Here is a 131,049-nt window from a genome sequence, read left to right as displayed (position 1 = left end):
ACATCATTGATGAAGATATTGAACAGTACGGGTCCCAAAACAGACCCTTGCGGAACTCCTCTTGTTATCCCTTTCCAGCAGGATTTAGCACCGTTAACAACAACTCTCTGACTACAGTTATCCAGCCAATTATGCACCCACCTTATCGTGGCCCAATCTAAGTTATATTTGCCTAGTTTATCAATAAGAATATCATGCGAGACCGTATCAAATGCCTTACTAAAGTCTAGGTATATGACATCCACCGCTTCTCCCTTATCCACAAGGCTCGTTATCCTATCAAAGAAAGCTATCAGATTAGTTTGGCATGACTTGTTCTTCACAAACCCATGCTGGCTATTCCCTATCACTTTATTACCTTCCAAGTGTTTGCATATGATTTCCTTAATTACCTGCTCCATTATCTTCCCTGGGACAGACGTTAAACTGACCGGTCTGTAGTTTCCTGGGTTGTTCTTATTCCCCTTTTTATAGATGGGCACAATATTTGCCCTTTTCCAGTCTTCTGGTATCTCCCCTGTCTGCCATGATTTTTCAAAGATCATAGCTAAAGGCTCAGATACCTTCTCTATCAGCTCCTTGAGTATCCTGAGATGCATTTCATCAGGACCTGGTGACTTGCTGACATCTAACTTTCCTAAGTGATTTTTAACTTGTTCTTTGTGTATCCTATCTTCCAAACTTACCCTCTCTCTGCTTGTATTCACTACGTTAGGCACACCTCCAGACTTCTCGGTGAAGGCCGATTTATTTCTTTTGTTTCAGGATAAGAATTATGGACCAGTTTTGAGAAACTTCAGATCTGCTGATTATGGCCATGCTATGAATTATTTTCATAATTTGCTGAGTTCTTGTGTAAGACTGTGAGCTAGAAGACCAAAGTTGCAACACTTCTGTTCAAAAAGCTTTCATCGCAACATTGGACATATTTTTAATTGTCAAAGGGAAACGCTGACAAGTTCACGTGAAGAAATACCCCCTTGTATAAACGTAAAAAACACACACGAAGACTTCCTGGGCATAGCATTAGTCATTTTTTCCATTAGCAGAGACGTAATTTACACTGAATGGTGTAATCAGTATATAATGTACTCTTGATAACAGATAATTCCCTTTGTTGGACCCACGGTTTAGGGGACTGATTCCTTATCAGTGAAATCAGGGGTAGTATTGCCACTGAAGTCAATGGGATAAGATTAGAATATAGGTGATACCCCTATACTGTATGGTGGCTTGGAATTTTCTTGCTAGCAGTGTCAAATGGGATGATATGTACCCACTAGTTATTTCTTTGCTCCCTACCCTGAAAACCAATATGGGGACAAAGCATTCAGAAAGCCATTCAGACAGTGATTCTATCAATTTGGCATATTTAAGGAAGGCTTACGTTCTGAGAAGGAGGAAATGTGAATTAATCTTTTTCAGTATCTCATCTTCACAGGATGAGAGAACCCAGACTTCTGCCTAGTGTGTAAGAGGTCAAAATAACAGATGGCCTACTTGTAAAGAGATGAGAGAAAGACTGAATTGTTTGAGCTCAGTGACTTACAGACGTTAGGGCCAGAGGGGACCACCATGATCATCTAGTCTGCCCTTCTGCACATCACACTCTTGTAATAGACTCTTAACCTTTGGTTGAGTTACTGAAGAACTCAAATTATGACTTCAAGAGAATCCACCATTTACACTAGTTTAAATATTCAAGTGACCTATGCCTCATGCTGCAAAAGAAGGTAAAAATCCCCCAACTCTCTGTCAATTTGACCTGGTGAGGGCGAGTGCAGTGGAGGGGGAATACTTTCTGACTGCAAATATGATGATCCAGTTTAACTATGAGCCTGTGGGCAAGCCACCTGGGAAAGAATTCTCTGAATTAACTCAGAGCCCTCTGCAGTGGATTTCCCATCTCTAAGGGTGTGTCTAGACTACAGGGTTTTGTCGACAAAAGTGGACTTTTGTCGACAAAACTATACCTGCGTCCACACTACCACTGAGTTCTGTCGACATTATGTCGACAGAACTCAGCAGTTTTGTCGATGCTGGTAAACCTCATTTTACGAGGCATAACGCCTTCTGTCGACAGAATTTCTGTCGACAGAAGGTGTTATTGCATGTAAACTGTCCTTTGCGTCTACACTACCATGTCGACAAAGCAGCTTGCTTTGTCGACAGAACTCAATGTAGTGTAGACGCTCTTTGTCGACAGAAGTTTTGTCGACAGTATCTGTCGACAAAACTTCTGTCGACAGAAGCCTGTAGTCTAGACGTACCCTAATTGTTGGCATAGAGAGTGGGTGAATGCATCGCAGAGAAAGGCAACCGCAGCCCAGCCCCTTCTGCCTGAGGCCTCTACCCCTTCCACAACCTCGACCCACAAGTTACTGCCCTCAGCCCCTGAACACTCCCAGGTCCCTTATTCCCCCATCCTAGCAAGTGGCAGGACCCCACCCTTTCTGGGTAGCTGGAGAGACCAACAGTGGACCCAGAACTTCAGGATGAAGAAGGACACCTTCCTGGAGCTCTGCGAGTGGCTCGCCCCTGCTTTGCAGTGACAGGACACTCGCATGAGGCCTGCCATTCCCCTCCACAAGCGAGCGGCCATCAATCTGTGGAAGCTCTCCACGCCAGACAGCTACCGATCCATCGAGAACCAGTTTGGCGTGGGGAAATCCACCATCAGAGCAGTGATCATGCAATCACGGCACTCACCGGACACTGGGCTGGAAGGGGAGGGGACTGCAAGGAGGGGATGGGCTGCCCCAGGGAAAATGGGGAGGAGGAGGCAAAAGTGCCCTGCATGGGAGGGTTTGATCTGTCCCAGCCATACTACACACCACCCGCGGTGGCCAGGATTGCAGCGGGGGTTGCTTCTGAGAGTGGGGCACGGGGCAGTGCCAGGGAATGAACACTCCCAGCCACCTGGAGACCCCAGTGATTCTCGGTTTTCTGTGTCTCTCTGCAGGTGGTCAAGGCCATTAACCGGGTGCTGCTCCGCAGGGTCGTCCGCCTCACTGACCTGGAAGTGGTCATCCAGGCGTTCGGCACCCTCGGCTTCCCCACCTGCGGGGGGGCGATCAACAGGATGCATATCCCCATTCGTGCCCCGGAACACCAGGCCTCCCTGTATATCAACAGGAAGGGCTACTTCTGCGTGATCCTGCAGACCATGTCTGACTACAGGGCCAGTTCACGGACATTAATGTGGACTGGTCCGACAAGGCACACAATGCATGGGTGTTCCGCAACTCCTCCGTGTGCCAGAGGCTGTACGCCACGACCTTCTTCCCCGACTTCCACATCAGGGTTGGGTACATGGACATACCCATCTACCTGGTGGGGGATGTGGCCCACCTCCTACAGCCCTGGCTGATGAAGCTGTACACGGGGCACTTCAACCCCACTCGGCAGGCCTTCAATGCCAGGCTCACCAGGGCCCACATTGTGGTGGAGGGGGCCTTCGGATGCCTGAAAGCACGCTTCAGATGCTTCCTCATCCACCTCGACCTCACCGAGCACAATATCCCTCCTGTGGTGGCAGCATGTTGTGTGCTGCACAATTTATTTGAGAGGAAGGGGGAGGCTTTCCTGCCACCCTGGATGCCTGAGGCGGAAAACTTGGCAGGCTAGTACGTGCAGCCCCGCACCAACACCATCCGGGAGGCCCAGTGGGGATGCTGTCTGGATCCGGGAAGCCCTGTGGGAGAGCTTCCAGGTTGAGGAGCACGGAACTCCCCCTGGCATGCCCCACTGGGGCCTTCTTCCACCCTCACCTCCTTCCCATTTCCCCTTCCTAACTCCCTTTCCTAAAGTAAAATAAAAACACCTGTTTTGCCAACAAATATGTCTGTTTATTTCACAGAACTGAAGTGGGAGGAGGAGGGAATGAGGATGAGAGAAGGGAGGGGGAAACCTGGGAGAAGAGAGCTGGAAGGGGGAGGCAATGGGAGAAAGGGAAGGGAAAGCACAGGGTTTGGGGTCTTGCAGGCTCTCCCATCTTGCAGCACTGTGGGTGCAGGGCTGTCGGGGGGGAGTGGGTGTGGAGGGTGGGGCAGGAGGGATGGGGGTGGAGGAAGCGGGAGGGAGAGCAGGAGTGGAAGGAGGAGCGAGAGCTGGGGCAGCCACAGGAGCTGGAGCAGGAGGAGGCAGGAACCTGTCCACCAGGTCTGGAGGTGACCTCTGAGGGCATGGCCCTGCTCCTCCAGTGCCTGCATGCTCTGCTGCCGCAGCTGCAGATCCTCACCAACCCAGTGCTCCTGGTTGTGGAGCTGCTGCCCCAGTAGCCACAGGTGCCGCCACTGGTACTCCTCTGGTTTTGGGTGCACCTGCTGGCCCGGGTGCGGGTGGCTGTTGCAGGCGGGGTGGTGCGCCCTGCACTCGCAGGTGCTGTGGCTATGGTGAAACAAGAGCAGTGGTCAGTTCTCCCTGGGGACACAGTGGGTGAAACCCAGCCCCCTTCTGCAAGACGAGGTCGGCACGTGGGGAACGGGCTGCTGCTCCATGGTGGGCAAGGCCCAGGTACAAATTAACTTTGTAGTGTGGACACACCCTCTGCTACGTAAAGGGCTCACTGCTTGCAGCCTCGCTGCTAGTGTATAGCCTAGGAGCTGGGGACACACGAGCCCTTTCAACTGCTTCTATTTAAAGGGCTCACGGCTTTTCGGGGCTGTTCCCTGCCAGCCATGGGGAAGACCAAAGCCCTTTAAAAAGAAACATTTGAAAGGGCTGGCATGGCTCTGGCTCCCAGGCAAAATACTAGGGGGAAGAGCCTAGAACAGCTTCACCAGCTGAATCAAAGCCCTAGGTGGGCCGGATCCAGCCATCTGAGTTGCTTTTGCCCACCTCTGTTGTAAGACCAACCTCATTCCAGGCTTACCAGAAAACAAGACTTCACAGATCATTGCCTTTAGCACTGGGCCATTAAATTCCTTCAGTACCACGAATGGCTTTCACTAATGGACCCAAATTAATAAATAGGATTTACACTTCATATGGGGGGAGGGATAGCTCAGTGGTTTGAGCATTGGCCTGCTAAACCGAGGGTTGTGAGTTCAATCCTTGCAGAGGCCATTTAGGGAGTTGGGGCAAAAATTTGTCAGGTATGGTACTTAGTCCTGCTGTCAAAGCAGGGTACTGGACTCAATGACCTTTCAAGGTCCCTTCCAGCTCTAGGAGATAGGCAATCTCCATTAATCTAGGACTATGTAGCACTTTAAAGACTAACAAGATGGTTTATTAGATGATGAGCTTTCATGGGCCAGACCCACAGTGGGTCTGGCCAACGAAAGCTCATCATCTAATAAACCATCTTGTTAGTCTTTAAAGTGCTACATAGTCCTGTATTTTGTTTCAGCTACACCAGACTAACATGGCTACATCTCTATCACTATTCTCCATTAATCGTTATCTTTAACTTCATATACAGATACATTCACACAAGTAGAATATACAGCCTCTCTCTGACTTACAAACCAGTTACGGACCAAGCAATTGGTCGTAACTTGGTTTGTTCGTAAGTTGGACCCCCATAGAGTTACACTGATCATGCTGTTCGTAAGTGCGGATCGTGTTCGTAACTTGTGGTCCACCATTTACAACAGTTTTGGTCGTAACTGAGAACGGTCATAAGTCAACCATTTGCAACTCAGGGACCAGCTGTACACATTCAAAGGATAACAAGCTCTTTAATAATAGGTTGCTTGCCTTGTTTTTCATAAAGCATAACATTCAAGTTATGCATATTCATATTCAAAAACACATTTTCATAAAAAATGCAGGGGCATAGTGTCACAACAATCTCCCCTGTAAACTTATCAAAATCAGTCTTGAAGCCAGTTACCTCCTGCACTCTTTAGAAAATTGCTCTAGAACTTCATTCATCTGATAATTAGAATCTTTTATCTAATTTTTAGCCTAAAATTGTTGGTGGCCATTTGTTCTTGTGTTAACACTGGTGCTTAACTTACAAACTCTTCTCCCTCCTTAGTATTTATCCCTCTCATGTATATAAAGAAAGCAATCATTTCTTCCTTGAGCCTTCATCTGGTTGAGCTAAACAAGCCAAGCTCAGCTCTTTGAGACTCTTCTCATAAAGTGAGTTTTCCATTCCTCTGATCATCCTAAAAGCCTTTCTTTGCATTTATTTCAGTTTGAATTCATTTTTCTTAAATGGAAACCAAAGTTACACACAATGTTCCAGACCAGGTCTTACTTAACTGAGGCTGTTGATTAATCATAATTAACTCATGTGATTAATTTAAAAAATCACGATTAAAAAATCACAAGTAAATACCTTTCTTCAAGGTGACATTATAAACAAGAGAACAGTACCTCCTGCAAATATAAACAATCTTGTTTGTCAGAGCAATTGGCTGACCAAGAAGTAGGACTGTGTGGACATGTAGGCTCTAAAGTTTTACATTGTTTATTTTTGAATGCTGTTATTTTTTGTACATAATTCTACATTCGTAACTTCAACTTTCATGTTAAAGAGATTGTACTACAGTACTTGTATTAGATGAAATGAAAAATACTCTCTCTTGTTTTTTACAGTGCAAATATTTGTAATATATATATATATATATATATATGGAACCACAGGAAAGTTGGCCACTCCCATGATAAGTGGACATTTGGGTTAACTAAAATCATTCCAGACCATGGATAGTGCTGGACTAGAGAGAGTCAATCTACACAAATTTTATTAGCAACTCCCACTTATTATGCCAGGTTAAGTGAAGCCTGGGGAACTACACTAGTAACCGCTCTCCAGCCTGACAGTTCATCTTTATGACACATTGTAATCTCTCCTTTAACAAGTTCCTTTACCATCTTTCAAGTTACATATTAATCCCCATCTTCTCCAGTTTAACCAATAATTTCCCATGTGGAAGTGTATCAAATGCCTTACAGAAATCCAGGTAAATTAGATCTACGGTCTAATTTCCTTTGTCTAAAAAAATCAGTTAAGAAAGAGATCATTTTGATATGTAAAGCCATGTTGTATTTTATCCCAACTGCCATTTATCTCCATGTGTTAACTACTTTTTCACTCAACGTTTGTTCTAAGACCTTGTATACAATTGAGGTCAAACTAACAGGCCTGTGGTTTCCTGAAAATTCCCCAATCATAGGGTAGGACCTCCAGATATACGGATTCCTTAAAATTCCTTGCTATCAGGCCTGCAATTCCTTTAATATTCTTGGATGGAGATCATCTGTATCTCTCAGATTGGTCCCATTAAGTTGTTTGAGTTTGACTTTCTTCTTATATGTGGTATTTTCTACCTCCATAGCCTTCTTGCCGTTAGTCCCCCGTCACTACCCCTAAGCTCTTCATTAGCCTTATTAAAAACTGAGGCAAATAATTAATGTAGGTGTTGAGCAATGCCTAGATCTTTAATCTCCCCTGATCCTCAGTGCTTAGTGGTCCCACTTCTTTTTTCCATGCTTTCTTTTTATTTATATGTACCCAGGGGCTGAACTACTGCTTGCTATCAGCCAGCTAAAAGGAGTGGGTGTGCTCACTCAAATGGATTACCTCTGCAAGATAATTAACTGTTAACTGTTGATATGTAAATACAGCTCTTCCCAGGATGGGGAAGGAATCCAAGGTGTGGTTATGTAAATCCAATTCAACCAGTAAATGGACGATCAGTTGTCAGAATGGAATGTGGTGTATAACTAATTTGGGTTGTTGTGGGGGTCACAAATCATGCTACCCCTAAATGTGGGAACTGTAAAATATGACACCAGTGCTTGCAGGAGAGACACCATCATTGTAAGAGGTCTTAGATGAACAAGCCTCCCCATTCCAGAGTTGAGTTGGGAGAGTTAGGGGGAAAGGGCTTGAGCCAGGTGGCTTCATGCCTGCCAGGTGTGAACTGTAACACTGGTTCAACCTGCCTTTTCCCCCTTGGTCTAAGGATAGACCTAAAGCAGACTCCATCAGGAGTCTTTTTGCTAGCCAAGTGGAAGCTGGACTCTCTTGCCAGCCTAAATGGTGGCTAAAGAGTTGAAATCACTAAGAGTTGAAATCACTGGTTTGGCCTGGAGCCAGACCCATTGTGGCCAGTGAAGCAGCTGGTGGGAATGACTGGCGGGTGGCCGGTAGGGACAGGTGGCCAGTGGAGTGGCTGGCGGGAATGACGGGGCCGGTAGGAGTGGCAGCAGGTGGCCAGCAGAGCAGCTGGTGGGAACGGCAGGCGGCCGGTAGGAGCGGCAGCAGGCGGACAGCAAAGCAGCTGGTGGGAACGACCGGTGGGTGGCTGGTTAGAGCAGTGGCAGGCGACCAGCAGAGAGGCTGGAGGGAACGACTGGCGGGTGGCCGGTAGGTGCGGAGGCAGGAGGAGCAAGTGGACCATAGGAGCAGCTCAAAGGTGGCATGGCCTCAGGCTCAATGAGTGGAGTCATCAGAGTGATGTGTCAGGGTCTGCACTGACTGGACTAGAGCTGTAAGTGGGGCATTTTAAGTGGAGAAAGTTTGGGTAAGTGAATGGAACCCTTACATTGTTGGACTGTAATAGAGATGTAGTCGTGTTAGTCTGATCTTGCTGAAACAAAAGACAGGACTATGCAGCACTTTAAAGACTAACAAGATGGTTTATTAGGTGATGAGCTTTCGTGGGCCAGACCCACTTCCTCAGATCAAATTGTGGAAGAGAATTGGCATGACCATATATACCAAAGGAATACAGTGAAAAAAAGTGAACACATTATAAAATTGACAAATCAGATTTAGAACAGAAGGGGGGAGAGGGAGGGCTAGTATCTATGTCATGAGGTAATGATACTAGGAGTGAAAATTGGGGAAGCTATCTTTGTAATGGGTAAGGTAATTATTGCTCAATCCCTTGGAGCTGGGATGGTTACTTGTGGGGGGTTATGAACTCTGTTTGTGGTATTCTCCCAGGTTAATGCCATGTGATTTCTCTCTCTCTTTCATTAAAAGTTTATTCTCTACACACAGACTCTGTGTTTGCAAGTGGGGAAGCATGGTCTCTCAGAGGCACCAAGGGATGTGTGAATTTCCCAGCCTACTGGGTGGGGGCTCGAGCCAGTTCTGTGTGAGATGAACCCCTAGATATTGAACCTGGCCCTGGCGGCTGCTGGCCCTACCCAGCAGAAGGGCTACATACATAGCTCTATATAGAACATTCACTATTCGTTTTAATTTCCTTTGCAGTGTCCAACTTTGCTTGAATTTTGATAGCTCTCACTCCAAGAGGTAGCTTTCCTATTTGATCCATTCCATCTTCTTTTCCTTCTTAGATTCCTGCTTTTTCTTAATAACCCTTTTGAGATCCTTGCTCATCCAGATTGGATGGCAATCTTCCCTTGCAATTTTTCTTCCTGCAGCCTTCCAGTAGTTTCTACATCTATGACTTGTATTTCTAACCCTTCTCCACACTGAGATCCTTGAGTTCTTCAGTCCAGTCCACTTCCCTAACTAATTGCCTTATTTGTTTTTAAATTTGCTCTTTTAAAATGAAAGACCTTGGCTGCTGACTGTTTTTGTTTATTTATTCATTTCAGTTTACACTGAATAATCACTTGAACCAAGGTTGTTCCCAACAACCTGTTCTCTGAGGTCCTCCTCACTGCTTGCCAACAATAAATCTAAAGCTATGTCTAAGCTACATCCCTTTTTCGAAAGAGGGATGTAAATTATGCAGATCGAAAGTGCAAATGAAGCGGGGATTTAAATATCCCATGCTTCATTTGCATAATCGCATCAGTGCTCTTTCAAAAACAGGTATTTAAAAAGTGAAACTGCCATCTAGATGCAGTTCTTTCAAAAAAAAACCCACCCTTTTTCAAAAGATCCTGCACTCCTGAAAAAGGGTGGGTTTTTTTTGAAAGAACTGCAACTGCCATCTAGACGCAGTTCTTTTGAAAAAACAACAACCCTTTTTTGAAAAATCCTATACTCCTGAAAGGAGGAGGAATACAGGATCTTTTGAAAAAAAGAGGTGTTTTTTCCAAAAGAACTGCATCTAGATGGTGAGTTCATTTTCGAAATACCCGTTTTTTAAAGAATGCTGTGACACGATTATGCAAATGAAGCACGGGATAGTTAAATCCCCGCTTCATTTGCACTTTCGATCTGCCTAATTTTCATCCATCTTTCAAAAGACGGATGTAGTTTAGACTTGACCTAAAATGGCATCACCTCTTGTTTGTTCAGTGACTCGTTGGTAAAGCAATCTGTCAGCTACCACATCCAGGAATTTCTGAGTCCTACCATTATTAGTAGCACTTATTCTCCATTAAATTAAAGTCTCTCAAAATCATGCAATCCACAGCAGTATTTATTTCCAAAATATTGAAGAGTTCTCTTTTCATATCCTTATCAGATCATGGGAATACGTAATTTACCCCAACTGCAGTTTGAGGGAAGTCTCTGGTCACTTTCTTCCTCAAAGTGGTTTTAGACCAAACAGACTTATGTTTTATCCACTCCATCACTTCTAGTTTCTTTACAATCTATCTCAGAACAAATATATAGTGCTACTTCACCACCTTTATCTTTATTTTTGTATTTCCTGAACAGCACATTCCCTTCAATTCCTGTACTCAGGTCATGACTAAAATTCAATCATGTTTCTGTTATCTCTATAACATCTGGTTTCACTTCCTGTACCATTAGCTCTAGTTCATCCATTTTGTTATGTAGTCCCTTTGCTTTGGTGTACAAATATGTTAGTTATTTCTGCCTGACTTCATCTTCATTCCTCACCTGACTAGGTACAGTAATTCTGTTGCCAGTGTTTCTTACCTGACTATAGCTGTCATTGGTATTGGCTCTATCTTTCCTCTTGATAACCACTGCCCTACCCAGTGTTTCTCAAAGGCCCACTCTGAGAAAGCAGCTAATGAGCTGTCAGCCGATGGTCAGGGCAGTGTGTGTGTGTGTGTTATACACCCAAGTCTTCAACTGCTAGGACACGAGGTCCTGTCGCAGCGGGAGGCCTAGGGAAGGCCGATGGGTGCCCCGAGAGGTTTTACGTCCGTGTCTTTGACCTCTAGGACCAGGGTCCCTTTGCGGCGGGGAGCCAACAGGCTGACAGACACCCCAGAGTTTGCAGGGAGAGCTTATTACACCCGTGTCTTTAGCTGCTAGGACCGAGGTCCTGTCGCAGCGGACAGCCTAGGGAAGGCTGACGGATGCCCCTACGGATCTGACCCCTGGAGGCGATACGATCCAAAATGCCCAGCTCTGCCTGTGTCTGCCCCTATGACTGGCTGGAGTTCTTTTAAATTGTGTTTGGTTCTGTTACAGCAACTGAAGGAGTCAGGTTAAAGCTTAAACAGTTACAGGTTTATTAAAGAAGCTTATAAATCATATGGTTACAATGGCTATTGCTCTATTTCTTAACTGCTAGCAAATATAGATCTTAAAAATGGTTACAAAGAAAATAAAGATAGAAAATAGAAATAATGGTACCAAATGACAGCTTAATCTTTAAAGAGCTCTAAGTCTATGTGTACACTTAAGACAAAGGACACATCCAGGTACAATTTTTACCCGCTCCTGTGCCTCTTGACTCCAGCGTATCAGGCCAGGGCCGGTCCCTCAATTCCTAGGAAAGACGAATACGAGATGGGCGTCCCCGTGGAACCTCGGGAGGCCAATCACCTAAGCCGACCAGCAGATAGATGGTAGATTGATGCTCAGAATAAGTGTGCTGCTGGACCCATCTTTATACCCATAGGGGCCCGTATCCTCTTTCTTATGTAAGATGCCAAATTGTGTTGGTCCGTCTTTGTGACGCCAGTTCTTACAAGGGAGTTTCAACTTAATTTACACTTGCAAGAAAGATAACTAAATTGTGAGCGCTGGACATTCTTACTGGGCGGGAGATTCCTCCCCCCCGGATGAGTGTGTGTATCAATTTAGGTGCCAGCCAAGGCAGTTCTCGCAGCCTCAAGGTCAGCGATTAGCTCGATCACCCTCATATCTCTGCTTACAGTTGTCTAGGGTCACTATGAGCTAGCATATCCGGGCCTCCTGTCAAGGCTTCACAGACTGTGCTGATTTTACTGCTCTGTGCGTGCCCTGTATGCTCCAGGCAAGCAAGATGGATGTTACAGGTGGGGGAGAGGGAGCAGGGGCAGCAGAGGGAGCAGGGGCAGCAGGGGTGGGAGGAGGAGTGAGAGCTGTGGCAGCCGCAGGGGCCGGAGCAGGAGGAGGCAGGAATTGGTCCACCAGGGTCTGAAGGTGGCCTCTGAGGCCACGGCCCTGCTCCTCCAGCACATCCACACTCCGCTGGCGCAGCCGAAGGTCCTTCCGGACCCAGTGCTCCTGGTTGCGGAGCAGCTGCTCCATGAACCGGAGGTGCCGCCACTGGTAGTCCTCCTGGTTTCTGGCACGCCGGCTGGCCCGGGCGCGGGTGGCTGTTGCAGGCGGGGTGGTGTGCCCTGCAGTCCCAGGTGCTGCGGCTGTGGTGAAACAAGAGCAGCAGTCAGTTCTCCCTGGGGACAAGGTGGGTGAAACCCAGCCCCCCTCTGCAAGGCCAAGGCCCCTGCATGACACCCAGCTGCTGCTCCATGGTGGGCAAGGCCCAGGCACATGGTCCCTGGGCTCCCTCTCTCCCCCACCCCCCCGTACACATAAGGGGATCATGATGGTACTCACAGGTGGAGGCCTCCCCGGCCTCGGACGACACAGGAGATGTTGTCTGTGGGGTTCCTCAGGGGTCCTGGGTCCTGGGCAGGCTCCTGGCAGGCTCCTGGCTCGCGGCGTCCTCCGGCTCCTCCTCCTCGGTGTCCAGGACCGGTCCCTCTGCCCCGGGGTTGATGACCACCCGAGGGGCATGGATGGCGTGAGCCCCCAGGATGCAGTCCAGGGCGTGGAAGTGGGGGCAGGCCTCCGGGTCGGCCCCTGGCAGGCAGGCCCGGGAGTAGGACTGCCGCAGGTCCTTTATTTTGCAGCGGACCTGCTCCCGGGTCGGCTGGTGGCCTCTGGCAGCCAGGCTGTCAGCCATGCGGCTGTAGGTGGTTGCGTTCCTGTGGCTAGTGTGGAGATCGTGGACATTGGAGGCTTCCCCCCAAACCTCGATGAGGTCCACGATCTCCGCACTAGACCAAGCGGGCGCCCACCTCTTGTGGCACCGGGCAGGATCCTGGGAGCCACCAGGCTCGTCCCGGGAAGAGGGTGGATGGCTCATCTTGTGGCAGGTGCAGGGTCTGCTGGCTGGGTGCTGGCAGCCTTGCAACTGGCACAAACTGTGTAGCCAGCCCGTGGCCCTTTAAGGGCTCCAGGGCCGGGAGGGGGGCAGACAAGTTTCCCTGGTGTTGGCCAGAGTGGCCACCAGGGAAAGCTGGGGAGGGTTAGCCTCCCACTAGTTCGAATTAAGTGGCTACACAGCCCTTACTTCGAACTAGCTAATTCGAACTAGGCATTAGTCCTCGTAGAATGAGGTTTATCTAGTTCGAATTAAGCGCTCTGCTAGTTCGAATTAAGTTCGAACTAGTGGAGTGCTAGTGTAGCGCCTATCAAAGTTAATTCGAACTAACGTCTGTTAGTTCGAATTAACTTTGTAGTGTAGACATACCCCAACAGTGCCCTCTGAAACTCTCCAGTTAGCTGCCACAATTCACAAGCTATAAAGTTTCCTTAAGAACACCTATGTTAGCAAATAAAGTGTTTTCTAGTGAAATTGTATCTCTGAACCAGTGCTCTTGCAGTGTTAGGAAACTGCACTGCTGAAGGGCGTGTCTTTTTGCTGCAACATGAAATGGATATCCTGATCATTTAGATCCTAAGAACTGTTGGGGTCATTGTAGATTGCATAAAAGAGAAGGGGTGTTTACACTTAGTGTTCTGTCAAATTGTGGGAATTTTGCCTACCTAAAATTGTCTTGTTGAGTCAACGATTTTAAGTTCAGAAGGGACCGTTATGATCATCTACTCTGATCTTCTGCATAATGAATTCATAGTTTAAGTTGGTTGTGATATTACTCAATGTATCATCCTCTTCCTTTTCTGAATTGTTGTGCAGTGTTACAATCAGCTGTTAAGCTGTTGTCATATTTCACTCCAGAAGTGGTTGCATGTCAGGATGTATTAATGATTCTTGCATATTAGTTTATAAATTGCTTAAAAAAAACTCGCAATAAAAAGTGCTACATAAATATAGGATTGTTTTATAACTGAAAGAATCTAATATATATTTTGAAGAATTTGTTTGTGGATTTGTTTGTATAAAATCATATTTTGCAATTACCTAAAGATACCAAATTTTGCATAAACAATCCTGTCACTTAAATTAGCTCAATGCACTACGTTTTACACTGGAATATGATGGGTGAAAGGTTTAAATGATTATTTTTGTTTTTCATCAGAAAAAAGGCTTGATTATTATTATTAGAGTTCATAAAAATATTTGCTAACAACATTAAAATTGAGTCACCTATTCAACTGTCATTTTAGTGCAAAGAAAATTTTTACTGTTACAAATCACAAAATAATTCAAATTAATTACAGAAAGAGTAATGGAAGTTTTATGAGTTTCTGATTCAAATTTGCTATGTATGGTAATTATTCAATAAAATGAATATTGTTTGAAGGTGAAAGCCTACAAATTTAAAACTATTCCTTTACTTCCCTTTTCTAAGCACATTAATAAAAATTATATTACATATATTTCATTTCTTGAACTTTCCTATAAGTGTAATCTACACAAAATGATGTTGCTCGGTCAATGATGGGCCTCACCAGCTAGTATATAACATTTTGTAGAAAATAAAGCACTTGCTTCAACCTATAATCAACTATATTCCACTAAATGAACAGAGCCATATAATGGAAGCTATAGCCACAGAAGTCTGAAGTAATGATATGTGGAAATGGCTTATGTCCTTCATTGTGAAAGAATGAAGATAATTAGTCTTCGCACATCTACACAGTATGGCTAAAGCTGATATAAGCTACGCAACTTCTGCTATGTCAATTGTGTAGCTTAAGTCAAAATAGCTTATTTTGGCTTTTGGTACTGTCTATACAGCAGGAAGTCTGAGGTAGAGCACTTTCCTTCGACTTCTCTTACTCCTTGTAAAATGAAGGTGTCAGAGGGTCCACCGGGGGGGGGGGGGGGATCCTTGATTGCCCTGGTACCCGCCCTTACGGACCCACTTGGGTTCACTCAGGCCCTCTGTCAGGGTGAGTACGGCCTCAAAGTCTGGGTCTATACCCCGGCCCTTCTATCTGGGTAAGTATGGCTTGATGGCCAGAGTCCACAGTTCCATTTTGTCCCCTCAACAGGAGATTGGACTGCATGCACTCGAAGGGAAGAGGGAGGAGAGGAGAGTAGGGGGTTCCGGGACCCTCCCACTTCACCGGGTCCTGGCCCAGGGCCCTAAGATCAGGGAAGCATTCCACTGCCCGGTTGATGGGGACAACGGCCACAACACACCAACCTCACAGGCCAAGTTTTCCTGCCAGGGCCACTTCCTACCAGTGTTTGGTCGCTTACCCCTCGGTGTCCCAGGTTGGTGTCTGCATCACCTCACAGGGTCGTAGCAGATGGGGCAGGCATTGAGGCTCTGCTAGCTGGGGGTGCAGTTGGAACAGTGGCCCCAAGTACCCAGGCGGGGGCGACTCCAACGTCGGCTGGGGCTCCCCCAAAGGCTGGCACGATGGCGATGGCAGTCGAGGACACTGGGTCAGCGGTGGTTCCGATGCCAGTGGCTGGTGTAGCAGCCGATACAGCTCTGGACACTGAGGCCACAGCAGCCCTGGGAGCTGTGGTGATTCCCACAGTGACTGATGGGTCGGAGAAAGCAGCTCCAGACGTCAGGACAGCAGCGGCTCCGGGAATTGCCGTGGCTCCCTCAATGGCTGGCCAGCTGAGAAAAGCAGCCTTGAACACCACGACAATGGCAGCTCCAGGGCCGGCGGAGGCTCCTGTTGCAGCTGGCGGGTTACAGGAGGTGGCCATTCCCCTCCCAAAGCCAGTTGGGGCAGTGCTGGCACCGACGCTTGTGCTCCACCCCTTCCGGTCGTCTGCCCTGGTCAGGCCATCCAGGGCTTACTATAGGTCCATCCCACCGAAAACATGCCCAGCAGGGTCATGGGAGCGGGGCCCTCTCACCCCACAATATGGGGCCTCCCCCAGTCTTAGTGTGAGGTGCGAGTGCCCTGTCACAGAGGGTTACACGAGTCGGAGTAAGAAGTCCTCCAGCTGGACATTATTTTGATATGATGTGAAAGAACTGCTTGTAGTGTAGACATGGACAACAATTTCGGAATAATGTCAGTTATTTTGAAATAACACTGCTGTGTAGACGTACCCTCTATGACCTATTTGACTCCCTGATAGCAGACCTTTTGAAAATAGATTTTGCTAAAGAGTTGCTAACACAGTGACTGCTTGTACTCAATTCTAATGTTTTACAGGATGAAGTATACTATATACTTCTGCCAGACAGTTCATAACTCTTTTCTTCTGCAAATGGTAAGAAAGACATTTTTCTCCCAACAAGGAGAAAAGCAGAAGTGGGTAACTAACGGAAAATTTATTGCTGGTGACAAAAAGCATATTGTATGGAGTATATTAGCATTATTAGTTATGACCCATGTGCCTGAGCCATCCCCAAGGACATGTGGCAGGTTGTGAAAACAAGCTGAGCCCAACAGATTTAAAAATCGACTAGAGATGGGAAGAGCCTCAGCTGGTCTAAACCATTATATCTCCATTTACTCTAAAGAGTTACAACAATTTACACCAGATGAGGATCTGCCCCTTGGATGGCAGCCAATAAAATGAAATTTGCCCTTACACCAGTCATGCTATTGTTCCTTCTAGAAGGTCTTCTTGCATGTCCATAATTTCCCATTGTACTTGCTATGTCCACTGATACAGAATATGCAGTTATATAAATACATTGAGCAGAATGTTAAGAATTGGCCCAATGAAAACAAATAAAATGTCTAGTTGACAAAAGCAAAATAGCCCCAAGGAAATAAACGGCATTCCACATGACATATTTCTACCAACATATGCCTATTTTAGAACTTTGGTTTTAAGTTATTGGTAGAACCCATCTGTGGAGTTAGGTGAAAACTGATTTCCAACTCAAATTTTAACTATGGTAAAATCTATTTATGTTAGGATTTTGTACTGTTGCATACCTCTGTAGTATTTGAGCACCTTCCACCTAAAATAGACTGGAATGATAAATTATTTTCTCAATCACTTTTTTGTAGGTATGTGCCTTTCTACAAGGGCTAAGGGACATTTCAGAATAGTGCTTTATTTTGACAGTGCCAAATTTCGAAATAAGCTATTTCAAAATTACCTCAAAATAAGCTATGCAATTTGCATACTGAAAATTGCATAGCTTATTTCAAGGTAAGGGTGCAGTATCGATGCACCCTATGTGATAGCAATATAATACTGTTGCAAACAAGGCAAACATCATGCTGGGCTATATTAACAGGAATGTTGTAAGCAAGACATAGGAAATAATTCTTAGACTCTATCCAGGACTAAGACTTAGAGTTCTATGTCTAGTTGTGGACACCACACTTTAGGAAAAATGTGAGCAAATTGGAGAAAGTCTAGAGGAGAGCAACAAAACGTGATTAAAGGTCTAGTAAACATGAGGAAAGATTGAAAAAATTGAGTTTGGTTAGTCTGGAAAAGAGAAGACTGCGTAGGGCATGATAAGAGTCTCCATGTATGGAAAACGTTGTAATAAAGATGAAGGTGATAAATGGTTCTCCTTATCCACTGAGAACAGAACAAAAAGTAATGGATTTAATTATGGGAGTTTTAGGGTCAATGTTAGGAAAAATTTCCTGTCAGGGTAGATGAGCACTCCATATTAGGGTTTTTAAGAACAGGGTAGAGAAACATCTGTCAGGGAGAGACTAGAACTATGGTCTTCAACTTGGGGTCCACAGACTATGAAGGTCTGCAGATTATGTCTAAGATTTCTAAAAGGGTTTGCTCCTTCATTATCAAATTATTTAGTAGCCCTCAACTGAAAAAAGTTTGAAAACCACTGGTTTAGAGAATACTTAGTCCTGCCTCAGTGTAGTGGACTAGATGACCTACTGAGATTCCTTCCAATCCTACATTTCTATGATTCTATCTTTAACAAGATGGTAGTTTTACTTCATGGTAAACTGGGTGACATAATTAAAGATAGATATAGAGGATAAATGAAAAATTAAGCTTGAGTGTGGTTTTTTAAAAAGTACATATTTAATTTCTTGCCAAAAGACATCTTTTAGGTCAAGATCTTAGTAGGATTCTGAAACAAAAACTTGTATACATACAGATTAGCCTCTATCTATCTATTACTCACCCAGCATGGCCAGGCCCGCAAAAGGAAATTACTAGGAGAAGGTTTAAAGCAAACAAAAGGAAGCATTTATTCACACAGCACAGACTCAACCTATAGAATGTGTGCTCAGGAGATGTAATTAGGTAAGTTCATGTGGGATGGGTCCATCAACTGCCATTAGCTAAGATGATCAGGGATACAACCCCATGATCTGGGAGTGGAAAGAAGGGGTGGATCACACAATGATTTCCTATTCTACTCATTCTCTCTGATTTACTTGGCATTGGCCACAGTCAGCAGACAGGATACCCGGCTAGACTGATCATTGGTCTGACCCAGTATGGCCTTTCTCATGTTTTTGCTTCCTCTATATTTATGGCAAAATGTAAAGAGTTGTAACTGCCGCAGTAAGTCTGCGGGAACCAATCATCCTTTCCCTGCAGGCAGCAACAGAAGAAGCTTTCCAGCCTGTTACAAGTACCAATAATCTGTAGTATTGTACATAAAGGAAACATCGTCCCTGTCCCAAGGAGCTTAGGGTATGTCTACACTACCCCGCTAGTTCGAACTAGCGGGGTAATGTATGCATACCGCACTTGCTAATGAAGCCCGGGATTTGAATTTCCCGGGCTTCATTAGCATAAGCGGGGAGCCGCCATTTTTAAATCCCCGCTGCTTCGAACCCCGTGTAGCTACACGGGGCTCGAACTAGGTAGTTCGGACTAGGGTGCCTATTCCGAACTACCGGTACACCTCGTTTCATGAGGAGTAACGGTAGTTCGGAATAGGACCCTAGTCCGAACTACCTAGTTCGAGCCCCGTGTAGCCGCGCTACACGGGGTTCGAAGCAGCGGGGATTTAAAAATGGCGGCTCCCCGCTTATGCTAATGAAGCCCGGGAAATTCAAATCCCGGGCTTCATTAGCAAGTGCGGTATGCATACATTACCCCGCTAGTTCGAACTAGCGGGGTAGTGTAGACATACCCATAGAGTCTAAATAGACGCACAATACAGAATGTGCTAGGAGCCTCAAAAGAGAGTGCTATCTGTCATGTTTTAGTGATCATCCACATCAGTCAGGGGTTCAGTCACTGCCTTCCAGGTATCGTTGGGTTCTTTCATGCTGTGCTGCTCTTGCTTAGTAGCCACCTCAGCAATACATAGCACTCTCCCTGGCTTCCATCAGCCTAGTTATCACTAGCAGGATGATCCCAACAGCTCTAATGATGCTGACGCTCCCAAATCCATCTCTCCCAAGTTCGTACCTGCAACACACTCAGACTTTTCCTTTCTGGTTCATCATCCCTGAAGGTGTTAACCTCCACGCACAACCCCTCTTTATCAGTTCACTTTGGCGTGCAGACTTCACACAGTTTGGACACCAGAAACCAGCTTGGGGTAAATGTAAGTGCATTTAATGGAAAAAATCACAGAGTCATAGGGGAAATAATAAGAAAAAGCAAACACAAGTCACACAGAAAAGACACAAAGACACAACTTCAGTCTTCAAACTTCAACCTTTTTTAAAATACAAGTTACCTACTTTTTTGGATAGTTTCCCAATGTCCCGTATGGCCTTAAAGGGCATCTAGGTTTCACATACAGCCCCCTCTACCATCTTTGAGATTGTTCCTCAGTTCTAGATACCCTTCACTTCAAATTCCTTCCCTTTTAAGTTTCCCACGAAAGCTCATCACGTAATAAACCATCTTGTTAGTCTTTAAAGTGCTACATAGTCCTGTTTTTTCTTCCCTTTTAAGGATTTTCAGTTCTTCCTCCCCCCCTCAGATTCATGGTGGGAGATATTCCCTCTCACCTTGATAGTCAGGATGAGTCGGTATCTTTCCATTAACAGAAATGGGCCATCTCCTGTCTCTTCCTGGGTTGTACCATGGGTCATTACTTGTGTCTAGTTTTGTGTAACCTTTTGAAATTACTAAGAGACTGATGTGGAGGTTACAGCAAGGAGGCAGGTGGCAACAGAAGGTGACTGAGAATCAGCTGGTGGATGGTAAACAGAACAAGTGCTAATGAGGTAATGAGGAACAGCTTCTAGTGGGAAGGCCAGGCAATGAGGAGCAGCAGCTGGTGGGGCAGCCAGGCATTAAAGAACAGCAGGTAGCAGGGTGGCCAAGCGGCGAGAAGTAGTGGCTGGTGAGGCAGCCAAAGCAAGTGCTCAGATGGTAGAGTAAACAAGGTGCCTTCTTCCCCAGCTGGGAGGTGAACTCTCACAGATGTGCCTCTGAAACGCTGGCTCCTATCTGACCAAGGACAACCACTATGAATGGGGTATACAGAGGGAGCAGAGGGACACAGAAAAGGAACTTCGGTCCTGCCTTGGGCAGGGGGCTGGACTTGATGACCTTCTGAGGTCTCTTCCAGCTCTATGATTCTATGAACTCAAGAACATGAGGCAGAAGATGCTGATTAAAAGTCTAATTAAAAATACCTATTAAAAATCTCAATTTTGAAGTGAGTACAAGAACAATTTCATTGATAAAGCCTTCACACAATATCCTAAGTGTTAAAAGAAAAGCAAATAACCATGATCAGCAAAACAAATTAGGGTATGGGTTCAATTATTCTGTTGTGCTGATAGAAAGGAGACTCTCGAACACTGCCCTAGTTGCTGCTGGCATCATCTGGTAGAAGGGTTACACATATGTTATCCATCTCAATTCAGTCACACACACACAGAATTGCAGAGTATGCATGTCCCAAACTATGTCAAAAAACATCTGGGTGCTACTATGATTATAGAGTGGTAAGACCAGATCCTCACCAAACAATGTATGGAGCACTGCAAATCCACCAATATCTGCTATATATCCGCAGATGTGGATGTGGATATCTGTGGCTGATTTTTGCAGCTACAGATGCGGATACAAATTTTGCATCTGCACAGGGCTCTAACAATATATTCATAAAGCCAAGCATGAACATAAAATTTGTATCCATATCTCCAAAAATGATCCATGGATATCTGCTAATTTGAAGGACTCTAGATACAAAATTTGTATCCACATTTGCATCTGTATTTGCAAAAATGATCCCTAGATATCCGCATTCGCATCCACCTCTGAGGATATATAGCAGATAGGTATAAAGCATGGGTATAAAGCAGATATCCAGATATTCAGGCCTCTATGTATTCAGGCCCTATATGTCTCAACAGATTAGGCTTCCAGTTCTCTTCAGAAGCCATTTTTGCAATTTAATTGACCACTAACTCTTATGATAGCCCATTCTCATCACCATGTCTTCATGCTACGAAATCAGATTGATAATCAACATAATAGTTTGTAAAATACATTAATAAAGATTTTTTTTTAGAGAGACAAGGTAGGTGAGTTAATATCTTTTATTGAACCAACTTCTGTTGGTCAAAGAGACAAGCTTTCGAGCTTGCAGAGAGCTCTTCCTCAGCTTGAAACTAGTCTCTCACTAACAAAAGATGGTCCAATAAAAGACATGATTTCTCTCTTGTCTCTCTGATATTCTGGAATTGATATGGCTGCAACAATATTATGTACTGCAAAGGATTTTTGTTATTGTCAACTGGTTCAGATATCTGTTTTTAGAAATAACTATTCAGATGTGGTAGTCAGTTCTCTAATGACTCAGTTTCAAAGTAAGTTTAGAGGAAAAGAGCAGTTAAATCCATGTGCAAATAACAGACTAGCTATCTCAGGCTTGCATTAGTCCCCTAGTGGTCTTCCATAGTATTGCATGATTTTTCATTCTGTTTTAAACTGTGATACATTATAGCAAAACTGAAATTGCTTGCACTGTGACTAAATATACAAATACAACCCCATGACATTCTTTTTTACTTAATTTTTCATTTATTTTAGGGGAATTACTTGTTATTTTGTTTTATCAATTCAAAATGTTTTTATTACATTTACAAAAATAAAATATTGTCTCAAATGACAGAATATAAATGAAAGGATTATAAATACATTCCAGTTTATCCTAGTTTATCTATGCTACCTCATTTTAGTACATATTATTACATGAACAAACATCTAAGTGCAGACACTAGCTATACAGCTATAACTTGTATTTATCTTTGCTTGTCCTTTTGCCCTCCTCTTTCTGGTGTAATAATATTTTCACTTGCAAGTCATGTACATTATAAAGGCTCCAAATATGAAATTGTCTCTGTCAGGTGGATCTCAGCGCCAACTGTAATCCTGTTTACTATGCACATGACCTTGAATGACTGTGGCTTTAAAAATTACAAATCTGTCTGAACACATCATACCTACTATTGTATTACTGAATCTGAAGTCAATGGGGTGCCACATAAGCAAAAGGGCCCACTCACTCACTTCACGTTGCAGGACTGGGCCCCAAGTCGACTATGCCTCTTTAAGGTTGCATGCACCAGTTTACTCTGATTCCTTGCATATTGTTTATTGCAAGATCATCATAATATAATTGTAAGCAGGGCCTGAAAGAATGTTTCCATTACAGCTAGCTGGAATGGGAAAGAAACCCTGGATGTGTGTATGTAAATACAGTTTGGTCATGCTTTGCTTAGATTTGTTAGATATTTAGCAGATGGAGTGGTATTTTTGTTCATTGTAATCAACTGAAATTGTGACCCAACAACAGCTATGTTGATATCACATGTAGGGATAGTTAAAATATGGTTTCCAATGTTTGTAATTTTGTGGGAATACAGAAAAGTAGGACTGTGCTAAATTGTTCCAAATGAAAGGGCTCAGGTAGCAGAGAGAACTTTGCAAATGCAGGGGCTCCACTTTCAGAGTTCTATGAGAAAGAAAGGGTGAGGGAAGTTTGTTCTGGTCAACCTTGTATATGGCATTCTCTGCATGGACTAGTTGGACCTGTTTCTCCCCTTCCCTCACTGCTCACATAATGGCGCTAATTAGGCATTATTAAGTGCCTCTTTTCTTATGCCAATTATGTTGGAGTTGTGTTTGTCCCACCCTGCATGATAAGAGTTAAAATCACTGGGAGCTGAAATCATCTGAGACTGATGGGCAGAAGTCACAGCCAAAAACTGGACAGCAACAGATGGTGACTGGAGGGAGGTGGTGGAGAGATGCAGTGAGTGGCCAGCAGGGGTGCTAGCAAAGAGGTGTAATTGGTGGCCAGCTAGGCGGGGGTGGCAGAGAGGTGAGACAAATACCCTGTAGTGCTGCGGCAGAAAGCAGTGCGCAGGCAAATGGCCAGTGACCAGTGGAGTGAGGGAAGTTGCTTCTTTACCTCCCCCTACTCAGGATGGGAGGTGAACTCTGAAGATGCACCTCTGAACTCTGGACTTGTCCTGACCAAGGGCAGCAACTGTGAGTAGGGTGCAGAGATGGGTTGGGCATGTGAGGAGGACATTTACATTGCTAGACTTAAGAACCTGGGAGGAAAAGAACATTGTCCATTTTACTTGGAGTGGGAGTTTTACTCATGGTTTTGGTTATGAACTCTGTTTGTAGTGTTTTCCCAAATTAATGCCAAGTTACTTCCCTCTGTTTTATTAAAAGTCTCTTCTCTGTATTCAAACTCTGAGCTTGTGAATGGGGAAGCATTGCCTCTCAGAAGCACTCAGGGTGTTATGTGAATTTCCCAGGTTACTGGTAGAGGCTTGAGCAAATTCTGTGTTAGATGAAGAGAAATTCCTAGATATTGAACCTGGCCCTGGCTGCTGCACCTGGCAGAAGGGTTACATAATTAATACACCATTAGTTATATTTTTCTATACTGTTGGGGTGCGTCTATACTGCACCATAGCTTGAAATAAGATGCGCAATTTGATCTATGCAAATTGCGTATCGTATTTCAATCTTATTTTGAAATAGCTTATTTTGTAATTTGACACTGTCTACACATCCCCAAAAGTTTCAGAATAACCCACTATTCTGAAATGTCCCTTAATTCTGGTAGAATGAGGTTTACAGAGACATCAGAATAGTGAGCCTGAAATAACAGAGTTGCTGTTAAGATGCAGAATAGCTATTTCGGAATACTCCGGTATCCCAAAATAGCATTGCAGTGAGACGTAGCCTTAGAGACACGTGTAATATAGTATATTACTTTGTGTTTGGCAGAAAAAAATTGTGAGTTATTTTTATAAAAGATGCAAAATCTTACTCTCAGTACAATCCAACCTATGTTGACTACAATGGAAATGTGAATGGGCTCTCACTGTGTACCTGTATAAGAAAAACTTATCATATGATATTGTCTTGTCTGAGAAATAGTGTAAGGTCATATAAATAAAGACTGTGATCCCAACTCATCACTGCCTTGAATTTTGTGTCCCTTAAATCTTGGGCCAAAGGGGTGCAGAACACCAAGTTATCAGAATGGCAGTGCTTTGGACTGGTGTACACAGTAACATATGGTGCAAGGGAATGCAAAATCAGACCTTATGGTGCACATGGAGCAAAATTAAATTTCTTCTTGATGAGGATGATTTTCCCAATGAATTGCAAGCTTAGAAACAATCTTACAAGTCAACTGTTTCAAATAGATAATTGTAGGAATGTTCACCAATAGGCAAGAAGTGAGATATACAAAATAAACCTCAAGTTATGTATTTGTACAGATTTTTAATGACAGTAAAGATGCTTTTCAAGAAGCTCAAGCACCAGTTGCATCCATTAAAGTTATAAACAAACTTCAGTACATATAGCTAGCAGTGCTATGACAGTTCTTCAGCTTACCATTTGACTTCATGGCTACATCTACACTGGCACCCTTTTCCGGAAATGCTTAAAACGGAACAGTTTTCCGTTATAAGTATTTCCGGAAAAAGCGCGTCTACATTGGCAGTATGCTTTTCCGGAAAAGCACTTTTTCCGGAAAAGCATCCGTGGCCAATGTAGATGCGCTTTTCTGGAAAAAAGCCCCGATCGTCATTTTCGCGATCGGGGCTTTTTTAGAGAAAAGACTACTGTGCTGTCTGCACTGGCCCTTTTCCGGAACAGTTTTTCCAGAAAAGGACTTTTGCCCGAACGGGAGCAGCATAGTTTTTCCGGAAAAACACTGACAATTTTACAGTAGATCGTCATTGCTTTTCCGGAAAAGCAAGCGGCCAGTGTAGAGAGCTCGCAGCTTATTCCGGAAAAGCGGCTGCTTTCCTGGAATAAGTGGCCCAGTGTAGACACAGCCAATGTGTGTGAAGTGATATTCCCTTTTACTACTTCCTTCACATTTGTGATTTTAGATTGCAGTATCGGTTATGGTAAGTTTTCAGAAATCAAGAGTCTGACCCCTAAAACTACAGGATTGGGGTTAAAATAACTTGTAAATAAACAAAATGTTTTTAAAAATCTTTTGATTTCTGGTTTTTGAGCCTTTTAGGGTATAATCAGTTCACATTCACAGACTTTTCTCTGCAAACATGAAAGCTTATATATATGGTAATTAAGTGATATATCACTTTAAGTATCAGAGGGGTAGCCGTGTTAGTCTGGATCTGCAAAAGTGACAAGGAGTCCTGTAGCACCTTATAGTCTAACAGATGTATTGCAGCATAAGCTTTCGTGGGCAAAAACCCACTTCTCAGATACATGTAGTGGAAATTTCCAGAGGCAGGTATAAATATGCAGGTAAGAATCAGGCTAGAGATAACGAGGTAAATTCAATCAGGGAGGATGAGGCCCACTTCTAGTAGCTGATATGGAGGTGTGAACACCAAGAAAGGAGAAACTGCTTTTGTAATTGGCTAGCCATTCACAGGCTTTGTTTAATCCTGAGCTGATGGTGTCAAATTTGCAGATGAACTGCAGCTCAGCAGTTTCTCTCTGAAGACTGGTCCTGAAGTTTTTTTTCTGCAGGATGGCTACCTTTAAATCTGCTATTGTGAGTCCAGGGAGATTGCGTAGACAGCAGACACAAGGCGACAGCCATCCTGCTGTCAGTGAGCCAGACGGACTGCGAGAGGGAGACACGCTCATGCCCAGACCCACCCCGCGCAGCCAGGCGTCACCCACCCTCCTCCGGGCGGGGAGAATGGAGAGCGTGCGCGGACACGCTGGAAGCTCGTCAGGCCCTCTCTGCAGCAGAGCTAATCCTGTTCTCATGGCGGGCGAGCAGAGACGCTTAGGGGAACTGATGCTCCTGGAGTATAAATCAATTTATATAAGACACAGACATGTATACCCCATGGAGGGGAGGGGACGCATGGTTTGTAAAAACATATATAACCCATGGGTTATATTTGCTAATTCATGGTAATTAGCAAACACCCAGACCTAAATATACCCACGTGATTTCTTCATATTGATGACTGTTCTATAGAGCCAAGCCACAACAGAGGGCAACTACTTATTTTGTTGTTTTGTTTTGTTTACATGAGAAGTGAGATTCTCACATCATCACTTGTGTCCAGAGCTGCAGCTTTAAGAAGAACACTAAATATGTGGAAAGAGTAGCCATAAAATAGTGAGAGTTGGTATTGCATACTGCACAGAACTCCACAGATACAGGACAGAAGAGTTTGAAAGAGTCACCAGTAAGCCAGTCTGTGTGCATGTGCCTGGAATGTTAGCTACTATTGTAGCACCGCTGTAAATAGTTCTTGTAATAAAGTCAGATTATTTTAGAAACATGGTGATCTCTCAAGTTATTTACATAGTATATGTAATGGGTAGTACTGATATTAAGCCCATCAAAGCAAGGATTTTTTTCCCGTGTTTGTACAGCATTCAGCACATTGGAGTGCTAATCCTTATTGGGTCCTGTGAGCATTACCACATTAAGCATTACTAGTTAATGATTTAGAATTAGGGTTGCCAGGTGTCCGGTTTTCTACCCGACAGTCTGGTTTTTGGCCCTCTGTCCGGTAAAAAAAATCCAGAAAACACTGGATATGTGCAATGTCCGGTATTTCCTGGTTTTCTGGCTGGACGCTGGACAGAAGCCTGGCGGGGGCAGGAGTGACTGGGAGGCGGGGCATGATCGGCACTGGGAGCCTCTGGTTGCGTGTGAGGAGGAGGGGCAGCCCGGTCCATGCTCCTGCGCGCTGGTCAAGCGTGTGGTGGAGCCGCAGCCGGACTGACTCGTGTGTGACGGGAGCGCTCTAGGATCTGCACAGCCCGGGTCAGTCCTGCTCCACGCTGGCTGATTTGCTCCCCTGCCCCCTCCGCCAGCTCTGAGTCTCGCTGGCCAGTTCCTGCTCTGGATTTTCCCCGGCCAGCCCCGCTGCACTCCCTGCGAGCCCTGCTTCTGGCGGCCAGTTCTCCCCTCCTCCTGAGCTCCCCTGGTCAGTTCTGCCCTCGCTGGCCACCCCCCCAAATATCCCACAGCCAGCCCTGTTCCGCCCGACCCCCCCCACTGACCAGCCCTGCTTTCCGTCGGCCCCCAAATCTTCCCTAGCCAGCTCTGCTGCCCCCCCCCCCCCCAGTTAGCTCTGTTTCCCGGCCCCCCCACTCTCTTCCCGGCCATCACTGCTCCCCTCCCGGCCGGTCCTTTCTCGGTATTTTTTTTTTATGACTACCTGGTAACCCTAGCGGTGATCCTATGATTAACACAGGGTATGTCTACACAACAAAGTTAATTCGAACTAACGGACGTGTGGACACTCTGTGTGGACATGCTAGTTCGAATTAGCAAAACGCTAATTCGAACTAGTTTTTAAGTCTAGCTGTGCTAATTTGAATTAGCTTAGTTCGAATTAACTAATTCGAACTAAGTTAGTTCGAATTAGCGCTGTAGTGTAACATACCACCAGAGATTTAAACTGAGAAGCAATTTGCTTTCCCCCTGCTCGATTGCCCTCCTGGCTCCCAACACCCCCAGCCGCCCAATCCCAGCCCCTATGTTTACCTGGTTCTGCAAGGCTCCCAGCACAAAATGGTCTCGGAGTCTTTTTTTTGTTTGTTCAAGAACTTTGGTCTCCCCCCCACCCCTTTTTTTCCTTCAACAGAATTTTTTCTCTGTTTTTTTTGGGGGGGGGGGAGGGTGCTCGGTATTTTTGTTTCAACCATCTGGCGACCCTATTTAGAATAAATGTACTAATTTTCTCAGCCTCTCCATTCTCCATAAAAAGGTCCCCTCCACAACAACTGAACCTCAGTATTGCCAAAGCCAGGTATTAAAAACATCGCAAGATTTTTTTTAAAAACAAGTAAAATGTGGGATCTTTTTCTTGGTTTCTCACATACTGCGTTTGTCTCACCTTTTCAAGCTTTCCTCCACACCATTTTTTTTTACATGGAAAGGTTTTATGTAACGGGGCTTAAACTGCAGCAGGGGAGGTTTAGGTTGGACATTAGGAAAAAGTTAATGTCAGGGTGGTTAAACACTGGAATAAATTGCCCAGGGAGGCTGTGGAATCCCCGTCTGTGGAGATATTTAAGAGTAGGTTAGATAAATGTCTATCAGGGATGCTCTAGACAGTACTGGGTCCTGCCATGAGGGCAGGGGGCTGGACTCGATGACCCCTCAAGGTCCCTTCCAGTCCTAGTATTCTGTGATTCTGTGAAAGTGCCAGCGCAATTGCACCATCACATTAGTTGAGGGAAGCAGCACGACCTAGAGCCCTGCTCTGGGCCTCCAGAGCACTGGCTGGGACGCTGCAATAGGGCTTGCTGGGGGAGGGGAGAGGCTCAGGCTCGCGCGCCTGCCCCCTCCCCAGGGATCGGGCTCCGCCCCCGGGCCATGGAGGCTCCTCTGGCCCTGGCGACACCAAGCCGCACCCGCAGGGGGCGCGCGCCCGCATTCCGCGCCGGGCTGCCTTTTTTTTTTTTTTTTTTTTTCCTGGCACCATAGAGTAGGAGGACCGATCCAGCCTGGCCACTTCCACATCGCTCCGGGATCGTTGTTTCTCACCTTCCCTCCGCTTGAGCCAACCCGGAAGCGGAAGTTCGCCCGCAGGGGGTTGTGGGACGCCGGCGCGGAGGCCCGCTCCTCTGTTTTCTTTTGGGTCAGTCGCATTCGGCAGCGGCGGCGGCGGCCTGGAGGGGGAAGGGGTCGCAGACCGTCGCGGGGTGAGTCAGACCAGCCCCCCCCCCCCATGGTTTCCAGTAGGCCCGTCTCTGTTGAAGGTGGGGGCGGGGGCCGCAGAGCCCTCCCCGGGGGTAGCCGTGACCTTTGTCCCCGTAAACATTCGCAACCCTCCTCACCCCCCTCGGCTCTATCCGAGCTGCCCGGGCCGGGGTGTGGGTGGCGGGGGAGGGGGCAGCGGAATCAGGTGGGAAGGAAGCGCCAGGTGCCGCCTGGGAAGGACGCCGCACAAGGTTCTTCTAGAGCTTTTAAAAAGTGTGTTTCTGGCCCTGTTGTGCAGAATTCGGGGGTGATGGGGGAGGGGGCCGGATCAGACAATGTTTATGTACTGGACGTAGGAAAAAAAAAGTTAAAGCTTCTGTATTGGTTAAAAGGCAAATTACCAACATCCTGTGTCTAAATATACACAATAAGTAGCTGTAAAACACGCGTACGGTTTTTCTTCTTTTGCCTGACTGCAAATTTCACTTTTTATAGATGGAAATACTTTCTTATGGGGAATGTATGTGGAAGGTGAATTTGTTGGTCATTTATTGATTTCTCATTTTCTCAGTTTATTTTATGACTGATAAGAGTTGTATTTGTGAATCACTGGCAAATCTATCTATTTGTGAAATTATCTTACAAGTAGAGCACATCTATAGATAACATTCACAAATGTGTTTTGAGTAAATCAAATACTATTTGCTGTTGCTGTTTCCCATTCTAGGAAAGGGCTCTCGCTGTCTTCAAGTTGCATCATGTATAATATATTTAGGTCTGAGCAAGAGTTATAAGGCTAATTTTTCCCTTTAAATGGAAATTTGTTTTTCTTTCTTTCCAGAATAAAGTCATCTATTTGAGAATATGGAGTTCTTCAAGACTGGACTGTTGCAGTATAACTGTTTCTGGTTAATTTTTCAATTATTCTGCTCATGCTAGTACTAGGTGATAACATGAGTTTCACAATGCTTCCTCCTGAAGCATAACTAACCGTTGAGTCATTGAATATCAAGCCATATTTATTATTCATATCATCAGCTTTTCAGTTTCTCTGTGGGCTTTATTCTTGTGGTTAATATTTAAGTCTTGGAACTGAATTCCTATATTGTGATGTTTAGAAAACAGTTTATAATGGCAATGCTGTTAAATTTCCTAATTAACTTTCATGCCAAGAATCAGTGGCTTTACTTGGTAATATTTAAGTCTCAGAAATGGTCAGTTATTTACAGATAGGGACTATGTTCCTCAATTAGTGTGGCCTATAAGTTCACTTAGTATACATTTTCCTTACTGTTTTTATACTTTTTTTTTTGTGCTATGGCTGCTGCTACCATAGTTCATGATACATCCGAAGCAGTAGAGCTCTGTTCTACATATGGTTTATATCTTAAACCCATTACAAAAATGACTATTAGTGTGGCCCTTCCTCAGCTGAAGCAACCAGGAAAATCCATTTCTAACTGGGAAGTGATGGAAAGACTAAAGGGAATGGTGCAAACGCATCAGTTTTCCACACTACGGATTTCCAAAAGTACCATGGACTTTATTCGTTTTGAAGGAGAGGTTGAAAACAAAAGTTTGGTTAAGTCCTTTCTTGCATGCCTTGATGGCAAAACAATAAAACTTAGTGGCTTCTCTGACATTTTAAAAGTTCGTGCTGCAGAATATAAAATTGACTTTCCTACTAGACATGACTGGGACTCTTTCTTCCGTGATGCAAAAGATATGAATGAAACTTTGCCAGGCGAGAGACCGGACACCATTCACTTAGAGGGGTTACCTTGCAAATGGTTTGCACTGAAGGACTCTGGCTCAGAAAAACCAAGTGAAGAAGTCCTTATAAAAGTATTTAATAAATTTGGGGAAATACGTAATGTGGACATACCCATGTTGGATCCATATAGAGAAGAAATGACTGGAAGAAATTTTCATACTTTCAGTTTTGGAGGACATTTGAATTTTGAAGCTTATGTTCAGTATCACGAGTATGTAGGTTTCATCAAGGCCATGAATGCTCTGCGAGGGATGAAACTGATGTACAAAGGTGATGATGGAAAAGCAGTGGCTTGCAATATAAAGGTGAGGAACTGTGGAATTATTTTGTAATAGATCTTAAAGGGGAAAAACTACTGTTGAAGGTCCTTTCCATATATGTTAACATCTAGACCCTCATTTTATATGGATATCAGGTCAGATTGATGAAGTCTCTTGCAATATCCATAGTGAAATTTCAGATATAAGGTGTGATAGTGAAGGAGTGGTAATATGCACAAAATAAAATTTTAATATTGACGTAGCCCTTAGGCTAGGAATAATACAGTGTGGGAGCTAAATATGTGAACCAAGTCTGTGTTCTAAATGCCACATTTAAATTCTTAAAAGTTGTTTTGTAAATGTTAACCCATGTCCTCTAGATCTTCCACATTCTTGATTAGAGGATGGCAAACTTCATTATCTAACCCATCAAGGTAGGCTGCTGGTACACACAATTTCCTGGTGCATCTGGAGTGTCCTCAGGCCTGAAGTCCCTCAGCTCCCAATGGCTGCATTTCATCATTCCCCTCAAATGGGAACTGTAGAAAGCATTGTGGGCTGAGGGGTGTGCTGGCCACTACTTCCCACCTCTCTTGTTGGCCAGGAATGGCAAATTGCAGACATTGGGAGCTGTAGGGTGCCAGCCACTGAAATATAGGATTGTCTTATGAATGGATCATAGCAGTTTTCCACTTTTATCTATTCATCTTGGGGGAGGAATCGTCTTATAAACGAGTGGGCTAATAAGTATATATAAATGGTATTCCTCTGATATATTTGTAGAAAGCAATCATATGCTTTCTACAAATTCATTAGGTCAGGCCAAACTAACTAAACTCTTTGAGTCTCCACTCATGCGGTGGGTTTTTCCATTCGTATAATCTTAGTAGTCCTCTGTGCATATGTTCCTATGGGGTGTTACAAAGAGGAGGGAGAAAAAGTGTTCTCCTTGCCCTCTGATGATAGGACAAGAAGCAATGGCTTAAATTGCAGCAAAAGAAATTTAGGTTGGACATTAGGAAAAAAACTTTCGGTCAGGGCAGTTAAACACTGGAACAAATTGCCTAGGGAGGTTGTGGAAACTCCATAACTGGAGATATTTAAGAGCAGGTTGGATAGACATCTATGAGGGACAATCTAGATGGTTCTTGGTCCTGCTGTGAGGGCAGGTGACTGGATTTGATGACCTCTTGAGGTCCCTTTCAGTTCTAGTATTCTTTCTATTTTAAATGAGGAAGACTACAGTTGCACACAGTATTCTGGATAAAGACTCATTAATGTTTTGTATGATGATTCTTACACTTCTCTATTACCTTGCCTATTGCATCCTAGGATTGCATCAACCTTTTTTTCCTGCCGTATCCTGATGGCAGTTTATAGTCATCCCGTGTTCAATCAACACACCCAGGTTTTTTATCCTCCTCTTTCACTTGCAACTGATAAATCCCAAAACTATAAGACATTTTTTTTGCTAATCCTTAAATGCTTGACTCTTCACTGTTTCATTAATCCCATTTCTGTTACTCACTGGCCTTTAAGGCCCAATATACCTTCTGTAAAACCTTGTGTATTATCATCTATATGTCTTTCAAAATTAGCTCCAAGACCTTGCATACAATTCATGTCGAACTAACAGGTCTGTGGTTTTCCTCATCACTTTTTTTCCTCTGTCTTAAAAATAGGTTTAGCACTATACTAGCAATTCTTCAGGCATGGGATAAAACTCCTGAGTTAACATATTATTTAAAAATTCCTGCCATTGGGCTTGTGATTTCATGTGCCTGTTCCTTCAATATTCTTAGGTGTAGATTATCCAGCCTCTTTGATTTAAACAGCCTCAATAAACTGAGCTTGATTTTTCACCTTGGATTTGGTAACTTCTGCTTCTATAGCACTATACCATAACTTCATGACAGTTACTAAAAAAATTGAAACAGATTATTCATTTAAATTTTGGGCAATGCTTATGTTACCTTTAATTTTCACACCACCCTCAGTGTTTAGTGGTCCCATTATTTTTCCTTGTCTTATTTATAAGGCTATCAAACCTTTTATTTTTGAGCCTTAATTTCCTTTGCAGTGTTCAACACTGCTTGGATTTTGGCAGTTCTCACTTTTCCACTACATTTTTTGGCCTCCAAGCAGTAGCTTTCCTTACTGCTGGAGCCCATCTTCTCTTCCTAATAGGTTTCCTGCTTTTTCTTAATTGTTTGAAAATGCTTGCTCAACTAGTTTGCCTTCCATTAAACTGAATTAGCTCATGATTACTTGAACCAAGTTTCACTACTTCAAACAATTTTTCACTACTCACCAATACCAATATTATTAGCATCACTGCTTGTTAGTTTGGTTACTGTGTAGTGTAGAAATCTGTCAGCTATCATATATAGGGAAATTTGGGCCTTCCTATATTAGTACCATTTGTCCTCCAGTATATACCTGGAAAACAAGTCCTCTATAATCCCACAGCTCTCAGTAGTATTTATTAAAGAGAATTTATTTTTTTAGACCATCATCTTGTGTGTGTAATGGGAATTCAGACGTTTTCCCTCCTGCACATGTGCTTTGCCCCTCTTGCGCATGCGCTGGCCATCCCCTCCAGCTCCTGCAGCAGGTGTGCTCGACGAGGCGGGCGGCCTCCACAAGCTCTGGCTCTTAGTAGGCTGCCCAGCTTCTGCAGGCAACTCCGCTTGCTTCTGTGCCAGCACTTTCCCCCTCTCCCCCAGCCAGCAACGAGGCAGGCTGTCTCCATGCCATGCGGCTCACGGCCCTCCCGGCAGACCACTCACCGCCAGGTCAGCTTCTCTGTCCCCTTAGCCAGGCTGCTCCCCCTCTCCAGGCTGCATCTCCCCTCCCCCGTGGCTCCTTCCCCCTCCTCCCCTTTAGCTCAGCCTCACCCCGGCTCCCATCACCCCTGCCATCTCCGCCTCCTGGCAGGTTACCAAACCACCACCCCCTCGCCAGCCCACATCCTGGCGTGCCCCCTCACCAGGCTGTATCCCATGGGGTGTCTCACAGTATTATATCAGAGGCAGCAACTTAGGGTGGCAGCCAGTTCTCAGGGATCCAGTGCATGCCAGGAGACAGCTTTTATGTGTACTGGCTCTTGCCTGCCTGCCCTGCTTCCAGAAAGCCAGATGCCATTACACGCTTGCTGTGGCAGCTGGCTCCCCAAGAGCTGGGCGGGAGCCTATGTGTAATGGTTCACGGTAACCAATAAGCCCAGGCTTATGGGTTAAACATATAGACCGTTATCCTATAACATTTCTACTGTTTTCCTACCCTCTTTTCCATTGCTATAAATTCTTTCTTGATTTTTCTCCTGCTCAGTATTAGAATTACATGAGAATCTCCCAACAATCTCCCTCAAATTCCCAATTTGAAATTCTTCTAATCAGTTTTGCCAGCCTCTATCACAGAAGTCTTATTTCACTGCTTGCTCAGGTAAAGGGCATTCCAAGAGAACAATCATCTGTCTGTATATGACTCCCAGTGATTGAACGTCCCAAAGTCCTCATTATAGTACTTTCTGAGCTATCTGTTGATCATCATAATCTTGTTTCACCTTTGTTCCCTTTTTGTAGGGACAGATATAATCCTACTGAAGATCATCAGAGCCTCCATTCTTTAAGTGTCTTCCCCAGCCTGTCTTAGTCTCTCTCGATGCATTTCACTAAGAATCCAGTAGTATCATTTGTTCTCATATTAAGGACAATCAGTGGATTCTTTCCTGCTCCCATTAGGATCTTCATCAACTTAGTGACCACATCCTATATTTTAGCAACTATAAGCAAAATTTGATAAATATGATGCATTGTGAGATCACAACTCATTTTTAATTGTACTTGGAAAAATTCTTAATATAATTCCATGGCACTTGAAAATCTGGCACATGTTTCCATCTTAATGCTTCTGTCTCTTTTTAAAAGGCTTTCATTTTTGTATCCTTCACTACTCATTAATTAGAATAGCCAAGCTATTAAAACATTTGATAGGCCACAATATCAGATAAGAGATGTCATGGTAGTATAATGTCCAGGGAAACATGGGCTAGTGTTTTAAGCATCAATTTATTGCAATATAATGAGTTGTAATATTCCCTTATCTTGAAAATATAGGGGATTGATGTTGTTTGTAAGATAATTTAATAATGAAAGTTGTGCAGAAGTACCCAAATTTACTATTTTAGGCTAACCTCACAAAATACAGGGTTTAGAAATCACATTTTCAAATCACAGATATCAGTGCTACTCTTGAATAGGAAAATATGGATATATTAAATTTCAGATAAAACATTTTGGAGCACATGAAAATTTAGTTTTTTCTCTTTCAATTTGGATAAGCAAGATTTGCCTTGACATGTTTTAAGTCGGGAGCCATACACTTATTATTTGATAATTGACTCAAAAAGAGGCTTTGATACCAAAAGAAAGTCAGTCAATTTAGAAAGTATGCCTTAAGGTATAGGGAAAATATTCAAATGTATTGGAGCTACACATTAAACTAAGTATGCATTTCTTGTTGGATGAATCTCTGGATTTGAAGTAAAACATTTTTACTTTTTCTCACATGACAAAACTTGCAAGAACAAGCAGAAAAAATCTAGAAGTTCCCTAATCTTTGTTTTCAGAGTGAAGTGAAAGCAAATCTGATACTTAAATGTAATGGATTATAACTGGTTTTGACCTCTTGAACTCCATTATTTCTCAACTGTGCTCTGTAAAGGTTTCTTTTGATTCAACAAAACACCTGAGTGATGCATCAATTAAGAAACGTCAGCTCGAACGGCTAAAGCTTCAAGAACTTGAACAACAAAGAGAAGAACAAAAACGGAGAGAAAAAGAAGCAGAAGAGAAAAAAAAGGAGCAAGAAAGGTAAATCTGACTTGTATCTAATTTTTTATATTTTAATAATAAAATACAATAAAACTGCATTTCCCACCTCTTATGAATGAACAACGTGAGTAAATCTGCCTCTTGCAGAACTAAAATTTTTTGTCTCCATGTTTCTTCCATTTAAAAAATAGGAATGTTTAATTTGATTATATTCTTACTTCACTTTTATATGCAGTAGAACCTCAGAGTTACAAATGCAAGAGTTACGAACTGACCAGTCAACTATGCACCTCATTTGGAATTAGCAATATTGATTCAGGCAGCAAGAGACCAAAAAAAGCAAATATACAACAGTACTAAGAGAAAGTGGTAAAAAGTAAAGGCCAGCTAATGGGTTTTTTTCTGCGTAGTAAGGTTTCAAAGCTGTATTAAGTTAATATTCAGTTGTAAACTTCTGATTGAACAAAATATGATTGAAATGTTTGTAACTCAGAACAGTGTTAAAACCTCATCCATTGCCATGGTGTTTATAACTCGGAGGTTTTACTATACTGCTGTTTCTCACGATGCATGAACCCAGGAACACTTTATTTATGGGCAAAATCTTTCCACATATAGGGTGTTTCTAGACTACAGGGTTTTGTCGACAAAGGTGGACTTTTGTCGACAAAACTATACCTGCGTCTACATTGCCACGGAGTTCTGTTGACATAATGTTGACAGAACTCAGCAGTTTTGAGACGGCTGTAAACCTCATTCTATGAGTAGTAATGCCTTTTGTCGACCAGAATTCTGTCGACGGAAGGCGTTATTGTATCTACACTGTCCTTTGTGTCGACATGACAGTGTAGACACATAGAACCATAGAGCTGGAAGAGACCTCAGAAGGTCATCAAGTCCAGCCCTCTGCTCTAGGCAGGACCAATCCCAACTAAATCAACCCAGCCAGGGCTTTGTCAAGCTGAGACTTATACACCTCTAGGGATGGAGACTCCACTACTTCCCTAGGCAGCCCATTCCAGTGCTTCACCACCCTCCAAGTGAAATAGTTTTTCCTAATATCCAACCTGGACACCTCCCACCAGAACTTGAGACCATTGCTCCTTGTTCTGCCATCTGTCACTGCTGAGAACAGCCTCTCTCCATCCTCTTTGGAACCTCCCTTTAGGAAATTGAAGGCTGCTGTCAAATCCCCCCTCACTCTTCGCTTCTGCAGACTAAACAGACCCAACCTCATAAGCCATATGCACCAGCCCCCTAATCATTTTGGTTGCCCTCCGCTGGACCCTCTCCAATGCGTCCACATCCTTTTTGTAGTGGGGGGCCCAGAACTGGACACAATACTCCAGATGTGGCCTCACCAAAGCCGAATAAAGGGAAATAATGACATCTCTGGATCTGCTGGCAATGTTCCTCTTAATGCAACCTAATATGCCATTAGCCTTCTTGGCTACAAGGGCACACTGTTGACTCATATCCAGCTTCTCATCCACTGGAACCCCCAGGTCCTTTTCTGCAGAACTACTACTTAACTGGTTGGTCCCCAGCTTGTAACTATGCTTGGGATTCTTCCATCCCAAGTGCAGGACTCTGCACTTGTCCTTGTTGAACCTCATCAGATTTCTTGTGGCCAAATCCTCCAATTTGTCTGTTACTCTGGACCCTACCTCTGCCCTCAAGCGTATCTACCTCTTCCCCATGCTTAGTGTCATCCGCAAACTTGCTGAGGGTGCAATCCATCCCCTCATCCAAATCATTAATAAAGATATTGAACAAAACCGGTCCTAGAACCGAACCTCGGGGCACTCCGCTAGAAACTGACCACCATCCTGACATCAAGCCGTTGATCGCTACCTGCTGGGCCCGGCCTTCTAGCCATCTTTCTAGCCATCTTACCGTTCATTTATCCAATCCACATTCCCTTAAGTTGCTAGCAAGAATATTGTGGGAGACCGTATCAAAAGCCTTGCTAAAGTCAAGGTATATCACATCCACTGACTTTCCCATGTCACAGAGCCAGTTACCTCATCATAGAAGCTAATCAGATTGGTGAGGCACGACTTGCCCTTTGTGAATCCAGGCTGACTATTCCTAATCACTTTCCTCTCTTCCAAGTACTTCAAAATGGATTCCTTAAGAATTCCTTCCATGATTTTTCCAGGAACCGAGGTAAGACTGACCGGCCTATAGTTCCCTGGATTATCCTTCCGATTTTTGAAGATGGGTGCTACATTTGCCTTTTTCCAATCATCTGGGATTTCTCCCAATCTCCGTGACTTTTCAAAGATAATGGCCAAAGGCTCCTCAATGACATTTGCCAACTCCCTCAGTACCCTCGGGTGCATTCAGTCCGGACCCATGGATTTGTGTACGTTTAGCTTTTCTAAATAGTTCCTAACCTGTTCTTTACCCACCACGGGCTGTCCATCTTCATCCCATCTTGTGTCACTTAGCGCATTAGTCCGGGAGCCCACCTTATCCATGAATACAGAGGCAAAGAAAGCATTGAGTACTTCAGCTTTCCCCACATCATCTGTCACTAGGTTACCTCCTTCATCCAGTAGGGGCCGCACACCCTCTCTGATCACCTTCTTCTTGTTAACATGCCTGTAGAAACCTTTCTTGTTATCCTTCACATCCTTAGTCAGTCGCAATTCCATTTGCGCTTTTGCCTTCCTGATAACCCCCCGGCATTCTCGAGCTATACATTTAAATCCCTCCCTGGTCATTTGTCCAAGTTTCCACTTTTTGTAAGCTTCCTTTTTGTGCTTAAGATCACCAAGGATTTCCCCTGTAAGCCAATCCGGTCTCCTACCATGTTTGCGCCTCTTGCTATGCATTGGGATGGTTTCTTTCTGTGCCTTCAATAAGGCTTCTTTAAAATACTGCCAGCTGTCCTGGACTCTTTTCCTGTTCATGTTAGCATCCCAGGGGATTCTGCCCATCAGGTCTCTGAGGGAGTCAAAATCTGCTTTTTTGAAGTCCAAGGTGTGTATTTTACTACTCTTTTCTTCCTTTGGTCAGGATCCTGAAATCTACCATCTCATGATCACTGCTTCCCAGGTTGTCACCTGCCTCTACTTCCCCTATTAGTTCCTCTCTATTTGTGAGCAGAAGGTCAAGCTGCGCACAGCCCCTGGTCGGATCCTTCAGCGCTTGTGTCAAGAAGTTATCCCCAACATTCTCCAAAAACGTCCTGCATTGCCTGTGTACTGCCGTATTGATTTTTCCAACAGATGTCAGGGTGATTAAAGTACCCCACGAGAACCAGGGCCTGCGATCTGGAAGCTTCTCTCAGTTGTCCGAAGAAAGCCTCATCTGCCTCGTCAACCTGATTCGGTGGCCTGTAGCAGACATCAACCACAACATCACTGCTGTTGTTTTCTCCTTTAAACTTAACTCATAGACTCTCAACAGGTTTTTCTCCCTCTTTATACTGTAGTTGAGAGCAATCATAGTGCTCTTACATATAGTGCAGCACCTCCAAAGCAGCTTGTTTTGTCAATAGAACTGGATGTCATTTAGATGCTCTTTGTCGACAGAAGCTTTGTCGACAGTATCTGTTGACAAAACTTCTGTCAACAAAAGCCTGTAGTCTAGGCATGCCCATAGAAACAAAAATCCAAGCTTGCGTTAAAATTAGCATAAGCAATCAGTTAAAAAATATTTGACTAATTCAATGAGGATACTGAATGGTTTAAATTTGGTATTTTCTTAGCCTTAATTAATCGGTCATCTAAACCAGAATCCTACTTTTTCGCTGTAGATTTTTCACGTAATTCACAGAATTCTCCAACCATAAGAGCCCTTTATTTTTCAACTCTCTATTATCAAAAGTATTTTGATCACACACATTAGTGATGTGAACAAATCAGATTCTAAATGCTCTTCTAATTTAGAAATACCCGAGTAATAAAAGGAAGAATTTTATAGCTGTTTCAAGCGTTAGTTATATTTGGAAATCTTTGGTTTTGAGACCAGTTCGCCTGTAAATGTATATGCAACTGGTATAAAATTTGGCAGATCCTTACTCTACTTGTGGATTTTAATTTTTAATGCTGTGCAGTGTTATCTGGAGCTGGGATGACAAACACTGAAGTTGAAATTTTAGTAAAGTTATTATAATTTCTTATAATTATAATTTCTTATAATTCTGAACAAAATTACTGTTTTTGGACTATTTTAAAGGTAAATTAAAATGGATAATTTTGATCAAATGTATACCAATGCTGGTAACAGACATATAAGCTTTTGCTCTCAAAGATAGTGATGTTTTGCACTGGAAATCCCATCAGAGAATCCCTACACTTCAAAGTAAGCCAGATACATTTCTGTCCAGTGTTTATTACAAGAACCAGTTACAGTAAAACTCCAATTGTCCGGGATCCAGTGATTCGGCACTCCCAATAGTCCAGCACCAATTGGGACCCGGAAGTGCTCCAGTCAGTCGCTCTCATGGCCGGGCTGCTGTGAGCTGCACGCATGCGCGTGCCGTTCCGCTCACAATCCCCAGAGCACACAGCGTCCAGCCTGCAAGTGCTAGCAGCCGGCCGCTGAGCACAGGCAGCTGCTTCAGGACCCAGAAATAAGGTTGGGGGAGAAGAGGGACTGGGTTACATCAGGAAGGGGCTGTGTTTGGCTCTAGGGGAGGGGAGGAGAGGGAGATTGGGTTGGGAGTATGCCCCCTTAAAGTACCTCCTGGTACTCCGGCATATCTGATAATCCGGTACCACCTCGGTCCCAAAGGTGCCAGATTATCTGAAGTCTACTGTAATTCGTTAAACTTCTTTTGTGCATGTCTGTTTATAAACTGTATTGCTGCAGTCTTACACAGAGTGGAAATTACTTTCTTGGCATGTGTTGGGCATGTAAACCACTTACTTTCCCTGCTTTGAGATTCTTTACAAACAAGATGATAGAAGCTGTGATTTTCTTTGTTTCCCATTACCAACAGTTTGTTTTAGAAAGCAAATGAACTGTTCTGACAAAGCAAACTTCACAGAAATCTGTTGGTTGTAAATGACGACATATCGTGAGTTTTATACATATGTGATATACAATTTTCTCTTTTTTTTTAAAGTGAGATTAGTGCTGGTTGTTCTAGACCAGGCATGTCCAAAGTCCGGCCCGCGGGCCAATTGCGGCCCGTGTTCCGGTTTAATACGGCCCCACAGGTAATTTGGCAATATCTATCTTTTATGGCCCCCAACGAATCCATATGTATTGAGATGAATACATTGTAAAATCTCAGTTAATGTCAGTTGGTCTAAATCAGTTATAAATATATTTGGACACAACATGTATACTTGGTGTTATGTTCCTGTTCATATTTTTTGAACTTAAAAGTTGACAGACAACCTTTATTACCAATAATATGTAATGTACTTTACAATGTTCCTGACATATATTTCAGCTTCCTGAATATTTTTTTTTTTCATCTGGCCTTCAGATATGAAAGGCAGAGTGATTTAACACCTGTTTAGATTTGTCATCCATGTGACAAAATGAAAAGTATGCCGTTTGCAATAAACGTTGCATAAAATAGTTAATTTGCATTTAATTTTAATGGTTCAAAGAATGTCAGGCAAAATGGTCGGCCCTCACGCATGTTCACTTCATCAAATCTGGCCCTCTTTGAAAAAAGTTTGGACACCCCTGTTCTAGACTGACAGCACTGAGGACTTAAGTTTTCTATCTACAGTAAAGTATAGCATAAGCAAGCTGCCTCACATCATCACACCAAGATGCCTCAGCTCTGATGTGGAGGGACCACCTCTAGGATGAGAGTAGTTCAGTTTCCATTCTCAGCCCAGCCCTTAATGCATATCAGGCCATCAGCAAAGTTTCATTTGCGGTGGGTTTTGTGTGTCAGTGCTATAAGCAATCATTTCTCTAAGCCCCATTGGTTGTGCTGCCATTTTTCCTAGAAGACATCTGAACAAAATGACAGCTGTGCATTAGTTCGGAGAGAGGAGGATTGAGGCTGTGTAAGACACAAACTAAAGTAAGCTAGCTGTTGACCACAGGCATCCTCCTCCAGCCCCTGCTGCTACCTCACCCTCATGCTGCTTTTAATCTGGCTCACCATGCTTGGTGGCTCCACAGACATGCCTCCCCTTGTCCCTCTCTTGCTGGCTCCACAGTCTAACACAGGCAGCAGCACAGGGGAACAGGGAAGGCTTCCATGAAGCTGCAGACGGGCTGCTGCCATCCTGTGCTTCTCCCTCCGTATCAGAGACAGTAGCTTGAGGGGCGGCAGGTGGGGAGTCAGTTTGTGCGGGAGCCCTCTTTTTAAACTGATTTCCCTTGCGGACTGGCTCTTGCCTTCTACCCTGCGCTGCTGCCTCTGATAGAGAGGCAGCGGCGTGGAGTGACAGGAGACTCCCCTGGAGCGGGGCTGTGGGAGCACACTGGCTACTATAGAATAGTTGTGTAACCGCTAAAATTGTATGCGGTTACTGAACTATTCAGTTACATGCTATCTAACATCCCTAATAAGTTTTAGAATACAGTATGTTATTTGGAAAAAGATACGTGTATACAGACAATATCTCAGAGATGCCAAATATATATGGATATAAACCAGAGGTAGAAAATCATGTTAAGGAAGGTGAAGTCCATGAATCAGGGATCTTTGATTTCAGCGTGGATTTGATTTAAATAAAATTGATTTAAATGACTAGTCGGGAAGACTAAATGTAATCATGGTTATTTATATGAAAGTACGTTCTTGTTGATTGTCATAACCTCAGTACATATTCTTCACAACTCAGAGATGGATATAGATTTTATTTTTAGAAGGTACACCCAATACATCTTTAAACAGTAATTTATTTTTAAATCTTTTTAGATTAATTTTTCAACTAGACCTGAAAATGAATGATTGGTTATTTCATTTACCAAAGGAAACTGAAGCATATAGTTCACTTCCCAGTGACTTCATAAATATCCCCAATTCAACAGGTTAATCATTAATATTTGAAGGATTTTCTTTCCATGTTGTATTAGGAGAAGAACATCACCAGACAGATACTTAAATTGTTTTATTTAACTAAACGTTACGTGTTCTGGATTTTTTTCTTCAATAGCACACACACAATATTTTTGTATGCATGATTTTTTTTTATTTAAACTCATGGTTTTTTAAAAATGTTTTCAACTAAAATAGTTAAATATATATTTTGTTAAATGAAAATTTAAATTGACTCAAGCAGGTCAACATGAGAAACTTAAAATATTGGCTTCTATTCATTGAACATTTTGAAACTTTGCCCTTTTAGAGAGGTAAGGGATTCACTCTGTCTACGCAAATTGCAGAGGGACAATAGGGTTGAGGTCTGTTTCTCACGTCTACATATTATTTATTTCTTATAAAACATTTTTGCTGTTAACAAACTTGTTAGCTCTGGAGATGCAAGTCCACAGTTTGAGAACTGCAAAAATAAGCATCTCTAATGGTATCTTCTAGTCTGAACGCTGAGTTCCATTGGGGAAATTAGAAAGATTAACCTAAATCTCAGGAACGCCATAAAATTGGGTCCCTAATCCATGAACTATTGGAACTTATTTACAAAACTTTTCTTAAACATTGCAATGAATAAGAATTAAGAGTTTATAATCCCTGTTCCATGATGAGAGATATTTGGGCTATGATGTATCTTAATTAAAGCCATCTTTACATAATTTTTTCCCTCAAAATATTTTATGAAAAAAATTTGATTTAAATAAAAACTGATTTTTATTTTTTTTATCATTGATTTTTATCCGCTCTGTCATCATTTAGAAAGATAACTCTTCAAGAGCACTGTTCTTCGCTCCTTAATAAAGCAAAACTATTGATTTCAATAGAAATTTTGCCTCAGTAAAGAACTTGGTTATTTAGACCCATTTACTTTTGTGGTTAAAGTGGAATTCTTCAGTGGAAGCTATTGACTGCTTAGTATTTCTGAAATATCATGCCACTGTTTCAGCACGTATTCTCTTGACAATCTCGACCTTTGCCACTATATGTAATTTTTTAAATTGAAACCGCTCAAAGGTTGTGTGGGTTTTGTGTCTCTCCTCCCTCTGCTCCCTCGCCCCCCGCACTATGGATTGCTCGGTCATCAGATTCAAGATGTCTGTGTTTTAAATTTGATTAGTAAAATGTTCTGTGGGCTTTTTAGGAACCAACAAAAACATGTCGTTCACATTTCTGCTTATCCCTAGAACTGTATATCTGATATCAGTTTAGTTTTCTATGGGAAGGAAACTGCTTAAAAATGTTCACTGAATGCATATGTGATGTTTCCTATTTCTGTCTAGTCAGTAATCAAGATTTCTTTATAGGGGTGGAAAAAAACCAAAACTTGTATTTTTAACTTAAATTGTAATACAAGGCAAAGTCTAAAATTGTTCCTGTTATGGCTAATGTACAAATTAATTGCTATTAGGAAACAGAAGGAACTTGAAGAACTTGAGAGAGAAAGAAAAAGAGAAGAGAAGTTACGCAAAAGAGAACAGAAACAGAAAGATCGTGAAGTTCGTAGAAACAAAAAGAAACTGGAAAAAATGCAAGCAGAAGAGCAAAAAAAACTGCAAGAGAAAATAAGACTAGAGGAGAGGAAGCTCCTGTTAGCTCAAAGAAATCTTCAGTCCATTAGACTAATTGCAGAACTTCTCAGCAGAGCAAAGGTAACTTTTGAAAAGCTGTCTTTTTCATATTATTTCAAGAGTTAACAAAAATTAAAACTGGTAGAGTAAAGTTTTAACTGACTTGTGTGTTCATAAGCCACTTTGCCGTCATTTGTGGCAAAAGTTCGTCCTCTGAACATTATGGATTGTCAACTCATAAAGAGCATGCTTTGAAGCCATAGGATGTTTGCCTCGGTATCTGTTTCCTAGCAAGGCATTGATGGAGTAAAAGGAGACATTGAAATTATTGACCTGAATAACATTATGCTTCAGTTCAGAAAAGAGGCCTGCCCACTACATTGCGATGCCAAAAACAAATGTGCAGAAAACCTGGTATAGAGAAGACAGCCTGGAGAAAGACAAAAGGATTCCAAGTTTTAATTTTGGCTTTGCCACTTGTGGCCTTGAGCTCTCTTTCCCATTTACTAAATGAGGATTATTAGTGTTTCATTTGCTGATGTTTGAAGAGTACTTTGAAAAAGTGTGTGAAACAATACTACAAAAATACTAATATTTGTTACCCGCTGACAGTGAGGGTGAGATTGTATTAATTCATATCTGAGTCTACGGCAATATTTCTCCAAGTGGGCTACAAGCCCACCTGGTAATGGGCTAGCAGACCTGCACCACTTTGTTTATCTAAAGTGTTCGTAGCTACTGGGTCTTGCAACTCTATTGGCTGCAGTTTGCCATTTCCAGACAAGGGGAGCTGCAGGAAGTGGCATATCCATTAGGAATTGGACTGAGCTCACTTGATATAGAGCCCTGAATAGTTGTTAGATAAAAGTGATTTTTTGCTCATATTGTGGATTCTGACTAGTAACTTGGAGACTTGAAGTATCAAGTCCTGTTACCAGTTATTTAAACTGAGCTGGCTGCTTTTTCATTTCAGCTTTATCCTTAGTGAGCAGAGTTCTGTACATTTTTTAAAAATGGTATTTTTTTTATTACAGGCTTCCATTGTATATGAAAAAATCTGATTCCTTTTTAACAGAGATTTTTGGGAAACACCACCTTTGTCATCCGTTTTCTCCCTTCCCCTTAATGTCTTGCAGGCAGTAAAGCTTCTGGAACAGGAACATAATGAACAAAAAGTCCGTCTTCAGGAGCTGGAGGAGAGACGAAGGCTTCAAGAGGCTGAACTCAGACGTGTAGAGGAGGAAAAAGAGAGAGCACTTGGACTTCAAAGAAAAGAGAAGATGCTAAGGGAGAAGCTATTAAGCAATCTCCTTAGCAAGAAAACAGAGTACACACAACAGAGTAAGGAGGCAACTAAGGTGTGTCAGTCTGGCCTGTTGAAAACTGTTGCAGGTGTTCCACAGATTGTGTCATCCAGCTCTATAACATCTACTTCGCTACAGTCCATTATGGGTAAACCAAGTCAGGTCGATCAGAGGGAAGTAATGGCCAATGAAAGTGTGAACTCTCAATCCAAGTATTTAAATGGAAACATTCACAAGGAAGCTAATATTAAGGAAAGCAAGAAACTTAATTTCAATAGCACTGAAAGCTTGTCTGATAAAAGGAGTTCAGGTGTGCTCTCTTGTATTCCTGCCAATAGTCAGCAACACAAGAATACATCAAGTTATGACCAGAATGCATGCAAGAAAGACTTATCTTCAGAGCAAGGCAAGTGTAACAGAGAGCCAACTAAGGGGAGGAGCCATTCACATAGTGACACAAGTATTGATAACAGCATAGATAAAAAGGAAAAGAGCAAACACAGAAGGGACTCGAGTAGTCAAGATGAAAAGTATAGGAAAGAAAAAAGACTCCATAAATACTCTAGCAAAAGTCACAGCCCTCACAGAAAAAGCTTGAGCCCAGATCACACCCAGCATAAGCGAGCCTTCAGTAGTGAGAGTAGACAAGATAAAAAAGAGAGAAGTCATGGTCACAAAAACTTGGGCAAGAAACGAAAGCACCGAAAAAAGTCACTGGCTAAGCAAAGAAGTCCTTGAAGTAGGTAATCGAGTAATTAACCTTTAAAAAGGGCTAGAATGGGACAGATCAGGGCCAGAAAGTTCTGAAGTAGATCTCATCTGACTAGAAGAAAAAATGAAGTTGCTGTTTGGTGAATTATTTAACTTGAATCTAGTTCATGGACCCAAGATATGGATAACTAGATTTTGATGTTTCTTTGTGACACGTTTTGTCTCTTTTTTTTTTACATTACAACAATGTAGATAAAATCACATGTGCTTGAGTTTCCTCAATGCTAATAACCAACATAACTTGGTTTTCATTAGTTTCTATTTTCAAAAGTTTTTGATTAGATCAGTGTTTCTCAAAGTGGTCCACAGACCCACTCTGAGAGAGCTGCTACCGGGCCCCTCCGGTTTGTTTACTTACTGGCTCCGCAGCCATGGAGCCCCGAGACTTGCATTGGCTGCGGCTTGCCCTTTGCAGCCAAGAGGAGCCGTGGGAAACAGAGTGACCCTTTGAGAAACACTGTATTAGATCATTTAGTTTCTAATGTCTGCAATCACAACATTCTCTGAATTACAAGATATATAGGTGCCAGTTATTAGGATTTTAATCTTGGCAAGCAATTGTGTACAAAATATTTGACTACAAATCTTTACTTAGGAACTCTATGAAAAAACATGCAGCAAAGCAGAATTTTTGCTAATTGAGCCAGGAGGCAGTATTTTTGTATGAAATTTGGAAGTGACCATATTTACAGAAAATCTTTTAAACTATGCTGCAATGCTTCCATTATTTTTTGAAGTGTGTTTACTTTGTGGAAAACCACAAGGCCCAAATAATCATGACATCTAATGCCGCTTATATATTTCAGAATTCCTGTCCATTTCAGAGTAGGTGCACTGTTATGCTTTTAGAACACCAGGAAATGTTCAGAAATGGCCATTTCTAATTATTTAAAGTTGTATGGAAATAGTTACATTTATGTTTCAAGTGCATACAGATGGGGTGTTTTTTAAAAAGGGGGGGGACCTTCTTGCTAAATTATTTTTACTTGCAATGTTAAGATTCAGTGATGCAATTTATCTAATTAAATAATTTTTATAACATTTTGCTTCTAAAACTGAAGCTCAGGAATCTTAAAACAGCTTGTAAGATGATGGTGAAAGAACAGTTTAGTTTTCATTTTTATGGTAAACTTGAAAAATCTATTTCCAGTGAACCCAAATTGCTGTTTTCATATGTCAGTACATTAAAAATCTGCAAAAGAACTATATTAAATCTTGTTTTGTTTGTGAGATTTGTTTTGAAAAAAAAATACTTGACGTTCTGGTTCAGTAATGCAGGAGTTCCCAAACTTTTTGACACTGGGGACCAGTAAATCCATTCACGAGGTTTTGGAGGACTGGTAACATTTATTTGCATATTCATTAAACAAATGATGAATATGCAAATAAATTGTTTCTGGTCCTCCCAAAGCCCCCAGTGCCAACTTTAGCTCCCAGAAAAGTCAGTTGCGGCTACACAAGTGAGATACAAAAACACAACCTCTCCAAACCCCTCAAACTTCACTAATGTGGCCCCAGCGGTGCTTGTGTGTGCTGGGACAGAGTTCTGGGGAAGGGTGCCAATGAGTGCTGGGACGGGACAGGGTGCTTGTGGAGGTCTGGAGAGAGGGGGAGGGGAAGGGGACAGGGACCGATACCTGGGGATCCTGTATCTGCCAAGGCCCAGGAAGTGCACAGGCTGCTCCCCCGGCCCCCATACAGCAACGTGGTACCTGACATGCTGGTCCGTTGCATGCCTGATGCTTTCCTGCGCGGGGGGAGGGGGAGTCCTGGACCGCGCCAGCCTCAACCGCTTGGGCAGCGCTCATCTTGCTCCTCTGCTCCCCACGGCAGCATGCGCCACCCGAGCAGCCGGAGCCGGTGCAGTCCCAGATCCCCACCCACTCCCCTGCATGCAGGAAGGCAGCAAGGGAAAAAGTCCCCAGTGTGCGATGGACTGGCATTTTAGGTACCGTGTCTGCTGTTGGGGCAATGGGGAGAGCAGCCTGCGCACTTCCGGGACCTTGCACGCTGCTGCAGAACTGCCCCCTGACCCCGCAGGAGGCCTGCACTATGTGGTCCCAGGAGGGAGGTAACATCAGCGCAGTTTGCATCTTGGAGGTTGAGGGTAGCAAGGCAGGCTCTCTTGCAAAAATTTTTCTGAGGCTCGGAATTATTGTTTCCATGGACCGGTACCGGGCCACGGACCACAGTTTGGGAAATGCTGCAGTAATGGAATTGAAACATCTTTTTAGATATCCCTGTAATTCTCATCTGTATTGAATGAGATCACTAGTTTTATAATGTGTTCATTTTGTGTCACAATTCATATAAGGCCACTTCCTAGAGACAGTACAAAAGTGTACAGTCCAGTTATTTCCCCAGCTGATTGAGTTTCTCCCAAGGTGATATTGCTGTGGAAGGGCCTTAGATTTTCATATTAACCTGGGTCTTGTGAAAACTTTTCATCACCTTCTCAGTTCTAGCCACTGAAAAAGAAGCATCTCCCCCCTACACACATACACACTTTCTGCATTTTCATAGCCATATGGCTACTGTATCCCATCCCTAGGCTTTTTTAGACTTCCTTTCCTCTGAATAGCTCCTGTGCCATGGTTTTTGAGTTGGGAAAATAATTTATTTTATCTTTCATTCTCTGGGAGTTCTGAAAATTAAAATTTAAAAAAAAAAGTCCAGGCTCAATTGAAATGGATTTAAAAAAATGAAGGGTGGATCAGAAAAATAAAATCAGTTAAGTCGAATAAAATATTTTGTTTTGGGGCATTTTTGAATTTTTTTTTTCAGACCAAGGGCAATGGTAACGTTAAGTTAAAAACTGGTATCTGTGGTGCCCCCCATATAACCTCTAGCCCAGTGAATAGGGCACTCAGCAAGGGTGACAGGAGAGAAACCCAGGTTGGAATCTCTGCTCTGAAGTTGGGACTTGAGCCCAAGTCTCCGTCTTACAAGTGAGCACCTTGACCTCTGGGCTGTTGCCTGTTTTAGGGTGAGTCTTTTGATCTCTCCTGTTGCAGACATGTCACCTTGCATAAAGACTTCAGTAGTGACTGGAGCAGAGGAAGAGTGTGATTATAGAATCAGGTGGCTAGGTCACTCGGGATGGGAAAACCTGAGTTCCAATTCCTATGCAAGAAAATATTTCTGTATACCGAGTGGAACAGCTTCAATAGAAGATGAAAGAAAACCTTCCCAGAATCTTCTATAGCCAGCTGACTAAGGTACTCCACTCTTTGTCGGTAGGGAGGTGAGGGTGCAGAAATCGGGAGAGTTCTGGTTTAAAGTCCCTGCTTCTAAGCAGGAGGTTGAACCTGAATCATCCATATTGCAGGTGTGGGGGCTAAAATTAAGAGGGGCAGTGCTGCAGCACTACTGGTTGGCCCTCCCTTGTCCAGCACCCTGGGCACCTGACCCATCCCTGCCACTGGCCTCCAAGGGGACACTTCCTCTCGCTGCTGTTGACTCTACTCTGGCCCCACTGCCTCTGAGCTCCATCCTGCAGGGCTTGGACTTGGGCTCTGGCCTGTTGGGGCTCCCCAGCCTTTGTGGCCCTTCTTCTTCCCTGCCCAACCAGGGATCCCTTTCTGGGGTGGGGCTTGCCTGTCCTGCTGCTTCCCTACTGGCTGGGGCTCCCTGGGGATGGGGCCTGCCAGCTGCCTCTCTCTCGCCGTTCGCCAGTCCCACTGCTAGCTCCCCAGCCTCTCTGACCTCATTTCTCCCCTGCCCGATCAGGGATCCTGCCAGGGACAGGGCTCACAGGTCCTGTTGCTGCCCTGCCTAGCTGGCGCTCCCCAGAGATCGGGTTTCCACTCGTGCGTGCTGGGGCTCTCTGATCTATCAACATATGTGATCCGTTGCAGGACCAGAGAATGCCGGATTTCGGAGGTTCAATCTGCACCAGTAGGGATGTCAATATATAGACAACAACATGATTAGCCAAAGAGCCTGAGTTTATCGGTTAATCCTGTCGACTACACGCAATCTTCTCCTCCTGCCCGCCCCCACTTACTGCCTCTGTATCAGAGGCAGCAAGGGGAGGGCAGGAACCAGTGCCTCTGAGGAGCTGGCTTTTTAGCTGGCTCCCCACAAGCACTGGATCCCACAAAGCCACCTGAAGCCTCTCCATCCCCTACCCCTCGTGCTGCTGCACCTCTATCAGAGGCAGCAGCGCAGAGGGTGAAGGGGGGCAGGAGGGAGCCGATATGCATGGGGAGCTGTTTAAGACAGTTCTTTAACTGGCTTCCCTTGCAAACCGGCTCCCGCCTGCTACCCCCACTACTTACCTCCTCAGAGAGGCAGCAATGAGATCTACCAAGGGGCTCCCTGCAAGTGGGGCCAGGCGCACACTAGCTAGTGGCCCCTCCTGTGGGGAGCTATCGCATAATCATGTAACTGCCAAAATTAGATGCAGTTACACGACTATTTAATTATACGCTATCTAACATTCTTTATTACTACCACTGGTTTTGTGAGCGATACTTACATTTGCCTAGGAGTCTACTTAAAAAAAAAAATTAATTTTGACATTTCAAAAGTTCAGTTTGTTTCATCTGAAATAATTCAGCAAAATAGATTACTAAAATATTTGTCAACCCAAATCTGCCTTTTTTGTTGAAAGGAAAAATAAATTGGCTAAAACTATATGCCCAACTGTGGTTAGCTTTTTGCTTCCCAACTAGTAAAGTAAATGTTGTGGTTCTCTTCAGATTAACTGCCAGACTTCTGACTTGCACTGCTGGGAGATAACGATATTCTAGTCAATTTCTTCTATTAATGCTTGGCCAAAGACATGCATAGAAGCAAAGGCACTGCCCCATTGTCTGAAGTGATCTGTCTGTTAATTCAGTTTACCTTTGGTTCACATTTCAAAGCACTTTAACCATAAGGTCCAGGCTATCTTTTAAAAAGGAAATGTAAATTATGTGGAAAATATTTTTAAGTCACAGAGTCCTGTAAGGAGGATGCATCTCTTGAGATTAGTGAGTAGGCAACCAAGTTCTTTCGATGTCCTATAAGCCCTGCACACTGGTTATTAAGCCTTGCACAGGGGCTTTTGGAGCTGCAGCAGGGAATGTGAACTCTCACAAAGCTGTCACAGCTAGGAGAGAGTGGTTCCTCCCCATCAACCTCAGCATGGAGCTGCTGCAGTCAGGGCAACTCTGTGCTGGGACCAGCAGGGAAATATAAGGCAGCAGCCTTGGCTCTGAGGGTGGAGGGAGCGGGGGGACTTGGAGCTCTGTGCACGAGCTAAGCACCAGCTCCATATTCCCATTGACTGGTTTCTGGTTCTGCACCCACCTCATTCCCAATTCCCTAGTGACTGAGGCACAGGAAAAGACAAGCTTACCCAGGGTTTACCCCTAAGAATAAGAGTCAAAGAGGCTAGACTTCTTCACCTGTAAAGTTGTCCTCTAGCCTACAGTTGAGGGTGGCCAACCATCAGGCCCTCCTCATGTGCGGTGATTTTAATGTGACAGGCCATGGCCAAATTTTGAGAACTCCCTTCCTGAGGCACAAGGAAGGACTTCAAAGCAAACATGGACGAGGGCTCAGCTGCAGACAGTGTGACTCTAGGCAGCATTGGATGTTGTGGGCACGAAACCATGAACCATGGCCTTGGTGGCTGTGCTTCTTGGCTGCTCATCTGGTCTCTCGGAGGTTTAGCAGTGAATGCAAGAGCTCCCCTTTTGGAAGATCCTGTTTGCAGAACAACAGGCTAATAAGCTCCGTGGCCTCAAAGACTTCTGCATGACCTTGAAAACTCTATGGGTACATCTAAACTACATAGCTCCATCGACGGAGCCATGTAGATTTGTTTGTTCAGCAAAGGGAAATGAAGCCGCGATTTAAATAATCCTCATCCTACGAGACATAACGGGAAGGTCGATAAAGGGCTTTCAGGTCGGCGCGAGAGCGTCCAGACTAGCGCACTGAGCCGACAAACAGCTGATCAGCTGTTCGTCGGCTCAGCACGGCAACCATTTAAATTTAAATGAAGCCGCGATTATTTAAATCGCGGTTTCATTTCCCTTCGCCGATCAGCCTAATCTACATGGCTCCATCAATGGAGCCATGTAGTTTAGACACACCCTGTGTTCCCAGCCCTGCCTTCAAGCGGTTCCAGCCACAACAGTCTCAGGGTCATGGGAAACCCCCACAGGGATGTCCTTATGATTTATGCGTCCCTATGTGGTACTATTAAACTGATGCCCCTATGCCCAATGGCAGCCAAGAAGGAATGGTGAGGGTTTTTTTTAGAGATGTAATTTTATAATCTGAAGCATCATACTAATTAAATATTTGTAAAGCAAATTTTAAATTAAGGTCCTGTAGACCAACACAGTAAATATAGAAACTGACTAGCTATTCCTGGAGTTGGCAAATCTCTGCTAAATGGCTTCATTATCACTTGAAGGGCTTTTTCATGGGTTCAATGTTCTGCTAACAGCTCTGGAAGCTTTTTTTCACTTTTAAGTTAACTAGATCCTCTCAGAAGGAAGCAGAGCCCCAGAACGGGGTTGCGGGTGGATATTAATACCTGGTGGAGCCCCAAATTCTCAGGTACCCTTCACAGCTGCATATTCTGGGTATAGATGGCCTTGAAGCCATCCTTGCCGAGTCCCTACTCTTAAGGCACTGGTCACCAACCAGTAGATTGAGATCTACTGGTAGATCTTGGAGCCTCTGACAGGTGATCCTGACAGGTTTGGCCAGGAAGCTATCAAGTGCTGGTACTTCAGTTGCCCCTCCACCCACTCTCATGCTGCTCCTACGCTCTGCCTTGGAGCTGCCCCCCTGGGAGCCTTCCATTTGCTGTGCAGAGTGTGAGGGGGAAAAGAGGAGGGTGCTGATGTCAGGGTGTCCCCACTTTTGTACCATATCCCCACACAGGCTGTGTCCAGACTCAGGGGTTTTTTCGGGAAAAGTAGCCTTTTTCTGAAAAAACTTCACCTGCGTCTAGACTGCAGCCGCGTTCTTTCGAAATTAAATCGAAAGAACGCGGCTTTTCTTTCGACGGCAGTAAACCTCATTTCACGAGGAAGAACGCCTTCTTTCGAAAGTGCTTCTTTCGAAAGAAGGCGTTCTTCAATGTAAATAGGGCTTCTTCAAAAGAGAGCATCCAGACTCACTGGGTGCTTTCTTTCGAAAAAGCGGCTTGCTCTTTCGAAAGTTCTGCGTGCAGTCTAGACGCTCTCTTTTGAAAGAGGCTCTTTTGAAAGTATCTTTCGAATGAGCCTCTTTCGAAAGAGGCTTGCAGTCTAGACATAGCCACAGAGAGAAGGAGATGGAGGGAGCCTAACTTGTCATGGCTGGAGTAATTATCCCACTGGTAATTGCTGTCCCTGGGAGTGGCTGGAATGCTTCTGCAGAACACCTCTCCTGCAGCTCCCCTTGATCAATAACGGGGAACTGTGGCCAGTGGAAGCTGTGGGCTCAGTGTCTGTAGATGAGGGTCAGCACATGATACCATGGAGCCATTGCTGTGCATGCCAGCTGCTTTCAGGAGTGGTGGAGGGGCAGGACAGGAGTAAGGGGAAAGTGTTTGCATTCTGTGGGAGAGGCATGCACAGAATGCAAGCACTTTCCCTTCACTCCCTAAGCATCCGGGGAAGGGATGAAAAGCCAGTTGCATTCTGCAGAACATGGTTGCTGCCCCCCCAGACGCCCGAAATGGCACCCTTGCCAGGAGTCTGATACACTGATCTGGATCTGAAAGATGCATACTTTTACGTTGCCAGTTTACAGTAAGTCCCAACCATTATTAGTTTGCAGTCCTCCTTTTTGGTCTAGTAACAGCATCACAGGTATTTTCCACATGCATGTCAGTAGTGCCTGCTTATCTCAAATGTCGGGGTATCCAGCCAGCTCTATCAGTACCTCGACGACTGGCTCATTAAAGGCAGCTCCAAAGAGATGTTGCGATGTTGCTGGGTATGTGCTGTTACCTTGGCCTGCTGATGAACAACAAAAAATCCACATTAGCTCCGGAACAGAGGATAGAGTTCATCAGAGAAGTGCTTGACTCAACCTGCACCAGAACGTTCCTGCCACTGGAGAGATTCAGGACATCAGGAAGTTTCCTCATTTCCTGGGTCACACAGTAGCATGAATGTACATAGTATGCTATACCGAACTCCAGATGTGACCTCTGCAGCAATGCCTGATGATGACCTATTTCCACTCCAAGGACCACTGGGAGAAGTTCGTTACCATCTCCTCAATGATCCTTACATTGCTACAATGGTGGACTGACCCTGGGAACATCCTGGTAGGCTTCCCCTTCATCAGGGAGGATTCCTTCGATTAAACTGACTGCCGACATTTTAGATCCCAGCTGTGGAGCACGTGAACAATTTTGTTGACCCTGCGTCTAGAAACCACTGAGGACATGCCAGTTGAATACGGGGAAAGATGCTTCTATTCCCTGATTTTCTTAATCTTATTATCAACCTGAATAAACTTAGCAAATGACATAAACCTTCTCAGATTCAAGATGTTACCCTGCTGCTCCCATCATTTTACATAAGAAGATAAGAATGGCCATACTGGGTCAGACCAAAGGTCCATCTAGCCCAGTAGCCTGTCTGCTGACAGTGGGCAGCACCAGGTGCCCCAGAGAGGGTGGACCAAAGAAAATGATCAAGCAATTTGTCTCCTGCCATCCTTCTCCAGCCTCTGACAAACAGAGGCCAGGGACACCATTTCTATCCCCTGGCTAATAGCCTTTTATGGACCTAACCTCCATGAAATTATCTAGCTTCTCTTTAAACTCTGTTATAGTCCTAGCCTTCACAGCCTCCTCTGGCAAGGAGTTCCACAGGTTGACTAAACGCTGTGTGAAGAAGAACTTTCTTTTATTAGTTTTAAACCTGCTACCCATTAATTTCATTTGGTGTCCTCTAGTTCTTCTATTATGAGAACTAATAAATAACTTTTCTTTATTCACCCTCTCCACACCACTCATGATTTTATAGACCTTTATCATATCCCCTCTCAGTCTCCTCTTTTCTAAACTGAAAAGTCCTAGTCGCTTTAATCTCTCCTCATATGGGACCCGTTCCAAACCCCTAATCATTTTAGTTGCCCTTTTCGGAACTCTTTCCAAGGCCAAAATATCTTTTTTGAGGTGAGGAGACCACATCTGTATGCAGTATTCAAGATGTGGGTGTACCATAGTTTTATACAGAGGCAGTAAGATATTCTGGGTCTTATTTTCTATCCCTTTCCTAATAATTCCTAGCATCTTATTTGCCTTTTTGACCGCTGCTGCACACTGTGTGGAAGTTTTCAGAGAACTGTCCACGATTACTCCAAGATCTCTTTCCTGATTTGTCATAGCCAAATTAGCCCCCATCATACTGTACGTATAGTTGGGGTTATTTTTCCCGATGTGCATTACTTTACATGTATCCACATTAAATTTCATTTGCCATTTTGTTGCCCAATCACTCAGTTTGATGAGATCTTTTTGGAGTTCCTCACAGTCTGCTTCTGTCTTGACTATCCTAAACAGTTTTGTATCATCTGCAAACTTTACTACCTCACTGCTTACCCATTTCTCCAGATCAATTATGAATAAGTTAAAAAGGATTGGTCCCAGGACTGACCCTTGGGGGACACCACTAGTTACCCCTTTCCAATCTGAAAATTTACCATTTATTCCTATCCTTTGTTTCCTGTCTTTTAACCAGTTCTCAATCCACGAAAGGACCTTCCCTCTTATCCCATGACAATGTAATTTACACAAGGGCCTTTGGTGAGGGAACTTGTGTAGACGGACAGACTAACCCCCATAACATCCATCTTATTTGCCTCTCTGAGGTTCCTGAAGCATACAGGACAGAGAAGGAGAAATAATATCAGCATAGTCTATGCTGGCTCATATGATCCTGAGGAGCTGAAAACAAATATGTGGAGAGAGAGTGATTAAGTCAACAAGCTGGTCTCGAGGCTGCGAGAACTGCCCCCGGCTGGCACCTATGTTGATTCGAACACACACACAGTCCCTGGGAGAGGAATTTCCCACTGAGAAAAGAATCCCCAGTAATTCCAATTTAGTTATCTCTCTTACAAGTGTAAATTAAGTTCACAACTCCCTTGTAAGAACTGGTCTCACAAAAGACAGACCAGCCCCATTTGGCAGGACAGACAAGAAAGACAAATACGTGACCCCATGGGTATATAAGATAGGTCCAGCACACACTCACTTTGAGTGTCATTCTACCCTCTACCTGCTGGTCAAGCTAGGTGTTTGACCTCCCGAGGTTCTATGGGGACGCCCACCTCGTATTTTCGTCTTTCCTAGGAATTGAGGGACCGGCCCTGGCCTGACATGCTGGAGTCGAGAGGCACAGAAGGGGGTAAAAATTGTACCTGGATGTGGTCCTCTGTCTTAAGTGTACACATAGAAAGAGTAAGCTGTTACTTGGTACCATTATTTCTATTTTTCTATCTTTATCTTCTTTGTAACCATTTTTAAGATCTATATTTTGCTAGTAGTTAAGAAATAGAACAATAGCCATTGTAACCATATGATTTATAAGCTTCCTCAATAAACCTGTAACTGTTTAAGCTTTAACCTGACTCCTTCAGTTGCTGTAACAGAACCAAGCACAATTTAAAAGAACTTCAGCCGGTCTTAAGGGACAGATATAGGGAGCCCTGACCGTCGGCTGACAGAATTGGCGTAGTCGGCAGGATTGTGCTACTGGTTCACATACAGCAACATGAAGCCTGTCATGATAGACATGGATTTTAGTGGTATAGAGAAAGGGTTTGCCCAGGAAGGTTGGGGCAACCCAAAATGGGATAGAGAAATGTTAGAAAAGGATTGGGGAAATCCTGAGGAGTTGTGGGTGCAGTTCTGTAAGTATAGAACTGCCTGCAAGCTAAAGAATGGGACAAAGCCTGAGTCTGTGGAAAGGAGCCACTTTCCATTTAGCAAGGAAACAGGATCAGGCCCAGACAAGCAGGCAGAAATGGAAAACAGGATCAGGCCCAGACAAGCAGGCAGGTAACAGATAGGATTGAAAGCCTTGTGGTAGAACTGAGAAAAAGGCAGTAAGTACTGGAAATCTAAACCCTTAAAACATACTTACAAGAGTAATATCTGAAACAAGGCCAGTTTTTATTTTAGAGATAAGAAAGTGTTTTAAGAAAGAAAAACACAGAGAATTTAAACTCTGCAGAGAATGGAGAGCAAATGCAGTTGTGCAAATGCTAAAATGGTGTAGCTAGAAAATTGTGGTTTCTTTGCAGCCATTCTGAAGGAAAAAAGGGCCCTTTTTCCAAAGGAATGTCTGTAAATAATCCAGGCAAATTTGATTCAAATCTGAACAGTTGATTAGAGAGACTGCTAAAAGAACTCTAAAGGGAGGGGGTTCTATTGGAACTGAACTACCCCATTGAATAAAAAGGGAATGTAATTGTTGTACAGCTATGTAGAAATAGTGTAAGAAAGGTTCAGAGAGAATGTATATGTATCTGTGTGTAGATATATATATATATATATAGTGTAAATAATATGAAGTTTTAAGGTCCAGTAATCTTGTTTGTTTGTAGGTTTAAAACAAATTGGTTTGTTTTATTTTCAGTAAGACCATTTTAGTCCAAGTTGTTTAATGAAGGTACAGGAAAACTGTAAGCATAAAGAAAGAGTTACATTCTATGCAAAGTTTAATGTGGCTAAGTAGTGTTGTAAACAAAGATTGCACATTTTCCTGTAACATGCCATGTACACTATAGAATGAGTAAAAACTGCAAACAAACTAAAATGCTGTGAAAGCTCCAAGAGCCACAACAGGTTGTGATTTCCTTTGTGATGTAAATGCCCTAGCTGGCAGCACAAAGAAGCTTTGCAGGTAATAGCTAAGTTTGATTAGCAAACTACCTGAGATCAGAAAGTTCAAATTGTAGCCCTCCAGAAAGAAAGAAAAAGGACGTACAGGCAGTCCCCGAGTTACGCGGATCTGACTTATGTCGGATCCGCAGTTACGAACGGGGATTTCTCACCCTGGAGAACTAGAGCAGCGGGACGCCTGGTCCCGCAGCCCGCCTTCTCCGGGGCGAGAAAAGCTGCTCCCCGTCTCCCTGGTCTGCTGGCGGAGCCAGCAGACCAGGGAGATGCTGAACAAAGCGGCGGAGCACCGGTGGCCGGACCTGCGGCCGCTTCCAGATCAGCTGGAAGCGGCGCGGGTCCTGCCGGGTGCTCTGCCGCTCTGTTCAGCGTCTCCCTGGTTTGCAGACCAGGGAGATGCTGAACAAAGCGGCGGAGCACCCGGGGCCTGACCCGCGGCCGCTTCCAGATCAGCTGGAAGCGGCGCGGGTCCGGCCCCGGGTGCTCCGCCGCTTTGTTCAGCGTCTCCCTGGTCTGCAGACGAGGGAGACGCTGAGCAAAGCCGCGGAGGACCCGGGCCGGACCGCGGCGCTGATCTGGAAGCGCCACGGTTCGGCCCGGGTCCTCCGCGGCTTTGCTCCACGTCTCCCTGGTCTGCTGGGGGGGGCGGGATGCAGCTAGTGCCCCCCCAGCAGACCAGGGAGACGTGGAGCAAAGCCGGGGGCCTGTGGTAGAGCAGGTGGGGCACTGCCGGTTGGTCCCGCAGCACCGCTCCTTGGCGCTACTGGACCAACCCGGCAGCACCCCAGCTGCTCTGCCCCAGGCGTCCTGATTCAGCTGCTGATCAGTTTCAGCAGTGGCTGAATCAGGATGCCTGGGGCGGAGCAGCTGGGGTGCTGCTGGGTTGGTCCAGTAGCTCCGAGGAGCGGCCGCTCTACTGAACCAAGCCAGCAGCACCCGAGCTGCTCTGCCCCAGGCATCCCAAAGTCAGCTGCTGCTGAAACTGACCAGCGGCTGACTACAGGAAGCCCGAGGCAGAGTTGCTCTGCCCTGGGCTTCCTGGAATCAGCTGCTGATCAGTTTCAGCAGCAGCTGACTTGGGGACGCCTGGTGTTCTTACCTTGAATCTGTATGTAAGTGGAACTGGTGTCCAGATTCAGCGGCTGTTGAAACTGATCAGTTTCAGCAGCGGCTGATGCCAGTTCCGACTTACATACAGATTCAACTTAAGAACAAACCTACATTCCCTATCTTGTACGTAACCCGGGGACTGCCTGTATTGGTATTGCTGTTTTAGTCCCAGTAAGAGGTTGGATATACTTGAAAAGTTTAAATGTAAGCAGTCTTTTAAGAAGGCAGAGAGAAGACTGAGAAATTGGCATTTGTAAAAGATGTTACCCCTTTTTGAACAAAATCTTGCAAAGATTTGGGCATAGCCCTTGGTCTGATCAAGTGTTAACTGCTTGTCCATACCATTTCAGACCTAGAAGACAAATTGGCTAACTACCTGTGGATATGTAAACCCAATGGAGAGGGAAACAGCTGCAGCTTTTGTCTTCTGTGGAAAACCTGTAAAGAGGTGTTCTTCAAAATTGACTGATATAAGAATTCAAACATGAAACTGCAAAATGTAAAAGCCTCTGCTGCAGACGTAGAGAGGTAGAAATGCATGCCCCTCAGTACCCAGACAGAGCTAGATTCCCTTAAGGATGGGTGCTGAGAGTTAAAGCAACTCTCAGATGTATTTATTTTTCTTCCCTCAGGAATATGCTTAAGAAAAGGACCAGGAGGTATGAGGTTTAGTGAACAAGCTCACCCTCCTTACCAAATTAATAGTAGACAAATCTGTCTCATTGGGAAAAGTCATTTAGCAGGAATTAGGATGGACCATAAGAAGGAGAAGGCAAAAAGTTTGGAGCCCTATGGGCATAGTTGAAGGAATAAGGAAAGTAGAGCAGACATTGGAAAGTTACTAGGAATTAGAGACATTTTCTTTGAAAGGACAAAGCAAGTGATTTGAGGGAATGTGAAGATAAAAGGTGGACTCCATGGGAGTGTGGAAGGAATTAAGTGATGGTTGTAATAGGTGAGGGAAATCTTGTTTTAAAAATGACACCTCGTTCTTTGCAGCCTCTTCTCTTCCTTAAGCACTGTGCAAACCATCTATGCAAAGAAACAATCAAATGTAAACATTTTGTCTATGGACACTTTTGTTAAATCTGCAAAGGAAAATTAGGGATTCTACTGAAACTTAATTGGTTAACTGCATAAAGGAATTAGCTCTATATATTGTAACACTATTTTGTAGGTTTCAAATGAACTAGTTTTATTTTATTTTGGATAATGTCCTCTTGCTTAAAATTGCAAACAGACAAGGCACAAATTAGTTAGTGCTTCTGTTGGACATTCAACTCTTAAGGACATTTAACTTTCTAGAGACCAAATTATTAGTTTAGAAATTCAAGCTTTGAAACTTAACTGTTTTTTTCTTTCAAGGCTGAGCTGATAGCACTTTTGGCTTGCTTTTAAATTCAACATTATATGTGAATACAGGCTGCCTGGCTATTTCAAATGAAAGTGGACAGGGAAGGCTGTTGCTGTTTCAGCAGACACATCCACTGCATCCCTGACCACAAACATAGAAGGAACAGCTCAGCTTGCAGAGCTGGCAGCAATCAATTAGCTTGTGAGGCAGAGGCCAGTACCATCTACACTAACTCCTATGCTGTATGGGCTGGAGCCACCCAGTGGATAACTAATTGGAAGAATAATAACTGGGAAATAGGAAAGCCTGTTTGGAGATTGGAATATTGGAAATGGATATACCAGCATGCAACCCCACATGCCTTAAGCATAGGTCATGTGACAGCTCACCAAAAGAATAACACCCTGACTGCACAGCTAAATAACCTAGCAGATGCAGCAGTACAAATTTTTGCTGCCCAGCTGGATTGGGAACGCCTGTACATTTGGCTACATGAAACCTTGGGACACACAGGAAATGATGAGCTGGTGCGGCAGGCACATGCCAGGGGGTGGCCTATCATCCACAAACAAGCCAAAGATCTGGTACAAGCTTGCACCCTATGTGCTGAACTCAGGAAACGTATAGCAGAAGGGCAATGGTTTGCCAGACTAAGAGATGGAAAAGCACTATGGGCAACCTGGCAAGTAGATTATATTAGTACACTACCCACCAGTAAGCAAGGGTGGAAGTATTTTTTAACTGGAGTGGAAATTGTTTCAGGAATTGGTTTTGCTTACTCAACCCCAGTGGCAACAGGGTTGTTTACAGTCATGGGACTAAACCACTTAATAGCCCTTGTCCCAATACCCCAGTTTGGGGACACAAACCCACATACTGCACTCCTACACGGGAAAAGGAGTCTGGACCACTGCAGACGCTGGGCTAACACCAATAACCATTACTGAGGCTTGGATTGTATCCAAGACCGGCGAACCTTATGTTTTATCACAGCAAACTGAGGCAATATCCCTGAACAGTGATCCAGTGGGATGGATCCCTCCCAATGCTGGTGTGGATCCAGGAAACCACCATGAACTTTTGTATATATATATATACCGCTTGCTGTTGTAGCGCTTGCAACCACTGTTGTTAGTTACAAACTATTGAAATGAGACATGGCACTCCAACTCGCCATGGTCTTCTTCCTCATCCCAACTGCTACCGCTGTACCAGAACACCTCACTTGACTCCTCCACTGGACTGGGAATTGAGTTTGTCCCTCTCAGCCCAAATGACTGGTGAAACAAGAGTGACATCTTCAGATGGGGACCGGTATGGTTCGATGACAGCGACTACCGCAGTCCTCAAAATAACTTTGGGGGGAGGCAAGGGAAGTGGCAACGGATGGTGTGGGATAAGACATGCTGTAACTAAGAATGTAAATAACTCATGGCTAACTTGGTTAGCCCAACAGCTAAAACTTTCCTTAACTCCTTTCCTACACTCTATTACGACCACTGTTTTAATTGTTTTGATTGTTGTACTCCTTTTCTGCATAACCCTATGTATTGTGCAATGCCTAGTTAATGTAGCTATCTCTTGTGTGCACATTCGATACACAGCACCAGGAAAGGTCCCTAGTCAATTCCTAGATCCTAAACCCTCTAATCAGGCCATTGGGTACTTTTAGATTCCTCCAAGGTGGGCAAGAGGTACTGGCAAGCCACCATCTTGCATTCCCGGGACGTGGTGTGTCGTATCAGGGGGTGGAATGTAGCCAGACAGACTAACCCCCATAACATCCATCTTATTTGCCTCTCTGAGGTTCCTGAAGCATACAGGACAGAGAAGGACCAATAATATCAGCATAATCTATGCTGGCTCATATGATCCTGAGGAGCTAAAACAAATATGTGGAGAGAGAGCGATTAAGTCAACAAGCTGGTCTCGAGGCTGCGAGAACTGCCCCCGGCTGGCACCTATGTTGATTTGAACACACACACAGTCCCTGGGAGAGGAATTTCCCACTGAAAAAAGAATCCTCAGTAATTCCAATTTAGTTATCTCTCTTACAAGTGTAAATTAAGTTCACAACTCCCTTGTAAGAACTGGTCACACAAAAGACAGACCAGCCCCATTTGGCATGACAGATAAGAAAGAGAAATACGTGACCCCATTGGTATATAAGATAGGTCCAGCACACACTCACTTTGAGTGTCATTCTACCCTCTACCTGCTGGTCAGGTTAGGTATTTGACCTCCCGAGGTTCTATGGGGACGCCCACCTCGTATTTTCATCTTTCCTAGGAATTGAGGGACCGGCCCTGGCATGACATGCTGGAGTCGAGAGGCACTGAAGGGGGTAAAAATTATACCTGGATGTGGTCCTCTGTCTTAAGTGTACACATAGAAAGAGTAAGCTGTTACTTGGTACCATTATTTCTATTTTTCTATCTTTATCTTCTTTGTAACCATTTTTAAGATCTATATTTTGCTAGTAGTTAAGAAATAGAACAATAGCCATTGCAACCATATGATTTATAAGCTTCCTCAATAAACCTGTAACTGTTTAAGCTTTAACCTGACTCCTTCAGTTGCTGTAACAGAACCAAGCACAATTTCAAAGAACTTCAGCCAGTCTTAAGGGACAGATATAGGGAGCCCTGACCGTCAGCTGACACCTTGTCAAAGGCTTTCTGAAAATCCAAGTATACTATATCTACTGGATCCCCCTTGTGCACATGTTTGTTAACCCCTTCAAAGAACAGCTTAGTAAGACAGGATTTCCCTTTACAGAAACCATGTTGACTTTTGTCCAACAAATTATGTTCTGCTATGTGCCTGACAATTTTATTCTTTACTATTGTTTCAACTAATTTGCCCGGCACCGAAGTTAGACTTACAGGTCTGTAATTGCCAGTATCGCCTCTAGAGTCCTTTTAAAATATTGGTGTCACATTAGCTACCTTCCAGTCATAAGGTACGGAAGCCGATTTAAAGGATAGGTTATACGCAACAGATAATAGTTCCGCAATTTCCCATTTGAGTTCTTTCAGAGCCCTTGGATGAATGCCATCCGGTCCCGGTGATTTGTTAATGTTAAGTTTTTCTTTTTGTTTCAAAACCTCCTCTACTGACACTTCAATCCAGGACAGCTCCTCAGATTCATCACCCACAAAGGACGGTGCATATTTGGGAATCTCCCTAACGTCCTAAGCTGTGAAGACTGAAGCAAAGAAATCATTTAGTTTCTCCGCAATGGCTTTATCTTCTTTGATTGCTCCTTTTACATCTCGATCGTCTAGGGGACCATGGGGTTTTTAGCAGGCTTCCTGCTTATAATGTACTTAACAAACATTTTGCTATTTCTTTTTGAGTTTTTGGCAAGCTATTCCTACAACAATTTTTTTTGCTTAAATTAATAAATTTTTACACTTGATTTGACAGTGTTTATGTTACTTTCTATTTCTTGAAAGATGCCTTTTTGTCCCTCACTGCTTATATGGTGCTTAAGCTATGATGACTCTTTTTCAGGTCTTTTACTATGTTTTTTAATTTGGGTATACATTTAAGTTGGGCCTCTATTATGGTGTCTTTAAAAAGTTTCCATGCAGCTTTCAGGGATTTGGCTCTAGCCACTGTGCCTTTTAATTTCTGTTTAACTAACCTCCTCATTTTTGCATAATTCCCCTTTTTGAAATTAAATGCCAGACTGCTGCACTACTGAGGTGTTCTTCCCACCACAGGAATGTTAAATGTTATTATATTATGGTCACTATTCCCAAGCGGTCCTGCAACAGTTATCTCCTGGATCTGATCCTGCACTCCACTCAGGACTAAATCAAAAATTGCCTCTCCCCTTGTGGGTTCCTGTACCAGCTGCTCCAAGAAGCAGTGATTTAAGCCATTGAGAAATTTTCTCTCTGCTTCTCTTCCTGAGGTGACATGTACCCATTCAATCTGGGGATAATTATAATCCCCCATTATTATATAGTTCTTTATTTTGGTAGCCTCTCTAATCTCCCTTAGCATTTCAATGTCAGTATCGCTGTCCTGGTCAGGTGGTAGATAATATATCTCTACTGATAAATTCTTATTATTGGAGCATGGAATTACTATCCATAGCGATTCTATTGAACATGTTGATTCATTTAAAATTTTTATTTCATTTGATTCTGCATTATCTTTCACATATAGTGCCACTCCACCACCCATACAGCCTGCTCTCTCCTTCCGATATATTTTATATCCCGGTATGATTGCGTCCCACAGATTTTCCTCATTCCACCAGGTTTCAGTGATGCCTATTATGTCAATCTCCTCATTTAATACGAGGTACTCTAGTTCACCCTTCTTATTAGTCAGACTTCTAGCATTTGTGTAGAAGCACTTTAAAAATTTGCCACTGTTTATTTGTCTGCCCTTCTCTGGTGCATTGGATTCCTTTATATGCGGTTGTTTGTCTACTCTGGCCCACGGTTTGTCTTCTAACCTCCTCTCTTTCTGACTACAGCTTAGAGAATCTCTATCAATGGATTCTCCTCTAAGAGAAGTCTCCCTCCGATTTATGTGCATCTCTGCACCAATCGGCTTTTCCCCATCTCTTAGTTTAAAAACTGCTCTACAGCCTTTTTAATGTTCAGTGCCAGCAGTCTAGTTCCGAGGGACAATAAGAGTTCTGAGGGACAATAGCCAACTTTCAGTCAGTGAAAACCTCCCTCCCAGCGGAAAAGTCCCAGTCTCTTCAGGCCACTAACAAATGATCTAAAGCTTGACTAGTATAGACTGTGTATGTCTGACATCTCATGCTAAACGTCTCCTGTGTTCTCTATAAATATTGCAAAAGCGACGAGGAGTCCTGTGGCACCTTATAGACTAACTGAAGTGTAGGAGCATAAGCTTTCGTGGGCAAAGACCCACTTCGTCAGATGTGCTTATGCTCCTACACTTCAGTTAGTCTATAAGTCTCTCGTCGCTTTTGCAGATTCAGACTAACACGGCTACCCCTCTGATAAATATTGCAGTTTCCCTTTTATGCCCTCACAAAGAAGTATGAGGAAACAGGGAAAATGGTCCCAAGGATACTGTTTTTCAAAAGATGACACACTCATGTGCATAAGGCACTGACAGTGGGATCCACATTGACTATAACATCTTGAATAAAAACAGCTACTATGGGATAAGTAACCGTTCTTTGTTCAGAATCAGTTATATATCATGGCACATTTGTTGGTGATGTGGTGTCTTTAGCTCTTTAACCACATGTCCTTGGATCCATATGGAAACTAAATCATGTTCTGGAAATCATGTACCCACAATTTTAAAACTTGAATAATTTTTACATTCACTGAAAATGTTTTGGTAGAAACAGATAAACTATTCTATGTGAAATCTTACAGATTTCTTTAAAAAAATCACTGACTAAATATCTGATCACTTTGGCTATGTCTAGACTGCAGGCTTCTTTCAAAAGAGGCTCTTTCGAAAGCATCTTTCGAAAGAGCCTCTTTCGAAAGAGAGTGTCTAGACTGCACGGAGAAATTTCGAAAAAGCGGCTTGCTTTTTCGAAAGAAAGCATCCAGTGAGTCTGGATGCTCTCTTTTGAAGAAGCCCTATTTACATTGAAGAACGCCTTCTTTCGAAAGAGGAACTTTCGAAAGAAGGCGTTCTTCCTCGTGAAATGAGGTTTACCGCCATCAAAAGAAAAGCCGCGTTCTTTCTAATTAATTTTGAAAGAACGCGGCTTGAGTCTGGACGCAGGGGAAGTTTTTTCGAAAAAAGGCTACTTTTTTAAAAAAAAACCCTGAGTCTGGACACAGCCCTAAACAGGCAAGACTGACTTTCAGGAGCAGTCTGATTAAAATCTGGTACTCTTTCTGTGATTTCCTATTGAATTAAAATAGTCTTGATAAATGACTTCATGTTCATATAATCAAATATATTTCTTTAATCTATTATCCTTTGCCATATGTAGAAGCTTTAAAACACATACTCCTGTACATTCATAGAATCATAGAATCATAGAATAATAGGACTGGAAGGGACCTCGAGAGGTCATCGAGTCCAGCCTCCCGCCCTCAAGGCAGGATCAAGCTCCGTCTACACCATCCCTGACAGATGTCTATCTAACCTGTTCTTAAATATCTCCAGAGAGGGAGATTCCACCACCTCCCTTGGCAATTTATTCCAATATTTGAACACCCTGACAGTTAGGAATTTTTTCCTAATGTCCAATCTAAACCTCCCCTGCTGCACTTTAAGCCCATTACTCCTTGTCCTGTCCTCCGAAACCAAGAGGAACAAATTTTCGCCTTCCTCCTTGTGACACCCTTTTAGATATTTGAAAACCGCTATCATGTCCCCCCTTAATCTTCTTTTTTCCAAACTAAACAAGCCCAGTTCATGAAGCCTGGCTTAATAGGTCATGTTCTCTAGACCTTTAATCATTCTTGTCACTCTTCTCTGTACCCTTTCCAATTTCTCCACATCTTTCTTGAAATGTGGCGCCCAGAACTGGACACAGTACTCCAGCTGAGGCCTAACTAGTGCAGAATAGAGCGGCAGAATGATTTCACGAGTTTTGCTTACAACACACCTGTTGATACAACCTAGAATCATATTTGCTTTTTTTGCAACAGCATCACACTGTTGACTCATATTCAACTTGTGGTCCACTATGACCCCTAGATCCCTTTCCGCCATGCTCCTTCCTAGACAGTCGCTTCCCATCTTGTATGTATGGAACTGATTGTTCCTTCCTAAGTGGAGCACTTTGCATTTCTCTTTATTAAACCTCATCCTGTTTACCTCTGACCATTTCTCTAACTTGCTAAGGTCATTTTGAATTATGTCCCTATCCTCCAAAGAAGTCGCAACCCCACCCAGTTTGGTATCATCTGCAAACTTAATAAGAGTACTCTCTATCCCAATATCTACATCATTGATGAAGATATTGAATAGTACGGGTCCCAAAACAGACCCTTGAGGAACTCCACTTGTTATCCCTTTCCAGCAGGATTTAGAACCGTTAACAACAACTCTCTGACTACGGTTATCCAGCCAATTATGCACCCACCTTATCGTGGCCCTATCTAAGTTATATTTGCCTAGTTTATCAATAAGAATATCATGCGAGACCGTATCAAATGCCTTACTAAAGTCTAGGTATATGACATCCACCGCTTCTCCCTTATCCACAAGGCTCGTTATCTTGTCAAAGAAAGCTATCAGATTAGTTTGGCATGACTTGTTCTTCACAAACCCATGCTGGCTATTCCCTATCACTTTATTACTTTCCAAGTGTTTGCATACGATTTCCTTAATTACCTGCTCCATTATCTTCCCTGGGACAGACGTTAAACTGACCGGTCTATAATTTCCTGGGTTGTTCTTATTCCCCTTTTTATAGATGGGCACAATATTTGCCCTTTTCCAGTCTTCTGGAATCTCCCCTGTCTGCCATGATTTTTCAAAGATCATAGCTAAAGTCTCAGATACCTCCTCTATCAGCTCCTTGAGTATCCTGGGATGCATTTCATCAGGACCTGGTGACTTGCTGACATCTAACTTTCCTAAGTGATTTTTAACTTGTTCTTTGTGTATCCTGTCTTCTAAACTTACCCTCGCTCTGCTTGTATTCACTACGTTAGGCACACCTCCAGACTTCTCGGTGAAGACCGAAACAAAGAAGTCATTGAGCATCTCCGCCATTTCCAAGTTCCCTGTTACTGCTTCTCCCTCCTCGCTAAGCAGTGGGCCTACCCTGTCCTTGGTCTTCCTCTTGCTTTTAATGTATTTATAAAAAGTCTTCTTGTTTCCCTTTATGCCTGTAGCTAGTTTGATCTCATTTTGTGCCTTTGCCTTTCTAATCTTGCCCCTGCATTCCCGTGTTGCTTGCCTATATTCATCCTTTGTTAGTTGTCCTAGTTTCCATTTTTTATATGACTCCTTTTTTATTTTGAGATCATGCAAGATCTCCTTGTTAAGCCAAGCTGGTCTTTTGCCATATTTTCTATCTTTCCTACACAGCGGAATTGTTTGCTTTTGGGCCCTTAACAACGTCCCTTTGAAATACTTCCAACTCTCCTCAGTTGTTTTTCCTTTCAGTCTTGCTTCCCATGGGACCTTACCTACAAGTTCTCTGAGCTTATCAAAATCTGCCTTCCTGAAATCCATAACCTCAGTAGTGCTGGTGTCCCTTCTACCTTTCCTTAAGATCATGAACTCTATTATTTCGTGATCACTGTCCCCTATACTGTCTTCCACTTTCAAGTTCTCAACTAGTTCCTCCCTATTTGTTAAAACCAAATCCAGAACAGCTTCTCCTCTGGTAGCTCTTTCAACCTTCTGAAACAGAAAGTTGTCTCCAATGCAGTCCAGAAACTTATTGGATAGCCTGTGCCTCGCTGTGTTAGTTTCCCAACATATGTCTGGATAGTTGAAGTCCCCCATCACCACCAAATCTTGGGCTTTGGATAGTTTTGTTAATTGTTTAAAAAAGGCCTCATCCACCTCTTCCACCTGGCTAGGTGGCCTGTAGTAGACTCCTAGCATGATATCACCCTCATTTTTTACCCCTTTTATCTTAACCCAGAGACTCTCTACACAGCTATCTCCTATGTTCATCTCCACTTCAGTCCAAGTGTGTACATTTTTAATATACAAGGCAACCCCTCCTCTCTTTTTTCCCTGTCTGTCCTTCCTGAGCAAGCCGTACCCTTCCATACCAATATTCCAATCATGCGTCCCATCCCACCAGGTTTCTGTAATACCAATGATATCATAGTTGTATTTATTGGTTAGCAATTCCAGTTCTTCCTGCTTATTACCCATACTTCTCGCATTTGTATATAGGCATCTAAGATACTGATTTGATCTTGCCTCCCTGTTGTGCCCTGACCCTCCTTTCTCCTTGCCATTATAGGCCGTAGTCCCCCCCATTTCCAACCCATCTCCCAGTCCCGCACATTCAGCACTTACCTGTGGGCTTTGCTCACCTGCCCCCGACAAACCTAGTTTAAAGCCCTCCTCACAAGGTTAGCCAGTCTGTGTCCAAACAAGGCCTTCCCGCTCCTGGAAAGGTGAACTCCATCTCCGCCAAGCAGTCCTTCCTGGAAGAGCACCCCATGATCAAGGAAGCCGAATCCCTCCTGGCGACACCATCGTCGCAGCCAGGCATTCACCTCCAGGATGCACCTCTCTCTGCCCGGGCCCCTACCTTTGAGAGGAAGGATAGAAGAGAATACCACCTGCGCTCCAAACTCCTTCACCCGTACTCCCAAAGCCCTGTAGTCACACTTGATCCGCTCAGTGTGACACCTGGCAGTATCATTTGTGCCCACGTGGATGAGTAGCATGGGGTAGTAGTCAGAGGGCCGGATAATCCTCGACAATGCCTCCCTAACATCTCGGATACGGGCCCCTGGCAGACAGCATACCTCTCGAGATGAGCTGTCAGGGCGACAGATGGGTGCCTCCGTTCCCCTAAGAAGAGAGTCTCCAACCACCACTACTCTACGTTTCCTCCTCGCAGTGGTGGCAGGAGACTGCTCAACCTTGGTGGTGCAAGGCCTGGTCTCCTCCACTGTGGGGGGTGACTCCTTGTCTCCTGCTGAAAGTAAAGTGTAACGGTTATGTAACAACACAGTGGGAGGGTTAGGAGCAGGGGTGGAACACTGCCTGCTGCCGGAAGTAACCAGCTGCCAGTGCTCACCCTGCACCACTGCCTCCTCCATAAGTGGCTGGTCAACAGTCCCACATCCTAGGACAGTGACCTCCGTGGACTCCACAGGAATACTGTCCAGGAATTCCTCATGGCTTCGAATGCTCCTCAGCCTGGCCACCTCCTCCTGTAGCTCTCCCACCTGCTGCCTGAGAGATTCCACCAGCAGGCACCTTTCACAACGGTTGTCTCCCCCAGCCTGGAGATCACTCAGTGGGAATTGCAAGCCACAAATACAGCAAGACCACACCAGGACCTGGGTAGAGGCATCCATGCTCAGGTTCTCTGTCTGGATACAGGCACAGGTGGAGGAGACAGGAGAAGTACTGGCACAAGCGCTACGGGTCTTCATCACCATCAGTCACTCCCTCTGCTCAACTCCCCTGTCTGCAGTCCCCTGTCCGATTAAGTTTAATCTCTCTGATCAATAGGCTTTTAGCCTAAATTAACATATATTGTTGACACTCCAAAACATGGATTTTTTTTTCATTTAAAATGTGAAATTAACTTTGTTGGGGGAGATACTAGAATGTCAAGAATGCCAAGAGTATATTGGATCTTCTCAGTTCAGCAGGTATGCCTGTAAATTAACAAGTAGCTGCAAATCAGTTTTGAAACATTTATATTTTAAATTTTAATTAGCATACTGCTTTGGCATGGGAGTTTCAATGTCAAAAAGATGCTTCAGTGCCTTGCAGGAATAGGCCTGGAGGACTACTGAAACTCAGGCCCTGGTATATGTCCCTTGCACCCATTCACACTGTATGGAAGCATGGGTGCACGGTCATTCACAACAGAGGCATGTACATACGATCCTCAGGCACACTAGCTTTCTCACCAGGTGACATCCTTCACATGTGTTTCAGGGACTTGAATGAGGGAATTGGGTAGAAGAAAGGGTATGGCACAACAAAGCTCATGTATGGATATAGCCTTAATTTGCACATTGAACCACCTTTCCAGGATTCGTCTCCCCATTTCCATCTGTCACCTATTTGTAAATAACTAGCCATGTCTATCTGGGTATGTGGTGACATTTTTGGGGGGTTGGGGTCCACTGACCCAAAGAAAAATCAGTCAGGGGTTGCACACAAGTGCGAAGCAAAAATAAAAACAAAACCCTGCACCCTTCTCTGACATGGCCCCTGACTGAGGAGACAGACACTCCCCACATTCCCATCACACACCAGAGTCTAGGGCAGTGGTCCCCAACCTTTTGGGGCTGCAGAGCGCCCCGGGGCAGGGCCACACATGTGCCACACACCCAGGGCTGGCCCCACACATGCGCCGCACGCCCGGGGCCCGGAGCGCAAGAATGGCTTGGGCTGACCCTGATCACTCGACAGGCGCACATAAATGCCTGGCGGGTGCCATGGCACCTGCGGGCACCACATTGGGGACCACTGGTCTAGGGGGACCCAGGCTAGTAGATTTTGTGTGTGCTAGCCCTGCGATGGGGCAGCAAAGGAACAAGGGGGCTTGAGTGCCAGCCCAAACTTCCTAATGCTGGGGAGAGCCCTGAGCCTTGGGGGCCAGATCCAGACAAGCCAGGGGCTGCATCCAGCCCTTGGGCCTGAGGTTCCCCACCCCGATATAGAAGATAAGTAACAGGAGAACAAAGGATGTGTATGTATGAGATGTAGCAGCACAGGTTGCCAGGCAGGATCTGGTCCATGAGGGAAGCCAGTTTAAAACCGGCTAAAACATGGACTGTGCTGTCGTCCTGTGCTGCTGCCTCTGAAAAAGAGGCAGCACTGCAGGGTGGCAGTTGCCCCTGTCTGGGGGATTGGGAGAAATGAGTCTGAGCTTCTGGACCCAGCAGGAACTGTAACTGAACAGGGCTGCCTGCCCTCCTGGCTCCTAATACACTTTAAATGCAGAGCCACAGCGGGGGTAGATCCCGGACTTAGTGTGAGCCAGGACTGAACTGGGCTGCTGGCCAGCCTGCTAAAAAATTTACTGGCGGGGGGGGGGGGGGGGGGGGGGGGATGCATGTAGTCTATAGCATTAATCTATAAGCTTTTGCTTATTGGTTAATTATTTAATTGTCTATACAATTACATCCCTATTTTGAAGTGCTTAGAAGAGAAAGATAAAACACAAGGAAAAAGAAATTACTGCATATCAATATTGCATAATCCTTCAGACAGACAGTGCAATGTTTAATAAGCAACCAGGAGTCTGGCAAAAAGGCTCAGCACCCTGTTATTTCCATATGCACCCCATTCAGTTTACATCTGCTCAGGCTTCTAATAACATCACTTTTGTATTTAGTATGCTCAGTTGCATAATTACTTCCATATTAGCATTGCATACTCTCATGAGCCTAGTCACTTTGATACTAGTAACATATCTATCCTTATCCACTATGAATTACATGGTAAATTAGTATCAGTCCTCATTTTTCATGGGCAGCTTTGTTGGGTTTTTTATATGTAATCACATTTTCTACTTAAACCTGCTTTAGATTTATATCAGTTAAAAAAAACCTCTCCTATTCTGCATGAATTGTTTGTTTCTGTAAATATTTTTGTGTTGTAATATTTGTCTCCAGCAAGTGATATGTGGAAAGACAGATTTATTAATCTAAATGCATCGACAACTCCTTGGATTTAACAAAGTAGCACCTTTTCATAACAAGTGTTATTCTGGCACTGGTCTAAGAAATGTGATGGTGCTCTCTGAGAATGAAAGCAACCTTAATTTTATTTTCTAGAGTTCCTTCATAACTCTTAACAGGAGCTTAGAGTTTAAGCCTCACTACCAGTAGACGTGGAACCACATTCCTTTTCAAAACATCAGCAGTCCAGTGCAGCTATCTGTAATCCTTATCCTCAGTCTCCTTGCTTGTAATAATCTTCTAAGATGATTATCTATGCTGTCCTCAAAAGAAAGCTTAGTAGTCATGGTAGGAAAGCTGTCCAACTGGGCTTAATCAATGGTATGGCTTTTCTATTACCCAAGTCTCTCCTGCCCTTTGCTGGCTCTGCCAATCTTGTGGAGACACAGCAATTTAATTAGTTGTTATGCCCTTAAACATTTGGTTATGTAGCCAAAATTACAGCACTGATAAAGCATCAAAACACTTCCACAGTTGTGAACTTTTGACTACAGCATAACTCATGCTAAGGTTTCATACCCCTCTCGTGATTGCTCAGCCTGAAGGAAAGCAGTCTGCAAGCTGAAGGATACTAGCTGCCAGCTAATGGAATTGTTCCAGTGGCAGAAGTCTATGCTGCAATGCTGAAAGTAGAGCAGGTTGGGAAATGTTAGTCAAAATGCTTTTTTTTTTAAATCAGAAAATGCAAATTCATCAACATCAAAACATTTCGTGGAATGATTCAATTTACATTTTCAGGATGTCAGGGCCAGGCTGGAATTTTGAAAGCGCACCTGGATTGTCACCCCGCAAAGTCATGGGACTGCCTTGTTAATCTCCTCCATGTGCTAGACAATATATAAAACCAAGATGAGGATATTGGACAGGGAGGCACTGTGTAACTGGGAGGCCTATTTCTGCACCTCCCTTCAATCATGCCGTCTAGGCACAGTTCCTCTGGGCCACATGCACTGGATTCTTAGACACTTTTGAAGACCAGTAAGCACTGTCCAGAGTTTATGTTTGATGGCCCCTCAAAATCCCTGTGTGTGGTCCTGGAACTCTCATTCTCATTCTTGTTGATCATCTGCTGTCCCCCAAATTTAGTTGAGCCTTGGGCTTAGTGGCTTCTCCCCTTGGACTGGGAGAGGAGCTTTCAGTTGCCCATCTTTCTGAGACTTCTATAGGTGATTTAGTGCAGAGACTTAAATCTGGATCTCAATAATTAAGGGGAAAATTCTACAATATCTTGGACCTACATAAATTGGAGAGACTCTGGCATACAGCGTGGTGCGCAGTGGAGAAGATGATGCTAGGAAAAAAACGTATGATATACTGTGCCCCTTTAGAAATAGCAGCTGATTGTGTAATTATAGTTTCTGTTGTTCCCACACACCAGAGAGGAGGGAAGGTTTTAAGTGCATTTGCAGTGATCACACCATACATTCTGAATGCTCAAGCATAGCATTCTCTTACAGTTGGGCAGTGCCCAGCAAACCCCTTTCTCTCAGGGCTGCCTTCTGCCTTTGACCTCTTGAGGTCTACTACTCTCCTTAGGCTTCAACCAAAGACACAGCACGTGTTTGTAAAGGCTGATAACTGTAACAGGACATTTGGCGGGCAGCACGGCCTAGTGGTTGGAATGCTTGATTTCCAGCTTCCTGTTTGGTTGAGATGCCTCAGTCTTTAAGGTGGGGGCTAGGGGTCATCTTTCTCCTCATTAGACTTCTCTCTAGGGATGTCAATGTGGAGTTAGCTACATGATTAACCGATAAGGTTGGGCTTATCAATTAATCCTGTCAACTACACACACACCCTGTATCAAAGGCAGCAAGGTGGGGGAGGCAGGAGCTGGTGCCCACCAGAAGCTGACTTCTAAGCTGACTCCCCATGAGCTATGTATCCTGTGGAGATGCCTGACCCTTCCCCCAGTGCTGCTGCCCCTGATACACAGGCAACAGTGAGGAGAGTGAGTGGGGGCAGATGAGAGCCAGTACATGTGGGAAGCTGGCTTTTAAGCTGACTCCCCATGCATATTGGCTCCCATAGAGTCGCCTTCCCCTCGCCCCCTGCTCTGCTGCTTCTTTATCTGAGGCAACAGAGAGGGGGAAGGAGGGACAAGTGGGAGCTGATCCACATGGGGAGCCGGCTTTTAAGCTGGCTCTCCATTTATGCCAGTTCTGCAGAGCCACGTGCTTCCCACAGAGGCAGTGGGAACGGGAGGAGCATGTGGGAGCTTGTGCTTGGGGGGCCAGCTCCCCACAATCATTGGCTCTACCTTCTCCTCTTCTCCTCGCATGGCTGCGGGGTGTGTGTGTGGGGGGGGGGGTAACAGGGGAGACTGCCGCGGAGCTCCGTCTCCCATGGACAGGGGCTGCTGTCACCTCAAGCTGCTGCCTTTGATACAGAGGCAGGAGTATGGGGTAGCAGGTGGCTCCTTGGGAGTTGGTCCAGGAATGCACTGGCTGTTGGCCTGCCCCAGGGACTATCGAATAGTCATGTAACTGCTAACATTTGATGCCGTTACATGATTATTCAATTGCACGGTATCTAAGATCTCTACTTCTACCATATCCCCCTTTTAGTTATCTGTTCTCCCAAGCTAAAAATTCCAAGACTTATTTTAATCTCTCTTCATATGGCAACTGTTCCATACCCCTAATAATTTTTGTTGCCCTTTTCTGATCTTTTTCCAGTGCCAATATATGTTTTTTTGAGATAAGGTTATTATATTTGTACACAGTATTCAAGATGTGCTTTTTTAGGTGGCAAAGCTTGGCTATGTATAACTGAAAAGGTAATTTTGAGCGATTTGGAGATTGTTCAATCATTCGCTTGCTTTAATTTTTAAAGTTTACTTTAGAATTGTGTGGTTGAACTGAAACAAGCAATCCCTTAATTTCACTGGCAGATAAATTTTATTGGAGATACAGTATCTGTATTTTAGGAGCTATAATTCCACATTAGTGCCAAACTCACCAATTCAGAATATCACAGAACTATGATAAAAGTTTGCCTTTATACCATGGTTGTGATTACACCCCAAATGAATGTACCTAATTTATTATTTTATTAACTCTTGATCAATCGTAACATCCCCTGTTCAGGTTTTTGACATTGTAAACACTATAATCTAAACATTTTTATTTTGCTTTCTGTAACGTCTCATTAGCTTTTTAAATGTTATTTTTCCAGATAATATGCATAAATTCATAATAATTCTCCAGTCTGTACTTTAGGGACAGAGAGCCGAAGAACAGTGAGAAACCTAAAAGAAGTAATTGGCTGATTAAAATTCTTCATCCAATATGTGTGTGTGTTTTTAATAAAAAAAATTTCGCAACTAGTCAGGGTAAGTGAACTACCCAGTGTGATTAGTGTCTAGTGGAAAAGAGGCTTATTTAAATGACGCAGGTATGAGGATCTCTGGCAGAGTGCTGAAGGAAAATGAGCTCTACACAAGACCTTGACTATCCTCAGATCTTATTTCAGTATACCAATGGGTTTTTGGTATCAAAGGTAAGAATTACAAATAATTCGTGGAAATTCTATGAAAACTCAGTGGTAGAAATTTCCAAACTTAATTGGGTGGTTATTTTAAATCTCAAAAAAGGAAAAGACTCAATACAAGTGTTCCCCATTTTAATCTCAGTCTCCTCATAGTTTGTCGAATTTTAACTTGAAAGAGAAAGGATGAAAGTTTGCAAAAACCAAAAAACCAAAAAACCTGTAACAGACATTTCCCTCAAGGAGGGCCCAACCCTGAGAAACTTTATTCAACCCTCTTGAATTTAGGGGCTTTGGGTAAAGGAAAACCAGATTTCAACCAAGTTATATTATTATAAAGTCTTCCAAATGACATTTTTACTAAATTGAAATTATCCACAGTTGTTCCAGTCTGTTTTGTTAATAGAATATCTGCATGTACTTTTAAATGTTGGGTTTTGACATAAACAGACCACAGATCCAAATGACTTTTGGTTTTGATTTTTGCAAAATCCAACCCCAAATAATACAGTTTTGCAAAAATATTCTCACCTACCGTGAATTTAGCATATATGTATTTACCTTGTGCTGAAAAATAGAATATAGCTGCTTAGTTATATTTTGGCAGATTGTATTTTGGGGCGGAGGGGAGGAAGGGATTACAGATATAGTTTTAATGACTGTCTTTCAAGAAACAGAAAGGTAGTATGGCAGAGGTGGAAACCCAAACAATTAATTTCCTCTTTTTAACATTTTTTACAAACCTATTTGGAACACTTGTATTTAATATTACCTGCTCTGTTAAAACCCAACATAGAAAAACAATGACAGGTTGAGTGTGTGTGTGTGTGTATGAGGGGGGGATTAAAAGCCCAATGAGTTTAGTTTTCTAAGCACTCAAAAATTCAGAGGATGGCCACCATTTTCAAATTCAAACTCTTGTAAAATATTTTGAAAGATAATCTGAATGTAATTTTTATTCCTCTGGATAATTTGTTTTTCTGAAGAGGAAAAGGGGAACTCTGTGGATCTTTGCAAAAGATCATGGTGAAAAGAAGATTAGAACTACCACATCTGGCATTCTGTTAAAGATTTTCTATGACAACAATAAAATTTACAATCTAGCATTTTTAATTCCATGCAAGATAGAAAGACATAAATACATTTGCTAGAATTCGGGCACAGGCTATTAGATCTGTCTAAGAGCTTCAAGGCTTATAAAATAGTCTCTGATTTTGATGCACAAGATTTTCATTAGGTTTTTTATGATATGTCCTTTAATCATACAATAGTGACTTTAACTGTGATATTTGAAGGGCCTATTCTAAATCTACAAGGGCAAAAAAAAAAAATGCATACACAATAACTGGCCCTAATATGTGATCATTTTCCTAGCTGGTTCAGCAGGAAACAAAAATGGAAGAAGCAGTGCAATTTAAGCAATGGTATCAGTGCTAACAGCAATGCAATTTAATCACAGCATTGTGATGGCCAAAAAACATGTAACGGTGGATTTTGCATTTCTTGTAGAATTTTCTCACATATGGATCTGTGCTCATCAGTGGGCATCTTCACATTCTTTTACCCCACTGCCCTCACCTCTGTTTACTTTCAGACTATGTTTACTGCCTGTGAATTGGGAGTCTTTGATCTCCTGCTGGAGTCAGAAGGACCCCTGCCTTCCAATGCCATTGCTCAATGTTTGGGCACCAGCACCTGTGGAATGGAACGGTTACTTGATGCCTGTGTGGGGTTAAAGCTCCTGGCAGTAGAAATGAAAAGTGAAGGAGGTAACATTGTCGGGAAGCGAGAAGACTAGTAATCGAGTTGCTGTTGGTTTTAAGGACTCATTAAACAGCTGAGTGATCATATTAAAAAGCAAAAATACCAGAATGAAGGAGGAGGTGTAGCATGATTTGAGTAATCTCAATGCAGCAGATTTACAAAGCCTAAACTTGGGTAGGAGTAAGAGTGTCAAACAAATTCATAGCTACTTTCCTATCTCTCCTAAGAACCTCTTTAACTGAATGGATGGACCAAATTCACAAGTAATATTAATTCATCATGAATAAATGAATTTGAGTCTAAGCAGCTGTAAGGGAATCTAAGAGCACATCTACATTATGGGGGTTTTCAATGAGGAAGAAGGGATCTCCTGAAAGAGGGGGATTTTCTGAATTTTGGCCCAGTGTAGAAGGGCCACATTTCAGAAAAGCCTCTTCCAAAAAAAAATCGGAAAAAGCTGTAGTGTAGACCTAGCCTAAGAAAGGGTTGTAAGATGCGTAATGAACAGATAGTGTAGTGGCCAGTATAAGGTATTAGTTATACAAATGTAGATTCCTTTAAACTCTCCTGCTAACTTGGCCAGTTGTCTTTATATCTTTATGTGAATTATTTTTATTTCATTACGTGAGGTTTCAGATTTCCTGATCTAAAGATATGAGGTTGGACCTCACCTGGTATACATTGGGGCCGGCCCGAGCCCTTTTGGCACCCTGTGCCCGGGCGCATGGCGCATGTTCGGGCCTGCCCCCCCCAGGGTGCGCAGGTCCACCTCCAGGGTGCACAGTGCATGCGTGCGCTGGCCACAGCCACTGGTGTGCAGCTCTGGGCCTGCCTCCGAGGCGCATGGTGCATGCGCTGCCCAGCCCGGCCCAGCGTGCACTGCTGGTGCGTGTACAGGGCCCCGTGGCCATCGGGGGGAAGGGCGCTGCTGGCCGGCACTGCGGGGCTGGCGCTGCGGGAGCCGGGCACGCGGCGTTTGATCGCAGCTGTAAGGGATACCGCGCGCCCCTTACAGCTGCCATCAAGCGCCCCTCATCGGTTGGTGCCCCGGGCAGCTCCCTGGCTCGCCCATGCCTCTGTCCGGCCCTGGCAGCACCAGTGAAGTTGACAGAGCTGTCTATGCTTATTTACATAAGAATGGCCATACTGGGTCAGACCAAAGGTCCATTTAGCTCAGTATCCTGTCTACTAAAAGTGGCCAATACCAGATGCCCCAAAGAGAGGGAACACAACAGATAATCCTCACACGATCCCTCCCCTGTCCTCCATTTTCAGACACTTACACCACATGAAGGTATCTCTGAGAGATTTAGAACAATAAATAACTTGTAACCTTGTCTCTGGATAATTTAAGCAATCTTCAGTTCCAAATGATCAATTTAAATTAGTCAATGACAAATGTATTTGTGCCAGGCCCCATGCATACAAACCTCTTCACAATCACTTTACTCACTTGAAACCTCTGAGTGCTCCTCGTGAATCACACCCGCGTGCTCTCAAGATCTCTGAAGACTCTGCACTGTTTTTCCATCACTACTGGTTGTCCTCTGCAGGGTAATGAGGAATAAGAGTTGGCTTGTTCCAGTTTAGCTTGATCCACATCCAAAATGGATTAAACATCATTGGAAAAGACACTGATACGCCACAATAATAGTTTGTCACCATGGGGAGCTCTTACCAAACAGCTATTCCAGTACATTTCATAATGTGGACAAACCCTGGGAAATCTGTGTCCTCTTCTGAAGCCACCTACATCCTTTCTATGGCAACCAACCCAGCTGGAGAACATAAATGAGGCAGCATCCACCTTCTAAAGGAAATGGAGTTGGATGCTTCAAAGGATTTTTTCTCTGTGGCTGGACGTAAAGCACACACACACAGAGACTGGGAAAATGGGGGGACAGGAAGGGAGGCTTCAAATACCCCTGTCTTCCCATCACAGATGGGAGGAATAGATTTAAAGGCTGATCTGGTTTTCATTGAATTCAGAAGTTTGCCTCTGCTACACCAGGGCTAACACATTCTATACTCACCCATATGTCTGTCCATTAAGGACGAGCAGCACAGTGGGGCTACGTCTACACTGCATGTTTATTTGGGAATAAATTGTTCCAGAAGAAATTCTACAAAGTAGCATATTTTGAAATAGTGTGTCTACACTATAGGGAAGCTTGGAAATAAGTCCAAGGCAGCCTCCCCTAAAGAGGCTGCACTACCTCAATTTAGAGCCCTAGAAAGCACTGGGGAGTAATTACTTGGAATGGCCTGGGGGAGGAGCTATTTTGAAATAGCAGCACTTGAGCGTCTGCTATTCTGAAATAGCTATTTTGGAAGAGGCGTTATTCCTCATGGAATAAGGTTTACAAATTATTTCAAAATAACAGTCTAGCTGTGTAGACGCTTGCATGGTTATTTTGGAATAACACTGCTATGTAGACGTACCTATGTAGAGCTTTGCATCTGTGAGATATCTTCCATAGTTAGCCAGTGAGAATACTGAGATCCAATAGCAGGAGATGGCCTCAGAAGTGTCTGAGCTATTCAAGTTAGGGTAATGGGTGCTATTATGTCCTGGGGACTTAACTCTCCCTATTGCTTTCCACATTGGGCAGAAAAAGACTGGGATGTTTAGCGTTATTGTTGAAATAAGATGTTTGATTGAGCACGCACACTAAACAGTCTAGTTGAAGAAGATGCCACGGCAGCCATTTGGCTTATACAATGTCCTTTTGCTCTTTTATAAAAGACATGCTGCTGCTGCTGATGGATGAACTTTTTGACATCCTGGAATCCACCATGCCAGTATGTGAAGAAGCAGAGGTGCAGATATGCTATACTATGCATCCATGCCCCTGGGGCCTCCACCACCTTTGGTCTATTTAGAACAGGGAATCTCCTGCAGTTGCTTTGTTGTTTTTGTTGCATTTCTACAGCTTGCTCTTGTTACGAAGATTATGCTGTAAAACAGGCTTTTCACCGTGACAAGGCTTGTCAATGTTAATTTGCCATCTTTCTTCCTTTTAGCCTTTTATAGAAACACAGAGCTTTCTAACCTCTATCTTACAAAAGCAAGTCCCAAGTCTCAGTATCATAATTTGATGTACTACTCCAAAACCATCTATCTGTGCTGGCACTACCTGACAGATGCTGTGAGGTAAGGAGAAATCTTATGTTGTTTGTACAGAATTCATATGTTAAGAACCATTGCAAGAAACTAGGAGGGCAGGATAGTTCAGTGGTTTGAGTGTTGCCTTGTTAAACCTAAGATTTGTGAGTTCAGCCCTTAAGAGGGACCATTTAGGGATCAGGGGCAAATCTGTGAGGGGTGATACTTGGTTGGGAGGGGAGGGGACTGGACTCAATGACCTCTCAAGGTCCCTTCCAGTTCTATGAGATGGGTATATCTTCATATAAAAAAACCCAGCTTGCTACACTTATGCACCTGCTCAGGAAGAGGTGTGTCTCTGAGAAAACAAGAGAAAAGGAAGACATATGTTATCCTCCTGGGTGTGTTGCTCTGTCTCATGTAGTGGTACTAAGGGTGTGTCTAGACTACCTAGTTTTGTCGACAAAAGTGGACTTTTGTCAACAAAACAATATCAGCGTCTACACTACCACGGAGTTCTGTCGACATAACGTTGACAGAACTCCGCCGTTTTGTCGACGCTGGTATACCTCATTTTACGAGGCAAAACACCTTCTGTCGACAGAGTTCTGTTGACAGAAGGTGTTATTGCCTGTAACGTTGTGTCCAGACTACGGAGTTCTGTCGACAAAGCGGCTTGCTTTGTCGACAGAACTCCATGTGTCTGGACGCAAATTGTCGACGGAAGTTTTGTCGACAGTATCTGTCGACAAAACTTCCGTCGACAAAACGCGGTAGTCTAGACGTACCCTAAGACTGCTTAGAGACTGCTCTAGCATTAGCTAACAAGCATGTAGCTTTTAGCTCATATAGTACAGCCAGGCTCATGCATTTAGCTCCCAGTCTTCCAAGTTCAATTCTGCCTGCCAACCCCTAGGGTCTGTTTGCATTACAAGTGGAGGCTCATCTGAAATATCAATTCGGAAGTCTCTGAAGCTTGGGATTCACTTCCTCAGTTAAGGGAAGTATGGAACCCACATACCTTCTGGACATGGTGCTCTGTCCCATGTAGTGACATTGAGACAACTTAGATATTGAGTCTGCTACAGTGTTAGTTAACAGTTATGTACTGCGTAGCTCATGCAGTAGAAGCTTCTGCATTTAGCTCCAAGTTCAAAGACAGCCTGTGTCTATTGATGTTACAGGTTGACTGGTAATTGTTTCAGGAGCATGCTGACCTGCTAAGTATCCCTATTATTACATATGTGTATTTTTACTAGTGCTTCAGTGGAGGAATTGACTGCAGATTCAGAAAACACACTTCTGGCCTTTGCTTATTTGGTCTGTCCCGAGATGAATATTTGATCATGAGAGCAATTTCTGTCCTCAGCCAGACAGAGGATGAGAAATAGTGACTGATGGATGCCTACAGGGATTCTAATGGATTCTGTGCTAGCTGAGTATCTGAATCCTGTCTCTGGTACATCAAATACCTTCTCTGCCTTCTTCTTCTTAGTGGCTTCCAATAATGGACTTTAAATATTAACAGAGACTGATTTCCTTTCTGAGTCTTTTGGTGTGGCACAGACAGCTTTCAAAATGAGCCACGCAATCAAACAAAGGGCAACACTTGTAATGCCAAAGGTGATTTACATTAATAAGTTTAATAAAACAGGTACCTTAAGTCAAAATTGTCATCAATACATAAAATGTTAAACAAAAAAAGTGCTCAAAATTTTTATTTTTTTAAAGAGATGGGAAAAACCAGTACGAGCGAGCATTTGGTGTTTCATCAAAAGACCTCTTTGAGGCTCTCTACAGGTAATGATAAATTCAGTATTGAGATAATGTTTCTTTTTTTCTATCTGACTATGAAATACGATTCACATGAAAACCCTTCATTTCAATAGTATCCCATGTTGAGAACCTCTGGCACTTCTTACATGTTTGTCACTTTAGTATCTAAGCATATAGTTGTTACTGGCAACCTATCATGACAAATAAATTATGTAAACTAGTTCCTATTATGGAAAATTCTGTTTAATGACAAACATCTGAGGCTCCTTAGGCTTAGCATGATAACACACTGCTAGATGCTAAGTGTAATGGCATTTTCTTCCAGTAAGTCTCGTGAAATAAGTAAAAGGGTAGATTTATGTGTAATATTTTGAATAGAATCAGTAAAAGGGTGGATTTATGAATAATATTTTGAATAGCAGTAATGTAAGTGCTTTTAAATAGTGATTAAAGTAGTTTACAGTACATGCTGGCTAAGAAGCAGGGTTGAATAGAGTATTTGAACTAAATACTCTATTTAGTGGGAAAAATTGTATGATGTTAGCCATCAACAAATGTGTCCTAATGTATTTGTGCTACAATTGATGTTCTTTCAAATGATTAGATCAAAAGAAGAGATGATCCAGTTCATGTATGGTTTAAATGCAATTTGGAGTATATGTGGTAGAGATGTGATTGCAGCATTTGACCTTTCCCCTTTCACTGGCATTTATGATCTGGGAGGTAAGTGTCATCAGAACTCTGAAGTGTCTTTTATAATCTCTGGATAAATACTGCCCTCATTCTACGGCCCATGTGAGTAGTGGAAAAACAGGACAGACTTCATGGCCAGGATCAATCACAAGGGAAACATTGTCCATTGTGAGCCAAAGTTATATAAAATATGGAATTGATAAAAGCATTATAAAGTGGAATGTTTACCTCAGTCTAAAGGACTTCATATATCTGAGTAGAAACCTATTTGCCTCCTCATTGGTTTGGTAGGTTTTTTCCTGCCAGTGCTCAGGAAATTGTGCCAGAGCAGCTTCCAGGACATTCTTCATTTCATTCAGTGACTTTAGGATGATGAATTGCCTACATACTTCTTACCCCAAACAGCTTTGCCATTTTCTGTTTCAATCCTGTCAGAATTTACCAGACAATTTCCATTTTTACTTCTGCCTGGCTGTTTTGCTCTCCCATGTTTCTAAAACACACAAAGCAGAAATTAAATCCGACTAACAAAGGGGCGGACCGCTTTGGTGGGCCCCTAAGCAAGGTGTGGGGGTGATTGGCTCCATGGGCAGAAGGGACGGTGCTAGAGCAGCCAGACTTCAGCACCACGTGGAGTGTAGCATGCTCTTCTCCCCAGCCCTCAGAGCTCTGTGGCTCAACATTCTGGCAGCAATTTAAAAGGCTCAAGGCTCCAGCTACTGCAGTAGCAACAACTGCAGGGGGAGTCCCTGGCTCCTTTGAATCACTAGGCCCAGGCAACTGCCTCTTTGTCCCCCTCTGTCTGAGGGCCTGCTTCTCAGCCTCCAAGGCCTTTCAATATGTCTCAGATATGTATTATGTTTCCTTACAATGTTCAAAACAGGCCCTTTGCAGCTCTAGTCAGCATCCCGGATTGGACCGTTAAAAAGTCCAGTTGGTGGTTCACCCCTGCCTGCTATGGCTCCATGTAGCTCCTGGAAGCAGCAGGATGTCCCCCTCACCCAAGCTCTAGTCCTTATGCATAGGGACAGCCAGGGGGATCTGCATACTGATCTACAGCTCCCATTGCACTGAAACTGCAGCCAATGGGAGCAGTGGGAAAGTCACCTGTGCATGAAGCAGTTCTTAAAGCTGTCTGTCTGTGCCTTCTCTTGGGAGCCAAAGCGGGGACATGTTGCTTCTTCTGGGAGTTGCTTGAGGCAAGTGCTTCGTAGAGCCTGCACTCCTTACCCTCTCCCATTGTCCAACTCCCTGCTCGAGCCATGATCCTCTTCCTGCCTTTGGAACCCTTCCATTCCAGCCTGGAGCACCCTATGGCACCCAAAACTCCTCATCCACAGCCCCATCTCAGAATCTAAATCCCAGCCAGAACCTCACACCTCCTACACCCTCTCTCCCTGCCCAAGACCTCATCCCCCTGCCATTCTCTGAATTTCTCAATCCCAGCCTAGAGCACCTCCTGAACCCCCAATGCTACACTCCCAGCCCTACCCCAGAACTTGCATCCCCACCTGGAGCCCTCATACCACTCCATGTCCCAGACTCTTGCCCTAGGCCTGATCCCCCTCCCACATTCTGAACCCCTTGGGATCAGCCCAGAGCATCCTCCTGTTCCCTAAACCCTTATTCCCAAGCCCTCCCCAGAGACATTTTCTCTCTGGGACTCGTTTTCCCATCTGTAGTATGGAGATAACAAGATGTGCCTCCTTTAGGAAGTGCTTCGATATTTATGGATTGATAGCACTCATAGATTTTAAGGTCAATGGGGTGCAAGAGGCTAAATGTTGTTCTTATGCTATAAGCCTGCTTAATGGTTGAAGATGGGAGCTTTAAAACAGAAGACTGGTTAGTCAATTCTATCTAGGGGAAATATCTGTGGTGATAGGTCACTCGTATTTTAGCTTTTAGTTTCTGCTAATCCTGGTTGAAATTTTTTCAGAATATTTTCATAAAATATTGACATTTCTATTTTGCAATGTTCAAAAGTTCCATGTATTTAACTTCTCACATTTTATGGTAACTCTGATATAATTGTTTTTCATTACCACTAAACAGCTTTTCAGTGAAATAAACTTCCAGATACTGTTTCGATTTTTTTTTAAGTCCTAAAATCTTTCACTTTTTTTTGTATTCAAAATGGCAATTTTTTTTAAAGACGAAAGCTCTTCCTTTGAAAATTTCCAGCAAGTTGCATCTGCATCACCTTGTGTTCTTTTCTTTTCTTTTTTTTTAATACCTTTTATAGTCCAGTGGTTAGATCACGGGACTGGGAGCCAGGAAAATTGGGTATTATTCCAAGGTAGAGAGAGGCTGGGAGATCAGGGAGAAATCACTTAGCTTCTTAGTAGCTTAGTTCCTTCTTCTGTAAAAATGAATAGTAACATTAACCTATCTCACAAGGCATCATGAGTCTGAGTTCATTGCAGTCTAAATTTCTTGATATTATAAAAATGCACATTATTATTACATTTGAGTAGTTACCCTCTATTTTGCTTTCACTGAAAGGAGGTGCAGGTGGTTTGGCCCAGGAATGTATTTCTTTGTATCCAAATTCTACAGTCACAATTTATGACCTACCTAAAGTAGTGCAAGTGGCAAAGGAGTGTTTTGTGGCCCCAGAAGAACGTAGGATCACTTTTCATGAAGGTAAGCTTGGTTCATTTTAGAAGTGTCCACATATAGTGAAAACTGTGCCAAGAGTTTCATGGCACCGGCGTATAATGAGCAGTGTGTGCCATTTGAGCATGGTTACTCACCATATATCAAGAGTTTGAATATTATCTCGCTTAAACAGCAACAGGGCAAAGAAAAAAAACAACTCATTCTGTGTCCTCTTTAGTCCTTCTCAGTGTCATGGGGAGAGGAAGAGGGGGAAGGATATTGCTTCAGGGAATGACTGTGGGCAGGTCCAAACCATGCAAAATTGTTGAAAAGTGTAGGTTGTGTAGATTAGTGCAATGTGACTGTTCACAGCATCCTATCAAGATGTCCCCATTACATTTGGATGGATAAATGCATCTGGAATTCTATTATAATATAAATTGTGCTGAGGCATGTTGCTTTTTAATGTTTATTTCTACTATTTAAATCAAAATAAATGCTCAATTGTGAGAGCTAGGGTGGAGGGAGGATTGGAGAGATATTGAAAAGGGGTCCAGTAAAAAAGGACAAAATTGGAGGGAGATGGAGAGGAAGAGGGAGAGAAAGAGACAGGAAGGGAGAGAAAGAGGGAGGGAGGGAGGAAGGGAGAGAGAGAGAGAATAAATAAATATGAAATGGGCATATATGCAGGCAGATAAAGACCTTTATCACCAAGAAGTCCAATACTAGGAGATTTGTCCATTGAGAGGGCTGTAACTTTTCTTTATTTGTATTACTGTACCTCCTAGATTGGATAAGGGATATTAAAATTAAATGAATGTACAAGAGGTGAAAATTTTTCTTTTTTTTTTTAATTTTTTGGTTTTGTTTTGGTTCATCATCCCTTTCCATTTACTGAACTGTGTATACATTAATTGCTGTCTCTTCAGGGAAATTGTGAAGCACTAAAATGTTTTCCAAAGAATCAGCTATGTCTTTTAAATGTTTGACTGCTTACATTATTCAGACCTCTTCCACACTTAATATGAACAAACCCCTTCACACTAGCCCATGGCACTGTGAATTTTTGCCATTCAGTGTTAGTCACTGGTAAGCATCAACCCTGAGCACGACAAGCCAGAAAAATGTAATTTCCCAGGTTGCCTCTTGAGGAGTTTTGGAGCCAGCTTGTACTTTTTGCAATAGTTTAATTTGAATTTAAAATGGTGGCTTATTCAGCCCTGTTTTTTCTTTGTTTTCCTTTTGTTGTAGGAGATTTTTTTACAGATCCAATTCCAGAGGCTGACCTGTACATTGTGGCGAGGGTCCTGCATGACTGGGCAGATGACAAGTGTATGCAGCTACTAGCAAAAGTCCACAAGGCTTGCAAGACTGGTATGTATGTTGTCCTCTTTGCAAAATAGAGAATTATATACATTATTTGTTTAGAACAGTACGTTTGGTTTTTTTAGAGTGTCATTTCATAAATGGTTAAGTAATGAAACATGCACTGAAAATCTTTTTCCTTTTAAGTCAGTGATTTGTATCCAGAACATGTAAGTGAAAATGGCCAATGTGAACATTGTCACAATTGGTTTCTAGGCCTGGGCATTTTACTTTGGACCTGCAAAATCAGATATTTAAAATTGTTTTGCTGCCTAATGGGGTTGCCAGGTATCTCTAGGATTTTTGAAAATTGCCAGGCTGCTATGGGACTTGATTTTCAGAGATGCTGAGGAACCAAAGCTCTAGTTCATTTTAGCTGGAGTAAATAAATGTTTCAGTCACAGCAAAGAGATTTCAATTCACTCTATACTTCAAGTACAGGAAATATTAACTGATGCATAGAATCTTGCTTGCTATTTTATTAATGACTGTAGAAGTAAAACATGATTTTTCTTTTCATATAAAGGGGATCATCAAGGTTATGGAAACCTCTAAAATGCAGTTGGAAAAGAAGATTCAATCAATGTGTTTGTTTTAAAATCTCTTTATTCTACCAGGTGGCGGAGTGTTGCTGGTTGAAACACTTTTGAATGAAGATAAAACTGGGCCTTTGGAAACACAGCTTTACTCAATTAACATGTTAGTTCAAGCTGAAGGAAAAGAAAGAACACCAACCCAGTACAGCACATTCCTCACAGCAGCTGGATTCAGAGAAATTCAAGTCAAGAAAACAGGAAAACTCTATGATGCCATTTTAGGAAGAAAATAATTCTTTTTCGTTCTTCTCCACTGTTAGATATATACAAGCAGTGAAGTGATCAGTTTCTACTAGACTGCAGCAATGAACCTGGTTCATAGTTAAGCTTGTCACTTTCTTTGTAAAACAATAAACTATTAGAACATTCACTTATTATATATTTTGAGCTTACAGAGGATTAATGATCTGCCACTTTGAATGTGACTCTTGTTTGGCTTTGTACTCTAATTGGGGAAATAAAGTCTCAGAGGGGGATGCTCATTCATTTTGAGCTACAGGTACACTGTAGACGTACCCTAAGAATCTTGTACAATGTATAATGAATGTATAGTGTGGAGGCCAAAATATTAGTTACACCAATTTTGAGTTCTTTAAAATCTTCTGCTTGCGTGGGCAGTTTTCTTTCTATTTGTATGTTAATTTCTTTATTTAATTAAGGGAAGGCTTAGATTTCCTTATCTAATGATATAAGGTCAATTGCTGGTATCAATTGCTTGAACTTCATAGAATTTGGCAAAGCTATGCCTGTTTACACTGACAGATGGTTCCGATCTCTACAGTGTGTAGTCTACTTTAGAAGTATTTCCAGATAGCTTAAGAAGAGATGTGTTCAGACAAAGTATCCCTGAAGGCAAACCCTAGGCACAGAAAGAAGCGTCTTTACTATGTGTTCTCTGCTTTCAGCCTGACTTGTATAGTCAATACAATATCTGATATGCAGAAATGAGGAGAAACTCCCCTAGAGAGCAGGAAATGACTGTACCAGATATAGTATCGATTTACTTTTCCTAAACTGTTGTATTCCAAATGCAGCAAAGATTGGTGGATCTTTCTGTAAATTCCACTCACACATCTTGCTAATAGAAGCAATAGTAGCGTGCTTTAAGGAAACAAGGACATTGCTTTTAGAAATGATGTGTGTTAAACATAGGAAACATAGAAATGTTGTTTTGAGAGGCATTTCAAAGAGTAAATGACTTGTAACATTGCCTATAGGAAATGTAAGACATCTACAGTTCCAAATTATCATTTAAATTAGTCAATGAAAAATGTAATCAGCCTTTGGGCCAGGCCCCTGCATACAACCTACTTCACAAGCGACTGGGATTTTTCAGTTTAGAAAAGAGGAGACTGAGGGGGGATATGATAGAGGTGTATAAAATCATGAGTGGCGTGGAAAGGGTGGATAAAGAAAAGTTATTTATTAGTTCCCATGACAAAAGAACTAGAGGACACCAAATGAAATTAATGGGGAACAGGTGTAAAACTAATAAAAGAAAGTTGTTCTTCAGACAGCGTGTAGTCAACCTGTGGAACTCCTTGCCAGAGGAGGCTGTGAAGGCTAGGACTATAACAGAGATTAAAGAGAAGCTAGATAATTTCATGGAGGTTAGGTCCATAAAAGGCTATTAGCCAGGGGATATAATTGGTTTCCCTGGCCTCTTTTTGTCAGAGGCTGCAGAGGGATGGCAGGAGACAAATCTCTTAATCATTGTCTTCGGTCCACCCTCTCTGGGGCACCTGGTGCTGGCCACTGTTGGCAGACAGGCTACTGGGCTAGATGGACCTTTGGTCTGACCCAGTAAGGCCGTTCTTATGGTAACCCTTGTACCTTATCTGAATAAAATAGGTACCTAAATAAGTCAAAATTTCCACCAATGCTCTAAGGTTTTACAACAAAAGTACCCTATTTTTTTCTTTAAGAGATATGAAGAACCAGTAGGAATGAGCATTTGGCATTTCATCAGAAGATCTTTTTGGGGCTCTTGGTGGGTAATTATCAATTTAGTGTTGAGAACTGGATACTTTTCTTAATGTGAACACCTTCTGTACTTTGAATTATCCTTTTGTGAACAGTGATGTTTAGTTCTAGTCACATGAAAAACCCTCCCTTTTAATGGTATACATTGTTGAGCGTCTCTGGTTTATATTAATATGTTTGTCACATTGGTGTCGAAGCATGGCATTCTTACTGATGACTTAGCATGAGAAAATTGCTATGTACAAAAGTTAGTATAATGGAAAATTCTGCTAATTGAAAAACATCTGGGGACCCTTCAGTTTATCACACTGCTCAATAATAAATGTATCAGGCTTTCCTTCAGTAAATGTCATAAAATGTAGGGATATGAAACAGGGTGGATTGATTCCTAATATTTTAAATATCTATTAAGGCACATTCATTTTAATGGTGGTCAGAATAGACTTTTGTGCATGCTGGCAGAGTTTAATACATTATTTTCATCTAAAAACAAAAGCATTATGTAATGCTAGACAGCAATGAATGAGTCATAACTTACTTGTGTTACAAAACATGTTCTTTCAAATGACTAGATCAGAAGCAGAGATGATAAAATTCACCCATTTCTTGAAAGCATTTTGGAGTATATCTGATAGAGATGTGATTGCTGCATTTGACCTTTCACTGTCATTTGTGATCTTGGAGGTAAGTGTCATCAGAACTTTGAAGTGTCTTTTATAATCCCTGGATAAATACTGCCCTCATTCTACGGCCTGTGTGTTACGCGCACAAATTTCTCTAACCTTTCCACTCTGTAGGGACACACACCTTTACCCTGTTCCTACGGCTCAAGGGGCAACCCTGTTAATTTACACACACACCTTTACCCAATTCCTAGGGCTCAGGGTGCATCTTCCTGTGGGTTTTGCAGGATCTTTAGCCACTGAGAGAGTCTCACACAGTAATATCCTTATCCTCTATTTATTGACAATTCCCAAACAAGCAGAATACACATGCTAAGCACAGTGTCATGCTCACCAGCAGGGCCAGCCTTAGGCCAATTCCTCCCGTTCCCCCGAATCAGGCTCCATGCCCTGAACCCAGAAGCATGGGCAGCAGAGCTGGATGCCCTGCTCCACCAATATGTGGAGCTGGGTCTCTCCCCCGGCGCTGCCTGGAGTGGGCCCTGCCCCCCCCGCCACGTGTCCTCCCACCCCAGCCTCAGAGCATCCACCCCCGTCCCCAGCCTGTCCCTGCCATGTGCAGCTTTAAGTCCGGCTCCCCCTTGTCAGCATGCACTGCTGGCTGCTATTACAATGTGCGGCATTCCCAGGTGAGCGGGGATATGCCCGGGCATGACGTGATGTCACAGCCCGGGACTTTAAAACTTCTTGGCGTGGCATTGCGCCATGTGGCTTAGCTCCGGGTTTGGAGTCCGGGGATTTCTGGGGCCCGAGCACAGACTCCGGCCCCACAAAGTGGAAGGCAGAAAATAAGGTAAGGTAGGGAGTGGATGAGGGGGAGGAAGGGGCTTGTGAGGAAAGGGAGGGAGAAAATAGGGGAAGGGGCTTGTGAGGAGGGGAAGGGGGAAGAAAGGGGAAAGTATCAAGGGGCAGGCTGGAGGAAAGACAAATGCCAGGGGGCCAAGTGCAGACAATGAGGAAAAGGGCAGGAGGGGAGGTGTCAGTGGGAGGGGGACAGGGTGATGCTGGGAGAGGAGAGAGTAAGGGCATTGGGGGCTAGAGGAGGGAGAGGGAGATGCTGGGAGAAGGCTTGAAAGAAGGAGTGGGCATGAGAAAGGTGGGGATGGAGCAAGTCATGTGTGAGGGCACAGAGGGGCATGAGAGGAATGGAGGCAGAGAGTGGTGAGGGAGTGGGCGCCAGGGAAAAAGAGGGCAGGGACAGTGAGGGAAGGGGGAGGCACCAGGAGAGTGCAGGGCTAAGGGAAGATGCAGGTGTCAGCGGATTCTGGGGGTGAAGCAGAAGGGCAGACACCTGCAGGGGAGGGCCCAGCACCAGAGGAGAGAGGCAGGGCAGGTTTGTAGAGAGAGGTGTTAGAAGAGGGGATGAGGATGGGTAGCTCACATGATCAGAGTGGGGCTACTGGAGGAGAGGGCACAGGGGGCAGAGAAGGGCTGGTGGAGGGGCGCAGGTTGCAGGAGGTCTGAGGGCAGTGAGAAGGGCAGGGGTCAGGACAGCAGAGGAGGGTAAGGAGTTGGGGGGCAGCAGGCAGCAGGGAAGCTGATGGAGCAAGTGGAGGAGACATGGCAGCAGAGGGAAAAGAGAGAGGTTTATAAGATATTTATTAATAACTTGGGTGCCACAGTGGCACATCCAAACAAGCCACCTTAATTGATTTACACCTAGCAAAATTAATTATACAACAGACAGAAACAGTTACAAACCAGACAGAGATCACACAGACAAATAATAGGAAAGTGTAATGATAGTGATCATAGAATGAGGATTCCACAACATTCTCTATTGATAAGCAGTTTCTTGCCAGGCAGAATGGTGTTACTTAAGTTTTCTTTACCCATCCTGAGATCTGTTTCTTTATCTGGTGACAGTAGGGGACCTATCAGGGCAAAGTCCCCATCTCACAGCCCCGTGTGACACTTTTTAATACAAAATAGATGGAATGTGAGTATGTGACTCCAGGCCTTACATTTAATGGCTGCTGCCAAAGTCATAAAATATGGAAATGATAAAAAATTAATTATAAAGTGGAATGTTTTCTTCAATCTAAAGAGAGAAGCCTATATGCCTCCTCATTGGTTTGGTAGGTTTTTCTCCTGCCAGTGCTTAAGAAATTGTCTCTGAGCAGCTTCCAGACCTTTCTTCATTTCATTCAGTGACTTTAGGATGATGGATTGCCTACATACTTCTTATCCCAAACAACTTCGCCATTCTCTGTTTCAATCCTGCCAGGATTTATAGCACCACATAATCTCCATTTCTATTTCTGCCTAGCTGTTTTGCTCTCCTATGTTTCTAAAATACAGACAACAGAAATCAAGCTTGGCTAATCTGTTCTCACTTCTCACTCTGTAAAGCCTTTCAGTGGCTTGTGCATTATTTTTCCTTGCAAAGGCCTTACTTATTATTTTCTGACTAATACTGATGACACTTTTCTGCAGGAGCTATGCTTTGCATTCGGATAGCCTGTGCCAAAGTAGTTCCCTTATGGCAGCAAATATAGCCCTTCATTTTGGCTGTCAATTTCTGGAGATATTTTCAGTCATACCAGTCACTTCTGTGTATTTCACAGTTTCTTGCCATTTCAACCAGAAAGGACATTGTCTCAACGACTTAATTACCTGCATCCTGCTTCAAAAGCCTGTTAAGACTGCACTTGAAAGAGAATCCTCTGAACAGTTATTCATTGTGACGAGGTGGGCCCCCCCTTTCCCTGGAAACGGGCCCACCCCGCACTGACCCGGCAATAGCGCTGTCCCTGCTAGGGAGGCACAGACAGACACGGCCGGTCTGTGAGCCGTGCAGCGCTGCCCTGCACGTAACGGCTCACATGGACGCCCGCGTTGCTAGGCAACGCGATCTGGCGTCCCGAGACAAGACGGCGGCCGGAAGTGACGTCAGACGCCAGGGGAAACTGGCGGGGGAATACAAAGGACGGGGTTGTGGATACAAGGGGGGGAGGGCGAGCAAGGGAGAAAGGGGGAGAGCAAGGGAGTTGGAGGAGGGGAGTGCGAAGGAGGGGTGGACGAACGGGCTGAGAAAAGAGGGAGAAAGAGTGAGAGGGGGAAGCTACCGAAATAGATAAATTAGGCCAGCAAGGTGGAAGCAGCCCAGGGCAGGGCACGGAGCCGGCGCACCGGCGGTTTAGGGCATAGCCCCTCCGGTGGGACAGGTCAGGCTGACTCTGTCCTTAGGGCCCTGGGCTGGGGTCTGGGAGTGAGGGTGGGCCCAGACCCCCCACCCTGCCAACCTGCGACCCAGTCCTCTCGTTGCGGGAATTAAGCAAGGAACTTACCACAAGCGCATGCGGCAACTAACTAACTCAAAGGGGGGGGGACAGGTGAACCCCCACATTCATGCTAAAATTCGACACTTTACGCCGGGGTCTTAACGAAGACTCTAGTTATCTTACCCATTACAAAGATTGCTTCCCCAATTATCACCTCTAATATCATTAGCTCACTGACTTAAACCCCCCCCCCCCCGTATCCCTCTTCTGTTCTGAAATTTGATTTGTCCTTTTCATATGTGTTCATTTTTTTAATTGTATCCTTTGGTATATATGGTAGTGACTATTTTCTTCCACTATTTGATCTGAGGAAGTGGGTCTGGCCCACGAAAGCTCATCATCTAATAAACCATCTTGTTAATCTTTAAAGTGCTACATAGTCCTGTATTTTGTTTCAGCTACACCAGACTAACACGGCTACATTTCTATCACTAAGTTTATTAGATGGAAAATATTTCTAAAATGACCAATATTGTTACATTTGAGCATTTACATTCTATTTCACTTTCACTGTAAAGAAATGTAGGCAGTTTAGCCTGGGAATTTATTTCTTTGTACCCAAATTCTACAGTCACAATTTATGACCTACTTAAAGTAGTACAAGTTTGCTACTTGTACTACTATAAGTAGGTCATAAATTGTGACATTTTGTGCCCCCCAATGATTTGTGCCAGATCATTTTCCATGAAGGTAAGTATGGGTCATGTTGGGTGTGTCCCCATGCAACAAAAAATGTGCTGAAGGGACCATGTTTCTTGATACTTTAGTATAATGAGGAATGTACACCATTTGAATTTGGTTACTCGCCTGGGGAAAGCTGAGCTATAAGTTGTCAAGAATGCTAGTAAATTCCAAGGCCTTGAACATCATCCTTATTAAATGGCAACATAAACAGAAAAAAAAGCCATTCTTTGTCCTTTCAAGCCATTATATAACAATGATACTGCTATGATACATGTAGTTATCTTCAATTGTATAGCATCATCCATCACACCAGTGTAGAAGCATCTTGGTTTTAAGTGTCCAGTTTTACTATTTAAAAATAAATAATGCTCAATTTTGAAGGCTGGGAGTCAAGATAGTAGTGGAGAGGCAGAGAAAGTGTCCCCAGCAGTGAAGAAGGGGGAGAAGGGGAGGAGTGGTAGGATGACTTAAAATCAAAGACAAAGAACTGTGATGAATGGTTCATATGGGGGAAGTAAGCAAAAAGGGAGATAGAGAGAGAAACATGGAATTGACATACAGAACACCAGCAATAATCCAATACTGGGAGATTTGCCATCTAACAGTGCTGTGACTCCTTAATTTGTATTGTGGTACCACCTAGATTAAAGGAGGTTTTTAAAAATTTACTTGACATAAAAAAAGTAAAAATTAACTTATTTTGGTTTTGGTTTGGTTCACCATCCCTTTCTATTTACTGAACTGTGTGTACATTAATTGCTGTCTTCATGGAAATTGTGAAGCACTCATTATGTATATTGAGCTGACAAAGATTGATGATCTGGCACTTTGCATGTACCTCTTGTTTAGTTTTATACTCTAATGAGGGGAATAAAGTCTCGAGGGGTGCCGTGTTATTCTGTAATTTGAAAAACAACAAGTAGTTCTATGGTATGTCTACATTACAGGACAAAGTCAAGTCAAGATATGCAACTTCAGCTACATTAATTATGTAGCTGAAGTTGAATTACCCTTAGCTCAACTTTTGGTGCTGTCTACACTACAGGGAGTTGAAGAAAGAACACTCTTCCTTCGACTTCCCTTAGTTCTGGTGAAAGCAGGGTTACCAGCATCGACCAGAGTGTTCCTTTCACTTTGAATTAGCTATCTTTACTAGAATGCTAATTCAAACCCTGTAAGATCAACAGTGGCAGCTTCGATCTTCCTCTGAAGTGCAGATGTACCCTTAGTGACTAACAAGGATCATGATCATTCACAGGTAAAATCCACTTCAAGTAATTAACACATGTTGAACAAGAAATAGCATATGGAAGCAACACTGTGGAAAGCTTTTGCTCCTTACATTAGACATTGTTTCTAACCTGTCAGACTTTGTACTTTTCTACTTTTTGCATAGTTAACATAATGTCTGCCCCTCTGGGTTTGTGCTCATCTTTCTCCCTGCAAATAGAAATTGTACTGAATACTGTTGGATGCACAGAGATTCTATAACAATTTATACAGAGTAAAGGGAGCAAACTTTTCATATCAGGATTTGCCATCTTTCTGTTAACTTCATCATCATCATCAACCACCATGGACTCAACGCCCATTGGTGTCCAATGCTTCCCTCACTATTTCCTTCCATCTTTCCCCGTCCAGTGTAGAGTGGCTTAGTTTCTCTAAACTAGCTGTGACTGACTGGGCTGGGGCTGGGCACAGCTGAGGGCATCCTTTGCTCAAATTCGGGGCTCCTGACAGCCCCCAGACTGGAGACCTTTCGAAACAGGCCACAAGCCAGTCCCACAGAGCACTTCAGCTGCCTGCCTGAAGACTCACGAGCAAAACTCCTCCGACACCCCAGCAATATCCGTGCTCCAGATGGCCCAGGGCCTCATACACAGGTGAGGGGTCTAGAACCCAATCTCTCCTTCCCCAAACAAGTTCTGTCTGGTTCCAAGAAACCAGCCACAGATCCCCGGTCAATTTACCCTCTGGATCTTACCCACAAATCATGCTGAGCCAATCCTTTAAAATCTACCATCTAAACATTTAGGGTATGTCTACACTACAAAGTTAATTCGAACTAACTTTAATAGGCGCTTAGTTCGAACTAGGTAAACCTCATTCTACGAGGACTAAGCCTAGTTCGAACTTACTAGTTCGAATTAAGGGGTGTATAGCCCCTTAATTCGAACTAGTGGGAGGCTAGCCCTCCCCAGCTTTCCCTGGTGGCCACTCTGGCCAACACCAGGGAAACTCTATTCCCCCCTCCCGGCCCGGGACCCCTTAAAGGGGCACGGGCTGGCTACGATGCCCGTGCCAGGTGCAAGCCTGCCAGCACCCAGCCAGCAGACCCTGCACCTGGCATGGCTCAAGCCAGCCACCCGATGCTCCCCCAGCCCTCCCCCTCTTCCCGGGACCAGGCTGACGGCTCCCGGGAGCTTACCCAGGACCACAAGAGGCAGGCACCCACCTGGTCTAGTGCGGACATCGTGGACCTCGTCCATGACCTCTGCACTAGGCACAGGAAAGTGGCCGTCTAGGGCAGGAGAGCTGCCAGCCTGGCCACCCAGAAGCACTGAGACCCCCGACCTCCTGAGCCCTGAGCTTACAATGGCCGTCCTGGGTCAGACCAAAGGTCCATCTAGCCCAGTAGCCTGTCTGCCAACAGCGGCCGACTCCAGTCTCCCCCAGTTTTGTTCAATAAAGAGATTCTATTTTTGAACACAATTGTCCTTTATTTTGTACATCAGGAAGGGGGGCTAGGGAAGGGTAAGTGGAAGGAGGTGAGGAAGGAAGGGGGTACGAGCCCCCGATGGGGAGGACTGGGCTGGCTCTGCGGGCTTCTGGGGGTGGAAGCTCTCCTGCAACCCCCCAATTGCTCCCTCTCCCCAGATGGCAACCTGCGGCAAGTGCAGCCGGTCTGATGGCCGAGTGCTGTGATGTGCCCAGTGTGGATACTCTGGGCAATCCAAGCCAGGACTGCTTTGCAAGCGGGGCACCCCTGAGAATTGTCTGTCCGGGGTGGGGGTCGGGTCCCTTTAAGCACAGCCCTCGGTTAGCCTGAGACAGCAGCTCCATGCTCTAAGTCCTCATCTGATGCCCTGCCGGCACTGCTTCCGGCCATCCTTAACCCCGGTTCAGGGTCCACTCTGTGTGGACATGCTAGTTCGAATTAGCAAAACGCTAATTCGAACTAGTTTTTTAGTCTGGATCCGTTAGTTCGAATTAGTGCTGTAGTGTAGACATACCCTTATTACTACAATAAAGAAAAGCATGAGAGTGGTTGCTAAAGTATCATACATTACATGCATCGACTCTCCCAGTTCTTGATGCAGGTCCTAGCAGAGATGTTATAGCTGCTGGCTTAAAAGTTCTTGTTGCACATCCTAGGTCAGGATGGGTCCAGAGTTCTTTCCGGCTCTTTGATCCCTGCACTCTTGACTCTGGGTTGAAGGGCTAAGCTGAGCCAAGATGGAGATGGCCACATGGCAAATTTATACCTCCTTCCTGGTCTCTTCTTGGCTGCAGCAGGTCACCTGGCCAGCAGCCTATCCCGGTGTTCCCTGCTGGTAGCCTGTAGGTGTCATTCCTCATTCCCGAGATGTGACCTTGGCCCATTGATTGCTATTGTCACACATAGCCTCGCTAATTAACATGTCTATAGACTGAACTCTGCCCATTGGTTAACCACACACACAGAGAAATATTTAATACTCACTCAAAGTACATACTTATAACTTTACATGCAGACATTATACATTTACATGAATAGCATATATAAAATTAGCAGACATTAAGCTTCTATTTGACATCTCGCATGGCCCCCTTTATACTACTTTTGGGACCAACAATCCCCCTCCCCCCCATGGGTGCAGCAGTGATCTGGCTGCCTCACTCAAATTCAGTAATGTGACACTAGCTCCACACCAATCTACTATATCATCTACCCATTGTTTGTGGGGTCTGCCTCTCCTATTCGGACCATCCATTATGCCCCACCTTTCCCCCGGCTGCCATTTCAGGGAGCCTGGGGTAGGGGGCTGTAGCCCCAGTTAATCTGGTCGCTAAGTGTTTTGTTTTGGTTTTATTTTTTGCTGACTAGGGAACAAGGCAAAGTGCAGCCTGCTGTCACTCCAGGCTGCCCAGGGGAGGGCAGAGGAGGCAGGCTCACAGGCTGGGCAGTTTGTCTCACTCTCTAATGAGGAGTCAACTCACCCCCACGCCTCCAAACCAAACCAAATAAAAAAAAACCACCAACACTCAGCAACCTGGGTAACAGTAGCTGCAGCCCCCCACACCTCCTACCCCTGAAATGTCACTCTTACCCCCCAGCACTCACCCAATCCTCTGCCTTGAGCCCCCTCCTCAGATACACCTCCACCTTGACTCCAGAATCCCAATCCCAGCTCTGACTCCTGCCCCCCACAACCAACAGTGAGCCCCATCCTCACATCCCTGCTCTGAGACCTTTATGTACCCCAACCTCGACTCCCACAATCTCCTGCATCTCCACCTACTAGCCCTGAGCCCCCTCCTCATAATCCTCTGCCCTGAGCCCTCATGCATCCCAGCCTTGACTTCCACATCCCCAGCTCTAACTCCTGCACCCACCCGCACTCTCTTAGGGTATATCTACACTACCCCGCTAGTTCGAACTAGCGGGGTAATGTATGCATACCGCACTTGCTAATGAAGCCCGGGATTTGAATTTCCCGGGCTTCATTAGCATAAGCGGGGAGCCGCCATTTTTAAATCCCCGCTGCTTCGAACCCCGTGTAGCGCGGCTACACGGGGCTCGAACTAGGTAGTTCGGACTAGGTGCCTATTCCGAACTACCGTTACTCCTCGTGAAACGAGGTGTACCGGTAGTTCGGAATAGGCACCCTAGTCCGAACTACCTAGTTCGAGACCCGTGTAGCCGTGCTACACGGGGTTCGAAGCAGCGGGGATTTAAAAATGGCGGCTCCCCGCTTATGCTAATGAAGCCCGGGAAATTCAAATCCCGGGCTTCATTAGCAAGTGCGGTATGCATACATTACCCTCCTAGTTTGAACTAGGAGGGTAGTGTAGACATACCCTAACTCCCTGTCCTGAGCCCCCTCTTTGTACACCCCAACCTTGACTCCTGAATCCCCATTTCCAGCTCTGACCCCTGTACCCTCCAAAACCCCTACCCTGAGCCCCCACCTAATACACCCCAACCTTGCCTCCTGCACCTCCACCCCAAACCCTGCTCCTCATATCCCCCCTGCCCTGAGCCCCCTCCTCATATACCTCAACCTTGATTCCTGATTCCCAACCCCAGCCCTGACTCCTGCACTTCCAAACCCCCTGCCCTGAGCCTCTTCCTCATACCCCCTAACCTGAGCCCTCATGCACCCCAACCTTGACTCCTGCAGCCCCAGCCCTAAGTCCTGCACCCACCCACACCCAAACCCTCTGTCCTAAGTTCCCCACACTCCATCCCACATTTCTGACAGGTTCTGTTGTATGGCCAACATCCCTCACCTTTAGGGGCTGTTTGTGATAGGACAGAATGTGTAAAACTTACTTTCACCCCTGGATAAAAGTATTGTAACACTCATTTATATAAAGCAAAACAATTTCTGGAGCACTGAAAGTGACAAAGTGGCTTTGAAAGCGGAGGAAAAAAAGCAGTGGCCGCTTCCCAAGTACCCACTTCCAGCAACAGTTAAGGACTAATCCCAGGTAGGGGGCAAAGATGCCTGACAACAGCTGCTGCCCGACTGCTCCCTTCCCCCAATCTGCCCAGCAGCTGTTCCATCTGCAAGCAACTACTTGGCGGTGGCTACAGATTCCAGGCTGAGGCCTTGGAGGGAACAGGAGGCAGTGGGGTGGGACTACAGAGAGGGGCAAGACATCTTGAAGACAGCCCCATTCCCTGTTCCATAAAAGGCTTGTACTGTCCCTGACCAATTTAAGTGAGCTACCCAGTGTGAGCTGTAGTTGCGGGAACAAGTTTTACTGAAACAGCAAAGGCAGGAGGATCTCCCTTGAGTGCTGAAGAAAAATGAGCTCCACACAAGACCTTGACTATCCTCAGCTCTTATTTCAATACAACAGTGGGTTTTTGCTCACAAAGGTAAGACGACAGATATTGCTGGGAAATTACATTAAAACTTATCAGTTGGTCCCGGTGTCACAAGGTATTCTCTTGGGACGCCTCTGGTGATGCCAGCCAAACAATTCTCGCCCTTCCAGGCGGGGTGAGGGGTCCGGGCCTGCCCTCACTCTGGACCCCGACCCAGGGCCCTAACACCAGGAGCTCAGCTCCCGATGGTAGAAGGGGGGGTTACCCCTAAACGCGCCTGCTCACGGGCTCGGCGACCCCTCCCTGGGTCGCTACCACCCCGCTGGTGAGTTCTTCCTTCGTGCCTCAAGCTCTCGGCGTGGGTTGGGTGTCTACCCCTCCCTTTTCATATCTGTTCATTTTTTTTAATTGTATCCTTTGGTATATATGGTTGTGACAATTTTCTTCCACTATTTGATCTGAGGAAGTGGGTCTGGCCCATGAAAGCTCATCACCTAATAAACCATCTTGTGAGTCTTTAAAGTGCTACATTGTCCTGCATTTTGCTTCAGCTACCCCAGACTAACACGGCTACATTTCTATCACCTCCCTCACCAGACCTTCATTGCCAGCGCGCCCTCCCCCTGGTTACCTTCCCCACTTCCCCGGCGAGCTCCCCCCGGCCCCTCGCATCTGGCCTCCTTATATCCCCCGTGCCATCTGCCACTCCCTGTTCCGTCCGGGTGCCCCGCCCGGCTCTTCCCCATCGCACCGGTGACCTCAGCAGGTGTCCCGGGCACGTCCTGATGATGCGTCCACACCCCGTCTTCCAAGTGCGGCAGCGCAACTGAGGCTAATCCGTCCGGCTCTCCGCTAGCGCCCGCGGGCCCTGGCATGTGCGAGTGACGGGGTTGCTCCAGCCCGTCACACCCGGGTCTCCACTTTCTCTTGCTCTGCTCCACAACATTCCCTTTTGCTTTCAGATTATGACCACTGCCTGCGAACTGGGAGTCTTTGACCTCCTGCTGGAGTCAGAAGGGCCCCTGCCTTCAGATGTCATTGCTGAACGTTTGGGCACCAGCGCATATGGAATGGAACGGTTACTTGAAGCCTGTGTTGGATTAAAGCTCCTGGCAGTAGAAATGAAAAGTGAAAGAGGTAATATTATCAGGAAGGGAGACTAGTGATTAAATCACTGTTGGGTTTAAATAGCCTGTGTGAGACTGAGTGATCATTTTAAAAGTAAATAATGCCAGAATGAGAGATGAGAGACTGTATGATTTGAAAAATCTCAGTGCAGGAGATTTACAAAACCTGAATTTGGGTAGGAGTGGGAGATTGAAACAAATGCACAGCCACTTTTCTGCCTCTCCTAATAATCTCTTTAACTCAGTGGACCAAACTCACAATCAATTTTGATTACTCATGTGTAAATGAGTTTGAATCCAAGCAGCTGTAAGGGTATCTAAGAGTGTTGTAAAATATATAAAGAACATATAGAGTGGAGGCCAACATAAAATATTAGTTACATCAATTTTTACTTCTTTAAAATCTTCTGCTCACTTGGCCAGTTTTGTTTTTATTTGTATGTCAATTGTCTTTATTTATTTAAGGGTAGGCTCAGATTTCTCAATCTAAAGATAGGAGGTCAGATCCACAGCTGGTATCAATTGCTTAAACTTCATAGAATTGGCAAAGCTATGCCTGTTTACACTGACAGATGGTTCTGATCTCTACAGTGTGATGTCTACTTTAGAAATATTTCCAGCTACCTTAGAAAGAGATGTGTTCAGACTAAGGATGTTAAAATGCGGTTAATTGACTAGTCGACTAGTCGATAGGCACATCCACATTCCTCCTTTGAAATGCAGAACTCCATGTGCAGGTGGAATTTTAAAGGAGGAATGCGGAACTCTGTGTACATCCCGGGGCCAGTGGAAAGTCCTGCTGACTCCAGACTGCATGCATTCTGCCTACTTTGAAATGCACAAGAGTCCCCAGAGGGGAGTCTAGTGCATTTCAAAGCCATGGAGCCCAAAGTCAGAGGGAGACTCAGAGTCCTCCGCTGACCCCGGGCTCCATGCTACGCAGCGTGCCGCTAGAAGCCCCGGGTTAGCTGGGGAGTCTTCAGCTGACCCCAGATTTCTCGTGGCAATTCCCCAGAACCTGGGGTCAGCTGTATACTTTCCAGCTGACCCCAGGCTCATAGCTGTGTGCCACGGATCAGCTGTGCAGCAGTCAGCTCCTTTAAAACGCTGCCTCTGCGCAATTCAAAGGGGCAGCCATGGAGCCTGGGGTCAGCTGGGGAGTCTACAGCTGACCCCGGGTTCTATGGCTCCCCCTTTGAATGGCGCAGAGATGGCATTTCAGCTGTTCAGTGGCCACAGATCAGCTGTGCAGTGGCCACCTTGGGGTTCAAAAGTGGCAGCGCTGCCACTTTGAAGTACCCCTTCCCCCCGCCTTTGCTGCCTCTATTTTACAGAGGCAGCAAGTGGGGGCGATATCGACTAGTTGACTAGCCAAAAGACTATCGGATAAGCAAATGCTTACTGAATAGTTGACTAGTCTTTAACATCCTTAATTCAGACAAAGGAACCCTGAAATCAAACCCTATGTATAGAAAGAAACTTCTTTACTATGTGTTTTCTGCTTTCAGCCTGACTTGTGCCGTCAATACAATATTTGACATGCAGAAATGAAGAGAAACCCCCATAGCGAGCAGGAAGCGACTGTACCAGATACAGTATCAATCCACACTTCCTAAGCTGTTGTATTCCAAATGCAGCAAAGATTGGTGGATCTTTCTGTAAATTCCACTCACACATCTTGCTGACAGAAGCAATAGTAGAGTACTTTAAGCAAACAAGGACATTGGTTTTAAAAAATGGTGTGTGTTAAACATAGGAAACATAGAAATGTTGTTTTGAGAGGAGTTTCTAAGTCAATGACAGTGATAGAAATGTAGCCGTGTTAGTCTGGGGTAGTTGAAGCAAAATGCAGGACAATGTAGCACTTTAAAGACTAACAAGATGGTTTATTAGATGATGAGCTTTCGTGGGCCAGACCCACTTCCTCAGATCAAATGACAAATGTAGTCAGCCTTCAGGCCAGGCCCCTGCATACAACCTACTTCACAATCACTGCCCTCAATTGCTCCTCCTTGAGCACACACCCCCAGCTTTCAGTCTCTCAGGCGAATCTCTCCACAGTCCTTCCATCATTGGTAGGGGTTCTCCCTTTGGGAATCAGGCAGCATTTGATGGGTGAATACAAATGCATTGTCATACCGAGCCCTAAAGAGTGTGTTTATTGTGTGCGTTTACATAGCAGGAGGGCTGCTCTAATTCACAGCCAAGAAGAGTGGCCGCTTCAAATAGAGGTCGAACCTCTCTCAACTGGGACTCCCTGGTCCAGCAACATCCATGGTCCAGCATGACCACGGCTGCTGCTGGACCAGAGAGACCCAGTGGAGGACCAGAGGCAGGAGTCCTGCAGAGGCCAGGAACCCAGCCAGGCTGGCTGCAGCGAGGCCAGTGACCAAAGGTCCTGCTGCGGGAATCTGAATGAACCCATGTCAGGGCAGCTGGAACACCAGCGGGCTCTGGCGGGGCAGCAGTCTGCTCCTGTGGGGCCAGGAGCCTTGGCAGCAGGGCAGGCACTGCCCCAATAGGGCTGGCAGGGTTGAGAACCCTGGTGGCTGAGCAGCAGTCTGCAGGGAGAGAAGGGGTGCCTTGGCTGTGGGTTGCGGGCTGATGGGGCCGGTGCTGCCATAACACCTGTACCATGGGCTGTCATTGCAGGGAGTGATCACAAGTGGAGAGCCCACTGGGAGGCCAGACCAAGAGCAGAGCTGGGCTGGGAAGACAGTAGCAGGGGGGCAGAAATGACCTCCCCTCATCTGGCAAAATCCTGAGGGTGCTGAACCAGGGAGAACCAATCTGTATCTTGTCTTCTCTTAGGCCACATCTACATAGAAACATTATTTTGGAATTTGGGAATGTGAATTTAAAGTCCTAGTTTCTATGTGGATACTCTTATTCAGGAATAAGATTTGGTTTGATTCAGTTTATCTTAACCCACTTCCAAAATGGATTAAATCAAACTGTCCACATGGGGAGCAGGGGCAGCAGGTATCCTAGGCAGAAAGGCGGTGCCTCCTGAAACAGCATACATGCTAGGCATCCTCTTCAAGAGCTCTTACCAAACAGCTATTCCAGTCCATTTCACCATGTGGACAAGCCATGAGAAATCTGTGGCTTCTGAAGCCACGTACATCCTTTCCATGGCAGCCAGCCAGCTGCAGAACACAAACGAGGCAGCATTCACCCTGCTAATGGAAACAGAGCTGGATGCTTCAGAAGATGGATCTTCTCTGTGGCTCTGTGTACAGACACACATACACACAGATTCTCATGGAACTTCCCATAATCCCGTCTTCCTATCACACACGATTGAGGAATAGATTTATAGGCTAATCTGGCTCTCATTGAATTCAGTGGGTGTTTGCCTATGCTACACTAGATATAACACATTCTATACCCACCCATATTTCTGTCATTAAAGACCAAAAGCACAGTAAGTTCCCAGAACTCTGCATCTGTGAGATATCTTCCATAGTCAGCCAGAGAGAATACTGAGATGCAGTAGCAGGAGATGGCCTCAGAAGTCTCTGAGGGTTTGTCTACACTACAAAGTTAATTCGAACTAACAGACATTAGTTCAAATTAACTTTGATAGGCGCTACACTAGCGCTCCACTAGCTCGAACTTAATTCGAACTAGCGGAGCGCTTAATTCGAAATAGGTAAACCTCATTTTACGAGGACTAACGCCTAGTTCGAATTAGCTAGTTCGAATTAAGGGCTGTATAGCCACTTAATTCGAACTAGTGGGAGGCTAGCCCTCCCCAGCTTTCCCTGGTGGCCACTCTGGGCACCACCAGGGAAACTCGTCTGCCCCCCTCCCGGCCCCGGAGCCCTTAAAGGGGCATAGGCTGGCTACGGTGCCCGTGCCAGGTGCAAGCCTGCCAGCACTCAGCCAGCAGACCCTGCACCTGGTATGGCTCGAGCCAGCCACCCGCTGCCACGCAGCCCTCCCCCTCTTCCCGGGACCAGGCTGGCGGCTCCCGGGAGCCTGCCTGGGTCCGCAAGAGGCGGGCGCCCGCCTGGTCTAGTGCGGACATCGTGGACCTCATCCACGACCTCTGCACTAGGCACAGGAAAGTGGCCGTCTAGGGCAGGATAGCTGCCAGCCTGGCCACCCAGGAGCAGATGTGCATGAAAATCAAGGTGGTCCACTGAGACCCCCGACCCTGAGCCCTGTGCTTAGAATGGCCGTCCTGGGTCAGACCAAAGGTCCATCTAGCCCAGTAGCCTGTCTGTCAACAGCGGCCAGCACTAGGGACCCTGGTTGGGATGGTTGAAGACAATGACCAAGCCATTTGTCTCATGCCATCCATCTCCAGCCTTCCACAAACAGAGGCCAGGGACACCATTTCTACCCCCTGGCTAATAGCACTCCATGGACCCAGCCTCCATTACTTTATCTCATTTCTCTTTAAACTCTGTTTTAGTTGTAGCCTTCACAGCCTCCTGCAGCAAGGAGTTCCACAGGTTGACTATTTGCTTTGTGAAGAAGAACTTTCTGTTATTAGTTTGAAGCCTGCTACCCATTCATTTCATTTGGTGTCCTCTAGTCCTTCTATTATGGGAACTAATGAAGAACTTTTCTTCATGCACCCTCTCCACACCACTCATGCTTTTATAGACCTCTATCATATCCCCCCTTAGTATCCTCTTTTCTAAGCTGAGAAGTCCCAGTCTCTTTAGCCTTTCTTCATATGGGACCTGTTCCAAACCCCTGATATTGTAGTTGTCCTCCCCTCTCCTACCCTCTCTCTTCCCCACCTCCTTTTCCCAGTCTCCCTGAGTTTTGTTCAATAAAGAGAGTTTCTATTTTTGAACACACGTCTCCTTTATTTTGTACATCAGGAGGGGGGCTAGGTAGGGGTAAGTGGAAGGAGGTGAGGGAGGAATGGGGTACGACCCCCTGATGGGGAGGACTGGGGTGGCTCTGCGGGCTTCTGGGGGTGGAAGCTCTCCTGAAGCCCCTTGATTGACCCCCCTCCGGATGGCAGCCCACGGTAAGTGCAGCCGGGCTGATGGCCGAGTGCTGTGATGTGCCGAGTGTGGGCACTCAGGGCACTCCAAGCCAGGACTGCTTTTCAAGTGGGGAACCCCTGAGAACTGTCTGTCCGGGGTGGGGATCGGGTCCCTTTAAGCACAGCCCTCGGCTAGCCTGAGGCAGCAGCTGCACACTCTAAGTCCTAATCTGATGCCCTGCCGGCACTGCTTCCGGCCATCCTTAACCTCAGTTCAGGGTCCACTCAGTGTGGACATGCTAGTTCGAATTAGCAAAACGCTAATTTGAACTAATTTTTTAGTCTAGATGCACTAGTTCGAATTAGCTTAGTTCGAATTAACTAATTCAAATTAAGTTAGTTCGAATTTGCACTGTAGTGTAGACATACCCTGAGCTATTCAAGTTAGGGGTAATGGGTGGTGTTATTTTCTGGGGTCTTAACTCTCCCTATTGCTTTCCACACTGGGCAGAAAAAGACTGGGATGTTTGACATTATTGATGAAATAAGATGCACATACACTAAAAAACCAGTGGAAGGAGATGCTATGGTTGCTGTGTGCCTGATACAATTTCCTTTTGCTCTTTCACAAAAGATGTGTTGGTGGCGATGGGTGCATTTTTGACATCCTGGAATCTCTCACTCCACTTCTTGGAGGAATTGACAGGTAGAGGTGGTATGCTGGGCATGTGTGCTCCTGGGCCCTTCGGTCTACTTAGAGTGGGGAATATCCTGCTGTTTCTTTCCTGCTTTTTTGCCTTTCTACAGCTTGCTCTTGTTACAACGATTGTGCTGTACAACAGGCTTTGCGCAGTGACTGGATTGATCGGTGTCAATTCACCAACCTTTTTCCTTTTAGCCTTTTACAGGAACACAGAGCTTTCCAACCTCTATCTTGGAAAAGCAAGTCCCAAGTCTCAGTATCATCATTTTATGTACTACTCCAAAACCATGTATCTGTGCTGTCACTACCTGACAGATGCTGTGAGGTAAGGAGAAGAAATCTTACGTTTGTGTACAATACATGCGCCAACACCCATTGCAATAAAGTACATTGCTACATCTATGAACTTGCCCAGGAAGAGGTGCGTCTCTGGGGAAGGAAGAGAAAATGAAGATACGGACTAGTAACAGTTTCAGGAGTGTGTTGATGTGCTAAGTATCACTATTATATGTGCGCGTGTTTGCTAGTGCTTCAGTTGATGGATTCACTGCAGATTCAGGAAACCTGCATGAGCACAGACCTGATGGTGGATTTCCCCATGCTGAACTGGTTCCTGCCGGAGCAGTACCAGTACTGGCATGGTGAGATTCCACAGGGCAATGGTGATGCTCTTCTGCAGGGGGTTGGCAGGTCTCAGCCGGGTGTTGTATCATCTGAGGCAGGGCTGGCTCTAGGCACCAGCAAACCAAGCACATGCTTGGGGTGGCACATTGCAAGGGGCAGCATTCTGGCTGCCCCTGAGAGATGCTGGCTGGAGAACTCCTGAACTCCTGACTCTTACAATCCGACGCGAGCCTGCCTGTGGCCGCCCAAGGCAATGGACGGCGCAGCAGAGCATGTGGTGGGCCAGCAGCGAGCCACCCTCCGCAGTCAGGGTGCACGGGGCAAGTCACACTCGCAGCCCCGCAGTGATGGCTGAGGCGCCATGACATCCTGGTTCCGGGGCTGCCTCGCTGCCTTCCCTCGGCACTGGGAAGAAAAGTGTGCCACTAGTTAGTGCGAGAGGGCGTTGTGGCGGGGCACGGCGGGGCAGCCCCGGCAGGAGTGCTGGCCATGCGCCACTCCAGTCGCCTTCCCAGTGCAGCTGCCGCTGCCCAGCACCCAGCACCCAGCACCCAGCACCCAGCAGCCACGGAGCAGGAAATGCCCAAGGGAGCTTCCCATGAAGCAGACTCCGGTGCCCAGAGATAGTTCGCGCTCCTCTGACTGGCACCAGCCAGCGCAGCCTGACGTGCAGTGGGGTGCACCACAGGCTTTGAGAACAGCAACAGCGCCAGAGTGCTACGGCCCTGATGGGCGAGCCACTCTCCCCGGGCTGTGCAGGGCAGGCTGCACAGAGCGAACTGGGGCCAGGCAAGGGGCAGCCCCGGTCACTGCAGCCAGGGACCACGCTGCAAGCCAGGTGCCTTTGGTCATCTCTCTGCCTGCTTCACGCTTACTAGTTACCCCTCCGGCCAGAGCAGGCATCCTTGGCCAAGGTGTTTGCAGGAGTGTGTGGGGGTGGGGTGTGGCGGAGGGAAGTTGCACACATTGGCAAATGGGGGCGACTCTCTCCCACCTTTTCTCTACCTCAGTGCTGGTCGCAAAGGGAAGGGAGAGCTGCAGCCTTAGTGGGGCCGGGCAGAAGGAAGGCCCTATCCGGGCCAGGATGATTCAAGCAGAGGCACCTAGGTTGTGGGGAGGGGAGAGCTACTTTGCAGCCTGATCTAGTTGGTCTGGTGCTGAGGAGCCACTGGAGGGGGCCTCGCCTGCCCCGGCTCAGAGATTTGGGCGGAGGAGGGAGAGAGGTGTCCCTGGCCTTGCTCGTTACCTTTCCTGACTGTGTCCGCATGCATCCCCAGGGGGACGCATGCCAGTTTCACCCCACCCCCAGGGTGGTCCAACCTTTCTGCACGTGCCGGCGGGAAGGGACACGATGGTTTGGCGGGGAGAGGGAAAGGAGACAGAGTTCGGTCAGTGGGGGTAGGTAGGAGAGGGGAGCAGGCTGGGTTCAGTGGGGGAGATCGGGTTTGGCTGGGAGGGAAGAGATGGCTCAAGGTGGATTAGGTGGGGGACAGAAGAGAGGGCAGACTGGGTCCGGTCACTGAGGGGTCGGGTTTGCCTGGGAGGGGAGAGAAGGTGGAATCTGGGTTCAGTGAGTGGGTGGGGTGGGTCAGGATGTCTCCCCTCCACACACAGGACGTAGGCTGGGTTTAGCTGGATGGCGTGTGGGAGTCAAAGAGCTGCAAGGTGAAAGGGGCACTTTCCTCCTCAGGGCTTGTCTTGCAGCAGTGGGACAAAGGGGGGGGGGGAAGGGCGGCCAAAAATTCTTTTGCTTGGGGCAGTAAAAAACCTAGAGCCGGCCCTGACCTGAGGGCAGGAATGAGCCATTTGCAGAGCTCCAGGAAGATGGCCTTCTGCATGCAGAAGTTCTGGCGCCATTGTTGGTTATTCCACTGCTCCATGACGATGCAGTCCCACTAGTCAGAATTGGTCTCCTTCCACCAGAAGTGGCGTTCCACAGTGTGCTGGGGATTGAGGTTCATTTGATGCAGCAGAAACACCAGGGACTGGGCGAAGGGGTTCTATGGTACAGGGTGGTCATCGTCGTGCTGAAGCACCCTGTGGGCAGTTTGGATGTAGTGCACCATGAGGGGCAGCACAAAGACCATGAGCCTGGCACTGCTTTGCAGCAGCTCCGTCCCCATGCTGAAAGTGCTGTGGCATCCACAAGGACAACCAGAGCACATGGCGTGAATTTGGTGTCCCACTAGGGGTGGGCAGTGGAGGAGCGGTATGTGAGAGGCGGTTGTAAAGAGAAGCCCCTGTAAGCACATGTCTGAGCTAGCCTCAGCAAGCAGCCACAGGAAGTGCCTGCATTCCTAATGCCCTTACCAGAGTGCTTTCAGGGGCTTTAAATCCGATTCAGGCACCAATCAGTGTGGACGCGCTATTTCAAAATAATTCTGAGCTAGTTTGATACAGCCTTGTAGTGTGGATGCTCTATTTCAAAATTATTATTTCAGGAGTTATTATTTCAAAATAATTTTCTAGGGTAGACATGCGCTAAAGTGTTACAACACAAGTACACTGTTTTTTTCTTTAAGGGAGGGAAAAAAGCAGTACAAGCGAGCATTTGGCATTTCATCAGAAGATCTTTTCGAGGTTCTCTACAGGTAATGATCAATTTGGTGTTGAGAACTTTATGCTTTTTTAATATGAATGCCTTCTGTATTTTGTATTACCCCTTTGTGAACTGTGATGCCTAGCCCTAGTCACATGAAAACCCCTCCGTTCAATGGTATCCAGTGTTGAGGGTCTCTGGTATATATAACATGTTTGTCACTTTGATATGTAACCATCAAGTTCTTACCAACAACCTAGCATGAGAAATTTGCTATGTACAATAGCAAGTATAATGTTCAATGAAACATCTGGGGGCCCATCAGTTTAACACATTACTCAATGATAAATATAGCAGACTTTTTCTTCAGTAAATGTCATTAAAACATAGGGATATGAAATAGTGGATTTATTCTTAATATTTTGAATACTTATTAAGGTAAATTAATTTTAATGGTGGTCAAAATAGACCTTTCTGCATGCTGGCAGAGTTTAATACATTATTTTCATCTAAAAAAAAGCATTATGTGATGCTAGCCAACAATTCATTCATAACTTACTGGTGTTACAAAACATGTTCCTTCAAATGACTAGATCAGAAGAAGAGATGATAAAAGTCACCCATTTCTTGAATGCATTTTGGAGTGTATGTGGTAGAGACATGATTTCTGCATTTGACCTTTCACCTTTCACTGTCATTTGTGATCTTGGAGGTAAGTGTCATCAGAACTTTGAAGTGTCTTTTATAATCTCTGGATAAATACTGCCCTCATTCTACAGCCTGTATAAGTAGTGGAAAAACAGGGCAGACTTCATGGCCAGGATCAATCACAAGGGAAGCATTGTCCTTTGTGAGCCAAAATTGTACAAAACATGAAAATGATAAAAGAATTATAAAGTGGAATGTTTTGCTCAGCCTGAAGTACATATATCTAAATAGCAGCTTCCAGTCCATTTTTCATTTCATTCAGTGACTTAGGTTGATGAATTGTCTATATACTTCTTATCCCAAACAGTTTTACAATTCTATGTCTTAATCCCGTCAGAATTTATAGCATCACATAATCTCCATTTCTACTTCTGCCTGGCTGTTTTGCTCTCCTATGTTTCTAAAATACGGATGGCATAAATCAGGCCTGGTTAATCTGTTCTCCCTTCTCCCCTGTAAAGCCTTTCAATAGCTTGTATGTTATTTTCTCTTGCAATGGCCTTATTTATGGTTTTCTAACTAACATTGATGACGCTTTTCTGTTGGAGCTGTGCATTGCATTAGAACAGCCTGTAGATCCCTCATGGCAACATATATAGACTCTCAAATTGGCTGAAACCTAACCCTTAACAAAGTCAATATGGCAACTATTGGAATGACGACTACTGGATGTGTATCTTTCCTGTTTTTAACAATTAAGTTATTTTGCTTATGGCTCAGAGTGGCATTTCCTATATACAAAGACCTTGCTTTGATGTAAGTCCAATCGGTAGAGGCATGAGCTTTTCAAAGTCAGCTTGTAGGGAAAAACCGAGAGTTCTAGCACATTGCTGCAGCCACTGTGCTGATTTTGATCATGCTGGGACGCAGGAGAGTGGGGTTCTATCCTAGCTCTGCCATTGGCCTGCTGGATAACTTTAAGCAAGTCATATTCCCTCTTTGGAACTCTGTTTTTCCATCTGTAAAATGGAGATAATGAGATGTTTCTTCTTTGTGAAGTGCTTTGATATTTATAGATTGATAGCATAAAACTCATCTATTTTAAGGCCAATGGGGTGCTCTGTGATCAATTAGTTTAATAGCACCATATAAGAGGCTAAGTGTTGTTATTGTACTTTATGACTTCCTTTATGACTGATTGAAGATGGGAGCTTTAAAACAGAAGAATGGTTAGTCAATTTTACCTAAGGGAAATATCTATTGTACGTTACTTGTACTTTGGATTTTAGGTTCATCTACTGCTGGTCGAAAATTTTTTTAGAATACTTTTATAAAAAATTGACATTTCTATTTTGCAGTGTTCAAACAGAGGAAATGTTATTTTAAAAAAAATTCTCATATTTTATGCAAATCACTGAAATGGCAGTGTATATTTCCTCTTTTCCAAAATAGAAGTTTTTATAAAAAATATTTAGTTACCTTTTATTTAAAAAGTCATAAAATGTCATGAAAATTAAAACTTAGAAAAAGTCAACATCACACAAAATTTTCATATTCAAAATGACCACTTTTGTAAAGAAAAAACAAAACACAGGCTTTCAGTGAAATAAACTTCCAGTAACAATTTGAATATTTCACAATTTTTTTTATTCAAAATGGTCATTTTTTGAAAGAAAAACAGCTCTTCTTTAGAAGTTTCCAGCCAGCTGCAGGTGCATCATGCTGTGTGATTTTAAAACAATACCCTTTATAGTGCAGTTGTTAGTTCACAGGACTGGGAGCCAGGAAAATTGAGTGTTATTCCAGAGAAGATAGAGATAGACTGAGAGACCATCAGTTAACTCCGTACTACTTCAGTTTCTCCTTCTGTAAAAATGAATACTAACATTAATCTATCTCACAAAGTATCATGAGTCTGAGTTCATTGGAGTCTACGTTTATTAGATGGAAATGACCAGCATTGTTATATTTGAGCATTTACCATCTGTTTTACTTTCATTATAAGGAGGTGCAGGCGGTTTGGCCCGGGAATGTATTTCTTTGTACCCAAATTCTACAGTCACAATTTATGACCTACCTAAAGTGGTACAATTGGCAAAGGAGCATTTTGTGACCCCGGAGGAAAGTCGGATCACTTTCCATGGAGGTAAGCTTGATTCATGTTGGGTGTGTCCACATGCATGAAAAATGTGCTGAAGGGACTATATTTCTTGATACCTTAGTATAATGAGGAATGTACACCATTTGAATTTGATTACTCGCCTGGGGAAAGTTAAGCAATAAGTTTTCAAGATTGAAAGTACATGCCAATGTCTTGAAGAGCATCCCTTTTAAAAAACAACATAAACAGAAAAAAAACCCCAGACTTCATTCTGTGTCTTTCCATGCCCTTTCCGTGTCTTGCAGGGTGTGTGTGGTATCACTGGACAGTTGTGGGCAATCCAAAAGTGTACTAAATTGTTGCAAACTGGAGGTTGTGTAGGCTAGTGCAATGTGACTGGGCACAAAGATACGTATGGATATGCATGTTACATTTGAAGGGATAAATGCTGTTGGATCCTGTATATATAAATGTGACCCACTGACTGCTGGTTTCCTCTTTATTTCTTCTTTAATTAAATTCACCAATGTGGTAACAAACAATTATATCACACGGATTAACAAGAAGCCAAAATATGCAGTCCCCTTAAGCATTCCAGCCCTCTGATCCCCAGTCCAGAGAAACAGATCTTGTGCAAGGAGAGGCATGTACTCGTTGTTTCAAAAGTTACTAACACGGCTACCCCTCTGAGATCTTGTATGGTGAGAGGTCAGTGAGGCTATGTCTACACTGCCATTTTTTTTCGGAAGAAGATATGCAAATTGTGCTCTCATTTGCATATCTTCTGCCGATCCTTTTTGCAGAAGAGGTTTTGCTGCTAAAAAGCCTTGTGTAGACAGGGTCATTTGTCAGAAAAAAACCCAGCCTTTTGTGCAAGATCCCTTATTCCTCAAAAAATGAGGTTTACAGGATCTTGCACAAAAGGTTTTTTTTCCCCAACAAATAGCCCGCTTCTACATGGGGCTTTTTAGCAGCAAATCCTCTTCCACAAAAAGGATTGGCAGAAGATATACAAATGAGTGTGCGATTTGCACATCTTCTTCTTCTTCTTCAAAAAAAATGGCAGTGTAGGCATAGCCTGAGAGTAATCCAGTTCATCATACAATTCACCAAACACCTCAATGTCAAAGGATTCTTATCCCAGGGAAATAAATATTTCACATCTTACCAGAATCATGCTGCCAATCTTTAGTAAAATAACTAAGGGTATGTCTACACTACCCCGCTAGTTCGAACTAGCGGGGTAATGTATGCATACCGCACTTGCTAATGAAGCCCGGGATTTGAATTTCCCGGGCTTCATTAGCATAAGCGGGGAGCCGCCATTTTTAAATCCCCGCTGCTTCGAACCCCGTGTAGCGCGGCTACACGGGGCTCGAACTAGGTAGTTCGGACTAGGGTCCTATTCCGAACTACCGTTACTCCTCGTGAAACGAGGTGTACCGGTAGTTCGGAATAGGCACCCTAGTCCGAACTACCTAGTTCGAGCCCCGTGTAGCCGCGCTACACGGGGTTCTAAGCAGCGGGGATTTAAAAATGGCGGCTCCCCGCTTATGCTAATGAAGCCCGGGAAATTCAAATCCCGGGCTTCATTAGCAAGTGCGGTATGCATACATTACCCTCCTAGTTCGAACTAGGAGGGTAGTGTAGACATACCCTAAGAGTTTATTAAAATACAGAAGAGAATTCTAAAATAGGTAAAAGATAGATACATAACAAACAATTGCCATGTCCCAAGATAAGGTTTGTAGATTTGATGTAATAGTCGGCTGATTTGCAGAAGTCCCTTAGGTTAAATTCCAAAAGCTTGGAAGGGCCTCAGTCCCTAATTCAGAATACGCTTTCTGTGATAAATCCACAGTTCAGAAAAGCTTGGAGCAGGAATGAAGCTGTAACTTTTACCTTCTGCCATGTGCACTGTTCCAAACCAAGCCCACAGTACAGATGAATGGGGAGTTACTGGCCAAGATGGATTTTTAGGTCAGATGTCCCCATCACTCCGTAGTTGCTATTGATTCCTTGCTATCTGAGGCATCCTCCGTTGATGCTTTCTAATAGCGCTTCAACACCTGTATAGTCCATCCACAATGGGGTGTTGAGATTGCATGTAAACAACAATGTGGCATCACCCCAAAAACAAACACATTTGAGATGGAAATACATAGACAACATCGTAACTTCAGATACAGTAATGATATACGGATTTATCAGGATAATCATATTTGTTCATATGTATCTTTTCCATTGATATCCAACATGATATACTTTCCACAAAGTTTGTTGCAATTATGTAATGGTGATACCAGCTATCATACATGTAGTTATCCTCAATCATACAGCATCATCCATCACACCAATGTAGGAACAGTAGGAACATCTTGGTATTAAGTGTCTATTTTTACCATTTAAAAATAAACAAATGCTCATTTTTAGAGGGCTGGAGTCAGGGGAGAGGCAGAGAAAGAAGCCGCAGCAATGAAGAAGGAGGAAAAGAGGAGGAGTGGTAGGATGTCTTAGAGAAGTGTGACAGATGGTTTTTTATGGGTGAAGTGGGCAAAAGAGGGGGGGGGGGATGTGAAATTGGCATAAGGATCACCAGCAATAAATCAATACCGGGAGATTTGCCATCTAACAGTGCTATGACTTTACTTAATTTGTATTGTGGTACCACCTAGTTTAGAGGAGGTTTTTTAAAAATTTACTTGGCCTACAAGGAAGTAAAAATTAATTTATTTTGGGTTTGGTTCATCATCCCTTTCTATTTACTGCATTGTCTGAACATTAATTGCTGTCTCTTCAGGGAAATTGTGAAGCACTAAAATATTTTCTAAAGAATCAGATATGCGTTTTAAATGTTTGGCTGCTTACATTATTCAGACCTCTTCCACACTTAACATGAACAAACCCCTTCACACTAGCCTATGGCACTGAGAATTTTTGCCATTCAGTGTTAGTCACTGGTTAGCATCAGCCTTGAGTACAACAAGCCAAAATAATGTAATTTCCCAGCAAGCCCTTTGAGGAGTTTTGGAGCCAGCTGGTACTTTTTGCAATAGTGAATTAAAAATGGTGGCTCATTCAGGCCTCTTTTTTGCTTTGTTTTCTTTTTCTTGTAGGAGATTTTTTTACAGATCCAATTCCAGAGGCTGACCTGTACATTGTGGCGAGGGTTCTGCATGACTGGGCAGATGACAAGTGTTTGGAGCTACTATCAAAAATCCACAAGGTTTGCAAGCCTGGTATGTATGTTTTCCTCTTTGCATAATAGAGATGTATAGGAAGTATTTGTTTGGATCAGAGAGTTTTAAAGGGCCATTTTAATGAAAGACTAACTCAAGAAACATAAACTTCAGAGGGGTAACCGAGTTAGTATGTAATCGAAAAAAATTAAAAAACCACAAGGAGTCTAGCAGCACCTTAAAGACCTAACAAAACATGTAAATGGCATCATGAGCTTTTGTGGGCATAACCCACCTCTTCAGATGAATACATATCCTTTTTATGTGAGTGTTTTTCATTCAGACCATGAGTAATAATGATCAATTTGAATTTTTTGTCTTTTGTTCGTAGGTTTGAGCATACAATTTAGAAAGGCAAAGTCTGATTTTTTAAAATGATTTGGGTGCCTAAGGATGTTGATAGGCACTTATTCAAATTTTGGAAATTACTGGTGTCCATTTTTAGATGACTAAATTCTTTTCAAATTCTGGCCTAAGGAGCATGATTTTCAGAGGTGGTGAGTGACCACACATCTGGTTCATTTTAGCTGGAGTAAATAAATGTTTCAATCACAATTAACAGGTTCCCCATCACTCTCTGCTGGCAAGTACAGGAAATAATAGCCCACTGGTGCATAGAATCCCTCTTGATATACAGTTAACTACTATCACAGTATAATGTGATTTTTTTTTCTTTTTCATCCAAAGAGGACCACTAAGATTAAGGAAATCAAAAGTGTCAGCTTCTTTCAGGCAAGAGGGAGGTTTGTGTCTCTCCTCTGCCCCCACTTGCCTCTTCCTTTAATCCCAAACCTTGTTCTGTCTCTTTCCACTCCTGCTCTGTCACTCCCTCACCCATTCTCCCAAGTCCCCACTCTTTCTCCACCTCTTCCCGCCCCACCCTGTTTCTTTCCTGCCTCTTTCCGCTTCTTCCCCTGAGCATGCCCCATGCCTGCTCCTCCCACAACTATCTGCATGTCAATGAAACAATTGATTACAGTGGGCTTCAGGCACTGGGAGGGAGGAGAGGAGTTGATCTGTAGGGCTGCCAGCAGGAGCTAAGCATCCTGTAATCCCAGCTCCGGAGCACCCACAAAGTTGGCATCTCTGATGGAAAGACCTAAAAATGAAGTTGGGAAATAAGTTTGTGTCCTTCTCTGACAAATCAATGTGTTTTTATATCTTTGTCCCACAAGGTGGCGGAGTGTTGCTGGTTGAATCACTTGTGGATGATGACAAAACTGGGCCTTTGGATGCCCTGCTCTTGTCTGTGATAATGTTGGTTCAGACTGAAGGAAAAGAACGAACACCAAGTGAGTTCAGAAAGCTCCTCACTGCAGCTGGTTTCAGAGAGATGCAAGTCAAGAAAACAGGAAAGCTCTATGATGTCATTTTAGGAAGAAAATAATTCTTCCTTTTCTTTCTGCTCTGTTGCTAGATGTGTGCATGCAGTGAACTGATCATATTTTACTAGAATGCAGGAATGAACCCAGTTCGTAGATAAGCCTGTCACTTTCTTTTTGCAATAAGACACTCTTAGAACAGTCACTCATTTTGTATGTTGAGCCTGCAATGCAGGGGTAGCCAAACTGCAGCTCGCAAGGCACATGAGACACTTTTATATTTCAAGTGCGGCTTGTGGTGTCCCCACTGCAAATTCTGCACCTCCCAGACTCTTCTTGCAGCTCTGAGCTGTTAGTTCGGTGTGGACAGGCAGCAGCAAACAGCTGGGAGTTGCAAGTAGAGGTCTCTGCTTTAGCTCCGTGAGGAGACGCAGCAGCAAAAGCAGCTTCTCTCCCTACAGCTCCCAACTGTTTGCTGTTGCCTCTCCCATGGACATAGCCCCCAACTTCCCTGCTTCAGAAATTGTCATTCAGAAGAGGACCTGGCAGCACATTGTGCCTGCATGGGGCCAGTAAACCCTTAAAAAAATCTATATGGGCATCTGACCCCATGGTCCCCTTCCCACAGACTGCCTCTGACTTCTGCCCAGTGGGATAGGAAGTCCTGAAGCTCAATCCACTGGCACATGCCTACTGGGGTTCAACACTTCAACAAGAGGGGTCTGGAGCCCTGAGCCCCAGTAGCCGCCTACTGTGGGGCAGAGGCCCTGAGACTTCCCATCATGCAGAGCTGATGCTCCAAGCCCTGACAAGTGTGCCCTCTGGTGTACCCTAGCTCTTGAAATTCTGAAGACTGTGAGGTGCTCAAAGGGTCAGTATGTTTGGCAGGCCCTGTTACAGGCATCAACGATCTAGTTAGGATGTAACTCCTGCTTGACTTTGGACTCTCACTGGGGGAATACAATAATTAACCCATTTAACAAGAAGTAGCATGTGAAAGCAATACTATGGCAATCTTATACTCTTTACATTAGACATTATATCTATTCTGCCTGCCTTTGTGCTTTTCTCCTTTTTGCATAGTGTCAGTCCATCTGGGCAAATATAAACAGTACTGAATACAGTTGGCGTCAGTGTAATTCCATGAAACTATATCGAGAGTAAAGGAAGCTGGCAGGGCTGTGCCCCACTCTGGCACTCCTAGTGCAGAAGATGGGAGCCCGTAAGTGACCTTGCCTCTCTAGGCTCTGCTTACAAACACTCCCCAGAGTCACAGATATACTGACTTTGGAGGGTAACTGCAACCATCAAATGATTTAACCCTGAAAAAAACAGGAAGGAACACTTTGAATTCCTTTCCCAGGGGTATTCCAAGCTCTTTTGCCCCAGAAGAGCTTGAAAGAAGAAGCAAAAAGCACAGAAAAACAAACCGTATCTCTGATAGCTGACCTCCAAGGCGGACACACACAGACCTCTTACCTTCCAGGACATACGAATCAAATCATCACCCTAAAAAAGGTGATTTTATTAACAAAGAAAAAGATATACTTGATAAATCATACTTGGTTGCTAGGTGTTACAGAGCAACTAAGAAAAGGACAGATAGACAATACAAAGAATCATAGTTCTTCGGGCTGTAACTTAAATGGTGAGTGGGAGAGGGAAGGCAAAGATTCACACAGAGAAGTTTAAACAACCAAAATAAAGAAAAATACCCCGACTGCGACTAAATACACGTTTTCCCTTCTACTCAAAACCCATGCTGATCCGTACTTCAAGGCCCAGTACACTCCCATGTCCAATATTTCTTATAGGCATAGCAATTCTGATTACTATATCTGCTTCCTCCAGCCTATAACTTAGATTTTTTTCCCCAAAGAGAGCAGGCAAGGTATCTAAATATAATTCAGATTTCAGCACTGTATTCCCATTGATTGTTCTGGCCCCCTTCCAACACCCTTGCTACTTACCTGAGTTTAACCCTTTAGTCACTGGGTGCTGGCCAGCAGTCCTCCTATCCAAGACACACACCCCCTCAAATCACAGAGGGTGCTGGTCCAGGATTTCTTCCCGGAGGTATTGAATGAACCATAGTTAATAATGTACATGCAAACATTACATTTACTAGTGAATTCACAAAGAAACTTGATTCTCCACATGGATAGGATACAATGACTTGGATGTAGGAAAAGTTTTAATTGGCTTAATCTGGGGAACCTTCACAGGAGAGTGCACCAGCCACTTTGCTAAAAGCTCCTTAGAATGTATTTTATGTCAAAGGCATAGTCTTGAAGAGCCAAACTCCACCAAAGGAGTTTCTTGTTAGTCTTTTTGACTGTGAAGCCACTGCAGAGGAGAATGGTCAGTCTGTAAATGAAAGTGTCGTCCCAAAATATATGGTTGTACCTTCTCTAGAGCATATCCAATTGTGTAGCATTCCTTCTCGGAGACAGACCAGTGGCTTTCTCTCTCAAAGAGTTCTTTACTGAGGAACACAACAGGGTAGAATTGTTCATCTGGCACTGTTTGCTTCAAAACTGTCCCCACACCACGATCTGATGCATCTGTAATGAAGAAAAGTGTATTGTAGTCTCGGGCCCTTAGGATAGGGTCAGACATAAGAGCAGCCTTAAGCTGCTTAAAAGTTTCCTGACACTTCTCAGTCCACTTAACTGATTTAGGTTGCTTTTTTTCTGGTCAGGTCTAGTAGTGGTGCAGTAATCTCTCTTAGTATGGTGCAAATTGTCTGTAATATCCTGCCAAGCCTAAGAAAGATTGAACCTGTTTCTTTCACTTAGGGATAGACCAGTTTTGGATAGCCTCTACTTTAGTCTGGTGAGGGTTGATAATGCCTTGACCCACCTGATGTCCCAGGTAAGTTACCCTGTTTAGGCCTATTTGACACTTCCTAGCATTAACAGTCAGCCCGGCCTCCCTTATGTGTTGGAAGACAACTTGGAGGTGTTCTAGATGTTCTGACCATGAATCAGAGAATGAAGGCACATCATATAGATAGGCTACTGCAAATTTGCCAAATCCTGCTAGCAGATTACCTACAAGTCTCTGGATGGTTGTGAGTGCATTGTGTAGCCTGAAAGGGAGACCATTAAATTCATACAGCCTCACGTGTATTGAAGTCTGACCTTTCCTTGACTGACTCATCCAGAGGTACATACCAGAATCTCTTGGTTAAGTCTAGGGTGGAGATGAACTGGACACATCCCAGTTTTTCCAATAGCTTAACTGTGCGATGCATTGGATAGTTGGGTGAGTTACAGCATTTAATTTACAATAGTCCACCCAAAAATGGATTTCTCCAACCGGTTTGGGTACTAGAACCACCAGAGATGCCCATGAACTTTCAGAGGGGTGAATTACACCCATCTCTAACATGTTCTTAATCTCCTTTTCTATAGCAGCTTTGGCTGAAGGAGCCACCTGGTAAGGTTGGGCTCTGATTGGGTGAGCTTCACCTGTGTTAATAGAATGGTAAGCCCATTCGGTCTGTCCTCGGGTGGCTGAAAACATCAGTGCGAAGCTGGTACACAGCTCCTGGATCTGCTGTCACTGCTCATAGCCGAGGCTCATGGAGAGTGGTACCTCTTCGACACCACCCTTGCTTTTCCCATCACACAAGGCTCCTTCAGGCCACTCAGCATTGTCACTCTCCTGGGCTGCGAACTGAAGAACTTAGAATTCTCTGGAATAAAAGGGCTTTAGAGAACTAACATGATATACCTTAGGCTTAAGGTTATGCTCTGGGAACGCTATGAGGTAGTTTACCGCTCCTATGTGCTCTTGGACCGTGAATGATCCGTCCCAGTATGCTTCTATCTTATTGGTCTGGAGCACCTTCAAGACATAATTGCTCACCTACCTTGAAGGAACACTCTCTGGCATATGTTTCATACCAGGCCATCTGGTTTTGCTCAGCATTCTGTAAGTTTTGTTGAGCAAGGGCTAAAGAGTCTCTGACGGTGTTTTGCAGGTGGCCTAAAAAATCCAGAATGCTATTTCCTGGGGAAGAGGTAGCCCCCTCTCATTGCTGCTTCACTAATTGCCAAGGCTCGACAAATAATGCAATCTACTCACCCGTGGCAAGTAGATTACAACCCGGAAGAGCCGGGTTTGGGCGATCTGCGCGTGCGCAGGTCGCCAGACAGAGCAGCTGGCGAGTGGGGCTCACCGCGTATTGGCGAGCCATGCTAATTGCAAATGACCCCTTAACTTCTGGCCTTAAACAAATTCAAAGGGAGAGAATCCCAAACTGGGAAGGGGTACACCTCTGCAGGCAAACAGTAACTGCTGAAACACCAGGTCCCAATCATTGGAGTGTTCATTTACAAATTTGCATATCATAGCTCCTAAAGTTTCATTAAAACTCTCCACCAGGCCATTTGTTTGGTGGTAGTAAGGGGTGACAATAAAGTGGTTCACCCCATGAGCATCCCAAAGAAGTTCCATGGTCTCTGCCTGAAAGTTAGTCCCTGAATCTGGAGGGATCTCGGAGGGCCAACCAACCCTGGCAAAAAAATCTGCCTGGCAGAAACTCTTGGCCACGGTGTTCCCTAGAACTATTGTTTACATAATAGCATAAGAACGGCCATACTGGGTCAGACCAAAGGTCCATCTAGCCCAGTATCCTGTGCCGACAGTGGCCAGCACCAGGTGCCCCAGAGAGGGTGGACCGAAGACAATGATCAAATGATTTGTCTCCTGCCATCCTTCTCCAGCCTCTGACAAATAGAGGCCAGGGACACCATTTCTATCCCCCGGCTAATAGCCTTTTATGGACATAACCGCCATGAAATTATCTAGCTTCTCTTTAAACTCTGTTATAGTCCTAGCCTTCACAGCCTCCTCTGCAAGGAGTTCCACAGGTTGACTACACGCTGTGTGAAGAAGAACTTTCTTTTATTAGTTTTAAACCTGCTACCCATTAATTTCATTTGGTGTCCTCTAGTTCTTCTATTATGGGAACTAATTAATAACTTTTCTTTATTCACCCTCTCCACACCACTCATGATTTTATAGACCTCTATCATATCCCCCCTCAGTTTCCTCTTTTCTAAACTGAAAAGTCCCAGTCACTTTAACCTCTCTTCATATGGGACCCATTCCAAACCCCTAATCATTTTAGTTACCCTTTTCTGAACCCTTTCCAAGGCCAAAATATCTTTTTTGAGGTGAGGAGACCACATCTGTATGCAGTATTCAAAATGTGGGCGTACCATAGTTTTATACAGGGGCAGTAAGATATTCTGGGTCTTATTTTCTATCCCTTTCCTAATAATTCCTAGCATCCTATTTGCCTTTTTGACCGCCGCTGCACACTGTGTGGAAGTTTTCAGAGAACTATCCACGATAACTCCAAGATCTCTTTCCTGATTTGTCATAGCCAAAATAGCCCCCATCATACTGTACGTATAGTTGGGGTTATTTTTCCCGATGTGAATTATTTTACACTTATCCACATTAAATTTCATTTGCCATTTGGTTCCCCTATCACTCAGTTTGGTGAGATATTTTTGGAGCCCCTCACAGTCTGCTTCTGTCTTGACTATCCTAAACAGTTTGGTATCATCTGCAAAGTTTACCAACTCAATGCGGTAGCCATGTTTATGCTAATGAAGTGGGGGGGGGATTTAAATCCCCGCTTCATTTGCAATTGTGATGTGTCTAATTTGCATCCCTTTTACGGAAAAGGGATTCAGTCTGGACACAGCCTAATAGATTGGTAAGACATGATTTTCCTTTACAGAAAAGATGTTGACTTTTGTCCAACAAATTATGTTCTGCTACGTGCCTGATAATTTTATTCTTTACTATTGTTTCGACTGATTTGTCCATTACTGAAGTTAGACTTACTGGTCTGTAATTTCCAGGATCGCCTCTAGAGCCCTTTTTAAATATCGGTGTCACGTTAGCTACCTTCCAGTCATCAGGTACGGAAGCTGATTTAAAAGATAGGCTACAAACCACCGATAATAGTTCAGCAATTCCCCATTTGAGTTCTTTTAGAACCCTTGGATGAATGCCATCCAGTCCCAGAGATTTGTTAACATTATGTTTTTCTATTTGTTCCAAAACCTCCTCTAATAACACTTCAATCCAGGACAGTTCATCAGATTCATCACCTACAATGGACATTGCAGATTTGGGAATCTCCCTAATGTCCTCAGCCATGAAGACTGAAGCAAAGAAATAATTTAGTTTCTCCGCAATGGCTTTATCGTCCTTGATTGCTCCTTTTATATCTCGATCACCTAGGGGACCCACGGTTTTTTTTGCAGGCTTACTGCTTCTAATGTACTTAAAATACATTTTGCTATTTCTTTTTGAGTTTTTGGCTAGCTGTTCCTCAAAATCTTTTTTTGCTTTTCTTATTACATTTTTATACTTGATTTGACAGTGTTTATGTTCCTTTCTATTTATCTCACTAGGATTGAACTTCCACTTCTTGAAAGATGCCTTTTTGTCCCTCACTGCTTCTTTTACATGGTGGTTAAGCCACGGTGACTCTTTTTTAGGTCTCTTGCTATGTTTTTTAATTTGGGGTATACATTTAAGTTGGGCCTCTATTATGGTGTCTTTAAAAAGTTTCCATGCAGCTTTCTAGTCACTATGCCTTTCAATTTCTGTTTAACTAACCTCCTCATTTTTCCATAATTCTCCTTTTTGAAATTAAATGCCAAAGTACTGCACTACTGAGGTTTTCTTCCCACTATAGGAATGTTAAATGTTATTATATTATGATCACTATTTCCAAGCGGTCCTGTAACATTTATCTCCTGGACCTGATCCTGCACTCCACTCAGGACTAAATCAAGAATTGCCTCTCCCTTTGTGGGTTCCTGTACCAGCTGCTCTAAGAAGCAGTCATTTAAGCCATTGAGAAATTTTATCTCTGCTTCTCTTCCTGAGGTGACATGTACCCTCTACTCACTCATGTACACCTACACTCACTGTTTCCCTTCACTTTGGGGGTATCTGGAAGGCATCTGGGCCTAAGGACTCTTGGTGACCCCTATGTAATGAACTGCTTCAAGAAGAAAAGTCAGGGTAGACTTTTATGAGAGAATCAACCAAATTGTTTAGGGTCCTTTGGCTGGACCTAGAGTATAAGGTGGGTGCAAATTGTCCCTCCCCTCTTCCCTGTTGCTACCTGGTGAGATTGTATAATCTTCCTTATTAATAAAAAGGGGGAATATATTGATAAGAGCCCAAGCACGGAAGCTGAGTTGATGAAAGGTCTGAAGGACCAATATGACAGGTCCTGACAAGAAGGCCTGTACCCAGAGTGAGACTATGATAGGAAAATAGTCTAGTTTCCTTTGGACTTTAATTTAAGTTCAGAAGCAGCGTGAACTCTGTGTCTTAGCTGCAAGGCTGTGTCATCTTGTTGATGATTGTGCCTATCAACCCCAGATCAGTCTACAACCTTGCAGAGCAGGAGGTGGATAATAAGATGTTGGTGGTTGAGCAGAGATAGCCCATGGTGGACCACTGCTGCCATATTTACCTGCACCCCAGGGCACCATTTCGCGCACATGGGGGGGGGAGCAGCAGCTGTGCACTCCAGGATGCTAAAGGAGTGAGGAGAAAGTGCTCGCATTCCATGCATGCCTCTCACACCTGGCTGGTGAGCTTCCTTTACCCACCCAGGTCACAGAGTGCACAACTGCTGCCCTCCCTATACACCCAAAATGTCGCCCTTGCCTGCACCTCTGCAGGTATGAAAGATTGCAGCTCCTGTTGGAGGGGGGTCACTGTTCCCAGCCAATTGTATCTGAGGAAGGTGACATAGAGGGGGACACCACTTTTTGCAGCTTCCATTAGTTGGGAACAGTGATCTGTGACCAATGGGAGCTGCAATTGCCCATATCTGTGGAGGCGCTGATAAAGATAGCAACAGCGGCCTGCCAGGGGCTAACCCTGAGGAAGTGGAACTGGCCTATGGGCCAGTATTTGCCCATCTATATTGTAGATGAATGCTATGATTGACTGGTGCCACTCTATTGCCTAGTTTTCTGTGACTCCTCTATACGCTTACTTCAGATTTTCTTAGATCTTCCTCTGAAGAACAAAACCCCTTAATTCTTGCATTTCCCTGCTTCTGAGTACTTGATTGGCAATCCTGCCATTTTAATGTAGCTTTTTGTGTGTAATTTCAGTGTAACATGGAGTTTTCTTGAAAGCAGGGTATTATGCTATGTATCTCTACATCACAATTGTAATTAAAGCACTGATAATGCCTGCATGGTGCTCCTTGAAGGACTGGTACCTTATTCAGTATCTTAGCCTGGGTTCCTATTAGACTGACACATGAATACTACAAAAGCAGCTGACACACAACACTATAAAAGCCCATTTTAATGAAATTTGTGGACAGCACAGGGCAGAAATTTCTAAGCTCTTTCGCATTGTAGGCCACTTTTTTAATTAACAGGATGTTTTGTGGACTCCTCCCTTTTCATTCACAATCACATGACCTGTTCTTAGTCTCATTTGCAGCCAAGTAAGTCTGCTGTGGCTACGGTAGCAGTTGCTTACAATGGGGAGAAATTAATTTATTTCTGGCTGCTTAAGACATTTCAGAACAGAGTTAAATTGCAGTGAGTATTCTACCAGAAAACATTGGGAGACACCACAGTAGAGCAGAGTCCTCTGTAAGTTTTCCAAGTATTTCTGTAAGATTCCAGGTGGCAAGAGAGCTCCAGTATATTTATCTCTGCACAACTATGAGTCTCTGTGTTTATAGATGTGTACATCGAATCATAAGCTTTAGAGGGAGCTCACTGTTTGGTAAGTTTATTCTTTAAAAAGTGTATATTGTTAGAACTCCCAAGTCAAGTTTTTCTTTGCCCGGCACTTACATATGTATTGGTAGCCTTGGAAAACATACTATAAAACTTATGAAACAAAAAACAGGACTATGTAGCACTTTAAAGACTAACAAGATGGTTTATTAGGTGGGCCAGACCCACTTCCTCACATCAAACCATGGAAGAAAATTGTCATGACCATATATACCAAAGGGATACAATCAAAAATAGTGAACATATATAAAAAGGACAAATCAAATTTCAGAACAGAGGAGGGATGAGGGGGGGAGGTTAATGTCTGTGAGCTAATAATATTATAGGTGATAATTAGGGAAGCTATCTTTGTAATGAGTAAGATAATCAGCATCTTTGTTGAGACCCAGTGTCAAATTTAAGCATAAATAACAGGTCAGAGGTTTCTCTTTCAAGTCTAGTGTTAAAATGTCTTTGAAGCAGGATAAAGGTAATCAAGTTGTTGAGACAATGCCCTTTCTGGTTGAAATGGCAAGAAACTATTTTTTCATTGTGATACTGTCTGATATCAGTTTTGTGTGCATTGATTCTTTGGCAAAGTGTCTGAGACATTTGTCTAATGTACATAGCAGATGGACATCTGTAGATGGTTTCTATAAAGACCAAAAACTTCAGGATCTCTACCAAGCATCTATAAACCTCAATTACCCACCTGGAGAAATAAAAAAACAAATTGAAAGTGCCAGATGAATACCCAGAAACCATCTACTTCAAGACAGGCCCAAAAAATCCAACAATAGAACACCATTTGTCATCACCTATAGCCCTCAACTTAAACCTGTCCAACACATTATCAATAAACTGCAACCTATACTGGAACAGGATACTACACTCTGAGAGATTCTGGAAGACAGGCCCATAGTCTCCTATAGACAACCACCTAACCTCAAGATGTTTCTTACCAACAACCACAGGACATATCACACTAATACCAACCCTGGAACTTTCCCTTGCAACAAACCCCGTTGCCAGCTTTGTCCACATATTCACTCTGCTGACACCATTATTGGACCTAACCAATTCAGTTATAAGATCAAGAACACATATTTCTTCTCATCCAGAAATATAATTTATGCCATCAAGTGTCTGTTATGAAAGCAGAAAAATTGCTTGAGCCACAGAACCTAATAATTTGACCCCCAGCACTTCTTTTATTACAAATTAATTATTGAACATAACCATCTATTTTATATTCTATTCCTTTTATCTTCCCCTTGAAAGTGTGGATTTACTTTTCTTAGTAAACAAACTGTTTTTGTGAGTAGGAACAATTATCTCATTTGCCATTAGGTGTCACTATTGTTATATTCTTGTCATATAGTTGAACTGGTCACTTTCATTATGTATACAAATACTAGTATGAACTACATAATATAGTCATGTGATGACATCCACAAATGTTATGCAGCGTACTTTCAAATATTAAGGAGAATCAAGATAAAACCATTAAAAGAGCCATGGGTGAGACTTTCCTCTGTGTTCAGTGAGTGCAAACGTGCATTTATTACACAAAATTTGGCCAGAATAACCTTAAAAAACAACAGATAGTCTCGCTGCACCTTAAAGACTAACAAGACATGGAGATGGCATCATGCGCTTTCGTGGGCACAACCTACTTTTTCAGATGAATGGAGTTATTAAAGGTCCAGTTCAAAAATAAATAGGGGATGGGGGGGAAGAGGGGAAAAAAGGGAAAGAAATAGCCAGTTAGTCTCCTTGGTGCATGAAGCTGATAGAGAAGTTGCAAATTGTTCTTAAGTACCCATTGTTTGGTTTTTTTATGTCATTTGGGTGTGGAATGTATCCTGCCATCCAGCCAATGTCTTTATTCAGACCTTTGTGATAGGAATCAAACCTGTAAATGAAGTTAAGTTCCAAGGATTCCTGTGTATTTAGCTTGCGGAATTGGCCTGAAAAAGTACAGTAACTTTGCAATCCATTAATGAGAACCCAAGCAAGTTAAAATGTTCCCCAACAGGTTTCTCTGTGTTACCTCTTTGGATATCTGATTTGTTTCCATTAATTCTTTCCCATAGAGACTGTCCAGTTTGGCCAATATACATGGCAGAGGGGCATTGCTGGCATTCGATGGCACAGCAAGAGCAAGAACTTATGACTAGCACAGGGCACAGTGCAACAACAGTGGCATCAGAACCTGATATTGGACTTCTTGATAAGAACAATGTTGCTCAAATCCAGTCGTTTCTCAAAGTTAGTAGTTTTTAGATTCCAAGTAATATACCAAAAGATGCTGTAAATCATGCTTTTCCCACACATCTGCTGACAAAAACTCTTCCAAATGGAGAGATCTACACAAGAGAGTGGCTCTGCTGGAGCATGGAAAAGCAGGCTCTGTACTGTCTACTCTGTTTCATTTGTAACAGTAATATTTCAAATAGTTCAACAGTACTGTCTGATCCATCTGGCTGGAGCATCGGTAAAGGTTGGATGCAGGGGCAGATGACCGTTTTGTGGGGCCCCGGGCAGCATAATTTCGCAGGGCCCCCCTTTGCCACAGCGCATGTGCGGGGCTTCTGAAGCGCGGGGCCCGGGGCGGCCGCCCCGTTCGCCCTGCCCTATATCCGCCCCTGGTTGGAGGAAGTTGAAAGACCAAATACCTGCACATGAAAATTCAGTATCATATAAAGATAAGTATGTTACATGGAAATCAGCTAGTAGAGCAGCACTAGATGACAGTTCAATTGAAAATTTACTCCTGAATGAAATAAACACTAAAACTGGTAACTGAAAAAAACTCCTTGAACGCATATTGAATGTCATTTTTTTCTTTCTGAATGGGGATTTGTTTCCAGTCAATGTATCGGTGACCCTACCAACAGAAACTCTCTCGGTATACAGGCAGTCCCCGGGTTACGTACAAGATAGGGACTGTAGGTTTGTTCTTAAGTTGAATCTGTATGTAAGTCGGAACTGGCATCAGCCGCTGCTGAAACTGATCAGTTTCAACAGCCGCTGAATCTGGACACCAGTTCCACTTACATACAGATTCAAGGTAAGAACACCAGGCATCCCCAAGTCAGCTGCTGCTGAAACTGATCAGCAGCTGATTCCAGGAAGCCCAAGGCAGAGCAACTCTGCCTCGGGCTTCCTGTAGTCAGCCGCTGGTCAGTTTCAGCAGCGGCTGACTTTGGGACGCCTGGGGCAGAGTAGCTCGGGTGCTGCTGGCTTGGTCCAGTAGCGCGGCCGCTCCTCGGAGCTACTGGATCAACCCAGCAGCACCCCAGCTGCTCTGCCCCAGGCATCCTGATTCAGCCACTGCTGAAACTGATCAGTAGCTGAATCAGGACGCCTGGGGCAGAGCAGCTGGGGTGCTGCCGGGTTGGTCCAGTAGCGCCAAGGAGCGGTGCTGTGGGACCAACCGGCAGTGCCCCACCTGCTCTACCACAGGCCCCCAGCTTTGCTCCACGTCTCCCTGGTCTTCTGGGGGGGCA

The 131,049-nt window shown here is 44.2% G+C and overlaps 3 protein-coding genes and 1 long non-coding RNA gene across 4 annotated transcripts; 3 read left to right on the top strand and 1 right to left on the bottom strand.

The window, feature by feature from the left end:
* Positions 1 to 29,104: 29,104 nt before the first annotated feature.
* Positions 29,105 to 48,321, top strand: AKAP17A (A-kinase anchoring protein 17A). Its single transcript, XM_075915748.2, has 5 exons — positions 29,105 to 29,252; positions 30,092 to 31,329; positions 36,010 to 36,158; positions 44,552 to 44,792; positions 45,848 to 48,321. The coding sequence occupies exons 2-5, from the start codon at positions 30,568 to 30,570 to the stop codon at positions 46,751 to 46,753; spliced, it is 2,058 nt and encodes a 685-aa protein (XP_075771863.2). The 5' UTR covers positions 29,105 to 29,252; positions 30,092 to 30,567; the 3' UTR covers positions 46,754 to 48,321.
* A 6,178-nt stretch (positions 48,322 to 54,499) lies between these two features.
* Positions 54,500 to 94,295, bottom strand: LOC142827028 (uncharacterized). Its single transcript, XR_012901391.2, has 3 exons — positions 94,097 to 94,295; positions 80,131 to 80,224; positions 54,500 to 54,738 (listed from the first exon to the last, which is right to left on the bottom strand). It is a non-coding gene; the product is annotated as an uncharacterized LOC142827028 (long non-coding RNA).
* On the top strand, positions 76,854 to 89,717 carry LOC102457160 (acetylserotonin O-methyltransferase). The gene is made up of 8 exons (XM_075920502.2): positions 76,854 to 76,925; positions 78,508 to 78,682; positions 81,702 to 81,831; positions 83,515 to 83,583; positions 84,164 to 84,288; positions 86,761 to 86,898; positions 88,105 to 88,227; positions 88,836 to 89,717. Exons 1-8 carry the CDS (start codon positions 76,854 to 76,856, stop codon positions 89,045 to 89,047), a joined length of 1,044 nt encoding a protein of 347 aa, XP_075776617.2. The 3' UTR covers positions 89,048 to 89,717.
* Positions 94,296 to 101,349: 7,054 nt separating the features above from the next.
* On the top strand, positions 101,350 to 119,862 carry LOC102457574 (acetylserotonin O-methyltransferase-like). Its single transcript, XM_006112261.5, has 8 exons — positions 101,350 to 101,536; positions 102,448 to 102,622; positions 108,462 to 108,591; positions 111,413 to 111,481; positions 112,023 to 112,141; positions 114,083 to 114,223; positions 117,295 to 117,417; positions 118,593 to 119,862. The coding sequence occupies exons 1-8, from the start codon at positions 101,465 to 101,467 to the stop codon at positions 118,802 to 118,804; spliced, it is 1,041 nt and encodes a 346-aa protein (XP_006112323.3). The 5' UTR covers positions 101,350 to 101,464; the 3' UTR covers positions 118,805 to 119,862.
* Positions 119,863 to 131,049: the final 11,187 nt, after the last annotated feature.

The sequence above is a fragment of the Pelodiscus sinensis genome, chromosome 1 (genome assembly GCF_052426305.1).
Source record: "Pelodiscus sinensis isolate ZL-2025 chromosome 1, ASM5242630v1, whole genome shotgun sequence".
Lineage (NCBI taxonomy): Eukaryota > Metazoa > Chordata > Testudines > Trionychidae > Pelodiscus > Pelodiscus sinensis.
This window is presented reverse-complemented; position numbering and strand designations above follow the sequence as displayed.

Coding starts and splice junctions, on each gene's coding strand:
- AKAP17A (XM_075915748.2), top strand. CDS start 30,568: ATGGCTGCTGCTACCATAGTTCATGATACATCCGAAGCAGTAGAGCTC. Junction 31,330..36,009: donor CAGTGGCTTGCAATATAAAG/GTGAGGAACTGT, acceptor TGCTCTGTAAAG/GTTTCTTTTGATTCAACAAA. Junction 36,159..44,551: donor AAAAAAAAGGAGCAAGAAAG/GTAAATCTGACT, acceptor AATTGCTATTAG/GAAACAGAAGGAACTTGAAG.
- LOC102457160 (XM_075920502.2), top strand. CDS start 76,854: ATGAGCTCTACACAAGACCTTGACTATCCTCAGATCTTATTTCAGTAT. Junction 78,683..81,701: donor AGAAATGAAAAGTGAAGGAG/GTAACATTGTCG, acceptor TCTTCCTTTTAG/CCTTTTATAGAAACACAGAG. Junction 88,228..88,835: donor CCACAAGGCTTGCAAGACTG/GTATGTATGTTG, acceptor TTATTCTACCAG/GTGGCGGAGTGTTGCTGGTT.
- LOC102457574 (XM_006112261.5), top strand. CDS start 101,465: ATGAGCTCCACACAAGACCTTGACTATCCTCAGCTCTTATTTCAATAC. Junction 102,623..108,461: donor AGAAATGAAAAGTGAAAGAG/GTAATATTATCA, acceptor TTTTCCTTTTAG/CCTTTTACAGGAACACAGAG. Junction 112,142..114,082: donor TGTCATTTGTGATCTTGGAG/GTAAGTGTCATC, acceptor TTTCATTATAAG/GAGGTGCAGGCGGTTTGGCC.